This window comes from Heteronotia binoei, chromosome 13 (genome assembly GCF_032191835.1).
Source record: "Heteronotia binoei isolate CCM8104 ecotype False Entrance Well chromosome 13, APGP_CSIRO_Hbin_v1, whole genome shotgun sequence".
In the NCBI taxonomy this organism is placed as follows: Eukaryota; Metazoa; Chordata; class Lepidosauria; order Squamata; family Gekkonidae; genus Heteronotia; species Heteronotia binoei.
Window position 1 is genome coordinate 3621182 of NC_083235.1, and position 140399 is coordinate 3761580.

Consider the following 140399-nt stretch of genomic DNA (forward strand, 5'->3'; position numbering starts at 1 on the left):
AGAACATAAGAGAAGCCATGTTGGATCAGGCCAATGGCCCATCCAGTCCAGCACTCTGTGTCACATAAGAACATAAGAGGAGCCATGTTGGATCAAGCCAATGGCCCATTCAGTCCAACACTCCGTGTCACATAAGAAAAGCCATGTTGGATCAGGCCAATGGCCCATCCAGTCCAACACTCTGTGTCACATAAGAACATAAGAGAAGCCATGTTGGATCAGGCCAATGGCCCATCCAGTCCAACACTCTGTGTCACATAAGAACATAAGAGAAGCCATGTTGGATCAGGCCAATGGCCCATCCAGTCCAACACTCTGTGTCACATAAGAACATAAGAGAAGCCATGTTGGATCAGGCCAATGGCCCATCCAGTCCAACACTCTGTGTCACTAAGAACATAAGAGAAGCCATGTTGGATCAGGCCAGTGGCCCCTCCAGACCAACATTCTGTGTCACACAGTGGCCAAAAAAACCCACGTGCCATCAGGAGGTCCACCAGTGGGGCCAGGACACTAGAAGCCCTCCCACTGTGCCCCCCCAGTACCAAGAATACAGAGCATCACTGCCCCAGACAGGGAATTCCAACAATACGCTGTGGCTAATAGCCACTGATGGGCCTCTGTTCCATATGCTTAGCCAAACCCCTCTTGAAGTTGTCTATGCTTGTAGCCGCCTCCACCTCCTGTGGCAGTGAATTCCACGTGTTACCCACGCTTTGGGTGAAGAAGTACTTCCATTTATCCATTCTAACCTGTGCAAGCACCAGTCGTTTCTGACTCTGGGGTAACGTTTTCACGGCAGACTTTTTTTTTACGGGGTGGTTTGCCATTACCTTCCCCGTCCTCTACACTTTCCCCCTAGAAAAGGACTTCTTTCACTGCTTTCTCCATCCCATGCATAATCTTGTAAACCTCTATCATGTCACCCCACAGTCGACGTTTCTCCAAGCTAAAGAGCCCCAAGCGTTTTAACCTTTCTTCATAGGGAAAGTGTTCCAGCCCTTTAATCATTCTAGTTGCCCTTCTCTGGACTTTCTCCAATGCTATAATATCTTTTTTGAGGTGCGGTGACCAGAACTGCACACAGTACTCCAAATGAGACCGCACCATCGATTTATACAGACGGCTTTTGAGTCCTCTGGCTCAGGCTGAACACCTGCACTTCCCCCCACCTCTTCTAGGCCAAGCCCTGTGTGTTCTGCGTTCGCTGGCTCACACTCTCATGGGGCGCACATCTTTGCCCATGGCTGGTTTTCCTGAGCTTTGCAGCGCATGAAGTCCAGGTTAACAATGACATGATAGAGGTGTTCAGGGTGGCGAGAACCAGAGAGGACTGTGAGGCCCTCCAAAGGGATCTGTTGAGGCTGGGTGAGTGGGCGTCAACGTGGCAGATGAGGTTCAATGTGGCCAAGTGCAAAGTAATGCACATTGGGGCCAAGAATCTCAGCTACAAATACAAGTTGATGGGGTGTGAACTGGCAGAGACTGACCAAGAGAGAGATCTTGGGGTCGTGGTAGATAACTCACTGAAAATGTCAAGACAGTGTGCGATTGCAATAAAAAAGGCCAACGCCATGCTGGGAATTATTAGGAAGCGAACTGAAAAAAATCAGCCAGTATCATAATGCCCCTGTATAAATCAATAGTGCAGTCTCATTTGGAGTACTGTGTGCAATTCTGGTCACCGCACCTCAAAAAGGATATAGCATTGAGAAAAGTCCAGAAAAGGGCAACTAGAATGTTTAAAGGTTTGGAACACATTCCCTATGAAGAAAGGTTAAAACGCTTGGGGCTCTTTAGCTTGGAGAAATGTCGCCTGTGGGGTGACATGAGAGAGGTTTACAAGATTATGCATGGGATGGAGAAGGTAGAGAAAGAAGTATTTTTCTCCCTTTCTCACAATAAAAGAACTCGTGGGCATTCAATGAAATTGCTGAGCAGTCAGGTTAGAACGGATAAAAGGAGGTACTTCTTCACCCAAAGGGTGATTAACATGTGGAATTCACTGAAACAGGAGATGGTGGCGGCTACAAGCATAGCCAGCTTCAAGAGGGGGTTAGATAAAAATATGGAGCAGAGGTCCATCAGTGGCTATTAGCCACAGTGTGTGTGTGTGTGTGTGTGTGTATATAAAATTTTTTGGCCACTGTGTGATAGAGTGTTGGACTGGATGGGCCATTGGCCCGATCCAACATAGCTTCTCTTATGTTCTTAGAGGTGACATGATAGAGGTTTACAAGATTATGCATGAGATAGAAAAGGTAGAGAAAGAAGTCCTTTTCTTCTTTCTCACAACACCAGAACTCGTGGACATTGAATGGAATTGCTGAGCTGTCGGGTTAGAATGGATCAAAGGATGTACTTCTTCACCCAAAGGGTGATTAACATGTGGAATTCACTGCCACAGGAGGTGGTGGCGGCTACAAGCATAGCCAGCTTCAAGAGGAGATTGGATAAGCATCTGGAGCAGAGGTTCATCAGTGGCTATTAGCCACAGCGTATTGTTGGAACTCTCTGTCTGGGGCAGTGATGCTCTGTATTCTTTGCTTGGGAAGGGTACAGTGGAAGGGCTTCTAGCCCCACTGTTGGGCCTCCTGATGGCACTTGTTTTTTATGGCTACTGTGTGACACAGTGTTGGACTGAATGGACCACTGGTCTGATCCAACATGGCTTCTCTTATGTTCTTATGTCCTGATGGCACTTGGATTTTTTGGCCACTGTGTGACACAGAGTGTTGGACTGGATGGGCCATTGGCCTGATCCAACATGGCTTCTCTTATGTTCTTATGTGACACAGAGTGTTGGACTGGATGGGCCACTGGCTTGATCCAATATGGCTTCTCTTATGTTCTTAATGCCTTTGGGTTCTCTGATGCCACTGAGCCGCAGTGCTGCCAAGAGAGAGGTGGGTTTTTCAGGGCATTGTAAAAAACAGCTGCCCAGAGATCAGCCGCCCTGGCATCCCAGCTGTGCCCATGTTCTGCAGCGTCTGCAGACTTCCCTGCCATGCTGCCCCACTCTGGGATCTAGTTTGGAGTAGTGGTTAAGCACGTGGACTTGTATCTGGGAGATCCGGGTTTGATTCCCCACTCCTCCACCTGCAGCTGCTGATGTGACCTTGGATCAGCTGCAAGTTCTCTCAAGGCTGTTCTGCTCAGGAGCTGTTCTCTCAGAGTTCTCTCAGCCCCACCCCCCTCCCATGGTGTCTGTTGTGGGGAGGGGAAGAGAAAGGTGATTTGTAAGCCGCTTTGAGACTCCTTTGGGTAGCGAAGGGTCGGGTAGAAATCTAATCTCTCCTCTCCTTCCTCCTCTCATGCCCATTCTGCTTTTTGCCCATAGGAGATCCTCCGTGAGGGCGACACGGACCACGACGGGGAGCTGAATTTTGAGGAGTTTGCCCGCTACCTCCAGGAGCGTGAACGGAAGCTGCTGCTGATGTTTCGCAGCCTGGACCGCAACCAAGACGGTAGGAAACCTTCCCTAAGTCTGGGATCCCCGCTGTTTTCCTTCCTCCCACGCCACCGTGTGCATAGTGCTTAAGAGTGTCTGACTAGGATCTAAGAGACCCAGGTTCGAATCCCCACTCGGCCGTGGAAGCTCGTTGGGTGACCCTGGGTCAGTCACACATTCACAGCTGAACCTACCTCGCCGTGTGAATAAAATGAGCCCCAGAGGCCTCTACGATTGGCCAATCAACAGCTTCTGACCATCCCTGGCCCAAAGGACGTCCAGCTTGCCTCGACCAGGGGCAGGGCCTTTTCGGCTCTGGCCCCAACCTGGTGGAATCAGCTCCCCAAGGAGACATGGGCCCTTCCGGAGGGCCTGTAAAATGGAGCTGTTCCGCCAGGCTTTTGGCTGAGGTGGGTGGGCGTCCTCACACCAGCTAATCGGCATCCCTGCACTGGCCATATTCTGTGTTCGACCCGTGAAGGATGTACATATCTGTACACTGAAGCTGCCTTATTTTAATTTATTTTATGGTCTAACTGTCTAAATGTAATTGTTTATGATGTGATTTTAATTATTTATTATATTGTCATCCACCCTGAGGCCAGCCTGGGAAAGGGCGGACTAAAAATCAGCAAAAATAAATGAAATTAAAATAAATAGAATAATGGCAGCTGCTTTGGCTCCAAATTGGAGACAAAGGGAGGACGTAAAGTAAATAAATAGTGTGGTGCAATGGTTAAAATGTCAGACTAGAACTGAGAGACCCAATTTCAAATCTGTATTCTGCCCCAGAAGCTCACTGGGTGACCTTGGGTCAGGCACAGACTCTCAGCCGAACCTACCTCAGGGGGTCGTTGTGAAGATTAAAAACAAAGGAGAGGGGAATGACATCAAGACACTCTGGTTCCCCACCGGGGAGAAAGGTGGGGTGTAAATGAAGGAAATAAATCTTAGGCGACATTTGGAGCCAGCCAGACGAAGGACAATATGGCTGCTTTGGAGAGTGGACTCACAGAAACATAAGAGGGCCAGCGGTGGCCAAACTGTGGCACTCTAAGCCCCTGCTGCCCCCTTGGCCCCGGTCCTATGGAATCAGCTCCCAGAGGAGGTGCGGGCCCTGCGGAATCTCGACCAATTCCGCAGGGCCTGCAAAACGGTCCTCTTTAAACAAGCGTATGCCAGCTGCTGAATTAGGACCTAGAGTAACCGTCTCAAGATTCTCGTCAGTATAGATACTTAAACTGGCAGGCACCAGCGTCAGAATATTATTATGCTGCCAGATTAATTTAACTCAAACTGTGAATTTTAAATTTTTTTAAATTATGAACGGGTTTTTATAATGTTTAGATGTTTTTACTGTTAACTAAGTTTTATCTATTACCTATTGTTGTACATGTATAGATGTTGTTAGCCGCCCTGAGCCGCCTCGGCAGGGAGGGCGGGATACAAATAAAATTTATTATTATTATTATTATTATTATTATTATTATTATTATTATTATTATTATTATTATTATTATTATTATTATTAGCTGGTTTGGAGAAGGCATTTGTCTCTTTAAATCTCTTGTCCAAGCCAGCTGACAGTTTGGAGAAAACATTTAAAGTTAAAATTGCTTCTTTTCTACCTTTCCCTCCCCCAATCTTTCTTTCTTTCTTCCTTCCTTCCTTCCTTCCTTCCTTCCTTCCTTCCTTCCTTCCTTCCTTCCTTCCTTCCTTCCTTCCTTCCTTCCTTCCTTCCTTCCTTCCTTCCTTCCTTCCTTCCTTCCTTCCATCCTTCTCTCAAACATCTGACATTTATTCTATGTGGCACTTGCATTCAGCAAGCTTGGCCACTCCTATAGAGGGCCGTCTAGTCCAGTCCTCTGCACAAAATTCAAGCTATCTTTCCTTCCACACCAGTGAGCCCTGCTCTGGGCCCAGAGAAAGGAGAAAAAAACACTCCAGGATCCCTGGACCACTCTGGCCAGGAGGAAAACTCCTTCCTGACTTCAAAGTGGCAACTGGCATTACCTTTGGCGTATAAGGAAGGGCTGCAAGAGCCAAGCAGTGCCCACGCTCTCACGATCTGCCGAAATTCATAGGTAGGTCCCCCACGAATCCTTTCTGTATGTCCAGAGGAAGGCAATAAGGGGGAAAAAACAGGTTCCCAGGTCCAATCAGGCCCGGAGGAAAATTTGGCATTACCCTGGGCATGTAAGAGAGGGCCATGAGAGTCAAACAGTGGCACATCCCTTCCGGCCCTCCCCCTCATGTTCTGCCTAAATTCACAGAATTGGCATTGGCCATCAGGTCGCCATCGAGCCTCTACTTCAAAACCTCCAGAGAAGGTTTTCTGTGGCCCCAGAAGGCAGGACCCGAACCAGTGGGTTGAAATCAAATCAAAAGAATTTCCGGCTCAACATTAGGAAGAACTTCCTGACCGTTAGAGCAATTCCTCAGTGGAACAGGCTTCCTCCTTGGGAGGTGGTGGGCTCTCCTTCCTTGGAGGTTTTTCAACAGAGGCTAGATGGCCACCTGACAGCAATGAAGATCCTGTGAATTTAGGGGGAAATGTTTGTAGTTTCCTGCATTATGCAGGGGGTTGGACTAGATGACCCTGGAGGCCCCTTCCAACTCTAGGATTCTATGATTCCTGACCATTAAAACGATTCCTCAGTGGAACAGGCTTCCTTGGGAGGTGGTGGGCTCTCCTTCCTTGGAGGTTTTTCAACAGAGGCTAGATGGCCCTCTGACAGCAGTGAGGATCCTGTGAATTTAGGGGGAGGGGGTTTGTGAGTTTCCTGCATTGTGCAGGGGGTTGGACTAGATGACCCTGGAGGTCCCTTCCAACTCTAGGATTCTATAAGGAGAGCCCCCCCCCTGCTCTCTTCTATTGGTGGACCACTTTCACTTTCCAGAAGTTCTTTCTAATGTTTACTCAAAACAACATTTCCGTTTCAACTCTTGGCTCTGGTCCAACCTTCTGGCATTATCCCCCCCCCCCCCGCGAGGTTCTGCCGCTTCCCAAACCCTGCCCTCCCCAGCTCTTCCCCCTTCCCAGCCCGCTGTTGGCAGCCCTTGACTCAGCGGTGCCTGCTGCTTGCCAGGGGAGGGTGTGTCCCCGAGGAGAGGAGCGTGGGAGTTCTGTTCTTCTGCCCGCCTCAAGGGAGCCGGGAAGCGTCTGTTCCGTTCTGCCGTTTCCTTTGAGCGGGGCTGTTTAGTTCTGCTGCGACATGATCCAGGCGCAGTTTGCCTCCTCGCCTGGCAGCCTCCCGCCTTCACACTCCCCCCTGGGAACTTTTCAGGTCTTTCCAAGAATCCTCGAGTTGGAAGAGACCTCCAGGGTCATCTAGTCCACCCCCCTGCACAATGCAGGGAACTCACAAACACCTCCCCTTAAATTCACAGGATCTTCATTGCTGTCAGAGGGCCATCTAGCCTCTGTGTAAAAACCTCTGAGGAAGGAGAGCCCACCCCCTCCCAAGGAGGAAGCCTGTTCCACCAAAGAACCGCTCTAAACTCACAAATCCCTCCCCCTAAATTCACAGGATCCTCATTGCTGTCAGGTGGCCATCCAGCCTCTGTGGAAAAACCTCCAAGGAAGGAGAGCCCACCACCTCCCAAGGAGGAAGCCTGTGCCACTGAGGAACTGCTCTAAACTCACCAACTCCTCCCCCTAAATTCACAGGATCCTCATTGCTGTCAGGTGGCCATCCAGCCTCTGTGGAAAAACCTCCAAGGAAGGAGAGCCCACCCCCTCCCAAGGAGGAAGCCTGTTCCACTGAGGAACCGTTCTAAACTCACAAACACCTCCCCCTAAATTCACAGGATCTTCATCGCTGTCAGGTGACCATCTAGCCTCTGTTGAAAAACCTCCAAGGAAGGAGAGCCGACCACCTCCCAAGGAGGAAGCCTGTTCCACTGAGGAATCGCTCTAACGGTCAGGAAGTTCTTCCTAAGGTTGAGCCAGAAACTCTTTTGATTTAATTTCAACCCGTTGGTTCTGGTCTGACCTTCTGGGGCCACAGAAAACAATTCCACACCATCCTCTCTATGACAGCCCTTCAAGTACTTGAAGATGGAGATCCTATCACCTCTCAGCCGCCTCCTCTCCAGGCCAAACATGCCCAGCTCCTTCAACCTTTCCTAACGGGACTTGGTCTCCAGACCCCTCACCGTCTTCATCGCCCTCCTCTGGACCTGTTCCAGCTTCTCTATATCCTTCTTAAAATGCCTCCAAGCTCTTCTGGCCGGCTGCCTTCCTGGTAGGGTTGCCAGGTCCAATTCAGGAAATATCTGGGGACTTTGGGGGTGGAGCCAGGAGACATTGGGGATGGAGCCAGGAGCAAGGGTGTGACAAGCATAACTGAACTCCCACGGGCGTTCTGGCCGTCACATTTAAAGGGGCCGCACACCTTTGAAATGCCTTCCCTGCATTGGAAATAATGAAGGATAAGGGCACCTTCTTTGGGGGTCATAGTATTGGACCCCCTGGTCCGATCTTTTTGAAACTTGGAAGGTGTTTTGAAGAGAGGCACCAGATGCTATGCTGAAAAGTAGGTGCATTTATCTCAAAGAACAGTCTCCCCAGAGCCCCAGATACCCACAGATAATTCTTCATTATACCCTATGGGAATGGGTCTCCATAGGGAATAATGGCGTACCCAGTAGACATTTCCCTCCCCCTCTCTGCTTTCTGGTGAAGCTGAAGCAGGGGGAGGGCCTCTAAAATGGGGGTTCCTGCCCCCACCTGGGGACTAGGCAAACTGGAAAGCACAGTGTACAGATTGATAGGAAAGCAACAAAACAGTGTAAATTACACGCTTCAAATAAATGCTTTACATTCTTTACTCATGGAGAACCATTTGTGCAAAATAAGAAATACTAAGCAAGTTGATGTGAGCAGCTGCCTTAGCGCGGGTTCCCGATTCAAGAATACACGGCCAATGGAACTGGCAAACGAAACACAAATTACACCTGGGGCTCGTGTACCCACACCTGTTGAACAGAGGACTGCTACCTTAGGATCGATTCAAGGATATACAGTGCTATCTGCGTCTACCAGCAAGAGGGATATAAAGGCAAGCAGGATTTGGTGCCTATGGTTTGCAGCATCCAGTTTGGATCTTACTTGCAATGGAGCCTTCGTTTAAGGACTGTGGACTCTTTGAATTATAGTTATTGGGTTAAGAGCATTTGAGGCGAGCCATAATAAGCGATGCATGAGTAAAGAAGGTGAAGCATTTATCTGACGCGTGTAATTTACACAGTGTTTTGTTGTTTTCTTACCCGCCTGGGGATTGGCAACCCTACTTCCTGGGAGACTCCCTTTTCCAGAGTCCTTGAAGGGGGTCCTTCCCTTCTGCTCCAGCCGGGGCGTCGTGCTAGGATACGTTTCCTTTTGCGTCTGTTGATTTTATGTCCCACTTTTCTCCCTGGTTTGGACCCAACGTGGCTTTGAGAATGTTGTTCTCAGCTCCGCTGTTAGTCCCCAGCTTGCTGGGGGGAAAGGGTAGATGACTGGGGAAGGCAAGGGCAAACCACCCCATAAAAAGTCTGCCATGAAAACATTGTGAAACCAACGTCACCCCAGAGTCGGAAACTACTGGTGCTGGTACAGGGGACTACCTTGACCTTTTAGTGTAGTGCGAACTTCTTTCTCACTAAGACTCAAAGCCGATTACGAAATACTTTTCAAAATATTCCGCCAGGCAGCTGAAATAATGCGATAGGACTGGGACTCCAGAGTTAGAAGCAAAGTCCACAAAAACACTGCCAAAGGAAAGGAGATTATAGAGGCCGAAAAGCAGCTCAGATGTGTATTTCTTGCAACAAAAGGCGTTGCTGATGGAATTTGTGCCCCTATGTGGGGTTGGGGGCCCAACCAGCCAGTCCCCAATAGGGTTGCCAATCCCCAGGTGGGAGCAGGGGATCCCCCAGTTTGGAGGCCCTCTACCTGCTTCAGGGTCATCAGAAAGCAGGGGGAGGAGAGGGAAATGTCTGCTGGGCCCTCCGTTAGTCCCTATGGAGACTGATTCCCATAGGGAATAATGGAGAATTGATTCACGGGTATCTGGAGCGTGGGGGGGGTGCTGTTATTTGAGGTAGAGGCACCAAATTTGTTGTATAGCATTCAGGGCCTCTCCCCAATATACCAACCAAGTTTTAGAAAGATTGGACCAGGGGGTCCAATTCTATGAGCCCCAAAAGAAGGTGCCCATATCCTTGATTATTTCCTATGGAGGGAAGGGATTTTAAAAGGTGTGCAGTCTTCCATTGTGATGGCCAGAACTGGAGTTCAATTATGCTTGTCACACCCTTGCTCCAGGCTCCACCCCCAATGTCTCCTGGCTCCACCCCCAAAGTCCCCAGGTATTTCTTGAACTGGACTTGGCCACCATAGATGCAAAACCTTTGTGGATTTGGTTGGCAAAATGCTCTCTGGGGGGGGGAAATAAGTATTTACAACCGTTCAGCTTTGCATTCTATCTTGTTATAATTACCATGGTTTATTCCAGGATGCTTATTTTGAAGGAAATAAATTGGTCGAAGAGAGCATTTTGCCAGCCACGTCACTCCTTAGTCATCATTTCCCAAAGTTAAAAAACCCTGACCTCTTTCACCTGTCATTTTTGTTGCCCTTTTCTGCACCTTTTCCAATGCTCGAATATCTTTTTGGAGGTGTGGTGACCAGAACTGTACACCCACAGTATTCCCAACTGAAGGCTGCACCATCGACTTATACAGCACCGAACATCCGTACTTTCCCAGTGGCTTCACAATTCTCAGCTTTAACCTGGGTGGTGAAAGAATCCTTCCACAAATAAATTCCAGATTGTACGTCCTGTTCTTTCTTGAATAGCGTCCAACTGCATTTAGCAAATACCTCCAACGCTACCCTGAGTCAAGAAACAGGCCTCCTCAGAGTGGAGTTAAAAATGTGGGAATATGCCATTTACCTCTGGTTAAGGATACCAAAGGGCTTAATATCCTTTTCCCTAGCCTCTGAAGGCTGTAAAGATAACCGCTGTAAAGATGGTCTGTAAAGATAACTGCTAAAGTTAGAATAATTGGGTTGAATCCAGTAGAGCTTTTTTGACATGTGTTTGAATCATAGAATCATAGAGTTGGAAGGGACCTCCAGGGTCATCAAGTCCAACCCCCTGCACAATGCAGGAAACGCACTGACACCTCCCCCTAAATTCACAGGATCTTCATTGCTGTCAGATGGCCATCTAGCCTCTGCTTAAAAACCTCCAAGGAAGGAGAGCCCACCACCTCCCAAGGAGGAAGCCTCTTCCACTGGGGAACCGCTCTAACAGTCAGGAAGTTCTTCCTGATGTTGAGCCGGAAACTCTTTTGATTTAATTTCAACCCATTGGCTCAGGTCCTACCTTCCGGGCCCACAGAAAACAATTGCACACCATCCTCTCTATGACAGCCTTTCAAGTACTTGAAGGTGGTGATCCTATCACCTCTCAGCCACCTCCTCTCCAGGCTAAACATCCCCAGCTCCTTTCTTCATAGGACTTGGTCTCCAGACCCCTTTCTTCATCCCCAAGTCCTTTCTTCATAGGACTTGGTCTCCAGACCCCTTACCATATATAAAGCAAAGGTTATTGCATTACAAAGACAGAGCAATATTGAATCGCAAAATGATGTAGTGATGCTTCCCATAAACTACAGTAGTTTGAAAAAGTGGCCGAATTATGCAACAGGCCCATATCTCTCGAATAATCTCTGAGAGATATAGATGGACCTTTTCTGGAACAAGCTCAGATGCATTTCCTTCCGTAGTTGAGTCCGTCACACATATTCTCTAGCATTGTGAATTGTATCAAGAAGAAAGTTTGCAATGAATTATTCCTCTCCTCTCTAAATTTGTACCACTGATGTATTATATGAATGTTAGGTGTGCTCTGGAAATATCTCTTAGAAGATGCTCAGAAACTTTAACTTCTGCGGTAGCAAAATTCTGTGCTATAGTAATTAGAAAGCGGAAGATTGAAATAGATTTTTAGTCTTCTGAGTTTTATGAATGTAAGATGACCTTAAGAAATGTTAAGAGCCAGTTGTTCAGTTTGGTGTAGTGATGAAGTGTGCGGACTCTTATCTGGGAGAACCGGGTTTGATTCCCCACTCCTCCGCTTGCACCTGCTGGAATGGCCTTGGGTCAGCCATAGCTCTCTTATCTGGGAGAACCGGGTTTGATTCCCCACTCCTCTACTTGCACCTGCTGGAATGGCCTTGGGTCAGCCAGAGCTCTCTTATCTGGGACAACTGGGTTTGATTCCCCACTCCTCCGCTTGCACCTGCTGGAATGACCTGGGGTCAACCATAGCTCTGGCAGAGCTGTCCTTGTGAGAGCCAGTTTGGTGTAGTGGTGAAGTGTGCGGACTCTTATCTGGGAGAACCGGGTTTGATTCCCCCCTCCTCCACTTGCACCTGCTGGAATGGCCTTGGGTCAGCCAGAGCTCTCTCATCTGGGAGAACCGGGTTTGAGTCCCCACTCCTCCACTTGCACCTGCTAGCATGGCCTTGGGTCAGCCATAGCTCTCGTAGGAGTTGTCCTTAAAAGGTCAGCCGCTATGAGAGCCCTTTCAGCCCCACCCACCTCACAGGGTGTCAGTTGTCGGGGGAGAAGAAGAAGAATTGCAGATTTATACCCCGCCCTTCTCTCTGAATCAGAGACTCAGAGCGGCGTACAATCTCCTATATCTTCTCCCCCCACAACAGACACCCTGTGAGGTGGGTGGGGCTGAGAGGGCTCTCACAGCAGCTGCCCTTTCAAGGACAACCTCTGCCAGAGCTAAGACTGACCCAAGGCCATTCCAGCAGGTGCAAGTGGAGGAGTGGGGAATCAAACCCGGTTATCCCAGATAAGAATCCACGCAGTTAACCAGTACACCAAACTGGATCTCCTAGAGATGATAAAGGAGATTGTAAGCCTTTCTGAGACTCTGATTCAGAGAGAGGGGCGGTCTTCTTCTTCTGCTCCTCCTCCTCCTCTTCTTATGTTGGTCTTTGGTCATAATAAATATTGACTGAGTGACTGAAGGTACTTATTAAAATTTTTAACAAGCTTGTTTTAGGAGCTTCAAGAAACCTTAGGCTTTTTAATCCAAATATGTGATAGAAATCAAGATCCGTGATCCACAAAAGAGACAGTTATTTGGAAGGAAAGATGCACTTTCGTTTTGTCTCTGGCCCCCCCTCCCCCCACCTCGTGGGGTTTGCAGACTACACAAAGCCTCGTTTGCGGAGAGCAGATCAGCATTTCTACTCTGTGAGCCATTCAGATGCGGAAGGTGGTTCTGCTCTAGTTCTTTCCTCAACAGCCCAGAATAAGTCCTCTCCAAGTCTGACTTACCTTTCCATTCTTTTCCCTGGCACTGTGGCCATTTTATTGTTTTTGGCTGGAGAGGCGGGAGCAGCAGATGGCCGACTTTCTCACACCGCTCCGACTTTGCCGTTTGGCAAAGTTAGTGAGTTGGTGCCCCTGAAACGGTGCAAAGGGAATGTTCTAAATCAGGGACCCGGCTTGATGCCTTTGGGAAGGGCCAGTGGAGCCCAAGAAGACCTCCGATTCACTGAAGATGGCGAGACAGCGTGCGGTTGCAATAAAAAAGGCCAACGCCATGCTGGGAATTGTTAGGAAGGGAATGGAAAACAAATCAGCCAGTATCATAATGCCCCTGTATAAATCGATGGTGCGGTCTCATTTGGAGTACTATGTGCAGTTCTGGTTGCCGCACCTCAAAAAGGATATTATAACATTGGAGAAAGTCCAGAAAAGGGCAACTAGAATCATTAAAGGGCTGGAACACTTTCGCTATGAGGAAAGGTTAAAACGCTTGGGGCTCTTTAGCTTGGAGAAATGTCGACTGCGGAGTGACATGATAGAGGCTGACAAGATTATGCATGGGATGGAGAAAGTAGAGAAAGAAGTACTTTTCTCCCTTTCTCACAATACAAGAACTCGTGGGCATTCCATGAAATTGCTGAGCAGTCAGGTTAAAACGGATAAAAGGAAGTCCTTCTTCACCCAAAGGGTGATTAACATGTGGAATTCACTGCCACAGGAGGTGGTGGCAGCTACAAGCATAGCCAGCTTCAAGAGGGGATTGGATAAAAATATGGAGCAGAGGTCCATCAGTGACTATTAGCCACAGTATGTATATATGTGTGTGTGTGTGTGTGTGTGTGTGTGTATACACACACACATATATTGGCCACTGTGTGACACAGAGTGTTGGACTGGATGGGCCATTGGCCTGATCCAACATGGCTGTTCTTATGTGACACAGAGTGTTGGACTGGATGGGCCATTGGCCTGATCCAACATGGCTTCTCTTATGTTCTTCTGTGACACAGAGTGTTGGACTGGATAGGCCATTGGCCTGATCCAACAGGGCTTCTCTTATGTTCTTCTGTGACAGAGAGTGTTGGACTGGATGGGCCATTGGCCTGATCCAACATGGCTGTTCTTCTGTGACACAGAGTGTTGGACTGGATGGGCCATTGGCCTGATCCAACATGGCTTCTCTTATGTTCTTCTGTGACACAAAGTGTTGGACTGGATGGGCCACTGGCCTGATCCAACATGGCTTCTGTTCTTATGTGACGCAGAGTGTTGGACTGCATGGGCCATTGGCCTGATCCAACAGGGCTTCTCTTATGTGACCCAGAGTGTTGGACTGGATGGGCCATTGGCCTGACCCAACAGGGCTTCTCTTATGTTCTTCTGTGACACAGAGTGTTGGACTGGAGGGGCCACTGGCCTGATCCAACATGGCTTCTCTTATGTTCTTATGACTGGCCACTGGTGATTTCGATTGGCTGGGCAGATTTTTTAAAAGTAGCTGCAGGGGTGTCGAACTCATTTGTTATGAGGGCCAGATCTGACATAAAAGAGACCTTGCTGGGCCGGGCCATGTCGGGCCGGGCCATGTGTGTACCTATTTAAGATTAGGTAGCAGAGATACAAAGGTAGCAGAGATACAAAGCAGAGATACAAAAGGCACAAAGATCAATGTTTACAAAGCGATTGTGATGACAACCCTCATCTACGGCTCCGAATCGTGGGTTTTATACCGTCATCACCTGCGACTCCTTGAGCGCTTTCATCAGCGCTGCCTTCGCACCATCCTCAACATCAACTGGAGTGACTTTGTGACCAACACTGAAGTCCTCAAGAGGGCGGAGGTTACAAGCATCGAGGCACTGCTGTTGAAGACGCAGCTGCGCTGGGCAGGGCATATTTCTAGGATGGAAAACCACCGCCTTCCCAAGATTGCTCTGTATGGCGAACTTTCCACCGGCCATCGAAATAGAGGGGCACCAAAGAAGAGGTACAAGGACTCCTTGAAGAAATCCCTTGGTACCTGTCGCATCAACCATCACCAGTGGTCTGACCTAGCCTCAGATCGCAAAGCATGGAGGCACACCATCCACCAGGCTGTCTCAGGAGAGCGAGTTTGGTGTAGTGGTTAAGTATGCGGACTCTTATCTGGGAGAACCGGGTTTGATTCCCCACTCCTCCACTTGCACCTGCTAGCATGGCCTTGGGTCAGCCATAGCTCTGGCAGAGGTTGTCCTTGAAAGGGCAGCTGCTGTGAGAGCCCTCTCTAGCCCCACCCACCTCACAGGGTGTCTGTTGTGGGGGAGGAAGGTAAAGGAGATTGTGAGCCGCTCTGAGACTCTTTGGAGTGGAGGGCGGGATATAAATCCAATATCTTCTTCTTCTTCTTCTTCTTCCTTTGAGAACGCACGCATAGCTGGTCTTGAGGACAAAAGGAGATTGAGGAAGAATCGCACTGCTACAGCACCAACCCCAAATCAGACTTTTCCCTGCAGCCACTGTGGCCGGATCTGCCTGTCCCGCATTGGTCTTGTCAGCCCTCAGCGAGCCTGCAGCAGACGTGGACTACTGCAGCCTTCTTAAATCTTCGTTCGCGAAGTCAAGCCAAGAGAAGAGAAAGAGCAGAGATATAAATTTTATACAGAACGAAGACAAACAAAAATATATATTTTTAAAAAATTTAAAACACGCTTAAAACATTAGCACTCATTGGTCTTAAAGTTTCTTTCTTTGTATTTCTCCCATGGGATGAAGGGAACTGGGCAAAAGAAGCTCTGGCTCTTTCCTTCTTTCCACAGGGGACTGCAGGGGGAAGGAGCCTCAGCCAATAGAAGGAAGAGAGGCTTCACTCAGTAGCTCTGCTGTGTGATTGAGGGAGCCTGGCAAAGCAAACTATCCCTCCCCCCCTTCCTCCCCAAGCGAGAAGCCTCAGCCAATTGAGAAAATAGAGGTTTTGCTCTGTAGCTCCTGTGCGATTGAGAAAGCCTTGAAAAGCAAGCTGTGATCCAGCAGGAAGCAAGAGAGAGGGTGATGACAGCCAGTTGCTCGGGGGGCTGATAGGAGCCCTCCGGGAGCCTGATTCGGCCCTCAAACTGCATGTTTGACATCCCTGCTTTAGCATCTCTTTTTCTCCTTCCAAGAATATTTTCTGGTCCTCCACTTCTCCTAGTTCAGGGTCCCCAACATAGTGGCCATGGGAACCACATCCCCTGAAGACACCTTTCCTGGTACCCAACAAGTGCTTTTGGAATCTGGGAGGGGCCAAGTGGGGCATTTTTGCCCAGCGGGGCTTCTGATTGGCTGTGCAGATCAAAAAGCATCCTACTAAACAGAGCTTCTGCTTGAAATGTCGAAGAATTACTGTTACAGTTAAGTATAACCTTGCTCCATGACATTTAGTGGGTGGCTCCACCTCCTGTGGCAGCCATTTTGTGGTTGGCCCCGCCGCCTGAAGCGGCCATTTTGTGATTGAAATACCGGGAAAGTTGGTAGAAACCATTATCAAGGACAGAATGAGTAGGCACATTGATGAACATGAGTTATTGAGGAAGACTCAGCATGGGTTCTGTAAGGGAAGATCTCACCTCACTAACCTGCTACATTTCTTTGAGGGGGAGAACAAACATGTGGACAAAGGAGACCCAATAGATATTGTTTACCTTGACTTCCAGAAAGCTTTTGATAAAGTTCCTTATCAAAGGTGCCTTAGTAAGCTCGAGAGTCATGGAGTAAAAGGACAGGTTCTCTTGGGGATCAAAAACTGGCTAATTAATAGGAAGCAGAGAGTGAGTATAAATGGGCAGTCTTAGCAGTGGAGGACAGTAAGCAGTGGGGTGCCGCAGGGCTCAGTACTGGGTCCCATGCTCTTTAACTTGTTCATTAATGATTTGGAGTTGAGAGTAAGCAGTGAAGTGGCCAAGTTTGCAGATGACACTAAATTGTTCAGGGTAGTGAGAACCACAGAGGATTGTGAGGAACTCCAAAGGGATCTGTTGAGGCTGGGTGAGTGGGCGTCAACGTGGCAGATGAGGTTCAATGTGGCCAAGTGCAAAGTAATGCACATTGGGGCCAAGAATCCCAGCTACAAATACAAGTTGATGGGGTGTAAACTGGCAGAGACTGACCAAGAGAGAGATCTTGGGGTCGTGGTAGATAACTCAGTGAAAATGTCAAGACAGTGTGTGATTGTAATAAAAAGGTCAACGCCATGCTGGGAATTATTAGGAAGGGAACTGAAAACAAATCAGCCAGTATCATAATGCCCCTGTATAAATCGATGGCGCGGTGTCATTTGGAATACTGTGTCCAATTCTGGTCACTGCACCTCAAAAAAGATATTATAGCATTGGGAAAAGTGCAGAAAAGGGCAACTAGAATGATTCACGGTTTGGAACACTTTTCCTATGAAGAAAGGTTAAAACGCTTGGGGCTCTTTAGCTTGGAGAAACGTCGACTGCGGGGTGATATGATAGAGGTTTACAAGATTATGCATGGGATGGAGAAGGTAGAGAAAGAAGTCCTTTTCTTCCTTTCTCACAATACAAGAACTCGTGGGCACTCAAAGAAATTGCTGAGCAGTCGGGTTAGAACGGATAAAAGGAGGTACTTCTTCACCCAAAGGGTGATTAACATGTGGAATTCACTGCCACAGGAGGTGGTGGCGGCTACAAGCATAGCCAGCTTCAAGAGGGGGTTAGATAAAAATATGGAGCAGAGGTCCATCAGTGGCTATTAACCACAGTGTGTATATATATGTGTTACATCAGTTGTCATCATAGCTAGGTGTAGGCTAGCCGGAAGAGGGTCGTCTTACAGGCCCTGCGGAATTGAGCCAAGTCCCGCAGGGCCCTCACCTCTTCCGGCAGCTGATTCCACCAAGTGGGGGCCATAACGGAGAAAGCCCTTTCTCTGGTGGCTTTCAAACGGGCTTCTTTTGGCCCGGGGATAGTGAGGAGATTTTGTGTTCCTGACCTCAGTGCTCTCTGGGGAACATGTGGGGAGAGACGGTCCTTCAGGTAGGCAGGTCCCAGGCCATATAGGGCTTTAAAGGTAATAACCAGCACCTTGTACCGGACTCGGTATATCACTGGAAGCCAGTGCAGAGTCCGGAGACCCGGCCGGATGTGTCCCCACTTTGGGAGACCCAATAGCAGCCAGGCCGCGGCATTCTGCACCAGCTGCAGTTTCCGGGTCCGAGACAAGGGCAGCCCCATGTAGAGGGCATTGCAGTAGTCCAACCTCGAGGTGACCGTAGCGTGGATCACTGTTGCTAGGTCGTCGCGCTCCAGAAAGGGGGCCAGCTGCCTTGCCCGCCTAAGAAGAAAAAATGCGGACTTGGCAGCGGCTGCTATCTGAGCCTCCATCTTTAAGGAAGGCTCCAATAGCACCCCCAAGCTCTTGACCCTGTCTTGACCTTTATATATATATAAAATTTTGCCCACTGTGTGACACAGAGTGTTGGACTGGATGGGCCATTGGCCTGATCCAACATGGCTTCTCTTATGTTCTTATTGTGCCTACCACCCTGTGGCAGGATTCCAAAGGTGTCCGCAGGCTCCAAAAAGGTTCGGGACCCCTTTCCAAGCGCAGTAGTATCGTGGACTTCCCCCCGATTCCTCCAGACCAGGGGTGGCCAAACTGTGGCTTGTTCACACATATTTCGTGGCTCTCGAAGCCCCCACTTCCCTGTTGGCTGGCTTCAAGAAGGCGTTTGTCTGTTTAAATCACTTCTCCAAGCTGAGGCAACCGGTGGCTTGGAGAATGCATTGAAAGTTGTTTTCTTTCTAACTCTTCCTCCCTCCCCCCATTTTATCTTCCTCCCTCCCTCCCTCCCTCATGGTTCTCTCAAGAATCTGACAGTTGTGTCTTGCAGCTCTCAAACATCTGAGGTTTATTCTCTGTGGCTCTTATTTTAAGCAAGTTTGGCCCCCCCCGCCCCCCCTTCCCTCCTCTGCTCCAGACTGATCCACTTTGTCTTTCTGTTTACGCCACAGGCCAGATCGATGTTTCCGAGATCCAGCAAACCTTCCACAGCCTGGGAGTTTACATCTCCCTGCAGCAGGCAGAGAAAATTTTGCACAGGTGAGGCTGGGATGGTTCATGCGCCTCCTCTCCCCCAAATCTGGGCCGTCCCTCAGACTGGGGTAGCAGCATGGTTGCCAACCCCCAGGTGGGAAGGGGGGATACAAAGCATACAGCTACCGTGAAAACCAGCCTCTGAATAAACCATTAGACCCGGGAGGGATGGTGGCTCAGTGGTAGAGCATCTGCTTGGGAAGCAGAAGGTCCCAGGTTCAATCCCCGGCATCTCCAAAAAAAGGGTCCAGGCAAATAGGTGTGAAAAACCTCCGCTTGAGACCCTGGAGAGCAGCTGCCAGTCTGAGTAGATGATACTGACTTTGATGGACCCAGGGTCTGATTCAATAGAAGGCAGCTTCATATGTTCATATGATAGGGGAGGGACAGTGGCTCAGTGGTAGAGCATCTGCGTGGTAAGCAGAAGGTCCCAGGTTCAATCCCCGGCATCTCCAAAAAAAGGGTCCAGGCAAATAGGTGTGAAAAACCTCAGCTTGAGACCCTGGAGAGCCGCTGCCAGTCTGAGAAGACAATACTGACTTTGATGGACCCGGGGTCTGATTCAGTATAAGGCAGCTTCATATGTTCAATACAAAATTATACAAAGTTTAAATATATTTGTACCAGGAAAATGAAATTAATCAGTCTTTTAAATCATACAAGGAACATATTCACCAGGAGACCAGTTCTTTTTCCTTCAGCAAATCAATGCCAACCGTATAAGAAAGCCCTGGGTGAAATTAACTAATGTCCAAGTCAGTCCAATATTTTAGATGTGCGCAACCAGCGGTCCATAAGGCCACAGGATAGTGCTAAAGCCCCTGTTTCGCGTTGGCTTCTTCAAGCTTCCCACAACATATTTCAAATACTGGGTCAGAACGCCAACAATCTCCAACAATAAGTAATGCAACTTTAAATGCATTCTCCAAGCCACCGGTGGCCTTCTTGGTACAAATATTTTTAATCTTTGTATGATTTTGTATTATCGGTCTAATTGTTTATTTGGAGGCTGGTTTTCACGGTGCCTCGTGGCGCAGAGTGTTAAAGCTGCAGTGCTGCAGTCCTAAGCTCTGCTCACGACCTGAGTTCGATCCCTGGCGGAAGCTGGGTTTTCAGGTAGCCGGCTTAAGGTTGACTCAGCCTTCCATCCTTCCGAGGTCGGTCAAATGAGTCCCCAGCTGGCTGGGGGGGGAGTGTAGAGGACTGGGGAAGGTAATGGCAAACCACCCCGTCAAAAGTCTGCCGTGAAAACATTGTGAAAGCAATGTCACCCCAGAGTCGGAAACGACTGGTGCTTGCACAGGGGACCTTTCCTTTCCTTTCACGGTAGCTCTATGTTTTATTTTCCCCTGCCCTTTTCTGCTGTGATTCCCTGTTTTGGTTGCACAGTCCCCAGATGGGGGCAGGGGATCCCTTTGTTTGGAGGCCCTTCCCCCCATTTCAAGGTCATCAGAGAGCAGGGGGGAGGAGGGAAATGTCTGCTGACCACTCTATCATTCCCTATGGAGACTGATTCCCATAGGACAGGGGTGGTCAACGGGAGCTCTCCAGATGTTTTTTTGCCTACAACCCCCATCAGCCCCAGCCATTGGCCATGCTGGCTGGGGCTGATGGGAGTTGTAGGCAAAAAAAATCTGGAGAGCTACCGTTGGCCACCCCTGCCATAGGATATAATGGAGAATTGATCCGTGGGTCTCTGGGTCTCTGAGGGAGCTGCTTTTTTGAAGAGAGTCAGGTTTTATGATGACCACTCTAATTCAAGAAGCATTTTAAGGTGGATGCTGAGCTGATATAGAGAACACTTCCTGGTGATGTCAGGGGTGTGTGGTATACGCAAATGAGTTGCGCTAATTTTTTTTTAATTAATCAGATTTTTATTAACAGATTTTCCATTTGCAATAAAAGATGCTGTCATCTGTCACCTCAAATAACGCAGCCTTAGTGAGGATATAAGAAACAATTTTTTAAAGAACCCAAGAAAAAGAAAGAGTAATCCATACAATAGAGCACCAAGGAGCAGTCGTACAATTATACTGAAGAGCATCCAGTGAAAATACCTTCTATTGACTGATTCTACTGTAGGAATGTACGAACAACTGTCCCAATATTCTATTAAGAAATCCAGTTAATCAAACTCAACTAATTAAGATCTCATAGTTTTTGTATTCAGACCAGAGGAGAGAAAGTGAGCCCAGAACATATCAGAAATAGAGCATATCGTGATAAAAACAGGTTTTGGGAGAATATTATGTTTGGTGAGATATTCCACTATTTGGACCCAGAACACAGTACATTTTTCTTGAGTAGAGTTGTGCTAATAAGTTGTGCTAGTGACCTCCCGCACCTCTTTTTCTACAAACCCCCCCCCCCTCTGATCTGGTAAGACCTCCCCTGGAGTATTGTGTTCAGTTTTGGGCACCACATTTTAAGAAGGATCTAGACAAGCTGGAAGGGGTCCAGAGGAGGGAGACGAAGATGGTGAGGGGTCTGGAGAACAAGTCCTAGGAGGAAAGGTTGAAGGAGCTGGGGATGTTTAGCCTGGAAAGGAGGCGGCTGAGAGGTGATATGATCACCATCTTCAAGTACTTGAAGGACTGTCCTATAGAGGATGGAATGGAATTGTTTTCTGTGGCCCCAGAAGGCAGGACCAGAACCAACAGGTTGAAATTAAATCAAGAGAGTTTCCGGCTCAACATTAGGAAGAACTTCCTGACTGTCAGAGTGGTTCCTCAGTGGAACAGGCTACCTCCTTGGGAGGTGGTGGGCTCTCCTTCCTTGGAGGTTTTTCAACAGAGGCTAGATGGCCATCTGACAGCAATGAGGATGCTGTGAATTTAGGGGGAGGTGTTTGTGAGTTTAGAGCGGTTCCTCTGTGGAACAGGCTTCCTCCTCAGGAGGTGGTGGACTCTCCTTCCTTGGAGGTTTTTCAACAGAGGCTAGATGGCCATCTGACAGCAATGAGGATCCTGTGAATTTAGGGGGAGGTGTTTGTGAGTTTAGAGCGGTTCCTCTGTGGAACAGGCTTCCTCCTCAGGAGGTGGTGGGCTCTCCTTTCTTGGAGGTTTTTGCACAGAGGCTAGATGGCCATCTGACAGCAATGAGAATCCTGTGAATTTAGGGGGAGGTGTTTGTGAATTTCCTGCGTTGTGCAGGGGGTTGGACTAGATGACCCTGGAAGTCCCTTCCAACTCTATGATTCTAGGATTCTGTGATTCTAAATGAGTTATGCAAATGAGTTGAGCTAATGAGCACTAGCAACTCTTTTTCTGCAAAACGACCCCTGACACACACACACACACACGCACAGAACTCACTTTGGTGTCACTTATGTACTTTGCAGCATAGACAAAGACGGCACCATGACCATCGACTGGCATGAATGGCGGGACCATTTCATCCTCAACCCGCTGGAGAACATGGAGGAGATCGTACATTACTGGAAACACTCGACGGTGAGTCTGCAGCCCAGCCGGGGTTGAGCCTGGGTTCGCTTTCTGATGTGGGGGGGAGAAAGGGAAAGGAGATTGTGAGCCGCTCTGAGGCTCTTCGGAGTGGAGGGCGGGATATAAATCCAATATCATCTTCTACCTTCTTTCTCTCCAACACCTGACGTTCACATCTTGCAGCTCTCAAGCATCTGATGTTTATTCTTTGGAACTCTTACGTTAAGCAAGTTTTGCCACCCCAGGGTTAGAGGGTATGAAATACAGCAAGATATCTCAAAAAGGGCATTGCAGAGCTGGGAAAAGTACAAAAGGAGGCAAGCCAGATGTTTAGGGGCTTGGAGAGTGTGGAGAATGTGGGACTTTTCAGTTTAGGAAAGAGTTGATCGAGGTTAGGGGAGGGGCTGTGGTTTAGTAGTAGAAGATCTGCTTTTGGCATGCAGGAGGTCCCAGGTTCAATTCTCAGCACCTTCATTAAAAACAGTCAGGGCGGCAGGTGTTGTGAAAGACCTCTGCCTGAGACCCTGGAGAGCATCTTGGTGTCAGTCTCCTTCGCAGCAATTAGCGGTTCTGGATTTAGTGTTCCCGGAGAGGAGAAAGCAAATTGAATGCAGTGTCTATGCCAAGAGAGAAGAAGCCATTTTGATGTAGTCGGAGAAGGAGACAGAAGGCCAAGGGTTTCTTGCCTTCAGTTAGGAGACCCCAGGAGCGAGACGGCTGATATTGTTGAGCCCAGGGCCCCTTTCGGTTTGCAGCCTACTAAAGCACTCACTGGAGAAGATCCTGATGCTGGGAAAGACATTACCTTGCCAACAAAAGTCCGTATAGTCAAAGTCCGTATAGTCAAAGCGATGGTATTCCCAGTAGTAATGTATGGCTGTGAGAGCTGGACCATGAGGAAGGCCGAGCGCAGAAGAATAGATGCTTTTGAGCTGTGGTGCTGGAGGAGACTCTTGAGAGTCCCTTGGACTGCAAGGAGATCCAGTCAGTCAGTCCTAAGGGAAATCAACCCAGACTGTTCCCTGGAAGGTCAGATGCTGAAGCTGAAGCTCAAATCCTTTGGCCACCCAATGAGAAGGGAGCACTCACTGGAGAAGATCCTGATGCTGGGAAAGACATCACCCTGCCGACAAAAGTCCGTATAGTCAAAGCGATGGTGTTCCCAGTAGGAATGTATGGCTGTGAGAGCTGGACCATAAGGAAGGCCGAGTGCAGAAGAATAGATGCTTTTGAGCTGTGGTGCTGGAGAAGACTCTTGAGAGTCCCTCGGACTGCAAGAAGATCCAGTCAGTCAGTCCTAAGGGAAATCAACTCAGACTGTTCCCTGGAAGGTCAGATGCTGAAGCTGAAGCTCAAACCCTTTGGCCACCCAATGAGAAGGGAGCACTCCCTGGAGAAGACCCTGATGCTGGAAAGGCAGAAGGCCGAAGAAGAAGGGGATGGCAGAAGAGGAGATGGCTGGACAGCATTACTGATGTAACAAAGACAGATTTGAGCAGACTTCGGAGGATGGTGGAAGATGGGAGGGCCTGGCGTGACTTGGTCCACAGGGTCACAAAGAGTCAGACTCAACTGTGTGACTGAACAACTACAACAGCAAAACAAGCGGATGTCCCAAGGATGCTCAACATCCTTGGGACGGTGGCTCAGTGGTAGAGCATCTGCTTGGGAAGCAGAAGGTCCCAGGTTCAATCCCTGGCATCTCCAACTAAAAAGGGTCCAGGCAAATAGGTGTGAAAAACCTCAGCTTGAGACCCTGGAGAGCTGCTGCCAGTCTGAGAAGACAATACTGACTTTGATGGACCAAAGGTCTGATTCAGTATAAGGCAGCTTCATATGTTCAACATCTCTGGCACACTCCCAAGGACTTCAGTCGCGTCACAAGGCTGCTGCTAGAACGTCTGTGAGCCGGTTTGGCCTTCCGTAACGTAGGGCTCCCAGCCTCCAGCTGCACAAACAAAAATCCATGAATATAAGTAACCACTGCCCTGTAATAATTGTTCCAACAACAATTTAAAATAAACTTGTTAATGGCACAGAGAATGTAAAGTCAATATAAATAAAGTACAAATCTTTTCAAGTCTATTTAAGTCCTTTCAAATCCAATGAAGACAAACAGCTTCAAACCTCTCAAACTCCATTGTTTGAAGACTCACTGAAGCAGGAGTAACAAGAAGAAGAACTGCAGTTTAATACTCCGCCCTTCTCTCTGAATCAGAGACTCAGAGCGGCTTACAATCTCCTGTATCTTCTCCCCCCACAACAGACACCCTGCGAGGCGGGTGGGGCTGAGAGAGCTCTGACAGAAGCTGCCCTTTCAAGGACAACCCCTGCCAGAGCTATGGCTGACCCAAGGCCATCCCAGCAGCTGCAAGTAGAGGAGTGGGGAATCGAACCCAGTTCTCCCAGACAAGAGTCCATGCGCTTAACCACTACCCCAAACAAGTGGACTCCTGTGCTTTGGCACCGTACGTTCTTTGAAATTAACACTCTTATGAGAGTTCTGGGACTCTTTCAAGATAAAATGACGTGTTCCATAGTATTATATATTTGTGTCCTCAATTTTGGTCACTATAACCTTCGGGTTGTGTGTATTTTTTTACCACCTGGAGGCTGGCAACCCTGAGACAGTCCCCTTTGCCTGCCGAACAGAGCGGACGAGGCATGTCTTCTCCAATCTTGAACTCTGTGGGGGCCGGGGAAAGTTCTGACCTCGGGGCTGGGTGTTCGCCAGGGCCTCTCTCTCCACTTTCCCATTCCAGCTGGGCTAATCTCATCAGCAGATCAGAACAGGGGAGATTAGAGCGTATATTTTAGAGTGACCCCCCCCGCCCTCCCACCCCTGGGCAGTGGAACCGAGAGAAGGCAGAGGCTTTCCTCCTGAGCCAGCCCCATGGAATCGAAGCAGAAGTGAAGCGATTTGCAGAGAACTTCGCAGTGGATCCTTCCAGTTGTCAACTGGAGGTTCCGATTTGAACTTGGGCTTCTCTTGGGTTATCTCTGGCACTCTCTGATGAGGATCCTGTGAATTTAGAGGGAGGTGTTTGTGAGTTTCCTGCATTGTGTAGGGGGTTGAACTAGATGACCCCGGAGGTCCCTTCCAACTCTAGGATTCTATTATTTTAGGTTCTGAAGCAGAGGCTAGATCGCCATCTGACAGCAATGAGGATCCTGTGAATTTAGGGGGAGATATTTGTGAGTTTCCTGCATTGTGCAGGGGGTTGGACTAGATGACCCTGGAGGTCCCTTCCAACTCTAGGATTCTATGATTCTCTGCCTTGGGTAGGGTCGCCAGGTCCGACTCTAGAAATATCTCGGGACTTTGGGGGTGGAGCCAGGAGACATGGGGGCGGAGCCAGGAGAATTGGGGGTGGAGCTGGGAGGCATTGGGGGTGGAGCCAGGAGACATGGGGGGTGGAGCCGAGAGACATTGAGGGCGGGGCCAGGAGCCAGGGTGTAGCAAGTTTGATTGAACTCCAAAGAGAGCTCTGGACGTCTCTTTTTTTTCCATTTTAAAAGTTTTATTAGTTTTCTAGAAATTAAGGGCAAAGGGTAAGAGGGGATAAGAAATTATAGTTATAAATCAATCTTAATCTGCATATAGTATACTTTAATAAAATACGGGTCTGCATCTAAAATACTTTCTTAAAATAGGTAAATTGTCACGCATGATTATCTCTTAACCTTACATCGTCAATATTTTGATATTTTTATATTGTACGCTTTCACATTTAAAGGGACCACACACCTTTTAAATGCTTTCCCTCCAGTGGAAATCATGAAGGATAGGGGCACCTTCTTTTGGGCCTCACAGAATTGGATCCCCTGGTCCAATCTTTTTGAAACTTGGGGGGTGTTTTGAGGAGAGGCACCAGATGCTGTGCTGAAAACGTAGTGCCTCTATCTAAAAAAAACAACAACCCTGCTAGAGCTCCAGATACCCTATGGGAATTGGCCTCCAAAGGATATAATGGAGTGCCTAGCAAGCATTTCCCTCTCCCCCCCCCACTTCCTGATAACCCTGAAGCAGGGGAAGGGTCTCCAAACCAGAGTTTTCCCTGCCCCCACCTTGGGATTCAATAATCAACAATGGGATCACAGTAGAGACACATTACAAAAACCACAACAAACTGTGATGTAAACAGACTGCCATACTTTTATATATATATAAAAAAAACTACTTTTAAATGGACAAATGTCTTTTGATACAAAAAGCCACAATAGCAACCATAAGAGACGTTTAAACCAATTTCAACAGAGCCCATAGTGATTTTAGTGGTACAACGTACAAGTGCTAGTTACAATGATCGCGTTTTGTATTACACTTCATCGGTATTGTGAAAAGTCCTTGTCTTGTTGAGCTGTACACGATAGAGGGGTGGGCCAGCTTCCTTCGCTCAAAGCGTGTGCAAAATCTTCCAATTTATTGCTGGCCAAAATACTTCCCATGCAGGTGCTGAGACTTTCTGTAGGAGCCACCTAAAAATACGAATAACAAAATACTAATAAAGGTTGTTCCTGAACTAATATGGTGCGTTTTGGGGACCCAGGGAGGAAATCACAATCTCCAAATTATTCAATGTAGCCATTACAGGGAACATATACTCTTAAAACTCACCCATTGTTGCAATGTGCTTATCTATAAGGAGCAAGCCTATTTATCTGATTCCAGCCTTCAGTTTTAATACTGGCATAATGCTCTCAAGTTGCAAGCTATGCTATGGAGGAATGAGACAATTATCAAAGATTTTAGGTTTTCACGGCTGGTAACATCATTAGGGTTTGTAGAATCTTTCGGGCTCAAGTGCCGTGTTCTACTGGAGAAAGTTTTCCTTCCAGACGTTTCGTTCTCAGCTGCGGAGAACATCCTCAGTGGCGTTGCAGCCGGAGCAGGCGCTCTGACCTTCTTGGCTGCTGTGCATTGAATGAGAGAATTCTTTATAAATGTCTTATAAAAGAGCAGGAACGAAGCCCTTGCTTCTTTTTGCGGGACAAAGGAACTCTAAAAAAACTACCACCTGGGTAAAAAGGACCACCTGTAATCCACCTGGGGATTGGCAGCCCTACCTTTGGCCTTAAGTCGGAGCAAGTGCCTTTTGTTCCCACCCCCTGTCTTTAATCTGCACCTTCTTACAGGATTGGATCCTGCGGCCCAGCCCATCCCCTTTTTAGCCCTTCAATCCTGTTAGAAGCTTCAAAAGCAGAGGGTTTATTGAGCACCCTTTGCCCTGTCCAGGGCACACTCGCCATGGAAGAGCTCTCTTCTCTCGAGAAGGGCCCCGACGGCTGTGGCCCCTCATGGATCCAGGGAGGAGCGCCCCTGCTGGCTCAGGCCGAGCTGTGGGAAGCCGACTTACAGTTGCCCCGAAAGATGGAGTCTGTCCTGGGGGAACACGACAGGGTAGGACCAGTCGCGACTGCACCTGGAGCAAAACCCCTTCCTTCCCCGCTGCACGTCGGCTGCCTCGAAACCCAAGTCCACTCCAGACTTCCTGAGCCCAGCTTTGCACCCACTTTCTTGACCTCCTGATGCTCTGTCTCCATGTGCTAGTTTATTTCTGAACCCTGCCTTCTCATCTTTCCCTTCCTGGTTGCTTCTGACTTGCTGGGGCTGTGGATGTAACTCCCCTTTATGCACTTCTTTCTCTGTCCGTTTTGGCATGTGTGCATGCCCTGGATATGACTCGGGGCATTTTGTTTTTGTTTGCACAATCAGAGTGCCAACACTAGAGCAGGAGTTGGTGCCCCGTCTTGGTGTGTGGCTGGAACAGCTGAGATGCAGGCAAACAGTGTGTGTGTGGTGGGGGGGGCAAGGACTTGGATGGGAGACCTGCAAAGGAATACCAGGGCTGGGACGCAGAGGCAGGCAATACAGCCACCTCTCAGAAACACATCCAAGCCCCAGTCACCATGACTTCCAGGAATGCAAGCACAACTGCATGCACACACACACACACACACGCACAATTCCACCACAGGCACAAGAATTCCGAAGGTAAGTCCCAGGAGCTGCTTTGGGCCTAGAGAGACTCTCAAACGCCGCTCTTAACATGCCTCCAGGACAGAGGAAGTAAATCTGTATAGCAGGGGTGGGGAACCTCCGTCCCGAGGGCCATATACGGCCCTCAAGGTCACTTGGTATGGCCCTCGGGGATTCCTGGGCCAAACTAAGGTATGTGGCAGCCTCCCTGGGGCCTGGCTGGCCAGCGAGGATTGTGGGGCCCGGCCGTGCTGTGCAGCAGCCTCCCCAGGGCCAGGCAGGGATCACAGGGCCCAGATATACCGTGCGGCAGCCTCCCTGGGGCCTGGCTGGCCAGCGAGGATCGTGGGGCCCAGCCGTGCTGTGCAGCAGCCTCCCTAGGGCCAGGCAGGGATCACAGGGCCCAGATGTACTGTGAGGCAGCCTCCCTGGGGCCTGGCCGGCCGGCCAGAATTGCTGCAGGGCCTGGAGAAGTTACTGTCACCGTTCAGTTTGCACTTGATTATCCCAGAGGGTGTGGCCTAATATGCTAATATGTGTGTGACCTAATATGCTAATATTAGGGGATGTGGTCTAATATGCTACTGAGTTCCTGCTGGGTGTTTTCTACAGAAAAGCCCTGGACCTTTGCATTTGCCTAGAGCGGCGGGCCATGTGTGTGTGTGTGTGCATGCGCCAATTAGGCTTTCCCCACATGACTTCAAATGGAAAACAATGATTTGCATTAATTTTGCTGGCCTGAATCATTCTCCCTCGGCGGAGCACTGTTTTTTAAGTTGATCATTTTTTATGGCCCGCAAATGATGTTATAAATATCCATACGGCCCTTGGCAGAAAAAAGGTTCCCCACCCCTGCTTTAGACAGAATTAAAAGTTGGAAGCCACAGTCTGGGGAGAAGGGAGCAAACAGGGCCTGGGAGCCCATTGATGGGCACCCTGAAAAGTAATGGTTTTAGGGTTACCAACCTCCTGGTGAGAACAAAAACAGACAACTGTGAAAGAATAACGAATCATATCAAACAAATCTCTATTCAGTAACAACTTACAGCATTACAATATTACTATAACAACCACTGAATACTATAATGGCAACCTATAATCACAATCCTAAAACAGAATATCAAAAGTAACAGTCCAAAATGTATTAAATTCCAATTCCTGCACAGACGTCTGTTTCCGACTTCTAAAACCTGCAAGAATTCATCCACTCCATCGGGTATAGTTAAAGTGCTGGTGCTCCAAAATTATGTTTCGTTGCAAAAAGTCTAAATGACCTTCAGAATCTTCTCAATCGCCCACATTAGCAGCCCTCCTGAACCCCTGGAGAAGCCCGCACCTGTGAGCTGTGTGGGGCTGAGAGAGCTCTCCCAGAAGCTGCCCTTTCAAGGACCACTCTCCGAGATGCCTGACCCAAGGCCATTCCAGCAGCTGCAAGTGGAGGAGTGGGGAATCAAACCTGGTTCTCCCAGATAAGAGAGCTATGGCTGACCCAAGGCCATTCCAGCAGCTGCAAGTGGAGGAGTGGGAAATCAAACCCTGTTCTCCCAGATAAGAGAGCTCTGGCTGACCCAAGGCCATTCCAGCAGCTGCAAGTGGAGGAGTGGGGAATCAAACCCTTTTCTCCCAGATAACAGTCTGCACACTTAACCACTATGGCTGACCCAAGGCCATTCCAGCGGCTGCAAGTGGAGGAGTGGGGAATCAAACCCTGTTCTCCCAGATAAGAGTCTGCACACTTAACCACTATGGCTGACCCAAGGCCATTCCAGCAGCTGCAAGCGGAGGAGTAGGGAATCAAACCTAGTTCTCCCAGATAAGAGTCTGCACACTTAACCAGCACATGAAAATAAAGTGCACAATTGCATCATCCCAAAACCATCCCCTGGTCCATGGAAAAATTGCCTTTCACAAAACTGGTCCCTGGTGCCAAAAACGTTGGGGGCCACAGCTTTAAAAAAAACCACACACACTTGGGTTAGGTGGCTCTGGCATGTACATAGAAGACCTATTCCAATTAGTTTTTCTTTACAGGACCAGCAGAGCTTCCAAATGCACCAAATAACTCATTCGGTCCACTTTCATGTGTGTGCATGCGTGCCCCTGGAAGTCATGGCTTACTTCTGGTGACCCCTAGTGGGGCTTGATATTGCCTGCCTCAGCCTATCGGCTCTGGTATTCCTTGGAGATGTCCTATCAGAGTACTTGCTGGGGTCAGTCCTGCTTAGTTTCCAAGATCTGACGAGATCAGACTTGCCCGGACTATCTGGGTCAGGGACTTTCAATCCACTTTCAGTGCACTTTGCAACTGAATTTTACTGTGTGGAGCGGCAAAATCCACTCGCAAACGGTGGCTGAAGAGGATTGAAACAGTATTATTTGGCATGCGGGTGAGGCAGTTGGTTCCCTTCCTCGAGCACGGTGACCTGGCAACTGTGATCCATGCAATGGTCACCTCAAGACTGGACTACTGCAATGCCCTCTACTTAGGACTGCCCCTGTCTCGAACCCGGAAACTGCAGCTAGTGCAGAATGCAGTGGCCAGGCTGCTATTGGGGATTCCCAAGTGTGAGCACACCCAGCCGGGGCTGCGGAAACTGCACTGGCTGCCAATAGTATACTGGATTCGCTACAAGGTGCTGGTTATTGCCTTTAAAGCCCTATATGGCCGAGGACCTGTTTACCTTAGGGACCGTCTCTCCCCACATGTTCCCCAGAGGGTACTTAGATCTGGGGCGCAAAATCTATTAGTGATCCCTGGGCCAAGAGCGGCTAGACTACAGTCCACCAGAGAGCGGGGCCTTCTCAATCGCTGCCTCCTATTGGTGGAATCAACTGCCGGAAGAAGCTAGGGCCTTGCGGGACCTTGCCCAGTTTCGCAAGGCCTGTAAGACAACACTATTCCGACTGGCCTTTAATTGATTTGGAATGACTGGTAAGACCTCACCTGGAGTGTTGTGTTCAGTTTTGGGCACCACATTTTAAGAAGGATCTAGACAAGCTGGAACGGGTCCAGAGGAGGGCAACAAAGATGGTGAGGGGTCTGGAGACCAAGTCCTATGAGGAAAGGTTGAAGGAGCTGGGCATGTTTAGCCTGGAGAGGAGGTGGCTGAGAGGTGATAGGATCACCATCTTCAAGTACTTGAAGGGCTGTCCTATAGAGGTTGGGGTGGAATTGTTTTCTGTGGCCCCAGAAGGCAGGACCAGAACCAACGGGTTGAAATTAAATCAAGAGAGTTTCTGGCTCAACATTAGGAAGAACTTCCTGACTGTTAGAGCGGTTCCTCAGTGGAACAGGCTACCTCCTTGGGAGGTGGTGGGCTCTCCTTCCTTGGAGGTTTTTCAACAGAGGCTAGATGGCCATCTGACAGCAATGAGGATCCTGTGAATTTAGGGGAAGGTGCTTGTGAGTTTAGAGCGGTTCCTCAGTGGAACAGGCTTCCTCCTTGGGAGGTGGTGGGCTCTCCTTCCTTGGAGGTTTTTCAACAGAGGCTAGATGGCCATCTGACAGTAATGAAGATCCTGTGCTGAGGGGTCTGGAGACCAAGTCCTACGAGGAAAGGTTGAAGGAGCTGGGGATGTTTAGCCTGGAGAGGAGGCGGCTGAGAGGTGATAGGATCACCATTTCAAGTCCTTGAAGGGCTGTCATCTAGAGGATGGGGTGGAATTGTTTTCTGTGGCCCCAGAAAACAACAGAGGCTGGATGGCCATCTGACAGCAATGCGGATCCTGTGAATTAAGGGGGAGGTGTTTGTGAGTTTAGAGCAGTTCCTCAGTGGAACAGGCTTCCTCCTTGGGAGGTGGTCGGCTCTCCTTCCTTGGAGGTTTTTCAACAGAGGCTAGATGGCCATCTGACAGCAATGAGGATCCTGTGAATTTAGGGGGAGGTGTTTGTGAGTTTCCTGCATTGTGCAGGGGGTTGGACTAGATGACCCTAGAGGTCCCTCCCAACTCTACGATTCTATGATTTTACCATGTTTCCCCGAAAATAAGACACTGCCTTACATTTGTTTTTTCTCAAGAAGACACACTGGGGCTTATTTTCAGGGGATGTCTTATTATTATTAAGTATAATACAACAATCTACATTTATTCAAATACAGTGGGGCTGGTGCTAGTGATGCGTGAACTCCTTTCCCCTAGCCGTTCTCGCATGTGCAACAGGATGACTTAGCCGTGTATGCGCAAACAGCTAGGAGAAAGGAATGATGTGGTTGCCACTCGCGCACCTGTACAAGTGCGAACGGCTCGGAGAAAGTAGTTGTAGCAGATAAAAGGTATTTCAGTCTTCCTTACCGCTCCGCGCCCAAATGCATGGTGTGGCTGTGCAGATACGCCCATCACTAGGTCTTATTATCGGGGTAGGGCTTATATTTAACAAATGCATAGAAATCCTGCTAGGGCTTATTTTTTGGGTAGGTCTTATTTTCGGGGAAACAGGGTATTACTGATATGGTAATATGGAATGACACTAAAATATACTGAACACTGTCTGAAATGAAACAATGCCAAATGACATTAGCACCAGACTGTTTTAACTGTTTTGATTGCTTAATTTTAATTTAGGATATAAGTAATAGGAGTGGATTGTTTGATTATACTGTTGTGAGCCCCCCTGAGCCTGCTTTGGCGGGGAGGGCGGGATATAAACCCAGTAAACCTTAAACCTTATGCGTGAAAGCACCAAGAAAGATGGGAGCTGTTTTGCAAGAGATGTGCCCGTCCTTTGGAACTCACTGTTGGACTGGGTGCTTTGGCAGGTGCTGGACATTGGGGAGTGCTTAACCGTCCCAGATGAATTTTCTGAGAAAGAGAAGAAGACGGGGATGTGGTGGAAGCAGCTCATGGCCGGAGCCATGGCCGGCGCTGTCTCCAGGACAGGAACTGCCCCACTGGACCGGCTAAAAGTTTTCATGCAGGTAAAGAGCTGCCCAGTGGGTTTTGGGGGTGGGCACCCAGAAAGGTGAACGGACTATCATCACGTGTCTGTTAGGAACGATTTGCTCAGTCATCATCAGTTGCCCAGAGGCTGAGCGTGGTCCACTCATAAGAACATAGGGGAAGCCATGTTGGATCAGGCCAATGGCCCATCCAGTCCAACACTCTGTGTCACACAGTGGCCAAAAAAACCAGGTGCCATTAGGAGGTCCACCAGTGGGGCCAGGACACTAGAAGCCCTCCCACTGTGCCCCCCCCCAAGCACCAAGAAAACAGAGCATCACTGCCCCAAACATAAGAATGTAAGAGAAGCCATGTTGGATCAGGCCAATGGCCCCTCCAGTCCAATACTTTGTGTCACACAGTGGCTAAAAAACCCAGGTGCCTCAGAAAGACCACCAGTGGGGCCAGGACACTAGAAGCTCTCCCACTCTTGCCCCCCCCCCCAAGCACCAAGAATACAGAGCATCACTGCCCCAGACATAAGAACATAAGAGAAGCCATGTTGGATCAGGCCAATGGCTCATCCCGTCCAACACTCTGTGTCACAAAAAAAACCAGGCGCCATCAGGAGGTCCACCAATGGGACCTCATTGGAGTTCAGTTATGCTTGTCACAGCCTCAAAATCCCCAGATATTTCTTAAATTGGACTTAGCAACCCTATCACAGACATTTCTTGAACTGGATCCGGCCACCCTACTCCCAACTCCTGAGGCAGACATTTTTGTGGCAGCCATTTTGTGGCTGTGCTCACCACGCTTGTCAGAATTCCAAAGGCGCTTGTGGGCTCGAAAAGTTTGGGGACCCCCTGACCCGGATGTGTCTGAACTCGGGCCATGCTCTCTTTCGTGATCCTGTGTCTTTCCCCCAACCTAGGTTCACGCTTCCAAGAACAACAACATGAACGTGTGGGGAGGGCTTCAGGGGATGATACGTGAGGGGGGCGTCCGGTCCTTGTGGCGAGGCAACGGCATCAACGTGCTGAAGATCGCCCCGGAATCTGCAATCAAATTCATGGCTTACGAACAGGTCGGGCTTGGGGATGCTGTTGCCACTTGGTCTGGCGAGGCACACTGTAGGCCAGGGCTCCTCCCTTGGGGAGGAAGAGGGAAGGGAGAGCTTGCTTTGCCAGGCTCTCTCAATCGCACAGCAGAGCTACTGAGCCAAGCCTCTCTTCCTTCTATTGGCTGAGGCTCCGACCTCTCCTGCTCCCCTGGGGAAGGAAGGAAAGAGCCAGAGCTTCCTTTGCTCCGTTCCCTGGATCCCATGAGAGAGATACAAAGGAAGCACCTTTAAGACCAACAAGTGCTAATGTTTTAAGCATATTTTATTTTAAGTTTTTTAAAACCTTTAATGGTGTTTGCCTGTGTCCTTTATAAAGTTTATATCTCTGGTACCTAATCTTAAATAGGCGCACATTCGGCCCAGCCCGACATGGTTTGCCCAGCAAGGTCTCGTTTATGTCAGATCCAGCCCTCATAACAAAAGAGCTTGACCCCCCTGCTGTAGGCGTTTCCAAATGACAGGGCAATGAGGGATGCCAACTTTGGTCTGAGGAATTCCTGGAGGTTTGGGGAAGGCGGGGTATGAGAGGGGAGGGACCTCAGTGGGGTGTAAGTTATGTCATCGAGCCCACCCTTCAGAGCACCCTTTTTCTCCAAGGTAACCAAGCTCTGTAGCAGGGGTGGGGGGCGAACTGCATCTCAGGAGCCACATGTGGCTCTTTCGCACACGTATTATGTGGCTCTTGAAACCCCTTCACCCCCACCCATCCCATTGCCTGGCTTGGAGAAGGCATTTGTCTCTTTAAATGACTTCTCCGAGCCAGCTTGGTGGCTCAGAAAATGCATTTAATGTTAAAGTTGCTTTCTTTCCACCTCTCTCCCTCCCTCTCTTCCTCCCTCCCTCCCTCCCTCCTTCCTTCCTTCTCTCAAACATCTGATGTTTATGTCTTGTGGCTCTCAAACATCTGATGTTTCTTCTACATGGCTCTTGTGTTATGCAAGTTTGGCCACCCCTGCTCTGTAGTCTGGAGATCAGTTGCGATTCTGGGAGATCTCCAGGCCCTACCTAGAGGTTGGCACCCCCAGCTGCAATGCAAGACACTGAACTAATCCACTGCAGCATTTCCCCTGTGCAAATACCTTGCTCTCCCTGTAGGCATGTCTTTATTAGACAAGCTTACTTCAGCAGTGCCTGGGATCATTGCGGAAATTTACGAACAATCAGCTAGGGCTGTGGTTTCCCACTGTGCTAAAAATAACGTTGTTTTTTTTTTTTAATTCACAAGGAAGTGTCAATACTAGCATTAAGACAAAGACCGATTTTGCACTCACCCCACGCCGCTCTCACATTCGTCTTCTCAGCGCGGCTTCCTTCCGATTTCCCACTATCTCCCCCGGGGCTGCAGCAAGGTTCGGCGTTTTCATACAGCAAACAGAAGCCGCTGTAAACCAGTTTCTGTTTGCTGTGCGAAAACGCCGATCCTTGCTGCAGCCCCGGGGCAGATAGTGGGAAATCGGAAGGAAACTGCGCTGAGAAGACAAACGTGAGAGCGGCGTAAGGTGAGTGCAAAATCAAAGTCAAAAATATAACTACCTTGCATGCAATTCAAGCGCTATAAGAGTAAGCGGTATATTCTCAAGCAAGTGGTTTGGCTCCAAAGAATATTCTTTCTTTGAACCAAGAGGTAAAGACACATTATTGAAGACACAAGTCCCCAAAAAGCTCTGGTTGTGACAATAAAATGGAAGGAAGGGAAATGATATCTCCGTTGGGGGGAAAGGAAGGGTATAAATGAAGTCAATACGTTCCCAGTGGCCCCATGGCAACGGAGGGTCCTTCCCCAGGTGTAAAAACACAATACTGTTTCTCTTGCTCACATCCAGGGGTGGAATTCTAGGGTGGAGCTCCTTTGCATATTAGGCCACACACCCCTGATGTAGCCAATCCTCCGGGAGCTTACAAAAAAAAGAGCTTTGTAAACTCTTGGAGGATTGGCTGCATCAGGGGGTGTGGCCTAACATGCAAAAGGGCTCCTGCTAGAATCCCACCCCTGCTCACGCCCACTGCCTTCCCTCCGTCTGTGGAGGTTGAGGAAGGGCCAAGCTGAGGGTCTCAACCCCGTTGCTTCCCCCTGCAGATCAAGCGGGCTATTCGTGGACAGCAGGAGAGTCTGAGGGTCCAGGAGAGATTCATTGCCGGCTCGCTGGCTGGTGCCACGGCCCAAACCATCATCTACCCCATGGAGGTAAGGATGCCTATCTCTGGCACAGCTTGCAGGCCGGATCCTGCAGTGGACAGTGGTGGAAACTGTCATGGGTGCTGGGGACCCTGCAGAAGAAGCCGAGCCTGCAGAGCCTGCAGAAGGAACTGTGCCCCTGCCACCTGCACCAGTGCCCCTGCCTCCTGCTGAAGAAGATCCAAGCCCCCCGCCTCGCCCTCTCGGGTGGCTCGTGTGCGTGACCGCCTTCGTCGGGACCTCAGGGATCGGAGGAGGGCGGCACGCTCACAAGCAAGACGCTCCCTGAGCCCTGAGTGTTGAAAGGATTCTGGCCCTTCTAAGTGTGAGGGTGCTTAAGTTTCGGCAGGATCCTGGCTGCTGCTCTGAGACAGCAATTAGCCCAAATGAGCAACAGGCAGCAGAGGGCTATATAGCTGTGGGCTTTGGGAGGAGGCTTTGTGGAAGCAACTAGTCACATACCTGACATCCTAGCATCCACTCCGGCTCTTGACTTTGGCTTTTGGATTCCTGACTTTGGCTTGGACCTCTGGACCCCCTGACTTCGGCTTCGGAACCTCTGACCTGTGATACCTGGATTACGATTCTGTTTTGGCGCCTTGGACCCACCTTGCTCACCAGTTGCAGACCCTGGACCGCCCCTGGACTTTGCCTGACTCAGCCCCAGCTCGTGACAGAAACCAAAGCATCCCACCGAGGGAGGGTTCTTGATTGGCCGAGAGGCACCGCGCGGCCAAGTCTGGACTCTCGTCTGAGTACCTCTGGCTCCGAGAGAATATTAACTCACCGACACCGATTTCCCACTAGCCTCGTCCCTCTCTCTCTCTCCTCTTCTCCCCGGGGCTGCCGTCGGATTTCGCACAAGCTGCGACTTGCTCCGCCTCTTGCACGCAGCAAACAGGATCCTCTAAAAACCGGTTTCTGTTTGCCGCGCAAAAAAGGCAAAGCGAGCTGCAGGCCCCGGGGCAGACAGGGTGAAATCCGAACAGCCATGTCCGTCTGTCGGAACGAACTAAAGCGAAAATCCTGCGCCACTTTAAAGACGAACCACCTTTATTTCAGTGTGATATTTCGCGGGCCGCGGTCTACTTCTTTAGATAGACGTGTGATAGAAAATCACACTCGGGAACTGGAACAGCAGAATGAAATTCCGTGTTAGGGGGGTGGAACAGAAGTAGCTGTGGCACCGGCAGTGGGTGGGTAGAGGTCCCACTTATGCAGTGTATTGGTCGCACCGTTCACTGGAGAATCCTGGGAACTGTAGTTTGGTTAGGGTGTGCACTGCTCCCACAACAGTCAAAGGAAGTCCTTTGCATATTAGGCCACACCTCCTGAGGTAACCAATCCCTCAAGAGCTTCCAGGGCTCTTCGTACAGGCCCTACTGTCAGCTCCGGGAGGACTGGCTACATCAGGGAGGTGTGGCCTAATATGCAAAGGAGCTCTTGCTAGAATTCCACCCCTGCATAACCCTGATGTAACCAGTCCTCCAAGAGCTTACAGGGCTCTTCGTACAGAGCCTACTGTAAGCTCCAGGAGGATTGGCTACATCAGGGGGGGTGTGGCCTAATATGCAAAGGAGCTCTTGCTAGAATTCCACCCCTGCATACCCCTGATGTAGCCAGTCCTCCAAGAGCTTACAGGACTCTTCGTACAGGGCCTACTGTAAGCTCTTGGAGGATTGGCCAAATCAGGGGGATGCGGCCTAATATGCAAAGGAGCTCTTGCTAGAATTCCACCCCTGCATATCCCTGATGAAGCCAATCCTCCAAGAGCTTACAGGGCTCTTCTCACAGGGCCTACTGTAAGCTCTTGGAGGATTGGCTATATCAGGAGGTGTGGCCTAATATGCAAAGGAGTTCCTGCTAATAAAAAAGCCCTGCATAGGTCCCTACCCCAAGGGGTTCACAAGCTAAATCTCAGATAATACAGCTTGACGCACTAGAGACATCGATGTGTTGGCTTTTTGTTCCGTCCTGGCCAGGTTCCTTTAACAGCATTTCCGTTCCAGCTTAGCATGTTACTTAACAAGCCTTTTTACTAGAAGCTTAACTGTGCTGACCTGAAATGAACTGGCTGGGTGTGTGTGGAAATGGGCCAAGAAGGATCAGACTCGTTCTGCGAGTGGTGATGAGGTTGGGGGTTGCAGCGGTGTTCCTCCCCCTCCCCCCCCAGCTCCCCAGGGTCCTACTGGACTTCATGCGTCCTGGGGTGCAAACGAAGATGAGGCAGATAGAGTAGCCCATGAGGCCGTTGGCTAATACTCTGGATAGCTCCTGATGCAGGGAAAGACAGAAGGCAAAAGAAGAAGGGGATGGCAAAAGAGGAGATGGCTGGACAGCATTATTGATGTCACTAACATGAATCTGAGCAGACTTCGGAGGATGGTGGAAGACGGTTGGGCTTGGCGTGACTTGGTCCATGGGGTTGCAAAGAGCCGGACTCGACTGTGCAACTGAACAACAACAAAAATTCCAAAATGTGGATCCTGCCGAGTGGAACTGTTGCATGGGAGATTCAGGCTAGAATAGACCACTGGCCTGATCCAGCAGGGCTTTCCTGATGTTCTTCTCAGGGGAAGGCCTCAGCCTCTCTGCCCAGTTGTTAGTCCTCCAGAGGAAATGGTTGGCCACTGTGTGAGACGGGAGGCTGGACTAGATGGACCCTCCCTGGTCTGATCCAGCAGGGCTCTTCTGATGTTCTTCTCAGGGGAAGGCCTCGGCCTCTCTGCCCTGTTGTTGGCCCTCCAGAGGAACCGGTTGGCCCCTGTGTGAGACAGGAGGCTGGACTAGATGGACCCTCCCTGGTCTGATCCAGCAGGGCTCTTCTGATGTTCTTCTCAGGGGGGGAAGGTCTCAGCCTCTCTGCCCTGTTGTTGGCCCTTCGAAGGAACTGGTTGGCCACAGGGTGAGGCAGGATGCTGGACTAGATGGACCCTCACCGGTCTGATCCAGCAGGGCTCTTCTGATGTTCTTCTCAGGGGAAGGTCTCAGCCTCTCTGCCCTGTTGTTGGCCCTTCGAAGGAACTGGTTGGCCACAGGGTGAGGCAGGATGCTGGACTAGATGGACCCTCACTGGTCTGACCCAGCAGGGCTCTTCTGATGTTCTTCTCAGGGGAAGGCCTCAGCCTCTCTGCCCTGTTGTTGGCCCTCCAGAGGAACTGGCTGGCCACAGTGTGAGACAGGAGGCTGGACTAGATGGACCCTCCCTGGTCTGACCCAGCAAGGCTCTTCTGATGTTCTTCTCAGGGGAAGGCCTTGGCCTCTCTGCCCTGTTGTTGGCTCTCCAGAGGAACTGGCTGGCCACTGTGTGAGACAGGAGGCTGGACTAGATGGACCCTCCCTGGTCTGACCCAGCAGGGCTCTTCTAATGTTCTTCTCAGGGGAAGGCCTCGGCCTCTCTGCCCTGTCGCTGGCCCTCCGGATGAACTGGTTGGCCACTGCGTGAGACAGGATGCTGGGCTAGACGGACCACTGGTCTGATCCAGCAGGACTCTTCAGATGTTCTTACAAATTTACAGGTTGTAATGGAGCCGCATGGAATTCTGGGACCCACATGAAATGTCAAGGAGTCCCACTCGGCAAGATCTTTCTCTCAGAACATCTGCGGCATTAGCCTGTTGCTGTTTCTTTGGGAACGGTTATATCGCAGCTGGAGGTAGTGTTTTGCCTGAATACGACCCAAAGCTCAATCTGTGCTATTTCCAGTGAGTTTCTTGGGCTTGGGACAGACCCCTGGCCCGAGAACCAGGAAGTTCATTGCTCGGTGAAATCTTATACATTCCATTGTGTCCTCTTCCACTTTCTGTATTTATTTATTATTTATTTATTACTTTATATTTATATCCCGCCCTCTCCGCAAGCGGACTCAGGGCGGCTTACAATATCATAGAGAGAGACACCTTTTGTGTCCCAAGTCTGACAGCTTTTTTCTCCTTACTCCAGGTTCTGAAGACACGGTTGACCCTGCGTAAAACCGGACAGTACGTGGGGGTGGCCGACTGTGCCAAGAAGATCCTTCGGAAGGAAGGGATCCGTGCCTTTTACAAGGGGTACCTGCCAAATATGTTGGGCATTATCCCCTATGCTGGCATCGACCTGGCAGTTTATGAGGTAGGTGTGAGATTTTTATTTTTTTTTAAAGCTGTTCTATTTAGAAAAGTATTATGCCACCTTTCCACCCAGTCGGGGTCTGCGAGGTGGCAAAGGGGGAAAAAAAACCCCTCAAAACATTCAAGGAATTTAAAGTACAGTTTAAATGATAGAATAATCCAATTAAAATACATCAAACAAACAACACTGGAAGGAGGGCCGGTATTAGAGAAATAAGGACATACTGTTTTCCACAGAAAGGGATTAAAATGTGGGATTCCTTGCCGGAGGATGTTGTGATGGCCGTAGGAACAGACAGCTTAAAAGGGGGATGGGATAGATTCATGGAGGATCAGTCTACCAGTGGCTACTGGCTGAGGTGAATGAGGGGAACCTCCACATTCAGAGGCACTAATCCTCTTATTCTTAAAGCCAGTAGGCAACATCAGGGAAAGGTCTCAGCCTCTGTGTCTTGTTGTTGGCCCTCCAGAGGAACTGGTTGGCCACTGAGTGAGACAGGAGGCTGGACTAGATGGACCCTCCCTGGTCTGATCCAGCAGGGCTCTTCTGATGCTCTTCTCAGGGGAAGGCCTCGACCTCTCTGCCCTGTTGTTGGCCCTCCAGAGGAACTGGGTGGTCACTGTGTGAGGCAGGAGGCTGGATTAGATGGACCTTCACTGGTCTGACCCAGCAGAGCTCATCTGATGTTCTTCTCAGGGGAAGGCCTCGGCCTCTCTGCCCTGTTGCTGGCCCTCCAGAGGAACTGAGTGGCCACAGTGTGAGACAGGAGGCTGAACTAGATGGACCCTCCCTGGCCTGATCCAGCAGGGTTCTTCTGATATTCTTCTCAGGGGAAGGCCTCGGCCTCTCTGCCCTGTTGCTGGCCCTCCAGAGGAACTGAGTGGCCACAGTGTGAGGCGGGATGCTGGACTAGGTGGACCTTCGCTGGTTTGACCCAGCAGGGCTCTTGTGAGGTTCTTCTCAGGGGAAGGCCTCAGCCTCTCTGCCCTGTTGTTGTCCCTCCAGAGGAACTGGGTGGCCACCGTGTGAGACAGGAGGTTGGACTAGATGGACCCTCACTGGTCTGACCCAGCAGGGCTCTTCTGAGGTTCTTCTCAGGGGAAGGCCTCAGCCTCTCTGCCCTGTTGTTGTCCTTCCAGAGGAACTGGGTGGCCACCGTGTTAGACAGGAGGCTGGACTAGATGGACCCTCACTGGTCTGACCCAGCAGGACTCTTCTGATGTTCTTCTCAGGGGAAGGCCTCAGCCTCTCTGCCCTTTTGTTGGCCCTCCAGAGGAACTGGTTGGCCACTGTGTGAGACAGGAGGCTGGACTAGATGGACCCTCACTGGTCTGATGTTCTTCTCAGGGGAAGGCCTCAGCCCTTGCACCGTTTGGTGTAGTGGTTAAGTGTGCAGACTCTTATCTGGGAGTTTACCATTCTCTGCTTCTCTCCCGCAGCTTTGTCAAAGGAGCTTTTGAGAAGGTGGCTGCAGGTTGCAGCGGGAGCTATGAGCGGCAGGTTGGGTGCTCTGTCTCTAATTGGCGAGGGCCCTCCCAAGGTTTTGACTGCCTAGAGGCCTCCACAGTGTTTAATCCGGCGCTGCTTAAAACAGTCCCCAGATGGTTCGTGAATGTATCTTAAATCATTTCCAGACTCTGGGCAGGGCCAGCTCGCCCAGTAGGCTAACTAGGCGGTTGCCTAGGACACCTGGAGGGCAGGGGCACCAAATTGGGCTCCCCCCCTCCTGGTTCCCAAGACAACGGCCTCGTTTGCCTCTCTTCCCCCCCCCCCCGCTCGCCACCGCCACTACTGTCAGCCATTGTCAGCCCCCTAACTTCCCTTCCTACCGGCTCCGAGGCAGCCTCATTGCACTTCGGGGGGGGGGGACAGGCAACAGAGCGGGGCACTGCAGAGGGAGGGGAAGGCGGCACCAGGCATGGATCCTACCTTGGGCGCCCTGCACCCTGGGGCCGGCACTGACTGTGGGCAGGAAAAGGGGGAGGTGAAGAAGAGAGGAAAGATGTGAGAGAGGAGGAGGAAGGCCTGTTGTTGGAGAGCCAGTTTGGTGTAGTGGTGAAGTGTGCAGACTCTTATCTGGGAGAACCAGGTTTGATTCCCCACTCCTCCATTTGCACCTGCTAGCATGGCCTTGGGTCAGCCACAGCTCTGGCAGAGGTTGTCCTTGAAAGGGCAGCTGCTGTGAGAGCCCTCTCAGCCCCACCCACCTCACAGGGTGTCTGTTGTGGGGGAGGAGGGTAAAGGAGATTGTGAGCTGCTTTGAGACTCTTCGGAGTGGAGGGCAGGATATAAATCCAATATCATCTTCATCTTCCGAAGGAACCTGTTGTTCACTGCGTGAGGCAGAAGGTTGGACTGGTACTATACTCCAGGGTTGGCCAACAGTAGCTCTCCAGATGTTTTTTGCCTACAACTCCCATCAGCCCCAGCCAGCATGGCCAATGCCTGGGGCTGATGGGAGTTGTAGGCAAACAACATCTGCAGAGCTACCGTTGGCCACCCCTGCTATACTCTGTATCTCATCCCAGAAGGGACCCAGAGCAGGTGACATCATTCTCCGCTCCTCCATTTTTACCTCGCAACAACCCTGTAAGGTTGGTTAGGCTGAGAGGGCGTGAATGGCCCAAGGTCACCCAGAAAGCTCCTGTGGCAGAGAGGGGATTTGAACCCGGGTCTCCCAGCACCAAGCCCAACTACTCCACCACATTGGCTCTCTGTTTCCTTTGCTGCAGACCCTGAAGAATACCTGGCTGCAGAAGTACAGCAAGGACACGGCCGACCCCGGTGTCCTGGTGTTGTTGGCCTGCGGCACCGTCTCCAGCACCTGCGGCCAGATCGCCAGCTACCCCCTCGCCCTGGTGCGCACCCGGATGCAGGCCCAAGGTGAGCACGTTCTGCACTCCTTCCTGCCTTGATTTCATTGCCTTTTATTTCTTCTTTTTGTGGGGATCCAGATCAGCTTCCCTTCTTCTCCTTCCCTCCATTTTATCCACACAACAACCCTGTGAGGTAGGTTAGACTGAGTGCATGACTGGTCCAAGGTCACCCAGCCAGCTTCCATGGCAGGAGAGTGGGAATTCCATAGCAGGAGAGTGGCAGGAGAGTGGGAATTCCTGCTTCCATGGCAGGAGAGTGGGAATTCGAAGCTGAGTGGAGGGCGGGATATAAATCCAATATCTTCATCTACCTCACAGGGTGTCTGTTGTGGGGGAGGAAGGTAAAGGAGATTGTGAGCCGCTCTGAGACTCTTCGGAGTGGAGGGCGGGATATAAATCCAATATTATCATATTATTATTATTGCATCAGAATCTGGAGACAATGTCTGCGCTGTAGCGATCTTGAGTAGGCTGTTCAGACTTGCTTGTGGGCCTGATAGAAGCCCTCTGCGGGCCTGATTTGGCACCCGGGCCACATGTTTGACACCCCTGCTTTAGGGACCATCTCTCCCCACATGTTCCCCAGAGAGTACTTAGATCGGGGACACAAAACTTGTTATCGATCCCCGGAGCGAGGAAGGCAGGACTTAAAACAACGCGAGAAAGAGCCTTCTCAGTTGCTGCCCGTCATTGGCGGAACCAACTGCTTGAGGAGGTCAGAGCCTTGCGGGACCTCGCCCAGTTCCGCGAGGCTTGTAAGACGACACTGTTTCGGTTAACCTTTAACTGCAGTGCTGACCACCACGACGCCAGACCCAACGGATGCTAAGTTCACTGAATGCCGTTTTAGATCTGCATCGAAATTAGCGCCAGATTACTTTAAACGGTTTTAATGCTTTTAATGCCAATGTTTTCATTGTAAGATAAAAAAAAAAAATTAGCTCTGCCATCCTCATGTCTCTGGTTTCTGCCCTCTCTTTTTCCCACTTCTCCATAGCATCTATCGAGGGTGGCCCCCAACTCACCATGCTGGGCCTCTTCCGGCACATCTTGTCCCGGGAGGGCGTTCTGGGCCTCTACCGCGGCATCGCCCCCAACTTCATGAAGGTGATTCCGGCCGTCAGCATCAGCTACGTGGTGTACGAGAACATGAAGCAGGCCCTGGGGGTGACGTCCCGATGAAACCGGGGCCCGTCTGGTCTAAGCACGTGGGACCTACCTCTCTCTCAAGAAGGACTGCTCCTCTTGACGACGTGGTCCCCAGGTGGAAACAGATCGGGAGGTGTCTCCTCTGCTCTGGGGGCTCTCGAGGGGAGGGGCTGCAATCGACAGGCCCACGTCTTCCTCAGAGCTGCAAGAGTGGAGCCCTCTCAAAGCCAGAAGAGCTGAAAGAGACTTGGTCTTTCTGGATCTCTGCACAGAGGCCTGGGAGTAGGGGAATCACTGTGGTCCATAATGGTATAGGCTTCCTTAGGCCTCCCACATTCTGGAGGTTTCAGGTAGGCTAGCTTCTGAGCTGGGGCCCTTCATAAAAACATCAGACCAGTGAGGGTCCAGCTAGTTCAGAATCCTGTTTCACAGTGGCCAGCCAGTTCCTGTGGAGGGCCAACAACAGGCCAGAGAGGCTGAGGCGTTCCACTGAGAAGAACATCAGAAGAGCCCTGCTGGGTGAGACCACGGAGGGTCCATCTTGTCCAGCCTCCTGCCTCACACAGTGGCCAGCCACTTCCTCTGGAGGGCCAACAACAGGGCAGAGAAGCCAAGGCCTTCCCCTGAGAAGAGCATCAGAAGAGCCCTGCTGGATCAGACCAGTGAGGGGTCGTCTAGTCCAGCCTCCTGTCTCACACAGAGGCCAATCAGTTCCTCTGGAGGGCGAACACAGGGCATGGAGACCGAGGCCTTCCCCTGGCACTGAGATTCGGAGGTTGCCCGCATCCAAACTCAGTGGTTCCCTTGAGTGGCCATGGCTGGTAGCTGTTGATGGATCTCTCCTCCATGAATCCTGGGCAGCCAGCCTAGGTCGCCGACTGCTCTCTGCATGTGCGCCCTCTTCTTCCTACTGCTGAGTGTGATTATCATGGTCTCTTTTCTCCCTTCTGTGTAGCCCCACCGGCCCCGTCCAGAGGAAAACCAAGCCAACTGACATTCATTGCTATGGGAAGCTCTCTGATCAATATGGCGGGGAACTCTGGGTCACTTCCCAGCCAATCAGCAGTCTCCGCCTCCGGAGAAGAGCCACTCAGGTATGATCCATTTCCCTGGATACAGTTCCTCACCGAAGACACAGTGATGCCCATCATGCCTCCCCCCCTCTGCTTCAGTGCTACTGAGCAGCCGAAGATAGAAGAAGAAGGTATTGGATTTATATCCTGCCCTCCACAATGAATTTCAGAATCTCAGAGCAGCTCACAATCTCCTTTATCCTCTTCCCTACGACAGACACCCTGTGAGGTAGGTGGGGCTGAGAGAGCTCTGACAGAAGCTGCCCTTTCAAGGACAACTCCTACGAGGGCTTTGGCTGACCCAAGGCCATTCCAGCAGCTGCAAGTGGAGGAGTGGGGATTCAAACCTGGTTCTCCCAGATAAGAGTCCGCACACTTAACCACTGCACCAGACTGGCTCTCCAAGAAGAAAATATTGGATTTATATCCCACCCTTCACTCTGAATCTTGGAGTCTCAGAGCGGCTCACAATCTCCTTTATCTTCCTCCCCCACAATAGACACCCTGTGAGGTGGGTGGGGCTGAGAGAGCTCTGAGAGAAGCTGCCCTTTCAAGGACAACTCCGACAAGAGCTATGGCTGACCCAAAGCCATTCCAGCAGGTGCAAGTGGAGGAGTGGGGAATCAAACCCGGTTCTCCCAGATATGAGTCCGTGCACTTCACCACTAAACCAAACAGGCTCTCGAGGCCAGGAGGATGCAGGCAAACTGATTTCTGCCTTCTCTCCCTGGATTTACATTTATAAAACTGAACCCCGTTTGACTCTGCTCTCAACATCAAGTTCTGAGGCGCGCCGAAGACCCAGCTGGCCGCTTTTCGGTCCTGCCCTGCTTCACCGTTTCATATGGAGAATGTCTGTATATATTTTGCACAATGACTCTTTTAACTTAAAAAGACTCGTCCGCATTGCCACACAGGCTCCCGCAGCTGAGCTAAATGAAACCTCTTCTTCCTCTCCCCCCGCCCTCCCCAACTCCGGATCTTTCTCTTCTGAGATGAGCAGCTAGGGTTTCCAACTCTGGGTTGGGAAATCCCTGGAGAATTTGGGGGAGGGGTTGGGGGAAGGGAAGGACGGCCGCAGGGTGCAGCGCCGTAGCATCCGCCCACCAAAGCATCCGCGCTCCCCAAGGGAACGGATCTCTTTTGGCTGGAGATCAGTTGTAATCCTGAGAGATCGCCAGCCCATACCTGGAAGTTGGCAACCCCGTGGCAGAGAACGCAGAAAGAAGTTGCAAGGGCAACTCTTTTGTTCTTATTCTGAGCCCTTCATGGCGTTCTGCCTAGCAAGAGGATGCTCTTACCCAGGGGTTGTTTTGTAGAAAAATAGGTGTTGGATCTCATTAACATAGCTCATTAGCATATGTCACCACCACCCCCCAGCCAAAAGCAACCAAATAGAAAAGAGAGCCCCAGGTGAACAAGGCCTGTTTGGGCTGACTAGAGATCCAACCAGCCCAAGCAGGCCTCGCTCACCTGGGGCTCTCCTGAGCCACCTCGCCCTCAGTCAAAAGCAACCCGCTGCCCAAAATCACATGAGAAGTGGAGAAAGGGTGGTGCGGGCTTCTCCAGGGGTTCATAAGGGCTGCTGGGGGTGTGGCAAAGCCCTTGGGGGCTGGCTGGCTGCCCCCTCTCCTAATCCAGGGATTGTTATGCAGCTGCACCTCCTATTCAATAGACAAGGTAGGTGGGGAGGAGGAGTGGGGAGGCGTCAGAAAGGTTCGGGAGCTGTGCTCCTTTGAGCTCCTGCTGAATTCAAGGCCTGCTCTTACCCGGACCAGATGCAAGACCCCGGTTTTCTTTTTCTTCATGCGTGCATGCAAGCATGCATTCCCTCCGCTTGTCATGAGACGTTACACTGGTCTAAGAAATACCTCTTCGAAGCCCTTATAAAGCCATGTTCCCTGGTTCTCTCAGCCTCTTTTCTGACTAGCCTTTCTCGGTTATTTATGGGCAGATAGTAATTTAACAGAGGTGGCGGGTCCTTCTTTTTATCCCCCCACCCTCAAGCTGTAATTATTTGAAATCTAGAGAAGAGGCAGTGGGGGAGGGCAGGCCATGCTGACTGCAAGACGGCTCCTAGACTGCTCTCTTCTGGCGTGGAGAGGTGCCAGTGGCTGCCAAAGGAAACAGGATCGGTTCCAGCCGCACGGACGAGCAGCCGCTGTTGCGTCATTGGGCATGCAGAGGTTAACCTTGGCTGTGCTATTGTACGCTAAAAAAAAAAAAATCCCTAAAATTCTGTGCCAAAAAAAGGCTACCATCTGTATGAATGTTGCAAATGAAGCGGATTTGCATAATTTTGTCTGTTTTGCATAATTTGCTTTCTGCAACATAAGAGAAGCCATGTTGGATCAGGCCAGTGGCCCATCCAGTCCAACACTCTGTGTCACATAAAAACATAAGAGAAGCCATGTTGAATCAGGCCAGTGGCCCCTCCAGTCCAACACTCTGTGTCACATAAGAACATAAGAGAAGCCATGTTGGATCAGGCCAGTGGCCTATCCAGTCCAACACTCTGTGTCACATAAAAACATAAGAGAAGCCATGTTGAATCAGGCCAGTGGCCCATCCAGTCCAACACTCTGTGTCACATAAGAACATAAGAGAAGCCATGTTGGATCAGGCCAGTGGCCTATCCAGTCCAACACTCTGTGTCACATAAGAACATAAGAGCAGCCCTGTTGGATCAGGCCAATGGCCCATCCAGTCCAACACTCTGTGTCACATAAGAACATAAGAGAAGCCATGTTGGATCAGGCCAGTGGCCTATCCAGTCCAGCACTCTGTGTCACATAAGAACATAAGAGAAGCCATGTTGGATCAGGCTAATGGGCCCATACAGTCCAACACTCTGTGTCACATAAGAACATAAGAGAAGCCATGTTGGATCAGGCCAATGGCCCATCCAGTCCAACACTCTATGTCACATAAGAACATAAGAGAAGCCATGTTGGATCAGGCCAATGGCCCATCCAGTCCAACACTCTGTGTCACATAAGAACATAAGAGAAGCCCTGTTGGATCAGGCCAATGGCCCATCCAGTCCAACACTCTGTGTCACATAAGAACATAAGAGAAGCCATGTTGGATCAGGCCAGTGGCCTATCCAGTCCAGCACTCTGTGTCACATAAGAACATAAGAGAAGCCATGTTGGATCAGGCCAATAGCCCATCCAGTCCAACACTCTATGTCACATAAGAACATAAGAGAAGCCATGTTGGATCAGGCCAATGGCCCATCCAGTCCAACACTCTGTGTCACATAAGAACATAAGAGAAGCCATGTTGGATCAGGCCAATGGCCCATCCAGTCCAACACTCTGTGTCACAGAAGAACATAAGAGAAGCCATGTTGGATCAGGCCAATGGCCCATCCAGTCCAACACTCTGTGTCACATAAGAACATAAGAGAAGCCATGTTGGATCAGGGCAATGGCCCATCCAGTCCAACACTCTGTGTCACATAAGAACATAAGAGAAGCCATGTTGGATCAGGCCAATGGCCCATCCAGTCCAACACTCTGTGTCACAGAAGAACATAAGAGAAGCCATGTTGGATCAGGCCAATGGCCCATCCAGTCCAACACTCTGTGTCACATAAGAACATAAGAGAAGCCATGTTGGATCAGGGCACTGGCCCATCCAGTCCAACACTCTGTGTCACATAAGAACATAAGAGAAGCCATGTTGGATCAGGGCAATGGCCCATCCAGTCCAACACTCTGTGTCACAGAAGAACATAAGAGAAGCCATGTTGGATCAGGCCAATGGCCCATCCAGTCCAACACTCTGTGTCACATAAGAACATAAGAGAAGCCATGTTGGATCAGGACAATGGCCCATCCAGTCCAACACTCTGTGTCACATAAGAACATAAGAGAAGCCATGTTGGATCAGGCCAATGGCCCATCCAGTCCAACACTCTGTGTCACAGAAGAACATAAGAGAAGCCATGTTGGATCAGACCAATGGCCCATCCAGTCCAACACTCTGTGTCACATAAGAACATAAGAGAAGCCATGTTGGATCAGGGCAATGGCCCATCCAGTCCAACACTCTGTGTCACATAAGAACATAAGAGAAGCCATGTTGGATCAGGGCAATGGCCCATCCAGTCCAACACTCTGTGTCACACAGTGGCCAAAAACTCAGGCACCATCAAGAGGTCCATCAGTGGGGCCAGGACACTAGAAGCCCTCCCACTGTCCCCCCCACTACCCAGCACCAAGAATACAGAGCATCACTTACCCCAGACAGAGAGTTCCAACAATACGCTGTGGCTAAGAGCCACTGATGGACCTCTGCTCCAGATGTTTATCCAATCCCCTCTTGAAGCTGCTCATGTTTGTGGCAGTTAATTCCATGTGTTAAATCACCTTTTGGGTGAAGAAGGACTTCCTTTTATCAGTTCTAACCCAACTGCTCAGCAATTTCATTGAGCGTCCACAAGTTCTCGTATTGTGAGAATGGGGGGAAAGGACTTCTTTCTCTACCGTCTCTATCCTGTGCAGAATCTTGTCAAGCTCTCTCATGTCACCCCTCGGTCGACGTTTCTCCAAGCTCAAGAGCCCCAAGCGTTTTAACCTTTCTTCATGGGGAAAGCGTTCCAACCCTTGAATCATTCTAGTTGCCCTTTTCTGCACTTTTCCCAGTGCTATAATATCCTTTTTGAGGTGCGATAACCAGAATTGTACACAATACTCCAAATGAGGCCGCACCATCGATTTTTACAGGGGCATTATGATACCGCCATTATGACACAAGACTCGTTTTGCGCTCCAAAGATGTGGGGGAAGGAGCTACACAGAGCACCGATTTCCCCCCAAATTACTGTCCATGCACTTGTAGAGGTATCTTTGCATCGATAAGAGCTAGAGGCTTAATCTGGAGGGGGGGGGCAGGAAGAGGGGACAGTAAAGATTCTCAGAAAGCAGATTGTTGTCCTCTTCCCCTTCAGGGCCCAGGGCTAGCCCGATCTCATCAGATCTCAGAAGCTAAGTAGGGTCATGCCTGGTTCGTACATGGCAGGGCCGTAGCGAGGATTTTAAAAGCTGGGAGGCACCCTTTCCTATCTATTGGAGGGCTTGTTGCTTCTCGGAAGCTTTCTGGGGTGGGGGAAAAAGCTGGAGGCTCTGAAAGTGGCCAAGTCAAGGCACTTTGGATCCTAAAACTTTGGAGTGGAGAAGGGACTGCCGCTTGCATGCAAGCGGGGGGGGGGGCTTCCTTCCGCCTCCCTCTCCGCCACCCTGGCACTTTGCAGCCAGCAGCTCCGTCCATTCCACCCCCTCTCCGGCAATGTTCCCTTTAAGCTGCAGAGCCTTGCGAGCAAATATTCTACTTTGCGAGCTGTTGGCATTCAAGTTGTGAGCTGCTGCCTAAATTATTGCGCTCTGGGGCCATTTTCATGAGCTGAGACCAAAATGCGTGAGCCGGAGGCGAAAACTCTTGTGAGCTAGCTCACGCTAACTCCGCTTCAAGGGAACACTGCTCCCCGGCCCGTTCCACGCAGCCAGGGCCGGCCGTACCTTCTGGTGCCCTAGGCAGCAGAGCTCCGTCCCTACCCCAGTCACAGGGACTGCTGCCTACTCATGAGTAGGCAGCAGCCACAGGGATATGCTAGAAGGGCTAGGGCTGGCCCTGAGGGAAGGAAAGGTGCGGTGGTGGTGACTGGGAGGGGCGGGGGAGGGCAGAATGGGAGGGAAGGGAAGGAAAAGTGTGACAGCGGTGATCGGGGGGGGGGGAGGGAAGGGAAGGGATGCAGTTCAGTGTGGCCAAGTGCAAAGTAATGCACATTGGGGCCAAGAATCCCAGCTGCAAATACAAGTTGATGGGGTGTGAACTGGCAGAGACTGACCAAGAGAGAGATCTTGGGGTCGTGGTAGGTAACTCACTGAAAATGTCAAGACAGTGTGCGATTGCAATAAAAAAGGCCAACGCCATGCTGGGAATTATTAGGAAGGGAATTGAAAACAAATCAGCCAGTATCATAATGCCCCTGTATAAATGGATGGTGCGGTCTCATTTGGAGTACTGTGTGCAGTTCTGGTCGCCGCACCTCAAAAAGGCTATTATAGCATTGGAGAAAGTCCAGAAAAGGGCAACTAGAATGATTAAAGGGCTGGAACACTTTCCCCATGAAGAAAGGTTGAAACGCTTGGGACTCTTTAGCTTGGAGAAACGTCGACTGCGGGGTGACATGAGAGAGGTTGACAAGATAATGCATGGGATGGGGAAAGTAGAGAAAGAAGTACTTTTCTCCCTTTCTCACAATACAAGAACTTGTGGGCATTCCATGAAATTGCTGAGCATTCAGGTTAAAACGGATAAAAGGAGGTACTTCTTCACCCAAAGGGTGATTAACATGTGGAATTCACTGCCACAGTGTGTGTGTGTGTGTATATATATATATATATAAAATTTTTGGCCACTGTGTGACACAGAGTGTTGGACTGGATGGGCCACATCCAACATGGCTTCTCTTATGTTCTTATGGAAAGCATGGTGGTGATGGGGGATGGCTAGGGAAGGAAAAGTGCAGCGGCAGGCAGGCAAGGAGCGTGGCGGTAGGCGGGATGCCGCTTGGGGGGTGGGGTATAAATCTGGAATTCTTCCTCTTCTCCCCCTTCTCTACCTGCTTCTGCAGTGCACAGTGCCTTGCTCAGCTCTTCGAGCTCCGGCTCCCTCTGATGACGTTTCACCACTTCAGCCATGACAAAAATTAAAAAGCAGACTACACCTGCCAGGGCCCCCTGGAAGTCAAGGGGACCCACCTTGAAGTCAGGGGGCAGTGCCCCCACAGGCCCCTCTGTGGCTGCGGCCCTGGTACATGGATGAGAGAAACACCGGGGGCGTCCAGGGCTGCTATGCAGAGGCAGGCAAGGGCAAACTACTTCCATTCATCTCTTGGTGGAAAACCTTACGGGGTCAAAATAAGCCAGCTATGACTTAACAGCACTTTTCACAACCAGGCTATCGCTCCTACTTTGGATAGCTCAGGCTAGAACAATCTCATCAGATCTCAGGTGCTAAGTTTTTTCAGGTGAAGAAAAGGCGGGGGGAACGTAACCCAACAAAATGGAAATAAGAACCTAAAAAGTAAGTTAGAAAACAAGCAAGGGACCAATCGTTAAGAACATGGACCGAAGAAGATGATGATATTGGATTTATATCCCGCCCTGTACTTTGAATCTAAGAGTCTCAGAGCGGTTCACAATCTCCTTTACCTCCCGCCCCCCACAACAGACACCCTGTGAGGTGAGTGGGGCTGAGAGACCTCTGACAGAAGCTGCCCTTTCAAGGACAACTCCTATGAGAGCTATGGCTGACCCAAGGCCATTCCAGCCGCTACAAGTGGAGGAGTAGGGAATCCAAGCCGGGTCTCCCAGATAAGAGTCTGCACACTTAACCACTATACCAGACTGAATATAGAATAATTATAAGTAAAAAATACATTTATTAATCCAATTATAAGTACAGATATTTATTAAAGGCAAAGGTAGTCTGTGCAAGCACCAAGTCGTTAGCAACCCATGGGGTGATGCCACATCCCGATGTTTTCTTGGCAGACTTTTTATGGGATGGTTTGCCGCTGCTTTCCCCAGCCATCTACACTTGACTGCAAGCAAGCTGGGTGCTCATTCTACCAACCTCTATTAAGATAATCTCTTTTTGCTCCAGTTAAATTATGCCAAACTTTTAAAATCTGTTTTGTATATTTCATTAATATCCTCCAAAGCCAAGATTCTAAGGTTTGGTGTAGGAGGACTAAAAATAGATTTTGCAGGGACATAGCATTTCAATTTGTTATTTAAATAATATTTTAGAATACTTTTTCTTTCTCCCTAACAGAATTCCCTTTTTGGTCCTATATCAACTGGCTTTACTGCCTTTGATTTTAACAGGATTCTGCATGACCTCTGAGGAATTGTTACAGGATTCTGTATGAGAAACGTCGACTGCGGGGTGACATGATAGAGGTTTACAAGATAATGCATGGGATGGAGAAAGTAGAGAAAGAAGTCCTTTCCCCCCTTTCTCACAATACAAGAACTCATGGGCATTCAACGAAATTGCTGAGCAGGTTAAAACGGATCAAAGGAAGTCCTCCTTCACCCAAAGGGTGATTAACATGTGGAATTCACTGCCACAGGAGCTGGCGGCGGCTACAAGCATAGCCAGCTTCAAGGGGGTTAGATAAAAATATGGAGCAGAGGTCCATTAGTGGCTATTAGGCACAGTGTGTGTGTGTGTGTATATTTGTCCACTGTGTTACAGAGTGTTGGACTGGATGGGCCATTAGCCTGATCCAACATGGCTTCTCTTATGTTCTTATGACCTCTGAGGAAGGCTCAATTGGACCAAAATATGTTGTCATAAGTGTTTCCTCAGGTGCATATGTCACCTTTATGATGTTATGAGGCTTGGGCCCTTATATGTTTTTAGAAGAAGAAGAATAGAAGAGATTGCATTTATTCCCCACCGATCACTACTCAAAGGAACAACAAGAAGAAGATATTGGATTTATATCCCACCCTCCACTCCGAAGAGTCTCAGAGCAGCTCACAATCTCCTTTACCTTCTTCCCCCACAACAGACACCCTGTGAGGTAGATGAAGATATTGGATTTATATCCCGCCCTCCACTCCGAAGAGTCTCAGAGTGGCTCACAATCTCCTTTGTCTTCCTCTCCCACAACAGACACCCTGTGAGGTGGGCGGGGCTGGAGAGGGCTGTCACAGCAGCTGCCCTTTCAAGGACAACTCCTGCCAGAGCTATGGCTGACCCAAGACCATTCAAGCAACTGCAAGTGGAAGAGTGGGGAATCGAACCTGGTTCTCCCAGATAAGAGTCCTCACACTTAACCACTACACCAAATTGGCTCTCTGAGTCTCAGAGCAGCTTACAATCTCCTTTCCCATTCCCATTCTCACAACAGGCACCCTATGAGGTACATAAGAACATAAGAGAAGCCATGTTGGATCAGGCCAATGGCCCATCCAGTCCAACACTCTGTGTCACACAGTAGCCAAAAAACCCAGGGGCCATCAGGAGGTCCATCAGTGGGGCCAGGACACTGGAAGCCCTCCCACTGTTGCTCCCTCCCCAAGCACCAAGAATACAGACCATCCCTGCCCCAGACATAAGAACAGAAGCCATGTTGGATCAGGCCAATGGCCCATCCAGTCCAACACTCTGTGTCACACAGTGGCCAAAAAAACCAACAACCAAGTGCCATCAGGAGGTTCACAATTGGGGCTAGAAGCCCTTCCACTTTGCCCTCCCCCCAAGCACCAAGAATACAGAGCATCACTGCCCAAGACAGTTCCAACAATGCGCTGTGGCTAATAGCCACTGATGGACCTCTGTTCCAGATGCTTATCCAATCCCCTCTTGAAGCTGGCTATGCTTGTAGCCACCGCCACCTCCTGTGGCAGTGAATTCCAGTAGGTGGGGCTGAGAAAGCTCTGACAGAAACTGCTCTTGAGAGAACAGTTCCGAGAGTTATGACTGACCCAAGGTCACTATTTGCAAACCGTAGCTTAAGTAGATTGCAACTGCATTTTTTAGCTTGTGTGAAAGCGTCCACAGTAAAAATCCAGCTGCAAAGTGCCCTGAAAGTAAGTTATTTAGTGTGCATGAAAGCGTCTTTCATGTGAGAGCGTAACAACCTACGTTCCGATTGGACCTCTCTGGGTGGGTATCCAGAGGGGATAATGGAGAAACCCAAGGGAAGGGGGGGAGAAAGTTGGGGAGCCCATTGGCTTGATCTGAAGAACTGGGAAACTTGCCATGGCGTTTAGAAGACAGCCACAGACTCCTAGGCAGCAAGACAGTGTCTGGAAAATGTTAACCTTTTTTCTTTCTCTAGAGACTTGTTCATGATTTATGCTCATGACGTGTCGGTTTCAGCACTAAAGGAGAGATCTGCCATTAGAAAGAAAAAGCACAAAACGACAGCCAGGGTCGTGAAGGGCTTTAAGCATCATAACCGGCACCTTGAATTGAATTTGGACAAACTGGCGACCAATGTAGTTGTTTCGAAATGGGCAACATATATTCCTGGTGCTTAGCCTTTGACAATAGCCGGGCTTCCACATTCTGGAAGTGTACGTTCTGGGTTGCAGCAAGGTTGTGACAAACATGAACTCCAAAGGGAGTTCTGGCCATTGCAATGAAAGGGACAGCACACTTTTTCAACGCTTTCCCTTAGGGTTGCCAAGTCCAATTCAAGAAATATCTGGGGACTTTGGGAGTGGAGCCAGGAGACTTTGGGGGTGGGGCCAGGAGACTTTGGGGGTGGAGCCAGGAGCAAGGGTGTGACAAGCATCATTGAACTCCAAAGGGAGTTCCGGCCATCACATTTAAAGGGATGGCATATCTTTTCAATTTCTTCCTTCCATAGGAAATAATGAAGGATAGGGGCACCTTATTTTGGGGCTCATAGAATCGGACCCCCCGGTCCAATCTTTTTGAAACTTGGGGGATATTTTGGGGACAGGCACTAGATGCTATACTGAAAATTTGGTGCATCTACCCCAAAAAACAGCCCCCTCCAGAGCCCCAGATACCTGCGGATCAATTCTCCATGATTTTCTATGGGAATAAATCTCCATAGGGAATAATAGAGTTCCCAGCAGACATTTCCCTCCCTCCCCCCCCGCTTTCTGACGACCCTGAAGCGGGGGGAGAGTCTCCAAACCAGGGGATCCCCTGCCCCCACCTGGGGATTGGCAACCCTACCTTCCCTCCATTGGAAATAAGGAAGGATACGGGCACCTTCTTTGAAGGCTCATAGAATTCGACCCCCTGGCCCAGCCTTTTTGAGACTTGGAGGGTGTTTTGGGAAGAGGCTCTGGATGCTATGTTGAAAATTTGGTGCCTCCATCTAAAAAAACAGCCCCCTCCAAGCCCCAGATACCTGTAGATCAATTCTCCATTATACCTTATGGAAATCGGTCTCCATAGGGAATAATGGCGTGCCCAGCAGACATTTTCTTCTCCCCCACCCTGCTTTTTGATGACCCAGAAGCAAGGAGAGGGCCTCCAAACCAGGGGATCCCCTGCCCCCACCTGGGGATTGTGCAACCAACAAAGAGCAATGCAGATAGTAGAGCAGGGAACAATAGGTAAAAACCTCCGTGAAGACCAGCCTCCTATTTGTTGCAAAAATTGATTTCATTTACAAAAAGGCAAGAACCAATAATACATAGTCAATGCAAGTATAAAGTGCAAAGAAGGGAACGTTGATGACCCCACCCGCAGTCATTTAAATTGAAAATCCATGTCCATAAACTCTTAGCAAAGGGGTGCAGGTCACGATTCCAACAGTAGAGTCCTCCACGGAGACCGATGCTCCTCGATTCAATTGCTCAGCGAGGCACAGAATCATATGCACGCAACGCGGTAGTACTTCAATCCATGTTTCGCTGTTCGCTTCTACGAGCTGTGCACAAAATGAAAACAATCAACTGTACAAAATAAATCTCTTCTTGCACCATAGGACAAATAAAAGCAAAAAAGCCCATACGTTTTGCAAAATACTTCACCGATTCAATACTGCTACTTCAGATAGCTTTTCTCCAGTATGGTGAATTTCCTACTCAGCTCTCCAGCACATTCACTTATAAGTCCACAGGTGCATATAATCAAACCGTACCTTAAAGCTACAGTATAGTAACATACCGTGTCTGTTCTCTGGGTGAACTACATTTTAGAAATACATAAGGAGGCAAACATTACAAATAACAAGAGATCCCACTCATTATTTAAACCCATTGGTGTAAGAGTGCACAATAAAAATATCCATTTCATCTCGTGTCTCATTTAGTGACATCGACCTTGCCTTGTAGTCTCGGAGGACACCAAGGCTACAAAAAAATCTACTACAAAAAATCTCAGTTTATTATGGTCATGATGTAGGTCCCTAAAATGCTCCGCAAGGGGAGCATCAATCACGTGGTTCTTTATCCGAGATTTATGTTCGAGCAAAAGTGTGCGCACAACACACGTCGTGCTTCCCAGGTAAATTTTCTAAGGGGGGCATTGAAGAATGTAAATACATTTGACGAGTTGAGCAGGTAGTGGTATCCTTTAAATAAATTTTAAAGCCTGTGTCCAGATGTATGAATTCCCTTCGCTCCAAAGATAGAGAGCAAGCGGAGAGCAAGTGCCCCCCAATTTCCTTCACATTACTCTGTTCTGCAATGTCCGATTTTACAAGCAGATCCCCGAAATTTTTCGTTCTCCTATAGCCAATTTTTTGGAATGTTTGACACCCAGGTAGATCTTGTACTAAAAACCAGAACCTTTTTAGGACACTCTGAATGGGGTAGGATAAAGGCGAGTATTGAAATGCACAGGTCAAGCCATTTCTTCGAAAGCAGGACGCAGCCCGATAGAGTTGGGAGTGAGCACTGAAGTGGCCAAATTTGCGGATGACACTAAATTGTTCAGGGTGGTGAGAACCAGAGAGGATTGTGAGGAACTCCAAAGGGATCTGTTGAGGCTGGGTGAGTGGGCGTCAACGTGGCAGATGCGGTTCAATGTGGCCAAGTGCAAAGTAATGCACATTGGGGCCAAGAATCCCAGCTACAAATACAAGTTGATGGGGTGTGAACTGGCAGAGACTGACCAAGAGAGAGATCTTGGGGTCGTGGTAGATAATTCACTGAAAATGTCAAGGCAGTGTGCGTTTGCAATAAAAAAGGCCAATGCCATGCTGGGAATTATTAGGAAGGGAATTGAAAACAAATCAGCCAGTATCATAATGCCCCTGTATAAATCGATGGTGCGGTCTCATTTGGAGTACTGTGTGCAGTTCTGGTCGCCGCACCTCAAAAAGGATATTATAGCATTGGAGAAAGTTCAGAAAAGGGCAACTAGAATGATTAAAGGGCTGGAACACCTTCCCTATGAAGAAAGGTTGAAACGCTTAGGGCTCTTTAGCTTGGAGAAACGTCGACTGAGGGGTGACATGATAGAGGTTTACAAGATAATGCATGGGATGGAGAAAGTAGAGAAAGAAGTACTTTTCTCCCTTTCTCACAATACGAGAACTCGTGGGCATTCGATGAAATTGCTGAGCAGACAGGTTAAAACGGATAAAAGGAAGTACTTCTTCACCCAAAGGGTGATTAACATGTGGAATTCACTGCCACAGGAGGTGGGGGCGGCCACAAGCATGGCCACCTTCAAGAGGGGGTTAGATAAAAATATGGAGCAGAGGTCCATCAGTGGCTATTAGCCACAGTGTGTATGTGTGTGTATATATATATATATATATTTGGCCGCTGTGTGACACAGAATGTTGGACTGGATGGGCCATTGGCCTGATCTAACATGGCTTCTCTTATGTTCTTATGACGGCCAGTTAATCAAAGATGTTCTCGGAATTTTTTTTTATGCGGCTGCACGCTCCATCTAATGTAGACACTGGGTACCCCCTTCTCCTAAACTGTTGACAAATAGTTTCTTTTTCTTTCTCAAAGTCCAAAGATCTAGTTGAGTTACGTCTTGCTCTGATCAGTTGGCTATATGACAGGTTCTTTTTCAAGTGGGCCGGATGACAGGAGTCAAAGTGCAAGGGCATGCTGCTATCAGTCGGCTTCCTATATGGCTTCACTGCCAAAGAGTTATCTTTTGTTTTAAGAAGAAGAAGAAGATATTGGATTTATATCCCGCCCTCCACTCCGAAGAGTCTCAGAGCGGCTCACAATCTCCTTTACCTTCCTCCCCCACAACAGACACCCTGTGAGGTAGATGAAGATATTGGATTTATATCCCGCCCTCCACTCCGAAGAGTCTCAGAGCAGCTCACAATCTCCTTTACCTTCCTCCCCTACAAGAGACACCCTGTGAGGTGGGTGGGGCTGGAGAGGGCTCTCACAGCAGCTGCCCTTTCAAGGACAACCTCTGCCAGAGCGATGGCTGACCCAAGGCCATTCCAGCAGGTGCGAGTGGAGGAGTGGGGAATCAAACCCGGTTCTCCCAGATAAGAGTCCGCTCACTTAACCACTACACCAAACTGGCTCTCCCACCAAGGTGTCCAAACACCAAGGTGTCCAAAAAAGCAATAGTCTGGGCTTCTGCCTTATAGCTAAATTTAATCGATGGATGTACCTCATTCATCCAACTAATCAAAGGTTCCAGGAGGGTGGCATCCGTTACAACTGCCATTATATCATCCATGTACCTAAGGAACCAGAGAATGGAAGGCGAAAAAGGATTAACTGCGCTGTTACAAAAAAACATTTACGTTCCAAGTCTGCCATGAAAAGACATGCTGCATCTGGGGAAAAGGCACTCGCCATAGAAACCCCCTTAACCTGGAGATAAAACTGCATCTTCTTCGTGGTCTCTGTGCATCACACTTGTGGGAGTAGGCGCCAGCGCCGACCTCGATCGGTAGACTTCAAAGCTGTGGATTTCCGCGCCCCCGACCCAGTGCGCATGCCCAGAAGCCCCACCGCGCATGCTCACTGGGACGGGCGCGGACATCCCGCCAGTTCTCTTCTGACCGCCGCGCTGATCGGTTGATCTATCTGCCACGGTCGGTGAACTTTTTCTCTATCCATTCGGATTACTAGCTTAGTTGTATATAGTTAGTTAGCTTAGTTTTAGATAGTGTAGATAGCTTAGTTTTCGTCTTGTTTGGGAGAGCGGGGTTTTTCCCTCTTTTGTTTTCCCGCCCTTCGGGGTAGGGGCCCCCTCTCCCCTTCTACGTTCTTCCCGCCTTTCCTTCCTCGCATGGAAAGAAAGTGGGGATTTTTCCGCCGCTGCTCCAAGTGTGGGAACAAAATTGCCCCACCTGACGGACACTCTTTGTGCTTACTGTGCCTGGGGGAACGACACAGGCCAGATTCCTGCTCGCACTGTGCCAAGTTTTCCAAACAGACGCGGAGGAATAGAGCGGCTAGACTTGCGGCGGCCCTGATGGAGCGAGCACTGTCTCCCCGAACCGAGCAGGCCGAGTCCGGGGCTGGTCAGGCGGACCAGTCTACATCGACTCCGGTCGATACCGGGCGGCCCATCGATACCGACCGACCCCGAAAGCGTTTGGGCTCGGTAGCCGCCTCGGAGTCCTCGGTGCCGATCAAAAGGCCCAAGGAGGACAAAGGGATGCCCGTCGAGAAAAAGAAACACAAGAAGTCGGAGAAGTCAAAGCGTGCAGCGACGACTCACTCCGCACCGGCATCCCCGGCCGATCCGACAGCACCAATCGTCCCGCCGCTGAAACTCTTCGCCTCGCCAGTCCGACAGTCGACTTCGCAGCTGGCATCGATGTCGACTCAACTCGTCATCTCCGATTCCGATTCGGAGATTGAGTCGGCCCAACGCGTCGGTACCGGAAGTAGCCCTATCGAAAAATCGACTTCTCAGTCCCGAAGCCCACACCGTCGGGACCGATCTTCCAGCAGCCACTCCCCTCGCTGCCGAGAGGAGGACCGCTCGCCACGATATCAGGCACCCCAGATCCCCTGGGACCAGAGGCAGTGGCAATACCTGTACGGGGCGTACCCGGTGCAGCCTCCCTTCCCATGGCTTCAGCAACGCCAGAAGGACTGGGATCAAGCCTCTGAGACCTCCTACCGATCCCGGACGTCCCACAGGACGCAGCGGAATGCACCGTCGGCGTCGGTCTCGAAGCCTCCTGAGCGGGACCCACCGGTCCAGAAGGACCCCAAGCAGCGCTCCCCATCGATGAAGGAATCTACCCCGGTCGCTCCGGAGCCTCCTACCCGGCACCGATCCGAACTCTCTGATTCCCCTGATGCTTCTTCCAGGTCTCTGGATGACTCATCGCCCGAAAGAGAGACCTCCAGCGGTGAACCCTCACCTCCTGTAAAGACGTCCGAGGAGCAGCCGATCTCACCTTCCGAGGACCTCAAATCCTACGGTGATCTCATCAAGAGAATGGCTCAAACCCTCTCCCTCACCACTGTGCAGCCTCAGCCCACGGTGACGGACACGGTTTTTGACATAGTGCAACAGGATACCTCCACAGCTATTGCTTTACCGCTTACAACCGTCATGCTACAGACAGCCAAGGCCTCCTGGGACAAGCCGGCCTCCACGCCTGTCTCCTCTCGCAGGCTGGATCACATGTATAGGATACAGGAAGCATCAGCAGAATTCCTCTATGTGCACCCTAAGCCCAATTCGGTGGTCGTGTCGTCGTCTTCCAAGGCAAAAAAGACACACTCCACCCCACCAGATAAAGAGGGCAGGAAACTAGACGCCATGGGGAGAAGACTCTATTCAGCCGGTTCCCTAGGCGTTAAGATCGCCAACTACGCAGCCTGTTATGGCCGCTACCAATACGCCCTCTGGGACCAAGTCTCCACCATCTTGGGTTCCCTCCCCGAACAGAGCCGCAATGCTCTAAGGCGGTTGCAGAAAGAGGGTATGACCCTGGCAAAACAGCAGCTAAACTCTGCCAGGCATTCAGGGGACACTTGTGCGAAGGCCCTTACATCGGCTATCTCCCTGCGCCGGCACGCTTGGCTGAGATCCACAGCGCTTCAACCCGACACACAAGCATATGTCGAGGATCTCCCCTTTGACGGGGCGGGTTTGTTCAGCTCGACGACGGACTCGGTCCTCCAGGAGCTGGATAAAAGTATCAAGACCTCCAGGAACCTAGGGGTGTCCGGGCCGCGCCCTCCATCTAAGCGTCAGTGGCCCAAAACCTGGCAGAAGAAGCCGTACTCCAAGTCGCCTGAGAGGCAGTGGCGCTCGAAATCGGCTCCCTTCACTCGACCCTCCTACCAGTCAAAGCCCAAGTACTCCCCATCTTCCGCCCAGACGGCTCGCCAGAAGGGTGCGAAGCAGGGCAAGCAGGGCCTTTGACTTCCCCCCTGGGACGCTTGGCCCATCCGACTTGGACTCCATCCGCCTTGCCAAATTCTTCCCTGCTTGGTCCCGTATCACTTCGGACCGGTGGGTTTTGTATATAATCAGGATGGGCTACTGTATAGAGTTCTCCCACCCCCCGTGTACCCCGAGATTCGTCTCCACAGCACCATCTCCAACCCTCTGCGAGGAGGTCCAGTCACTCCTTCAGAAACACGCCATCCAGAAGGTTCCTGCGGACCAGGAAGGTCAGGGCTTCTACTCCCGATATTTTGCAGTCCCCAAACGGGATGGAGGCCTTCGGCCGATCATGGACCTGAGAGCACTGAATGTATTCGTGAGGTGCGACAAGTTCAGGATGACTTCGCTGCAGTACATCCTTCCTCTTCTAAGCAGAGGGGACTGGATGGCGACCCTCGATCTGAAAGACGCATACTTCCACATCTCCATCCACCCCCGCCATCGGAAGTATCTGCGCTTCACGGTCGGAGACGAACACTTCCAGTATCGAGCCCTACCATTCGGCCTTTGTACAGCCCCAAGGGTATTCACCAAGACCATGGTGGTCATTGCTGCCCACCTGAGGTTACGGGGTGTGACACTCTTCCCGTACATCGACGATTGGCTCCTGGTCGCGGAGTCGAGGGAGCTCTTACTGCGGCACATAACAATCACCTTGGCCTTGGTGGACGAATTGGGACTCCAAATAAATTTAAAAAAGTCTCGTCTGACGCCTTCTCAGAAGGTACAATTCATTGGGGCGATCCTGGATACTCGAGCCTGCAAAGCGTTTCTCCCTCCAGACAGAGCGGACGCTATAGTGCAACTGGTGTTTTCTCTCCAACTGAACCCGACCGTCCCTGCACGGACGTTACAACGACTTCTGGGACTGATGGCAGCGACAACGTCTGTCCTATCGTTCGCGAAGCTCCGGATGAGGCCGCTGCAACTCTGGTTCCTGCGGAGTTTCAAGTGCAATGTGGAGCACCCCTCCAAGTTGCTGACGGTCCCTGCGGAAATCCTGTCATCCCTCTCCTGGTGGGGGCTGAAAAGTCGCCTGATGGAAGGGGCTCCCTTTCACAGGCCGGAACCGACCCTCACGCTCACCACGGACGCTTCCCTATGGGGTTGGGGGGCCCACATGGGAGGCATGTGCGTGGGGGACCGTTGGCCGAGCCACCACTCCAGCCAGCATATAAACTTTCTCGAGTTGCTGGCCATCTTTCATGCCCTTCGCTCCTTTCAACCGCTTCTGGGGGGCAGGTCGGTGGCGGTGATGACCGACAACACCACAGCAATGGCGTACATCAATCGTCAGGGGGGCACGGTGTCTCAGAGACTCTGCAAGTTGGCCCTCCTGGTCTGGGAGTTGTGCATCTCTCAAGGGGTGTTCCTCCGAGCAGCTCATCTCCCCGGGGACCGGAACGTACAAGCGGACTTCCTGAGTCGGGGCGGAGCTCTCCTGCACGAGTGGGAGCTCAACTGGGAGTTTCTGCAACCGGTCTTCCGCCGTTGGGGAGCCCCGGAATTGGACGTTTTCGCTACAAGGCAAAACACAAAATGCGACCTGTTCTGCTGCAGGGGAGGAGTAGACCCCCTAGCGTTGGGGGACGGACTTCTGGTGCCGTGGAGGTACCACTCAGTATACCTGTTCCCCCCCATACCGCTACTCACCAAGGTGGTGCAGAAGCTCCTGAGGGAACGTCCATGCGGAATCTTGGTGACGCCTTGGTGGCCTCGACAGCCCTGGTTCCCACTGGTCCTCCGCTTGTCGGGAGGAACTTACCACCGATTCCCTCAGGTGGGGAATCTCCTGCTCTCTCACCAAGGACAAGTCCTGCACCACGACATCCCGAACCTGCGACTCACGGCTTGGCGTCTGGATCCAGATTTTCAGACAGAACCCAGTTTGTCATCCTGAATTGCAGAAAGTCATCTACTAGAAGGTCATACGCGGCCAAATGGGCCAGATTTGCCAAGTTTGCTACAGATCATTCTGTGGTGCCGGAAAGAGCGGACTTATCGTTAATTCTGGACTTTTTAGTTACGCTGTTAGACGGGGGCCTGGCGCCCTCCTCGGTACGGGTCTACTTGGCTGCCATCTCCGCAGAACATCTTCCGATTGATGGCCACTCGCCTTTTGCACATCCAGACACTAAGCGTTTTCTCAAGGGCATGGCGAGGCTGTACCCGGCAGTGAGGGCCCCTACGCCAGCATGGGACCTCCCCCTAGTTCTCAAGGCGTTGACGGTCAAACCATTTGAGCCGATGGCTAAGTGTCCTTCCCACCTCCTGGCATGGAAGACGGCCTTCCTTGTGGCGATCACCTCGGCAAGGCGGGTCGGGGAATTGGCCGCACTCAGGTGCGACTTTCCCTATTTGGTGTTTTCGGCTGAGGGGGTCACCCTGCGCCCAGACATCACTTTCCTGCCTAAGGTGGTGTCGCCGTTTCACCTCAATTCTGAGATCCATTTACCTGTCTATTTTCCCTCTCCGGCTAATGACTCTGAGCGGTTGCTGCATGCTCTGGACGTCAAGAGGGCGCTCTCTTTCTACCTGCATCGCACCGCACCCTCCAGGAAGGACGCCAGATTGTTTGTGTCCTACGCTGCGTCCTCCTTGGGGCAGCGTATTTCGTCACAGCGATTGTCCAAGTGGATCACGGGGGCTATTCGCTTGTGCTATCTTCTTCAGAAGCAACCGCTGCCGGGACCGCTCCGTGCCCATTCGACAAGGGCTGTTGCGACGTCGGAGGCGTTTATGAAGGGAGTTCCCCTACAGGACATCTGTGGGGCAGCCACATGGTCCTCGGCACACACCTTCGTGACGCACTATGCCCTGGACCTGCGGCGCAGACAAGCCTCCTCGGTGGGCCGCGCAGTGTTGCAGTCCGTTTCCCTGTGATGGACCGGCGTACCCTCCACCAGGTAGGCCTGAGCTTGCTAATCTCCCACAAGTGTGATGCACAGAGACCACGAAGAAGATAAACAGGTTTCCTACCTGTAACTGATGATCTTCGAGTGGTCATCTGTGCAGTCACACTACCCGCCCGCCTTCCCCGCTGCAGCCGGTCCCTCCATGGGGCTAACGCGGCGGTCAGAAGGAACTGGCGGGATGTCTGCGCCCGTCCCAGTGAGCATGCGCGGTGGGGCTTCTGGGCATGCGCACTGGGTCGGGGGCGCGGAAATCCACAGCTTTGAAGTCTACCGATCGAGGTCGGCGCTGGCGCCTACTCCCACAAGTGTGACTGCACAGATGACCACTCGAAGATCATCAGTTACAGGTAGGAAACCTGTTTTCATCAAATCTAAAAAAATTGTGCTCAAGAACAATGTCCAATAGTTCCATTAAGAAGTGTGTGGGTGGCCACCTATCGACTCTGGATCCTAGTACATCTTGTATCACTATTCTCACCTCATCATGAAGGATATTCGTATATAGCACATGGACATCGAGGGAAACTAAGATCGGCTCCGGTGTAACTTTAAATCCCTCCATTTTCTCTATGAAGTCTGCCGAGTCCCTTATAAATGTTGGTATAGCAACCACAAAGAGTTTTAGAAAAAAAATCTCAATACTGACTTAAGGGTTCCAAGAGGGATGATGAGGCCAATACGATAGGTTTCCCGGGAGGAGGAAAACCAGTATTATGGATTTTGGGTAAGATGTAAAATACCAGAGTCCTGGGATACTGATTGTATAGATTTTCTCATATTTTGTCACTAATATATCCCATATTGTTAGTTTCTCTGATGACAATCTTAATTAGTCTACGTACTTTCTCCGTAGGATCACATTCAAGAGGTTCATAGAACATGTGATCACAAAGCTGCCTTCTAGTAGTCCTCAGTATTGAGGGTTACAACCCCCCCTCCCTTATCGGCTGGTTTAATTATGATGGCATCATTGTCAATCAAAGATTGAAGTGCTAGTCTGTCATTTTTAGAAAAATTACACCAATACCCATTTTTGTTGATGGTCTCCAAACGTTCAGTTTCACGAATCACCAACTTCTCAAAAACATTAATAGAAGGATCGTAATGAGCTGGAACGGATGTCGAATGTGTCTTAAAGGGGAAGTTCAACTCGGTCGTATCGGGGTCCTGTTCTTGCCTAGACCGAAAAAAATCTTTCAATTTAAATTGCCTAATTAGCTTAAATATGTCTATCCGTGTTTGAAAGGTGTCATAGCGGGGTGCAGGAATGAAGCCCAGACCCATATTTAAAACCTGTTTTTGCTGTTCTGTAAGAGAATGTGAAGACAGGTTTATTACCACATCCTCTTCCTGCCACTCGGTGGGCATTTTTGTAAAAAAAGAACTCCTGGGTCTGGGGTTTCTTAGACTATATGCCTGACCTGAAGTTCCCTCATCCCTAGAAGAAATAGAAGACTCCTCCCCATCTGTCGTCTCCAGTTCAGACCAGCCATCTGCCCAAGAGACGCATTTTTTTACCATTTGCGGAGACCACCAACTATAGACCTTAGCTTGTTCATAGTCGTTTGTATCCCTACAAACTGGAGAGCCAGTTTGGTGTAGTGGTTAAGTGTGCGGACTCTTATCTGGGAGAACCGGGTTTGATTCCCCACTCCTCCACTTGCAGCTGCTAGCATGGCCTTGCGTCAGCCATAGCTCTGGCAGAGGTTGTCCTTGAAAGGGCAGCTGCTGTGAGAGCCCTCTCCAGCCCCACCCACCTCACAGGGTGTCTCTTGTAGGGGAGGAAGGGAAAGGAGATTGTGAGCTGCTCTGAGACTCTTCAGAGTGGAGGGCGGGATATAAATCCAGTATCTTCTTCTTCTATGAAATTTCTTGACTTTCAACTCTTTAAGCTTGGTCTCAAACTGTTTCACCTTAGCCGATAACTCTTGTATGTTAACATCATAGGTATTCTGTGTATTTTTCTCTTTAAGAGAAGCCACCATGCTGTCTATTTCAAATTTAGTCAGCTGCCTCAGCCACCGCCCTCTTAATTATAAGCAGCATAAGGTCCAAAGAACACTTATTCAACACCGCTGCCCACTGAGATCTAAACTCTTCATCAGTGGTAAACATAGCCGGGGGCTTCTGTATTCTTAATCCCCTCGGAATTTTATCAGATGTACAATAATCCCTTAGGGACACGGCATGTAGATTCATACGTACTTCCTTTTTCATTAAATATTCCAATTTTGACCAGGTGATATCACCCTCATCAATCTGATCCCCAAGAGAGGGGACACTTTTCTATTGCACACTGTTACACTGGTGGGTTTAAATAATGAGTGGGATCTCTCGTTATTTGTAATGTTTGCCTCTTTATGTATTTCTAAAATGTAGATCACCCAGAGAACAGATACTATGTTACTATTTATTGTTTAACATGGCTTTTGCCACACTCTGTAAGCCGCCCTGAGCCTGCCTCGGCGGGGAGGGCGGGGTATAAATAAAAATTTATTATTATTATTATTATTATTATTATTATTATTACTATACTGTAGCTTTAAGGAACGGCTTGATTATATGCACCTGTGGACTTATAAGTGAATGTGTTGGAGAGCTGAGTAGGAAATTGACCATACTGGAGAAAAGCTATCTGAAGTAGCAGTATTGAATCGGTGAAGTATTTTGCAAAAGGAACGGGCTTTTTTGCTTTTGTTATTTGTCCTATGATGCAAGAAGAGATTTATTTTGTGCGGCTGAATGTTTTCATTTTGTGCACAGCTCATAGAAGCGAACAGCGAAACGTGGATTGAAGTACTACCGCGTCTTGTGCATATTATTATGTGCCTCGCTGTGCAACTGAATTTAGGAGCATCAGTCTCCGTGGAGAACTCTACTAATGGAATCGTGACCTGCACCCTTTGCTAAGAGTTTATGGACATGGATTTTCCATTTCATTCCCCCCCCCCAAAAAATATATATATATATTTTATTGAACGAGACAAACATACAATCAAACAGACATCATCTAAACATATAAGCCAAGGCCTATACATATATCAATAGAAAAAAAAATAAAAACAAACAAACAATCCAACACCCACACCCAACCTCCCTTCACATTGAGCTGGATTTTCCATTTCAATGACTGCGGGTGGGGTCATCAACCTTCCCTTCTTTGCACTTTATACTTGCATTGACTATATATTATTGGTTCTTGCCTTTTTGTAAGTGAAATCAATTTTTGTAACAAATAAGAGGCTAGTCTTTGCAGAGGTCACCTGTTCCCTCCCCCACCTGGGGATTGGCAACCCTAGTAAGACTCCTTTATTACATAGCAAAGGATTTGTTTCAATTCATTTGTACCCCACCTTCCTCCCCAAAGTGGACCCAGCGTGGCTTTCATCGTTCTCTCTCCTCCGTTTCACCCTCACAACAACCCAGTGAGGTAGGCTAGGCTGTATGTGACTGGCCCAAGGTCACCCACTTTGTCCCCCAAAGTGTCTTCTCCCATTCTCCTCTTTATTCTCACAACAGCCCTGTGAGGTAGGTTAAGCTAAGAGAGCGTGACTTTTCCAAGGTCACCCTCTGAGCTACCATGGCAACAGCTGGGATTCGAATTAAAAGCTCCAACCCCTGCCCCACCCTGACTCTTCAGAAAGAGAAAACAAACACAACGTTCCAAATGTATTTATTGCTTTATTTTATTAGCTATGCCTTTAAGGCCCCAAAGGTGAAAGGGCAGAGATCAAAGCACGAGCCAAAGTTGAAAGGCTACCAATCCGCCCTAAGCATGGGAAAGCGCAAAGCATTGTGGGGCCAGCCACCAGGGACACGCGGAGCGAAGGGGCGGGACAAGACGCGATTGGTTGGACGCTTCACGCCAATCGATGGCGTTACAAAAACCCCAAGGACGTTGGCGGCCGACATCTGCCAATCATAGTTGATACCGCCCTCTAGGCAGTCCTTCAGCCAATGGGCTTTCAGGAGATAAAAGCGACGTTTACCCTTCAAAATACTGGGGGATTGGTGTGGGAGAGTAGTGAGGCGCTGTTCTCCAGTCCGTTCCCCGAGCCTAAAACGAATACGTTTTAAAAAAATCAAATCGATGCTGCGCACGCAACATCCTCGCCAAAGCCATGCCCTCGAGTGGTTCGCCTTCCTGTCAACCCCGCCCTCCGTCTCCTTCAACCGCAGAGCGGGATTCGACCGAGCCTTTAAGGGCGCGATCCCATTGGCTGAGCCCCTCGCGCTCGGCGCCCGCGAGCTGGATGACGATTCCCATTTCCCTCCAATAGCCGAGCCGGCGTCGAGCGCTCTTCCCTTCGCGATTGGCCCCCCTCTTTTTTTTTCTTTCATCCCGCCTTCCCGTCCTCCCAATGAGAAGGGACGGCTCCCTCCCCTGCCATTCGCCGAAACCCCTGGCCCTCAAAAGCCAGCGCCCGCCCCCGCTTGCTCGCGGTAGGCCCTCCGCGGAGGCCGCCCGTTTCCTTTGACGCCCATTGGCCGCGCTTCCTGCCCGTCGCCCGTCTCCGCCGCGCGATTGGCCGGCGCCGAGGGCGGGGCGACGGGGCCGTGGCGTTCCCGGCGTGCCGTGCGGGCGTGTGTGAGGGTGAGGAGAGAGCGCTGCGGCCTTGTTCCCGCGTTGAGCCTCGTCGCCGCCTCCGCCTCTCCCGCCGCCGCCATGTCCGACTATAGCGCGGGCGGGCCGCCGCCGCCCTCAGCTGGGCCGCCGGGCGGAGGAGCCGGAGCTGCCGGGCCGCCGAGTCAGGCAGGTGGAGGAGGAGGAGGAGGAGGAGGCGCTGGTGGGGCCGGGCAGGCTGGGGGAGCGGCGGGGCCCGGGCCCGCCGGGATCCGGAAAGACGCCTTCGCCGACGCGGTACAACGCGCACGGCAGGTGAGGGCCACGCGGCGGGCAGGGCGGGGACGGGGGAGGCGGGCGCCGAGGGGTCCCCCCAGGGCCTCAGGGACGCGCCAGCCGCTCTGCGCACGCGCCTCGGAAGCCCGCCTCGGCCCACTGCAGCGTGCGGAAAGCCAGCTCTCCAAGGCGCCTCGGTTCCGTGCAGGGATGGGGGGCGATCTGGAAGTCTTTGCAGGGAGAAAGCCAGCTCTCCAAGGCACCTCGTTTCCGTGCAGAAATGGGGGGCAATTTGGAATTCCTTGCAGGGAGAAAGCCAGCCCGCCAAGGTTTTTGGGGAGGAAGGCGCCTCGTTTCCGTGCAGGGATGGGGAGCAATTTGGAATTCCTTGCAGGGAGAAAGCCAGCCCTCTAAGGCTTCTGGGGAGGAAGGCGCCTCGTTTCCGTGCAGGGATGGGGAGGAATTTAGAATTTTTTGCAGGGAGAAAGCCAGCTCTCCAAGGCTTCTGGGGAGGAAGGCGCCTCGTTTCCATGCAGGGATGGGGAGGAATTTGGAATTCTTTGCAGGGAGAAAGCCAGCCCTCTAAGGCTTCTGGGGAGGAAGGCGCCTCGTTTCCATGCAGGGATGGGGAGGAATTTGGAATTCTTTGCAGGGAGAAAGCCAGCTCTCCAAGGTTTCTGGGGAGGAAGGCGCCTCGTTTCTGTGCAGGGATAGGGAGCAATTTGGAATTCTTGCAGGGAGAAAGCCAGCCCTCCAAGGCTTCTGGGGAGGAAGGCGCCTCGTTTCTGTGCAGGGATAGGGAGCAATTTGGAATTCTTGCAGGGAGAAAGCCAGCTCTCCAAGGTTTCTGGGGAGGAAGGCGCCTCGTTTCCATGCAGGGATGGGGAGGAATTTGGAATTCTTTGCAGGGAGAAAGCCAGCTCTCCAAGGTTTCTGGGGAGGAAGGCACCTCGTTTCCATGCAGGGATGGGGGGCAATTTGGAATTCCTTGCAGGGAGAAAGGCAGCCCTCCAAGGCTTCTGGGGAGGAAGGCGCCTCGTTTCTGTGCAGGGATAGGGAGCAATTTGGAATTCTTGCAGGGAGAAAGCCAGCTCTCCAAGGTTTCTGGGGAGGAAGGCACCTCATTTCCGTGCAGGGATGGGGAGCAATTTGGAATTTTTTGCGTGGAGAAAGCCAGTTCTCCAAGGTACCTCATTTCCGTTCAGGGATGGGGAGCAGTGTGCGATTCCTGACATGGAGAAAGCCAGCTCTCCGAGGCACCTCGTTTCCGTGCAGGGATGGGGGGCAATTTGGAATTCCTGGCATTTAAAAAGCTAGGGCTTCATGGGTCCTGGGGAGGAAGGCGCCTCCTTTCCATACAGGGATGGGGAGCAATTTGGAATTCCTCGCATATAGAAAGCTAGGGCTTCAAGGTTCTGGGGAGAAAGGCGCCTCGTTTTCACGCAGAGATGGGGAACAGCTTGGAATTCCTTGCATGTGGAAAGCTAGGGCTTCAAGGGTCTGGGGAGGGAAGGCACCTCGTTTTCGTGTAGGGAGGTGTGGAGTAGCGTGGAATTTTTTGCACATGGGAAGCCAGCGCTGCAAGGGTCTGGGGAGGAAGGTGCCTTGTTTCCGTGCAGAGATGGGGAGCAACTTGAAATTCGTAGGAAGCTTGGGGTGTGGGGAGAAAGGCGCCTCATTTCCGTGCAGGGAGGTGGAGCGGCATGGAATTCCTTGCAAGATTCTGGCAGCTCTTCTGCAGGTGTGCTGGGGGGGGGGGGTGTGCGTTGCATGTGCCTTGTTTCAGTTTTTCTTGTGCCAAGGCATGTGGAGGCCTTTCCGGCGTCCAGACCTCAAATGAACCTTTGTGGGCAGAGTCTTGCATGGCAGGCTTCAGGTTGGGGAATTCCTGGAGATTTCAGGAAGGGGGGGGGGGGGGCGAGGAAGAACTTTAGCAGGATGTAATGCTATAGAATCCACCTTCAACTGTAGTTGTCTTTTTCCAGGAGGACTGGCTGCTGTAATCTGGAGACCGTTTGTAATTTGGGGAGGTTTTCAGATACCATATGGAGGTTGGCAACTGTTCTGGGTTGGGAAATTCCTAGAGAGCATGGGTTTTGGGGGCTTTAGCAGGGTATAATTGCATAGATTCCGTCCCATAAAGTACTCCAATTCTCCAAGTGGAAATTATTTTTGCAGCTGGAGATAAATTGTAATTCCTGGAGATCTCCAGGCCTCCCCGGAGGTTGCCAACTCTTACGGCACTGAAATGGCAGCTCTGAGCTTTAAATTTTAGGACATGAGAGGTTATGACTTTTGGATGTGTCTTTTTCACTCTTCAATCGACTTAAAAGGTTTTGCGGAGCATCTTGCACTGCATTGCTGCGTGTTGCAAACTTTGTGACTTGATGTAGAAAAAAAACCCACACAATCTGCTTGGTGTGATGTTAGTTGTATTTTAGTGTGTCTCATTTTAGTGGACCTGTAGAGCATGTATTAGATCTTGTCCACAGATATAGCACTCAGAGATGTTCTCCTGCAGAAGCAGAGATTTCACTCCTTTAGGCAGTCGTGTGATGGAGTGATTCCATTTTTTCTGTAGGACTTCGTTATATTTTAAAAAAAAAGAACACTTAGTGTACTAGTGCTATAGGAAAATGGTGCCATGCATTCCCTGTGGGACTTGTTCTCTCCTTCTGAAGGTGTCAGTTATCTTTCTTAAGTGGCACAGACCTTTTTTCTGTCTCATTGAGTCTGCTTTAGGATTGTGTTTTATAGTCCTAGACGCGGGGTGACCAACCTTGCTTAACATAAGAGCCACATAGAATAAATGTCAAGATGTTTGAGAGCCACAAGACATGAATGTCAGATGTTTGAGAGCCGTGAAGAAGGAAGGAAAATAGATGGTGGAGGGAGGGAGAGGTGGAAAGAAAGCAATTCTTTAAATGTATTCTCCGAGATGGCCAATCGAGTGGGAGCTCCAAGAGCCACACAATATGTGTGAAAGAACCACATGTGGTTCCTCAGCATCAGTTTGGGCATTCGTGTCTTAGACCAAGGTGCTAGATGTCCCTATAACTTCAGACTGCAAATTATGGCGGGGCCACAGTTTTGAATTCCAATCTCAGAGTTGTTTCAGGCCCAGCTCTTTAAACCATTAATCCAGGGGTGGCCAGCGGTAGCTCTCCAGATGTTCCCCCTACAACTCCCATCAGCCCCAGCCACTGGCCATGCTGGCTGGGGCTGATGGGAGTTGGATGCAAAAAACATCTGGAGAGCTACCGTTGGCCACCCCTGGATTAATCTGTTCCTTTTAAAAGAGTCCTGAAGGCTTAATATTGAGAAATAAGGTGCAGCTGTTAATCTGGTAGGACAATTACAACCTCCATTGTATATATACAGGAGAAGGAAAGGTCCCCTGTGCAAGCACCAGTCATTTCAGACTCTGGGGTGATGTTTCGCAACGTTTTCACAGCAGACTTCTTACAGGGTGGTTTACCGTTGTCGTCCCCAATCATCTACACTTTCCCCCCAGCAAGCTGGGCACTCATTTTACAAGCCAGTAGTTTACCATATGTCCCTTAGAAGGCTGAGAGCAGATGAAAAACATGGTCCTTAACTGAATATTGTTTGAAATTAATTTCAGGAGCTAGTTAGGGGTGATGGAAGGTAGATCGAGTAACGCTAGCTGGTTGGTAGCTTTTTCTCAGATGGTTTTTTTAAATGGAAGAATTTTGCAGTGTTTACTAAATTTGGGCTATTTTTTAAATTGTAAACAGACGTTTAAAAGAGCAGTTTTGGCTTGAAGAAATAGCCAGAGAGAAACCCGTGGTTGTACTTTCAAGTTCTCGGTTGTTTTTCAGACTGGGTGCCTTGGGGGGGAGGATCAGATCATGGTATTGTGAGGCCATCAGTGTGATTCTGCCAAGGGTGCCTATACCTGACTGCTTTGTTCCCAGCATTACTCTCCCGCGGGAACAGTCTAGTCCAGGGGCAGCCAAACTGTGGCTCTTTCATACACATGGTGTGGCTCTTGAAGCCCCCATCGTCCTGTCGGCCACTTTGGACAAGGCACGTGTGTCTTTAAATAACTTCGCCAAGCCAGCTAGCAGCTTGGAGAATGCATTTAAAGTTAAAGTTGCTTTCTTTCCACCTCTCCTCCCCAAATCTATTTGTTTGCCTGCCTGCCTGTCTTGTGGATCTCAAAGATCTGACGTTCTTTTCGTGCAGCTCTCAAACGTATGCCAATTATATGGCTTTTGTGGCCACCCCTGGTCTAGTCAGTGGTTGCAAGATCAGGGCGTAAAACACCTGCATGTTCGCATCCAGCCTGCTGAAATGCTCTGTAGGTGGTGAAAACTGGCACTGTTTTGTGGCCTTTTATTTTGTATTGGAGAGCGTTACCTTTGTTTACAGAAGGTGTAGGAGGAAGTTTAAAACACTTATTGCCGCTTGTGGTCTGAAATAGTACATTTTTCCTCTTCAGGGTTCTACGGTGTTATTTCTCCTTCAATCTGCTTATGCTGTATTACAGGGCTGGCCAATGGTAGCTCTCCAGAGGTTTTTTTGCCTACAACTCCCAGCATGGCCAATGGCTGGGGCTGATGGGAGTTGTAGGCAAAAAAACATCTGGAGAGCTACCGTTGTCCACCCCTGCACGGCAGGATTCTAATACTGCATGAAGTAAAATGGGGGCTGGGGAGGCTTTGAGGAAGGCAGACGAAGCCTGCGCTAGGACATTTGACTTGAGCTTTAAACGGCTTGGCCTAACTCAGACTCACCCTTGAAACTCCTGATGCGGTGTTAAAGACGAACAACTCTTGGATTTGCACAGCGCGTTTTGGGCTTCCTGGTAAGGATCTGCCGCTTGTTTCCGCATTTGGGTTTAGCGATGGTTGCCAACTCGGAGGGTGGCACGTTTTACCATGGGCAGATTTTGAGGAGTGTGTGGGATTATCATGGGTGAAGTCATCGGGAAGCAAAGGGGACTTGCTTGCACAGAGAGGTTCCCCAGCTATCCTCTCAAAGCCTTGAGGAAGAGGGCCTTCACGGGAATCCCTTTGTTGAATAGGTGAGCCTGAGTGATTGGCCTGAAATCATGCAGAGAGTCATATGACTCAGCAGCGGGTGCAGCTGAGGTTTGCTGCCCTCTGTTCACCAGGATATGGAGCTGTAAGGAAACTATGAGAAAGGTCAAAGTTCCCTTGTTTGGGGATAGTGCTCTTCTTTGGGAGTTGTAGCCACTGGGCAAATCTAGAATCATTTAGATTTGTAATCAGTGCTTGAACATATGAAGCTGCCTTATACTGAATCAGACCTTTGGTCCATCAAAGTCAGTCTTGTCTTCTCAGACTGGCAGCGGCTCTCCAGGGTCTCAAGCTGAGGTTTTTCAGACCTACTTGCCTGGACCCTTTTTAGTCGGAGATGCTGGGGATTGATCCTGGGACCTCCTGTTTGCCAAGCAGATGCTCTACCACTGAGCCACCATCCCTCCCCTTAGGCATATGAACATAGATGAATATATGAAGCTGCCTTCTACTGAATCAGAGCCTGGATCCATCAAAGTCAGTCTTGTCTACTCAGACTGGCAGCGGCTCTCCAGGGTCTCCAGTTGAGATTACTCACGCCTACTTGCCTGGACCCTTTTTTGGAGATGCCGGGGATTGAACCTGGGACCTTCTGCTTCCCAAGCAGATGCTCTACCACGAGCCACTGTCCCTCCCCAAATGGATTGGCTTACGAATTGATTTTCTGTGATAAGAGGAGGAAGGTTCTTTCAGAAATCTTTTCAGAGTCAAGATTCATTTTTTTTCAGGGTAGGGGGGAGATGATAAACATCTGAGGTGAGATGGACAGATGAAAGGACATACTTCTTTACTCAGGGAGTGATTAAAATGTGGAATTTGGTACAAGAGGGTGTAGTGATGGCCACAGGAATAGACAACTTTAAAAGGGGGTTAGATTGATTTGTGGAGAATGTGTCTATCAGTGGATATTAGAAGAAGACTGCAGATTTATACCCTGCCCTTCTCTCTGAATCAGAGACTTAGAGCAGCTTACAATCGCCTATATCTTCTCTCCCCCCCCCCAACAAACACCCTCTGAGATGGGTGGGGCTGAGAGGGCTCTCACAGCAGCTGCCCTTTCAAGGACAACTCCTGGATAGCTATGGGTAACCCAAGCCCTTTCCAGCAGCTGTAAGTGGAGGAGTGGGAAATCAAATCCCGTTCTCCGGGATAAGAGTCCACTCAGTTAATAACTACACCAAACTGGCTATTAGCCATGGTGGCTGAGGCAACCCTCCACTAAACCTGGAGACAGCATCAGGGGAAGGCCTTGGCCTCTGTGCCTTGTTGTTGGCCCTCCAGAGGAACTTAGTTGGACACTGTGTGAGACAGGAGGCTGGACTAGGTGGACCCTCCCTGGCCTGATCCAGCAGGGCTCTTCTGATGTTCTTCTCAGGGGAAGGCCTCGGCCTCTCTGCCCTGTTGCTGGCCCTTCAGAGGAACTGTCTGGCCACTGTGTGAGACAGGAGGCTGGGCTAGGTGGACCCTCACTGGTCTGACCCAGCAGGGCTCTTCTGATGTTCTTCTCAGGGGAAGGCCTCGGCCTCTCTGCCCTGTTGCTGGCCCTTCAGAGGAACTGTCTGGCCACTGTGTGAGACAGGAGGCAGGACTAGATGGACCCTCCCTGGCCTGATCCAGCAGGGCTCTTCTGATGTTCTTCTCAGGGGAAGGCCTCAGCCTCTTTGCCCTGTTGTTGGCCCTCCAGAGGAATTGGTTGGCCACTGTGTGAGACAGGATGCTGGACTAGGTGAACCCTCACTGGTCTGACCCAGCAGGGCTCTTCTGATGTTCTTCTCAGGGGAAGGCCTCAGTGTCTCTCCCTTGTTGTTGGCCCTCCAGAGAAACTAGTTAGTGTGTGTGAGGCAGGATGCTGAACTAGATGGATCACTGTGCCAATCTAGCAGGGTTCTTCTGATATTTTTATGACTGTGTAAATAGCCTTCCTTTCTTCCGAAGTCAGTAGTAATGAGTCCCCAGCTTACGGGGGAGGGGGGGGAAGTGTAGAGGACTGGGGAAGGCAATGGCAAACCACCCCGTAAAAAGTCTGCCGTGAAAACATTGTGAAAGCAACGTCACCCCAGAGTCGAAAACGACTGGTGCTTGCACAGGGGACTACCTTTAGCTTTTTAAATAGGAGTTGCATTCCCTGTAGTGCTTGGTAATGGAAAGATTTCCGCCTGTGGAGGAGTACGACTTTCACAGGTGTCCCCCCCCCCCCGTGGCAGCCTGAAACGTCCTCGGGAAACAATCCTACACCTGGTGAAGGGGGGGACCCCTAGAACAAGATTGGAGGGGGCATTTCAGACTCCTGCAGTAGAGATGAAACTACAGAAACCATGTTTCCTTTCTGAGTTCTTGCATCCCTGGAAACGCCATGTCCTATCTAGCCCACGTTCTGGATTTCTTTTACTCCACTGCTTTTCATGGCTGTGCAGTCAGAGTCACCCAAACTTTGCTTCTCTTCCTTATGCGAAGTTTAATTAGCTTTGTTGCCGGTCCATTAAATTCTAAAGGTTGCATGAAAATCAGCCATTATGGATGACGCTGGTTAGCCTGTTACTTTTCTCAAATTGCTTGACTGTATTTGTCGTCTGAGAAGTTCTGGCAGCTTGTTTTTGTGTTCCTGGAAAGGTGTCAGAGAATATTAATGGCTTGAGGGCAGAAGAAAGATGTATTGTGGCGATTGTGGAATCTGCTTGGTTTGTGAGCTATTGAGGGTTTAATTTTTTACACTTTGGAACATTGGTTCGGAAAAGTTATATCCATGTAGCGCTAAGTCCCCGGTAGTTTCACCAACCAAATTAGGTGCAGTAAACCTATTGAAAGTCTTTTCAGGAATCTTTGTCCCAGTGTTTTTTCTTCATAGCAGCAGTGGGTGAAGAGAGAATTCACTGTCTTTCTAAGTGAATCATAATTAACGTGTTTTATGGTGCGATCCTGTGCAGCGTTGGCTCTAGTCAGAGCTCTCTGCAATCAATAGGCTGGACTGACAGTTTCTCTTGTAGCTAAAACTTGTTAAAGCAGAAAGAAAGCACTTAGGAATATACCCTTGGGAGGCTGAGAAAATAGTCAAATTCTGATATCTCAATCCTGAGCATTGTTACTTTTAAGCGAGCTCTATTGAATTCCATGCAGCTTGCCTGTAAAAAGGTGCTTCAGTTTGGGGCACTTAAGAACGAGCATCATGTTATGGAGCCACATCGTTATTAGCATGTAAGCGCCATCAAGTTGCAACTGACTTACAGCCGTGCCTGCAAAGGGGTTTCAAGGCACGTGAGAAGCAGAGGTGGTTTGCCTTTACCTTCCTTTGCAGAGTCTTCCTTGTACTGATCCTGCTTAGCTTCCAACGTTTAGAGACTCCAGAAAGGGGCTTTCAAGGCAAGTGAGAAGCAGAGGTGCTACAAAGACCCAGGTTGGTGTAGTGGTTAAGTGCACAGACTCTAATCTGGGGGGGACCAGGTTTGATCCCCCACTCCTCCACATGCAGCTGCTGGGTGACCTTGGGTCAGTCACAGTTCTCTCAGCACTCTCTCAGACCCAACCTACCTCAAAGGGTGTCTGTTGCAGGGAGAGGAAGTGCAAGGAGATTGTAAGCCAGTCTGAGACTCCTTCAGGTAGCGAAGGGCAGGGTTAAAACAATTAATGCAGCGTTAATAAATGAGTGGCCCGGACAAGCCGCTTCTCGTCAGATCTTGGAACCCAAGCGTGCTTGACCCTTGTTGATACTTGGATGGAAGGCCACCAAGGAAGTCCAGGGTTGCTGTGCAGAGGCAAACAACAGCAAACCACCTCTGAATGCTTCTTGCTGTGACCTGGATGGCCCAGGCTAGCCTGATCTTATCAGTTCTCAGAAGCTAAGTCAAGGTCAACTCTGGTTAGTACTTGGATGGGAGACCACCAAGGAAGTCCAAGGTTGCTGTGCAGAGGCAGGCAACAGCAGACCACCTCCAAATGTATCTTGTCTTAACCAGAATGGCCCAGGCTAGCCTGATCTTCTCAGATGCTGAGGGCTGGCCCTGGTTAGTCCTTAGAAGGGAAACCACTGAGAATGTCTGGGCTAACTTCACAGAGGCAAGCTACTTCTCTTTATCTCTTACCTTGGCGTGGACGGCCCTTGCTAGCCCAGTCTCTGCAGATTTTGGAAACTAAGAAGGGTCAGCTTTGGTTAGCACTCGGACAGGAGGCCACCAAGGCAGTCCAGGGTCGCTATGCAGAGAAAGGCAGTGGCAAACCACCTCCGTTCATCTCTTGGCAGCCCTTTCCACCAGCACCAAGTGGTGGCACTGAAATGCCGTCCTTGGCAGATATGGCTTGCTTATAGAAGCCATTCCAGTTCCCCTCATTATGTTCTTTTCTTGCTGTGTTCCAGCATTGCCTTAGAGGCCATTATCCTCTCCCCTGCTACCTGTCGGCTTCCTCCAAGGCTCTCTGTCTCAGTTTTGCATTCTCACAGCTCTGCTTGTTTGATCTCCGGCATCCTTCCTTTCTTTCCCTTCACTGAAATTTGTAACCTCGCTGTTATCTTTTCCTTCTTTTTCTCCAAGTTTGCTCAGTTGCTAGACCTCGTTTGCCTTCTCATCCGATGGGTCTGTGTCTTCTTCCCTGATGCCGTTGGAGCTCTTATTCAGACTTTTTTCTTTCTTTTTTTTATGGGCTGTCACAGCAGTGAGTTTTCCTCCACTGTGTAAATTTTGGGGGGTGAAAATTCTCATTAAATTTTTTCTTTATTCTGCATTATTTCCAGAATTAAAATCTGCAAATTATCTATACCTTTCTTGTAAAATAACAGGGGAAAAGAATAAGAAGCTTAGGTTTTTAACACAGAGTCCAAAACAGCGTCTATTCTTTTCCACCAGTAGGGACTTGTGAATGAGTCCCGTAGTGGTCAAAGAGCTTATGACATTCAGAGCTAGTTCAGATAAGGTGAATGAAAGCCACCTCATCCTCCAGATCGAGTTTCTAAATTAAAAATTATCAAGACAGGGTGCACAGTCTTTACTTCTGTGTTGCTTCAGAACATTGAACACCAAAAATTGTTCTCCTTGTATTGCTTGCAAATATTTTGAATATTGTTAGGTGGAGGCGTCGAACTTATTTGTTGTGAGGGCCAGATCTGACATAAATGAGACCTTGTCAGGCCAGGCCATGTTGGGCTGGGCCACGCGTGTACCCATTTAAGGTACATGCTTAAAACATTAGCATTCGTTGGTCTTAAAGGTGCTTTCCAGTCAGTCCAATTCTGTTCCATCTATGCTAGCTCTTAATTTGTTTCCAGGCCCATTTCAAGATGCTGGTATTGACCAACAGGTTGAAATTAAATCAGAAGAGTTTCTGGCTCAACATTAGGAAGAACTTCCTGACCATTAGAGCGGTTCCTCAGTGGAACAGGCTTCCTCCTCGGAAGGTGGTGGGCTCTCCTTCCTTGGAGGTTTTTAAGCAGAGGCTGGATGGCCATCTGACAGCAATGAGGATCCTGTGAATTTAGGGGGAGGTATTTGTGAGTTTCCTGCATTGTGCAGGGGGTTGGACTAGATGACCCTGGGGATCCCTTCCAACTCTAGGATTCTATGATTCAATAAAGCCCTTGGGGCCAGCATATTTTAAAAGACCACCTACTCCCTTGTGAGTGCTTTGGTCATCTTCAGAAGCTGTACCTGTTTCAGGTGTCCCGCCTTTTGAGGCTGGATAGGTAGCAGCAATCCAAGGAACTTTGGAACTCACTTCCCCGAGGGGTTTGTTTGCCTTCCTCCGTTGTCTTCTGCCTGCAGGTGGCGTTTCTTTAGCATTACCCCACTGTCGTTTGTTCTCCTCCCTGGATATGTGTGTGTGTGTTATTGAATTGTTTAAACATTTCAAGTACAGTTGTTTTAAAAACTATTTAAGTAGCTTGATGTTTTAGTGTTGACATTGTCTTGATATTTGCTGCCTCGAGAAACCTATTTGGGTGGGAATGTGGCACAGAAACATTTTATATATTTAATTGAAAATATATTGCAGTTCTTCGAAGATCTATTTTACTGCTGTTTGGTCTCAGTATCTGTTTGCCAGATTCACTGGTTCCTTTTTCTTCCTTGCAGATAAATTAGAAGGGATTCATTGGGCAAAAATCTGTATTCCTTTCACATCATGAAACTCCTGAACAGCAGTCTTGATACCAGCTTAACTTCTAGCAACTTGTTGCTCTCTTGCTCACGCTTAGCTGGCTAACTTCTCCCCCTCTCTGCTCCCCCCCTCCCAATTTCTTTTCTTACTCACTTTGGTATGTTAGACCTCATAAATCTCAAATAAATCACCAGTTTCCAAACAGATATTTAAAATATGTCATAAGAACGTAAGAGAAGCCATGTTGGATCAGGCCAGTGGCCCATCCAGTCCAACACTCTGTGTCACATAGTGGCCGAAAAACCCAAGTGCCATCAGGAGGTCCATCAGTGGGGCCAGGACACTAGAAGCCCTCCCACTGTGCCCCCCACCCAGCACCAAGAAGACAGAGCATCACTGCCCCAGACATAAGAACATAAGAGAAGCCATGTTGGATCAGGCCAGTGCCCCATCCAGTCCCACACTCTGTGTCACACAGTGGCCAAAAAGCCCAGGTGCCATCAGTGGGGCCAGGACACTAGAAGCCCTCCCACTGTACACCCCAAGCACCAAAAATACAGAGTATCAATGCCCCAGGCATAAGAGAAGCCATGTTGGGTCAGGCCAATGGCTCATCCATACCCACACTCTGTATCACACAATGGCCAAAAAAAAACAGGTGCCATCAGGAGGTCCAGCAGTGGGGCCAGGACACTAGAAGCCCTCCCACTGTTGTCCCTCCAAGCACCAAGAATACAGAGCATCTCTTGCCCCAGACAGAGAGTTACAACAATATGTTGTGGCTAATAGCCACTGGTGGACCTCTGCTCCATATGTTTATCCAATCCCCTCTTGAAGCTGTTTATGCTTGCAGCCACTGCCACCTTCTGTGGCAGTGAATTCAGGTATTAATCACCCTTTGGGTGAAGAAGTATTTTCTCTAACCCAACTGCTCAGCAATTTCATTGAATGTCCCGCACTCAGCATAGCACAGAGATCCCTTACCTTTTCCAGCCTGCAGGCACCTTTGGAACTCTCACACAGCACCATGGGCACTGCTGCAAAATGGCTGCCCTAAAGGGTGGAGCCAGCCACAAAATGTCTGCTGCAGATCACCATCAGTCACAAAGCAAAAGATCCTTGGCTGTGGTGTTAGCTGCTCTCCTAGCAACCAAATCTCCAGAAGCCAGTCAGAAGACCTCATAGGCCCCACCTGGCCCCACCCCATTTCTAAACACTTGGCATGGAGCAAGAAAAGTGGGGGCAGATGCCATGTTGGGGACCCCTGATAGAGTAGCGAATAAGAGAGCAGCCAGTGTCCTACAAAAGGTGGGCAGCACTATATTTACACTCAGCCTTGTTCCACTGATGCAAGTCACATGCCATTGGAAAAGCTGAACATCTAGCGTAGCTGGAAGGGGCGTTTCTCCTTTGAGTTTGATTTTCTGTTATGTCTTTAGAAAGACTGGTCTGCTTCATCCATATAGTGATAAAACGACTCCATAGTTGCTGTAATTAGAAGATATTGGATTTATATCCTGCCCTCCACTCCGAAGAGTCTCAGAGCGGCTCACAATCTCCGTTACCTTCCTCCCCCACAACAGACACCCTGTGAGGTAGATGAAGATATTGGATTTATATTCTGCCCTCCACTCCGAAGAGCCTCAGAGCGGCTCACAATCTCCTTTACCTTCCTCCCCCACAACAGACACCCTGTGAGGTAGATGAAGATATTGGATTTATATCCTGCCCTCCACTCCAAAGAGCCTCAGAGCGGCTCACAATCTCCTTTACCTTCCTCACCCACAACAGACACCCTGTGAGGTAGATGAAGATATTGGATTTATATCCTGCCCTCCACTCCGAAGAGTCTCAGAGCGGCTCACAGTCTCCTTTACCTTCTCCCCCAACCCCCCACAACAGACCCCCTGTGAGGTAGATGAAGATATTGGATTTATATCCCGCCCTCCACTCCGAAGAGTCTCAGAGCGGCTCACAATCTCCTTTCCCTTCCTCCCCCACAACAGACACCCTGTGAGGTGGGTGGGGCTGAGAGGGCTCTCACAGCAGCTGCCCTTTCAAGGACAACTCTTGCAAGAGCTGTGGCTGACCCAAGGCTATTCCAGCAGGGGCAAGTCCAGGAGTGGGGAATCAAACCCGGTTCTCCCAGATAAGAGTCCACACACTTAACCACTACACCAAACTGGCTCTCCGAGTTCTTATCCCAGGCGGAAGCTGGGTCTTCAGGTAGCCAGCTCCAGGTTGACTCAGCCTTCCATCCTTTCGAGGTCCGTAAAATGAGTACCCAGCTTGCTAGCAGGGGGAAGTGTAGATGACTGGAGAAGGCAATGGCAAACCATGCCGTGAAAAAAGTCTAACGTGAAAAGCAGCGTAACCCCAGAGTCGGAAACGAATGGTGCTTGCTTGCACAGGGGACCTTTCCTTTTCCTTATATGTTAGAAAAAATGGCATAGGATATAACGGAGAAAACATAGCACTAAATTTTCTGCTCGAGCGTCGTTACGCAAGTAGAAAGGCGCTGTAGAGCTTTCACTGAAATCATTAAACCAATTATATTAAAACAGCAGTTAAACAACCATTAAATGAATAGCAGCAACCGTGTTAAAATATAGCAGCGGTGTAAAACTCATCAATGAGAAAACATTTATGTATCATTGTGAGGGCAGAGGGCAGAAATGGACTGGCCGCAATCCAAACGTGATTCACAACACAAAAAGGGCCAGCGGAACTAGTAATAAGTAGTTTACACCAGTGTTCCCTCTTAAGCTGGGTTAGCGTGAGCTAGCTCACAGTTTTTTTAGCCTCTGGCTCACACGTTTTTTGTCTTACCTCGGAAGGATGGCCCCGGAAGAAATTAATTTGCACAGTAGCCAAACCGTTTGCTCACAACTGTAATGCCAGTAGTTCACAAAGTAGATTTTTTTGCTCACGAGACTCCATAGCTTAGGCTGGGGTGTCAAACTCATTTGTTATATGAGGGCTGGATCTGACATAAATGAGACCTTGTCGGGCCGGGCCATGTGTGTTCCTATTTAAGATTAGGTAGCAGAGATATAAACTTTATAAAGGACACAGACAAACACAAAGATTTTTTAAACAGCAACATGCTTAAAACATTGTCATTGGTCTTAAAGGTGCTTTCTTTGTATTTCTCCCATGGGATTCAGGAAACGGGGCAAAGAAAGCTCTGGCTCTTTCCTTCCTTCCCCATGGGACCAGAAGGGGGAGGAGCCTCAGCCAAGAGAAGGAAGAGAGGCTTGGCTCAGTAGTTCTGCTGTGTGGTTGAGAGAGCCTGGCAAAGCAAGCTCTGTCCACCCTTCCTCCTCAAGGGAGGAGCCTCATCCAATGGAAAAAATAGAGGTTTTGCTTTGTAGCTCCTGTGCGATTGAGCAAGCTGTGCAAAGCAAGCTGTGATGCAAGAGGAAGGAAGAGAGAGGGAGAAGGAATCGTGACAGCCAGTTGCTCGGGGGCCTGATTTAGCCTCCGGGCTGCATGTTTGACACTCCAGGGTTAGAGGGAGTATTGGCCTGCACATTTCAGGGGTGGGGGGAACCCCTCACTGTTATTTGTCATGGAGTTCTAGGCAGGAGGTGATGGGAAAGACCTCAGCCTGAGACTCTGGAGAGCTGCTTCCGATTTGAGTGGACGATACTGACTTTGGTGGACTGAAGAAGACGACATTGGATTTATATTCTGCCCTCCATTCAGAAGTCTCAGAGTGGCTCACAATCTCCTTTATCTTCCTCCCCCACAACAGACACCCTGTGAGGTGGGTGGGGCTGAGAGGGCTCTCACAGCAGCTGCCCCTTTCAAAGACAACCTCTGCCAGAGCTATGGCTGACCCAAGGCCATTCCAGCAGGTGCAAGTGGAGGAGTGGGGAATCAAACCCGGTTCTCCCATATAAGAGTCTACGCTCATAACCACTTCACCAAACTGGCTCTCAGGAGACAGACACCCTGTGAGATAGGTAGGGCTGAGAGACCTCTGACATAAGCTGCCCTTTCAAGGAAAACTCTGCAAGAGCTATGGCTGACCCAAGGCCATTCCAGCAGGTGCAAGTGGAGCAGTAGGAAATCAAACCCAGTTTTCCCAGTTAAGAGTCCGCGCACTTCACCACTACACCAAATTGGCTCACTGGTCTGGTTCTATGCGAGGCGGCTTCACACCTTCATGTAGTTGTCTAGAACAGCCAATTTTAATAGGTGCCGCTTGCAGGAGCGCTTTTAACAAGCTGCCTTTCCAGCAACCACTGAAGGAGGAGGGTCCATACATCTGAAAGGCAGCCATTTCTGGGGCAGAACCCACGGTGCCTTTTGGCAAAAATCTATATGTATGCTAAGTCGCAAGGGCGGAAAGCTCCTTCTAGTTCAATAATAGAGAACATGGCAAAATAGTTTTGGGGTGGGGCGGTATATTCTGCAGTTGCTGTCGAGCAGCTGCCCTTGGCCTGTAACCACAGAATAATTCCTGAAGGAAAATGCAGATGTGGAAAAAAATCAGGGTTCTGAATGCTGTGCGTAAAACCAGATGTTAACGCTGCTGGGAAGTAGGCAGAACAACATTGTTTGATTTCAGGAACTGGACGAAATAGATATTCCCCCAAGATGGATTACGATTTAATGGGGTTTTAAGAATATAAGAGAAGCCATGTTGGGTCAGGCCAATGCCCATCCAGTGTCCCAGGGCCCATCAGGAGGTCCACCAGCGGGGCAAGAACTCCAAAACCTCTTCCACTCTTGCTCCCTCAAGCACCAAGAAGACAGAGCATCACTGCCCCAGACATAATAACATAAGACAAAACCATGTTGGATCAGGCCTATGGCCCACCCAGTCTAACACACTGTGTCCCAAAGTAGGTAAAAAAACAGGTGCCAACAGGAGGTCCATCAGTGGGGCCAGAACTCCAGAAGCCCTCCAATGGTTCCCTGCCCCCCCCAAAGCACCAACAGGGGTTGAACAAGCTTCTTCAAGGTCTGTGTGTCCCAAAGGGAAAGTATCATAGAGTTGGAAGGGATCTCCAGGATCATCTAGTCCAGCCCTTGCACAATGGAGGAAACTCACAAATACCTCCTTTTACACAACCTGGTGACCCCTGTGCCATGTCCAGAAGATTGGGGGGGGGGGGACTCTTCAGGATCCCTGGCCAAAATGGGCTGGAGAAAAATTGCTGCCTTGCCCCAACTCTTCGTTGTTGAGATTTGTCCCTCTCATTTTGGGGAGGTGGGGAAGGTATGCATTGATATTGTAAGTTGCCTTCTACTGATTTGGACCATTGGCCTGTGAAGGCAGTCTTGTACACTCAGACTGGTAGAACAAAACAGGAGTCGATTGCACCTTTAAGACCAAGGTTTTTTTCGGAACGTCAGCTTTCGTGTGCTTTCTAAGCACACTTCTTCAGACAAGGAATGAGGTACAGTAAGCAGAGCCACATATAGCTGGTGGGGTGTGGAACGCAAAGTTAAAAGTTAAAATCCAATAGCAGAAGAGTAAAATTAACCAATTCAGAAAACCTTTTATCTGGCAACTGGTAGTTGCTCTCTAGATTCTCTGGCAGAGGTCTTTCCTGTTGCATTCCTCCAGATCTGTTGGATTTGAGATTCTGTGGGCTGAACCTGGAACCTTCTGCAAGTTTGGTGTAGTGGTGAAGTGTGCGGACTCTTTATCTGGGAGAACCGGGTTGGATTCCCCACTCCTCCACTTGCACCTGCTAGCATGGCCTTGGGTCAGCCACAGGTCTGGCAGAGGTTGTCCTTGAAAGGGCAGCTGCTGTGAGAGCCCTCTCCAGCCCCACCCACCTCACAGGGTGACTGTTGCATGGGAGGAAGGTAAAGGAGATTGTGAGCCGCTTTGAGATTCTGAGTGGAGGGCGGGATATAAATCCAATATCTTCATCTACCTCACAGGGTGTCTGTTGTGGGGGGAGGAAGGTAAAGGAGATTGTGAGCCACTCTGAGACTCTTCGGAGTGGAGGGCGGGATATAAATCCAGTATCTTCATCTACCTCACAGGGTGTCTGTTGTGGGGGAGGAAGGTAAAGGAGATTGTGAGCCGCTTTGAAATTCTGAGTGGAGGGCGGGATATAAATCCAATATCTTCATCTACCTCACAGGGTGTCTGTTGTGGGGGGAGGAAGGTAAAGGAGATTGTGAGCCACTCTGAGACTCTTCGGAGTGGAGGGCGGGATATAAATCCAGTATCTTCATCTACCTCACAGGATGCCTGTTGTGGGGGAGGAAGGTAAAGGAGATTGTGAGCCGCTTTGAGATTCTGAGTGGAGGGCGGGATATAAATCCAATATCTTCATCTACCTCACAGGCTGTCTGTTGTGGGGGGAGGAAGGTAAAGGAGATAGTGAGCCGCTCTGAGACTCTTCGGAGTGGAGGGCGGGATATAAATCCAATATCTTCATCTACCTCACAGGGTGTCTGTTGAGGGGGAGGAAGGTAAAGGAGATTGTGAGCCGCTTTGAGATTCGGAGTAGAGGGTGGGATATAAATCCAATATCATCTTCTAAGCAGATCCTCAGCCTCTGAGCTGCAGGAGAAAATGCTAGAGGGGTTGTAATGCATCATGCTGTATATTTGATGGACTTAGGCACTTTAAACTTCCAGACATCTTGAAGCTGCAAGGGAGAAAAGTGTGGTTCCCGGGAGGGAATTTTGGAAATGTTGGGGGGAGATTGAAATACAAGCAATATCTTCTTTATTGAACCTGAACTATCAGTATATCTAATTTATATATCAACAGGGCTTTTTTTGAACAGGAATGCACAGGAACGCAGTTCTGGCTGGATAGGGTATGGCCCAATGAGTTCATGTTGGGCTTTTTCTAAAAAAAAAAAAAAAAAAGCCTTGTGTGAAACAATGGTGATGTCAGGGGGTGTGACCTAATATGTGAATGAGTTCCTGCTGGGCTTTTTTTTACAAAAAAAGCCCTGTAAATCAGTATATCTTATTTGGAGAATGGGCTGTGGATAGACAAGATAGATGTTTCTACAAACCTGAAAAAAAGTCCTAGGTTTGCAGAAAAATCTGGAATCTTAAAAAAAAAAAAATCAAAAATCCATGGGGCAGGTATTAACCCTTATGCATGTGCGTGCCTGCTTAGGTTCTTTTTGTTTTCACTGATTTCTGGAAGCCTTTCCTCTATTAAACACCGTCTCCATTCTGATTACAGATAGCAGCAAAGATTGGGGGAGACTCAACCACAACAGTGAACAACTCCACCCCTGACTTTGGATTTGGTGGTCAAAAGAGACAACTGGAGGATGGAGGTACGGTAGGGATAGCTGGTGAAAGTCAGTGTCTGTGGTAGGGGCTGAACAAGTTTTGAGTCCAGCGAGGCACCGTTAAGACCAGGGGTGGCCAAACTGTGGCTCGGTAGCCACATGTGGCTCTTGAAGCCCCCACTGCCCCATTGGTTGGCTTGCAAAAGGCGTTTGTCTCTTTAAATCACTTTGCCAAGGCAGGCAGAGAATGCATTTAAAGTTGCTCTCTTTCAAACTTTCCCTCCCCCATCTATTTGCCCTTCCTTCCTTCCTTCCTTCCTTCCTTCCTTCCTTCCTTCCTTCCTTCCTTCCTTCCTTCCTTCCTTCCTTCCTTCCTTCCTTCCTTCCTTCCTCCCTCCCTCCCTCCCTCCCTCCCTCCCTCCCTCCCTCCCTCCCTCCCTCCCTCTTCTTTTGTGTATCCTGTGTGGCTCTTACGTTAAGCAAGTTTAGCCACCCTTGTTCAAGACCAAGAAAGGTTTATTCAAGGGATGAGCTTTCGTCTGATGAAGTTTGCCTACGCATGCCATGAATAAACTCCTGTTGGTCTTAAAGGTGCCTGTCTGGATTCAAAATTTGTTCTACTGCTTCAGACGAACATGGCTGCCCACCTGGATCTATCTGGCAGGGGTTGTTAAACACAGTTCCTACTGCTGACGTTGTGAGCTCTGGATTTTTAGAGTGCTGAGAGCAGCCTTCCGCGCCATGTGGAAGGGACTTTCTAAGCAGGGTCGGTGTGGGGGAGCAGGCCAGGTAGGTGGTTGTCCAGGGCACCACCTGGCTTACAGGGGTACCACTGGGCGCCACCATTCTTGGCTCCCTGGGTCTGCGCAGACCTGGGAAGCCGAGAGCGGGGCAGCATGTGCTGTCCTCCAAGACCACCTTCCCTTGCAAGAGAAGGCAGGCTTGGAGGGGAGCATGCCCCACCCCACTGCTATCCGCTTCCCAGGTCAGCCCAGAGCAGGGCGGGCCTAGGGAGTCCGGAACTCTGGCACCAGGCCCCGCGAACCCCGTCACTCAAACCCAGCTCCATTGCTTTGATGGGATCTACTTGGCAGTAGCCTTGATCCGAATCGGAGGCCGGAAGATCACCTGCCTGAAAGTATTTTACAGCGCAGGCCTATGCAGAGTTGCCCTATGGCGCTTAGGCTGGAGTAACTGCGTAGGGCAGCGTGGTTATTGTGGATGTGCCGTTATGATGAGTGTTGAGCTTCAAGAATGGACCATGGGTGCATCTTCACTTTTTACTGGAGGACAAGAGAAGCTGCCTTTTGATTGTTGGAAAGTGTTCTAAAGCACCTAAACGTGTTTCTTTGTTCTTGCTTCGACAGACCAGCCAGAAAGCAAGAAGCTGGCTGCTCAGCCAGAACGTAAGTACAGTTTGCTTTTCGAGGACTGGGGGAAGATGAGTGTCACCTGCATGCCAGTTCTATTCTAGAGAGCGAGTTAGGTGTAACGGTGAAGTGTGTGGGCTCTTTTCTGGGCGAACCGGGTTTGATTCCCCACGCCTCCACTTGCACCTGTTGGAATGGCCTTGGGTCAACCCTAGCTCTTGCAGAGCTGTCCTTGAAAGGGCAGCTTCTGGGTGAGCTCTCTCAGCCCCACCTACCTCCCAAAGTGTCTGTTGTGGGGGGAGAAGATATAGAAGATTGTAAGCTTCTCTGAGTCAGAGAGAAGGGCAGGGTATAAATCCGCAGTCGTCTTTTTCTACTTCGTGCTGAGTTCATATTACTGTTGAGAAGGCAGAGAGTAGGTAAACCAAGCTGGGAGCAGGGGGTCGTAGCAGAAGATGTGCTTCAGGTTTTAAAGAAGTGCTTTTATGACGTTCTCTTCTAGCGTGTACATCCCTCACCAAACTTTTGCTTTCCTTTCCAGCTTTGCCACCACCCCCTCAACTCGGACCGATCCACCCACCCCCCAGGTAAATTAGCTGCCTGCTGTTTCCTCCCCCCCCCCCCCACATGCGCTCAAGCTGGAATGGTCAAAATCAATGCCAAAAGGTCAGCTTGCAGTGCCCCCCCCCCCCCCCGAAAAGGCTGCTTTCATTAGAGGAGGGCCCGCATCCAGCGAGATGCGCCGTTGGAAGGCCAGTCAGCCCTGGCACTTGCGTGCCTCGTTCGGTAGCAGGTTGTGTTTCTTTTTACCATTTCCTGTGGTTTCTCCAGTTCTTGTGTCGCTTTTGGTTTCATAGCGTTAGTGTCTTCCAAGCCTGCGTCTGAAGAGCGTTGTGTGGAAAGCTGCTACGGTGGCCCCCCTGGGCCAATCAGTCAGCCACGTTTCAGGCCAATGTGGTTTTTTTTAATTTGCACTGGTGTGTGGTGATTTCCTCGGAGCCGCGCTCGGTTGCTCAGTCACCTTCCTGCCTGCCGTTCCAGGAGGAGCGAACACTCCGGGGTTTCTTTTTGGACGCCGGTGAACACCGGCTCCCATTTCTGTAACCTTCCCACTCCTTACTTTAAGCTGCTGACCGTTTTCCTTGCAGGTCTACAGTGACTGAAGAGTACAGAGTACCTGATGGCATGGTGGGACTCAGTGAGTATTAGACAGGGAGGGGAGCGTCCGGACGTGGCCCTAGCAGAAAGACCCCTCCTTTCCCTTTACTAACCTGTACCTTTGCTGGCTTTGTGGCGCCTGTTGTCTGAACTCCCCCCTCCCCCCCCCCCCCCGGGAAGCCTCAAGCAGGCTGGCTTGTTGGTGCCCCCTTTTGGTGTTTTTCTTTCGAAGAGGTGGCAAGCATTTGAGTTTTCTCTGGGCTCCGCTGTGGTACGTGGCACGCAAAGTGCTCGGGCAAGGTTGCCAAGTGGACACGTGGTAGGGGACTGATAGCCCCAGGCAAGCTTGAAACTGGTATCATGTGAGACCTTCCCGGAAGTGGAACTTTTATGGGGATTTGGGCAGTTGACTCACTGCAGGAGCTCAGGGTACCTTCTCCCCAGTTGCTTCTGGACTGGCCTGTGGAGGCCTCAGCTTTCTGTGAATGATCCTGGCTCAGGTAGGCGATCCTGGGTTAGGTTAGGCCTTGGCCGGAAGGAATTAGTGGCTGCAACGGAGGAGAGAACTGGTTCCCTGGAAGGTATCTTGTTTACATGCCCTCGTTCGGAATTGGCTTGACATTCAAGCTCTGAAGGCTAATGGAAGAAGTTGGCTGAAGCTTGGGTGCCCAGGTACCCAGTGACCTCTTGGTTCTCATAGGCTACTTACCTCTACGGCCCTGGAGTATTTTGTTAGCTGTAATTGAATATTCAGACTGTGCGTCTTAGAGGAGCTCTTCCGCTTTCCTTTCTACCTACCATGTTACAAGCCATGAAATGTGATGGAATCTTGGTGAATTATTCCACATGCACTCGTACATCACTAAGAAAAACATTTGTATACCCACAGTGAAGGTGGGTTTGTGCAGAGGGTGGGGTGGAAAGAGTAGAGATATTATTCAGAATCCAGTTCTGAATTCTCTGTGTTCTGGGACCTGCTCAGTCTCTTCCCATTTTTCTAGTAAAGCGGAAGGTTTCTTCCTGTCTCTTGGGAACTGTGCCACCTTTTTCGGCCTCTTTGTCAGGGCGTAACAGCTCATCACAAATTCAAGTTCTCTTAGCGTTCCTCTCCTTACTTTGCAGTTATAGGCAGAGGCGGGGAACAGATCAACAAAATACAGCAGGACTCTGGATGCAAAGTACAGATCTCGCCAGGTACGTGTGAGGCCCGAGAACGGAGGCCTAAGAGACGGAGGTCGTGGCACTGACTTGGGCTCGTTTCTCCTTCGCAGCCCCCTGTTTGAGTGTGCAGTCGGGTTAAAATGGAAAAAAGGAAGTCCTTCACCCAAAGGGTGATGAACACGTGGAATTCACTGCCACAGGAGGTGGTGGCGGCTACAAGCTTAGCCAGCTTCAAGAGGGGGTTAGATAAAAATATGGAGCAGAGGTCCATCAGTGGCTATTAGCCACAGTGTGTGTATATATATATATAATTTTTCTGGCCACTGTGTGACACAGAGTGTTGGACTGGAGGGGCCACTGGCCTGATCCAACATGGCTTCTCTTGTGTTCTTATGTGTAGATCAGGGATGTCGAACTCATTTGTTAAGCGGCCAGAATCTGACATAAATGAGACCTTGTTGGTCTAGGCCATGTTGGGCCAAGCTGTGTGTGTACTTATTTAAGATTAGGTAGCAGAGATATAAACTTTATACAGGACTCACACAAACACAAATATTTAAAAAAAAAACCAACCTTAAAACATGTTTAAAACATTAACACAGTGGTCTTAAAGGTGCTTTTTAAAACATTTCTCCCATGGGATCCAGGGAACTGAGCAAAGCAATCTGTAGATCTTTCCTTCCTTCCCCAGGGAGGAGCCTCAGCCAATAGAAAGAAGAGAGGCTTGGCTCAATACCTCTGCTGTGCGATTGAGAGAGCCTGGAAAAACAAGCTCTGTCTTTCCCCCTCCCCAAGGGAGGAGCCTCAGCCACTGGAGAAAATAAGAGGTTTTGCTCCATAGCTCCTGTGTGATTGAGCAAGCCTTGCAAAGCAAGCTGTGATGCAGAAGGAAGAAGAGAGAGGGAGAAAGAAGCAGACGAGCCAGTTGCTCAAGGGCTTGATAGGAGACCTTAGGGGGCCTGATTCGGCCCCCAGGCATCATGTTTGACACCCCTGGAGATGAACAAATGCAAGGGGACATAGAGTTGTGTATAAGGCGTGTAATTCACGGGGTGGAAAAGCATGTTTGCAGCATCAGACATCTTCCTATAGGCTTCCTGGTTTGAACCCTGGTCACGTGACTGGGGCTTTGTAGTTTGAAGATGTCTGGAAAACGTTTGTCTTTTGTGTCGCTGTTGACCGAATGACTAACTTCCTTAACAACAGACACTGAACACAAGCTGCCCTTCCTTGTGGGTGTGTCTGCGAAGGTCTCCTTTTCCACTCTGTTTGCTTCTTGCAGCCGATACAACCCGGGCTTGAGGGATCAGGCTGTGGGCAGATGTGTTACTGCAGAGATATGCTTAGCAGCACCTGTCTCCTGATTGTTTCTTTTTTCCCCCTCCTGCAGACAGCGGAGGGTTGCCGGAGCGGAGCGTCTCTCTGACAGGATCCCCAGATTCGGTCCAGTGAGTAGCCTTCTCATTCTCAGAGTGTTAAGAGTGTATGAAGAGATGGGCTAGATCCCCCCTTGGAGAGCCCCTCCCCCTGGCATTGATCAGCTGGCCAGCAGGGGGAGCTTGACCAGCAGCTAACTGAAGAAGATATTGGATTTATATCCTGCCCTGTACTCTGAATCTCAGAGCAGCTTACAATCTTCTTTATCTTCTTCTCCCACAATAAAAAAGGAAAACGCAATTTTGGGCTGTATCAACAGAAGTATAGTGTCCAGAACATGTGATGTGATAGTATCTCTTTACTCTGCTCTTTACTCTTTAGCCAGTTTGGTGTAGTGGTTAAGTGTGCGGACTCTTATCTTGGAGAACCGGGTTTGATTCCCCCCTTCCTCCACTTGCAGCTGCTGGAATGGCCTTGGGTCAGCCAGAGTTCTCTTATCTGGGAGAACCGGGTTTGATTCCCCCCTTCCTCCACTTGCAGCTGCTGGAATGGCCTTGGGTCAGCCAGAGTTCTCTTATCTGGGAGAACCGGGTTTGATTCCCCACTCCTCCACTTGCAGCTGCTGGAATGGCCTTGGGTCAGCCATAGCTCTCTTATCTGGGAGAACCGGGTTTGATTCCCCCCTTCCTCCACTTGCACCTGCTGGGATGGCCTTGGGTCAGCCATAGCTCTCTTATCTGGGAGAACCAGGTTTGATTCCCCACTCCTCCACTTGCAGCTGCTGGAATGGCCTTGGGTCAGCCATAGCTCTCTTATCTGGGAGAACCGGGTTTGATTCCCCACTCCTCCACTTGCAGCTGCTGGAATGGCCTTGGGTCAGCCATAGCTCTCTTATCTGGGAGAACCGGGTTTGATTCCCCCCTTCCTCCACTTGCACCTGCTGGGATGGCCTTGGGTCAGCCATAGCTCTCTTATCTGGGAGAACCAGGTTTGATTCCCCACTCCTCCACTTGCAGCTGCTGGAATGGCCTTGGGTCAGCCATAGCTCTCTTATCTGGGAGAACCGGGTTTGATTCCCCCCTTCCTCCACTTGCACCTGCTGGGATGGCCTTGGGTCAGCCATAGCTCTCACGGGAGTTGTTCTTGAAAGGGCAACTGCTGTGAGAGCCCTCTCAGCCCGACTCACGTCACAGGGTGATAGTTGTGGGGGAGGAAGGTAAAGGAGATTGTGAGCCGCTCTGAGACTCTTCGGAGTGGAGGGCGGGATATAAATCAAATATCTTCTTCTGCGGTAAAACCTAACCTGGAGTTTTGTGTTCTTGGGTCTCTGCCCCAAGAAGAGCGCAGCCAACAGAAGCAAGAGAGCAGTCCGTCACTCTCTGCCGTTCTGCTTCATGTCCCCACCTCTGCAGGAAGGCAAAAATGATGCTCGATGACATTGTGTCCCGAGGGCGTGGAGGGCCGCCCGGTCAGTTCCACGACAACGCCAACGGACAGAACGGGACAGTACAAGAAATCATGATCCCGGCGGGAAAGGCAGGCCTGGTGATCGGCAAGGGAGGGGAGACCATTAAGCAGTTGCAGGTAAGCTCTGGGGTCGGGGAGGTGGGGGGGGGAAGGTCAGGACTCCTCTCTTCAGAACTGGTGCTTGCCTGTTGTTCAGCGTCTTTCATGCGTCCTTGGTTCTTCCATGTCTTTTTGCTTCTTTGGCCTGGGGGCGGTGGTGAAAGAAGAATGGTACGTTTCTCCCTTTCTCACAATACAAGAACTCGTGGGCATTCAATGAAATTGCTGAGCAGTCGGGTTAGAACGGATAAAAGGAAGTCCTTCACCCAAAGGGTGATTAACATGTGGAATTCACTGCCACAGGAGGTGGCAGCGGCTACAAGCATAGCCAGCTTCAAGAGGCTATTAGCCACAGCATATTGTTGGAACTGTCTGGGGCAGTGATGCTCTGTATTCTTGGTGCTTGGGGGAGGGGGGGCAAAGTGGAAGGGCTTCTAGCCCCAATAGTGAACCTCCTTTTTTTTTTCCCTGTGTGACACAGAGTGTTGGACTGGATGGGCCATTGGCCTGATCCAACATGGCTTCTCTTATGTTCTTATGTCCAGGGCAGTGATGCTCTGTATTCTTGGTGCTTGGGAGGGGCAACAGTGGGAGGGCTTCTAGTGTCCTGGCCCCACTGATGGACCTCCTGATGGCACCTGGGTTTTTTGGCCACTGTGTGACAGAGAGTGTTAGACTGGAAGGGCCATTGGCCTGATCCAACATGACTTCTCTTTTGTTCTTATGTGACACAGAGTGTTGGACTGGAGGGGCCACTGGCCTGATCCAACATGACTTCTCTTTTGTTCTTATGTGACTCAGAGTGTTGGACTGGAGGGGCCATTGGCCTGATCCAACATGGCTTCTCTTTTGTTCTTATGTGACTCAGAGTGTTGGACTGGAGGGGCCACTGGCCTGATCCAACATGACTTCTCTTTTGTTCTTATGTGACTCAGAGTGTTGGACTGGAGGGGCCACTGGCCTGATCCAACATGACTTCTCTTTTGTTCTTATGTGACTCAGAGTGTTGGACTGGATGGGCCATTGGCCTGATCCAACAGGGCTTCTCTTATGTTCTTATGTGACACAGAGTGTTGGACTGGATGGGCCATTGGCCTGACCCAACATGGCTTCTCTTATGCTCTTATCTTCTTACGGTCTTATCTAGCTTGTGACCGTTTAGACTTGGGGGCCTTCATCGGCTTCTGAATTAAGATCCTGCTGGGGGGGGCCCTCCTGACTGACCCATGAATCAAAAAAACTCGTTTGGTGGGTGCGCAGGTGTCACACAGCAGGGGGCCTAGCAGGGCCTTCTACTGGCTGCCCCCACTCTGGTCAGGTTCTATGAGGAGGTCCCAGAGCACCCAACCACCCTTGTCTTCCTTATTAACAAATACCTCCAAATTGTGAGCAAGGAGATGTGAGGACCCAGGCAGGATAACAATAAAAGAAGTTTATTATTAGTGCTCTAAAAACAAGCGTGTGACTAAAATTTAGCGCTAAAGGGAATATGAAAACAGTAAAGGTCGGTGCAAGGAAACAAAAGCCCTGACGTGTTTAACTATGCAGTCCCTACTCTCATAACCAACACTCTCAGCCCCTTGGGTAAGGGATCTCTTCCTGATGCCTCTTCCAGAGAGCCCTCCTTCTCTGTCTGCAACCTCCCTAGACAGAGAACCTCCCTGCCTGCAGCCTCTCCAGGAAAGAACACACCCTGTCTGGGCTTGGCCCTTTTATGCTCTCCTCCCAGATCCCACCTCTCTGTGGGACAGTTTCCCTCCAAACCCTGGCCACCCAAGCAGAGGGACAGAGGGGATCCTGGGAAATGTCAGCTTTTCCCAGTAACTCCTAGGCAGGCTTCCATGGGACCTGCAGGTCTCACTGGGCCCAGGATCATGACAGCAGGACAGGGCATTTTTGGTGGCAGCACCAGAATTAAAGATCAGCCTCCCCACAAATGTACGCTTGGCCCTCTCTCACTGTCGATCTTTAGGTGGCATGTGATGGAACTGGCCTGGTTCTGCCTTCAGACCCGGTCCCGTCAACTCCCTTTTGAGTTGCCAGCTCCTGAAGGGAGCTTATCTTCTTCCTGCCACTAGGGCACGCTGCCACCACCTGCTCAATTGAGGGGTTCCTGACTGAGAGGAACAGGACTCCCAATCCCCCTTCCTGCCAGTTCTGAGGCCTGGCCTCAAGGTCCTCTGCCAACCCAGCACCTGGTTATGACAGAGACCAAAGTCCTTCTTTGGGAGACCCCTGGAGGATTGGCACCCTTGCCACCTGCATGCCTTCCCCCTTCCCTGGACTCCTCTCTTGCAGTAGCGTGGTCTAAGGCGGTTGTGGAAACTAGGTGATACAGAGGGGCTACCTTTTAAAAAGACAAAACATTTATTTAAAATTTACAACTATATACAGGCATTTTAAAATAGTGAGCAGAGGAAATAAACCAAACTAGGGGGGAAAGCTCCTTCTTTCCCTATTACACCATACTTGCCCTGGCCATACCACCCAACACAGACGGACTCACCAACCCAACTGACTGAACTCAAAGCCCAACTCAAACTGAAGACTTCCCATCAAAAATCACTAATATAAAACCCAGCTCCCACCCAGGAACTGATTTTCCCTCCTGCAGCCTTCTGGGAGACCAGCCTGAAAGACTTCCTGTCTCTCTAGGAGGCCTCCTCAGAATTGCTGGAATGGCAGGAGGGGAGGGGGGAGGAGAAAGAGACTAGGCCAAAGCCTGTGTCCAGTTTGATGGCCTCTTCCTGCCAACTCCCAGATAACCATAGCCTAAAATGGCGTTTCTCCACATGGCAGTTGAAGACTGTTTTCATGAGGATTGCATGTAGCAGCCTTGAGTTGTAATTTGATTTTTTTTTTCCCTTGGGTGGGTGGGTTACTTGATGAATTTAACCTATGTTGTAAGCTGCCAAAAGCTCCCTAAGGAAGAAAGGCGGGTAATGAATGTTTAAATAAATTCTGAAAGCTGAATTTATTTGGCTTAATTTTATGTTGTCTTCTTGGCTTGCAGGAATTATGGGAAATGGGGTTTTGCTTAACTTCTCTTTCTTTTAATGCAGGAGCGGGCTGGAGTGAAAATGATTTTAATTCAGGACGGTTCACAGAACACAAACGTAGATAAGCCTCTTCGGATAATCGGAGACCCTTACAAAGTACAGGTAAAGCAGGCTGCTGTGTTGTGTGGCTGGTTTTCCCAGACTCCAAGCTTGGGTTGGGGGGAACGGGGTACTCGTGTCCTCCGTGTGAATCTGTAGCTGAAGGTCTCTTCTCAGTAGCTGGAGCTCTCTTTTCTGCTTGATCCAATCATAGAATTGGAGGGGACCTCCAGGGTCATCTAGTCCAACCCCCTGCACATTGCAGGAAACTCACCAATCCCCCCGTAGCATCTGCTCCACACCCAGAACTATAGGGGAAAAGGGGTCTCCCTAAGTTTAAGCAAAACTATAATAGAAGAAACGGCAGGGCGAAACTATGCTATCAAAACATTTATATGTAACAGGAAAAGCCTTTTGGCCTCTACTTCTGAATAGACTCTGTTTCTTTATAATCTGAGATGAACAATATAAATGTGCATAAAGGCACTTTAATATTCCAAAGCGTCTACCTTTAAGCAGACTGCAATATGAAACTCAAGAGTGCATGCAGGCCCTCAAACATGACCTCTTTTCCCCAACAGTCTGCACTAAAATGAATTCAACAGTCTGCAGAAAAATAAATCAAAAGTGCATGCAGGCACTTTTCGAAGGTCAAGAGTCTGCTTTTGACTCACAAACCAAAATCATGAGAAAACAGTCTGTAATGAATTCTTTCATCCAGATTGCACGCAGGCACTTTTAAGAAACAAATTATCCCACTTCACGATCTTGCACATTCAGTCCGCTGTTGTTTCAGTGAGGTGTCGGATAAAGAATAAGTTCATCCGCATAAAGCCAGTCCACGTTAGCCGGTGTCAAATATTTCATTGTCTCTTTCATGGGCATTCCCTCCTGCAGCCTTCTGGGAGACCAGCCGGAAAGACTTCCTGTCTCTCTAGGAGGCCTTCTCAGAATTGCTGCTTCCAGGCAGGAGGGGAAGGGGGTGGGGATTGATAAGAAAGGAACCCCAAAATCCTGTCTCTTCCTCACAAGGCTCTAACTCATGCTTTGTAAAGACAGAGTGCCAGAACTGGCATTTAACCTTGTATGCATAACAGGCTGTGTCTTGAGGAAGAATCTATGCGACACTGTCCAGCCACCAGGATTTCCACTCGTGTTAGTGCAAGTCAGCTGAAAGTGCCAGAAGTATATTAAATGGGGTACTCCCTTCTGACTTCTTGGAACAGAAATTTCACTTGGCAAATGTGAGAAGTGGGGGGGGGTGTTAGTTGAGTCAGACCACTTACCTAAGAATCTCGTATTTATAAAATTCACACCTGAAGTTGCAGCCTTCTACTGAATCAGACCATCCTTGGTTTCACCAAAGTTGGTATTGTCTACTCAGACTGGCAGCTGCTCTCCAGGGTCTCAGACTGAGGTCTTTTCCATCACCATCTGCCTGGTCCTTTTAACTGGAGATGCCGGAGATTGAACCTGGGACCTTCTGCATGCCAAGCAGAGGCTCTGCCACTGAGCCACGGTCTCAGGTCAAGGCCTTTCCCATCCCCTCCTGCCTGGTCCTTCTAACTGGAGATGCAGGGGATTGAACCTGGGACCTTCTTTATGCCAAGCAGAGGTTCTGCCACTGAGCCAGGGTTTCAGGTCGAGGTCTTTCCCATCACCTCCTGCCTGGTGCTTCCAACTGGAGATGCCAGGAATTGAACCTGGGAACGTCTGCATGCCAAGCAGAGGCTCTGCCTCTGAGCCACGGTCTCAGGTCAAGGTCTTTCCTATCCCCTCCTGCCTGGCTCAGTGGCAGAGCCTCTGCTTGGCACTCAGAAGGTCCCAGGTTCAATCCCTGGCATCTCCATTTCAAAGGACCAGGCAGGAGGTGATGGGAAAGACCTTGACCTGAGACCCTGGCTCAGTGGCAAAGCCTCTGCTTGGCATGCAGAAGGTCCCAGGTTCAATCCCCGGCATCTCCAGTTCAAAGGACCAGGCAGGGGGTGATGGGAAAGACCTTGACCTGAGACCCTGGCTCAGTGGCAGAGCCTCTGCTTGGCATGCAGAAGGTCCCAGGTTCAATCCCTGGCATCTCCAGTTAGAAGGACCAGGCGGGAGGTGATGGGAAAGACCTTGACCTGAGACCCAGGCTCAGTGGCAGAGCCTCTGCTTGGCATGCAGGAGGTCCCATGTTCAATCCCTGGCATCTCCAGTTTAAAGGACCAGGCAGGAGGTGACGTGAAAGACCTCTGCCTGAGACCCCAGAAAGCCACTGCCACTCTGGTCATTCCTCTGTAGACACATGAAAGATAGTTGTAAGCAATGTTCCCTCTAAACTGTAGGGTCTCATGAGCAAAAATTCTACTTTGTGAGCTACTGGCATTAAAGTTGTGAGCTCCTGCATAAATTATTGTGCTCTGGGGTCATCCTTCCTGAGCTAAGACAAAAATGTGTGAGCTGGAGGCTAAAAATCTGGGAACTAGCTCACGCTATCTCAGCTTAGAGGGAACACTGGTTTTAAGGATATGTTTATTTTGGAAATACGATTAATGTCGTGCACGATTAATATACCACAACATAATAATACGCTGAGTGTTTGCAGGAGGGGTAGAGTACAGTGGTTTCTTGCTTTCTTTCTCTTTCTTTCATTTTATAACATGCCAAGTGGTACAGTTGTATGCGTGAAGTTACAGACTGTGCATTTTATGTTGTTAGTGCAGTAAAGTAAACTTGGGATTGATAAAAAAGTAAGTACTGCATATATCTCAGCCCCGCCCCTCCGGATTTCTTTCTCCCCCCTCCTTGGTTTAAACACCCCATCCCGCCCTGACACCTTCAAAACCTCCGGACATTTTCCATCTCTGGGAAAGTGCCGAAGCCAGTCTGTTGCTAACATTCCGCGTTTCTTTGCAGCAAGCTTGTGAAATGGTAATGGACATCTTGCGAGAACGGGACCAGGGAGGCTTCGGTGACCGGAATGAGTACGGTTCAAGGATTGGTGGAGGAATCGATGTAAGGGCACTGGCTCGAGATTGCTACGCGAGGGGCAGATTGGGTGGCTTCTGGGAGAACAGTGTCCCGTCCAACCCCCCACCCCACCCCAGTATTGTTAGTTTGCTGAGGTCTGAACTCAGGAGGCCTCCCCCCCGGGCCTTTCTCCTCTCCTGAACTGAATGTGCCCCTGTCACCTGTTCTCTAGCTGATCTCTTTTTCAAACTCGCTTAGGTCCCTGTGCCCAGGCATTCCGTCGGTGTGGTTATCGGGCGTAGCGGAGAGATGATTAAGAAAATACAAAATGACGCTGGAGTTCGGATACAGTTCAAGCAAGGTCAGCAGTCCGAATCTCCCCACCCGGTTTGGTTTAGTGGTTAAGAAAGCCAGTTTGGTGTAGCGGTTAAGTGCACAGACTCTTATCTGGGAGAACCAGGTTTGATTCCCCACTCCTCCACTTGCAGCTGCTGGAATGGCCATGGGTTAGCCATAGCTCTCGCAGAGCTGTCCTTGAAAGGGCAGCTTCTGGGAGAACTCTCTCAGCCCCACCTACCTCACCCAGTGTCCGTTGTGCGGGGTTGGGAGATTGTAGGCCACTCTGAGATTCAGAGTGGAGGGCAGGGTATAAATTCAATATCATCATCATCTTCTTCTACCCCTTCTGTCTTGTGATTGCACGACAAAACACGAGCCCTACAGAGTGTGTGGCTTCTCTCTCTGTGAGTCCTGCTACTTCCTCTAGTTTCCTCATTGCTCCATAGACTCAGTCTCGCTTATGTCCCTGCTAGTGCAAAATTATGTACTGCGGCACCATTTTCTAAAAACCAGGGCGTGAGATACTTTCTAGAGTGGTCTCTGACTTAAGAGAGGTGTTCCTCTATTAGACCCTGAGGTTTGTTGCCCTCTCTGCATTTCCTGTTTGGTCTGTGGGGGGGGGGGGGGAGACGGGACTGTTTTCGGGAATTCCAGTCTGTGTCTCAACACAGATTTCGTTGTTCTCCATCCTCAAGACTTGATTGGGTTGTTGCAGTTGCAGCTTTTGCTTTTCGAAGCTGCGGTTAGCTGCATATTAAGACTTTGTGGCTCTGGAAATCTCGATGAAGGGGGTGGTGTCCGGCTAATCTTCTCCATCTGGTTCGTGTTGCAGATGATGGGACAGGCCCAGAGAAAATTGCCCACATTATGGGTCCCCCAGACAGATGCGAACACGCCGCCAGGATTATCAATGACCTCCTCCAGAGTCTCCGGGTATGAAACATTCTGTGTGTGTGTGTGTGTGTGTGTGTGTGTGTGTGTGTGTGTGTGTTGGGGGCGATGCTCCATCTAAACTGTGGAGTCTCTTGAGCAGAAATTCTGCTTCACGAGCGACTGGCATGAAAGTTGGGAGCTGCTGCATCAATTAGTGTGCGTTGGGGTCCTTCTTCCTGAGCGAAGACAAAAATGTGTGAGCAGAAGACTAAAAATCTGGGAGCTAGCTCACACTAACTCAATCTTAGAGGGAACACTGCTTGGCACCAACAGTCCCTCTAAGCTGCGGAGACTTGTGAGCAAAAATTCTGCTTCATGAGCGACTGGCATTAAAGTTGTGAGCTACTGCATGAATTAGTTTGCTCTGGGGTCATCCTTCCTGAGCTAGAACAAAAATGTGTGAGCTGGAGGCTAAAAATCTGTGAGCTAGCTCAGGGGTGGCCAAACCTGCTCAACTTAAGAGCCACACAGAATAAACGTGAGATGTCTGAGAGCCGCAAGACATGAACATCAGAAGTTTGAGAACCGCAAGACAGGGAGGGGGAGGAAAGCAAATAGGGATGGAGAGGTGGAAAGAAAGCAACTTCAACCTTAAATGCCTTCTCCAAGCCAGCCAGCAGGGCAGCGGGGGCTTCAAGAGCCACACAATTTTGTGTGGAAGAGCCACATGTGGCTCCTGAGCCACAGTTTGGCCACCCCTGAGCTAGCTCATACTAACTCAGCTCAGAGGGAAAACTGGTGGCAGGGGAAATCACCTTGTAACAACAGAGCTGCCATCCGGAGTATCTTATGTACCTGTTGATGGATCCAAGTAGGCAGCCGTGTTGGTCTGAAGTAGTAGAACAAAATAGGAGTCGATTGCACCTTTAAGACCAACTGAATTTTATTCAGAACGTAAGCTTTCGTGTGCTAAGCGCTATTTACTATTCCAAACCACTGCCTACCAGATCATTTTGCTTCGCTGTCAATTGATTCTTAAATCTGTACCATGTTGCATTCTGGGCCACTGCCTACCAGCTCTGTATGGCTCTGCTCACTGTGCCACATTCCTCTGAGGAAGTGTGCTTAAGAGCACACGAAAGCTTAACGTTCTGAATAAAACCAAGTTGGTCTTAAAGGTGCAATCGACTCCTATTCTGTACCCGTTGAATAAATTTTAAAAAGTGGGTTTTTAAGAAGTTCTCAGTCAGATCCGACCGTGCTTTAAGATGTTGTTATAAGGAGTACAGTGAAGATTCCCAAAATATTTAAACCAGTGCAAAATTGTAATAGTTTTTTTTAAAAACCAGGATCGGAACTTATTTTAGGCGATATAGAGTGTTGAAGGCAAAGACAAATAGATTCAAGGGCAGCTTCTATCCAAGTGTCGTGGTTAAGCTAAATGCAGGGTTATGAATGGTTATGTGTTTTTAGATGCATTTAAATGGTCTATGTATATGTCCTTTTGTGGGTGTTGATGTGTTGGTATGTTTGTGGAAGAGCACCTCATTTCATTGCTCTCATTTTCTTGAGAACAATGACAATAAATTTGTCTGTCTGTCTGTCTGTCTGTCTGTCTGTCTGTCTGTCTGTCTGTCTGTCTGTCTGTCTGTCTGTCTGTCTGTCTATCTGTCTGTCTGTCTATCTATCTATCTATCTATCTATCTATCTATCTATCTATCTATCTATCTATCTATCTATCTATCTATCTATCTATCTATCTATCTATCTATCTATCTATCTATCTATGTATTTTAAGACCAGCCAGAATGAAAAGTGTTTTCTTAACCAGCAACCGAAGTCCTGTAATGAAAGCTTATTACCCCTCTTGTCCTAAGGGTGTGTATCATGGAACATACACCGCACTTCCTTGTGGGCAAACATTGGAGAACTTCGTTAGTGTGTTTATGGGGGATTTGTCTCCCATTATTGAGCTGCTCATTGAGGATTCTGCAGAACGCACTTCCAAAGGGCACTGCTCTCCAGCATGTGCGTTGCATTCTGGGAACTAGGGAGGGGCACAAACAAGCTCATGAACAAAAGTTCGTGGCTAATTTTGGCCAGTTTGTGGATCGCAAAGCAATGCTTACAAACTCAAGGGCCGCCGCGAACTTCCATAGATTTTAAGGCAGTTCGTGGCGGTTCATGAAGAGCAGAAAGCAAGGGTTTAAATGGCTCTGAGCAAAAAGCAGTGGGGAGCAGTTGGTTCGTGAACCAACCTCCCAGTTCGTATCAGTTTGCCGAACCGAGAAACTTGGTTCATGCCCATCCCTAACTGTAAATTATTGGTGGTGGTTCTTGTTCTTGAAGGCTGTGTGTAATAATGACTGGTTCTAGTTTTCCTTCCCGTAATAAAAGGGAACTCTTGTTGCTGTCTTGCAGAGCGGGCCACCGGGTCCTCCAGGCTCCGGAATGCCCCCCGGAGGCCGAGGACGTGGCCGAGGCCAGGGTAACTGGGGGCCTCCCGGAGGAGAGATGACCTTCTCGATCCCCACTCACAAGTGTGGTCTGGTTATTGGCAGAGGTGAGTGCCCTGTGCAATCATGGCAGAGATCAAAATATCGGGCCCCCCGCTCCCTGATCGATAACCGCCTCTTTTCCAGGAGGAGAAAACGTCAAAGCCATCAACCAGCAGACGGGCGCCTTTGTAGAAATATCCCGGCAGCTGCCGCCCAACGGAGATCCCAACTTCAAGCTGTTCATCATCCGGGGCTCACCTCAGCAAATCGACCACGCCAAGCAGCTTATTGAGGAGAAAATTGAGGTAGACGCCCGACCTGGAGCGCAGCAGGCCTCTCCCAGGTGGTGGCGAGGAGGGGTATTCTTGGGGCCATGGCAGGTCTCGCTGTAACGTTGACGTTTTCTTGCTTCCTTAGGGTCCTCTCTGCCCAGTAGGACCAGGGCCTGGGCCTGGGGGGCCTCCGGGGCCAGCACCAATGGGCCCCTTCAACCCTGGGCCTTTCAACCAAGGGCCACCTGCAGCACCTCCCCAGTAAGTACAAAGGCTGCTTGGGCATACCGTCCTTGTTGGCCATTTTCTGTTTCACTTGGAGGTGATGGGGACATTTTCAGTGACAGGATCCCGCATGCTGCTGACTGAGGGAGGGGAGGGGCCATAGCTCAGTGGGGGAGCATCTGCTCGGCATGCAGAAGGTCCCAGGTTCAATCCCAGGTATCTCCAGTTAGAAGGACCAGGCAGGAGGGGATGGGAAAGACCTTGACCTGAGACCCTGGCTCAGTGGAAGAGCCTCTGCTTCGCATGCAGAAGGTCCCAGGTTCAATCCCCGGCATCTCCAGTTGAAAAGGACCAGACAGGAGGGGATGGGAAAGGCCTTGACCTGAGACCCTGGCTCAGTGGAAGAGCCTCTGCTTGGCATGCAGAAGGTCCCGGGTTCAATCCCCGGCATCTCCAGTTGAAAGGACCAGGCAGGAGGTGATGGGAAAGACCTTGGCCTGAGACCCTGGCTCAGTGGAAAAGCCTCTGCTTGGCATGCAGAAGGTCCCAGGTTCAATCTCCGGCATTTCCAGTGAAAAGGACCAGGCAGGAGGTGATAGGAAAGACCTTGACTTGAGACCCTTGCTCAGTGGCAGAGCCTCTGCTTGGCATGCAGAAGGTCCCAGGTTCAATCTCCAGCATCTCCAGTGAAAAGGACCAGGCAGGAGGTGATGGGAAAGACCTTGACCTGAGGCCCTGGCTCAGTGGCAGAGCCTCTGCTTGGCATGCAGAAGGTCCCAGGTTCAATCTCCGGCATTTCCAGTGAAAAGGACCAGGCAGGAGGTGATAGGAAAGACCTTGACCTGAGACCCTGGCTCAGTGGCGGAGCCTCTGCTTGGCATGCAGAAGGTCCCAGGTTCAAGCCCCGGCACCTCCAGTTATATGAACCAGGCAGTGGGTGATGTGAAAGATCTTCCGGAGACCCTGAAGAGTCGCTGCCAATCTGAGGAGACAATAGTAATCTGGATGGGCCAAGGGTCTGGTTCTGTAGAAGGCAGCTCCGTGTGTGTCCCTGTACGGGGGAGGGAAATATGGCTCAGTGGCAGAGCCTCTGCCCAGCATGCAAAAGGTCCCAGGTTCAATCCCAAGCAGCATCTCTGAGTCTGTGGCCACCTTTGGAATTCCGACATGTGATGTTGGGCGCAACTACGCAGTGGCTGCCGCGGGAGGCAGAGCCACAGATGCAAAGGAAGCTCACGTGCCGGGGAGAAGAGGGATAATTAAAGGACAAGCAGGTAATTAAAGACTACACTGGGAAAGGGGTGAGAGAGAATAAAATAACACTGTGGAGGCTGCAGCCACTGAAACATGGTTATTTTAATCTACATAGTTCAACAGCTCTTCAGTGGCCGGTCAGACGTCCTGCCAGGCAAGTGCCGCACCTACTTTCTAGAATCACAGAGTTGGAAGGGACCTTCAAGAGGGGAGTGGATAAGCCTATGGATCAGAGGTCCATCAGTGGCTGTTAGCCACAGTGTACTGTTGGAACTCTCTGTCTGGGGCAGTGATGCTCTGTATTCTTGGTGCTTGGGGGGGGGGCACAGTGGGAGGGCTTCTAGTGTCCTGGCCCCACTGGTGGACCTCCTGATGGCACCTGGGTTTTTTGGCCACAGTGTGACACAAAGTGTTGGACTGGATGGGCGATTGGCCTGACCCAGCATGGCTTCTCTTATGTCCTTATTGTGACACACAGTGTTGGACTGGATGGGCCATTGGCCTGATCCAACATGGCATCTCTTGTGTTCTTATATCCTGATGGCCCCTGGTTTTTTTGGCCACTGTGTGACACAGTGTTGAACTGGATGGGCCATTGGCCAACATGGCTTCTCTTATGTTCTTATGACCTCCAGGGTCTTCCAGTCCAACAAAAAACCCCTGCACAACGCAGAAAACTCACAAACTCCTCCCCCTGAATTCTCAGGATCCTCATTGCTCTCATTGCTGTCAGATGGCCATCTAGCCTCTGTTGAAAAACCTCCAAGGAAGGAAAGCCCACCACCTCCCAAGGAGGAAGCCTGTTCCACTGAGGAACCGCTCTAACGGTAAGGAAGTTCTTCCTAATGTTGAGCCGGAAGAACTTCCTGACAGTTAGAGCGGCTCTTCAGTAGAACAGGCACTTGGGTGGGCACCACATTGGGGACCCCCACTTGGGAGCAATTTCTCAGGGGCTGGCCACAGATGTCCCACCCCAGTAGCATCTGCAGAAAACACCACCGGTGACCAACACTCCCTCTAAGCTGTGGAGTCTTGTGAGCAAAAATTCTGCTTCGTGAGCTGCTGGCATTAAAGTTGTGAGCTACGGCATAAATTAGTTTGTTCTGGGGCCATTTTTCCTGAGTGAAGACAAAAATGTGTGAGCCGGAGGCTAAAGAAGCGTGAGCTAGCTCACACGAACACAGTTTAGAGGGAACAATGTCAGTGACCCTTCCCCTCTTCTGGAAGGAGAGCCATTTTGGTGTGGTGGTGAAGTGTGCAGACTCTTATCTGGGAGAACAGGGTTTGATTCCCCACTCCTCCACTTGCAGCTGCCAGAATGGCCTTGGGTCAGCCATAGCTCTGGCAGAGGTTGTCCTTGAAAGGGCAGCTGATGTCAGAGCTCTCAGCCCCACCCACCTCACAGGGTGATATTTGAGAGCCAGTTTGGTGTGGTGGTGAAGTGTGCTGACTTATCTGGGAGAACCAGGTTTGATTCCCCACTCCTCCACTTGCAGCTGCTGGAATCGCCTTGGGTCAGCCATAGCTATTGCAGGAGTTGTTCTTGAAACGGCACCTGCTGTGAGAGCCCTCTCAGCCCTACCCACCTCACAGGATGTCTGTTATGGGGGGGAGAAGATATAGGACAGGGGTGGCCAACGGTAGCTCTCCAGATGTTTTTTGCCTACAACTCCCATCAGCCCCAGCCAGCATGGCCAGTGGCTGGGTCTGATGGGAGTTGTAGGCAAAAAACGTCTCGAGAGCTACCGTTGGCCACCCCTGATATAGGCGTTTGTAAGCCACTCTGATTCAGAGAGAAGGGCGGGGTATAAATCTGCAGTCGTCTTCTTACCTGGGAAAACCAGATTTGATTCCCCACTCCTCTACTTGCAGCTGCTGGAATGGCCTTGGGTCAGCCAGAGCTTCAGCAGGAGTTATCCTTGAAAGGACAGCTTCTGGGAGAGCTGTCTGTGCCCCACCCACTCACAGGGTGTCTGTTATGGGGGGGGGGGGGGAGTAAAGGAGATTGTGACCGCTCTGAGGCTTTTGACATTCAGAGTACAGGGCAGGATATAAATCCAATACCTTCTTCTTCTCCTTTTCAGCCCGGGTGGGCCGCCGCCTCCACAGTACCCACCGCAAGGCTGGGGGAACACCTACCCCCAGTGGCAGCCGCCTGCCCCTCATGACCCAAGTAAGTACAGCAGCAGTTCCCGCCTTGCAGAGAGCAGGCCGTTGCGAGGGGCTCGAAGCCTTCAGCTCCCCTTGTCGTCTCCTTTCCAGGTAAAGCGGCCGCAGCGGACCCCAACGCAGCTTGGGCAGCTTATTACTCGCACTACTACCAGCAGCCTCCTGGTCCGGTTCCGGGAGCACCGCCCGCCCCCACGGCGCCACCCGTGCAAGGAGAACCACCGCAGCCGCCCCCTACCGGGCAGTCGGACTACACTAAAGCATGGGAGGAGTATTATAAGAAGCTAGGTAATTGACCTTGCGGGTAGCTGTCGGGGCAGGCTGACGTCCGGCTGACCTCAACCTTTTTGGCCCTGGCCTTGGCCTGGTGGAACTCTCTACTGCAGTGGTCCCCAACTGTTTTGGCACCAGGGACCAGTTTTCATGGAATCATAGAGTTGGAAGGGTCCTCCAGGGGTCATCCAGTCCAACCCCCTGCACAGTGCAGGAAACCCACAGACACCTACTCCAAACTCACAGGATCCTCATCACTGTCAGATGGCCATCTAGCCTCTGTTGAAAAACCTCAAAGGAAGGAGAGCCCACCACCTCCCGCTTTGTTTTGATGTGGTTGTGAAGTGCGCAGACTCTTACCTAGGAGAACCGGGTTTGATTCCCCACTCCTCCACTTGCAGCTGCTGTCATGGCCTTGGGTCAGCCATAGTTCTCGCAGAGCACTCCTTGAGAGGGCAGCTTCTGGGAGAGTCCTCTCAGCCCCACCCACCTCACAAGGTGTCTGTTGTGGGGGGAGAAGATAAAGGATTGTAGGCCGCTCTGAGCCTCTGTCCTTGAAAGGGCAGCTGCTGTGAGAGCCCTCTCAGCCCCACCCAACTCACAGGGTGTCTGTTGTGGGGGAAGAAGGTAAAAGAGATTGTGAGCCACTCTGAGATTCGGAGTGGAGGGCGGTATATAAATCCAATATCTTCATCTACCTCACAGGGGGAAGGTAAAGGAGATTGTAGGCCGCTCTGAGTCCTTGAAAGGGCAGCTGCTATGAGAGCCCCACTCACCTCACAGGGTGTCTGTTGCCAGGGGAGAAGATAAAGGAGATTGTAAGCCACTCTGAGTCTCTGTCCTTGAAAGGGCAGCTTCTGGGAGAGCTCTCTCAGCCCCACCCACCTCACAGGTTGTCTGTTGTGGGGGAAGAAGTTAAAGGAGATTGTAGGGCGCTCTGAGATTCGGAGTGGACGGCAGGATATAAATCCAACGTTGTCGTCTTACTGCTATTGCATTGTAATATATAATGAAATAATTATAACCTCGTGGCCCGGTTGCTAACAGGCCACAGACCAGGGCCGGTCCACGGCCCGGGGGTCGGGGCCCGCAGCTCTACTGTAATGCTCTGTACATGGGGCTGCCCCTGTCCTGAATCCCGAAACTGCAGCTGCTGCTGCTGGAGCTCTCCGTACAGCCTTCACTGCAGACTCTGCACTGGCTGCCGGCAGCATCCCAGATTCACTCCAAGGTGCCGGTTCTCACCTTTAAAGTCCTGCTCTCCTCTGACTCTGCTTGCAGGCCAGCAGCCCCAACAGCCTGGAGCTCCACCGCAGCAGGACTATACGAAAGCTTGGGAAGAATATTACAAGAAGCAGGGTGAGTTTGGGGTGAGGGCGGCTTTGGGCGCGCTGTCGGTCGCAGCGCTGCTGTCAGGCTGGGCCAAAGGTGTGTGTGGTTGGCTTTGCCTGATCCAGTCTTCTTTTCTCCTGGGGAAAAGCAGCTCAGGTAGCTACAGGAGCGGCAGGGCCAGCGGCACCCCCGGGCCCTCAGCCAGACTACAGCGCGGCTTGGGCAGAATACTACAGACAACAAGCTGCCTACTACGGACAGACGCCTGGGGCCGGGGGGCCGGTGCCACCGCCCACACAGCAGGGACAGCAGGTGAGTCGCTCAAGCATGCCCTCCACTGCCGTTCTCTTGGGGGAAGGGACGGGGGCTCCGTGGTGGAGCATCTGCTTGGGAAGCAGAAGGTCCCAGGTTCAATCCCCGGCATCTCCAGTTAGAAGGTCCAGGCAGGAGGTCATGGGAAAGACTGAGACCCTGGCTCAGTGGTAGAGCATCTGCTTGGGAAGCGGAAGGTCCCAGGTTCAATCCCCAGCATCGCCAAATAAAAAGGGGTCCAGGTAAATAGGCATGAAAAACCTCAGCTTGAGACCCGGGAGAGCCGCTGCCAGTCTGAGTAGACAAGACTGACTTTGATGGACCAAAGAGGATCTGATTCAGTAGAAGGCAGCTTCATATGTTCATATGTAAACAGAAGGCCCCAGGTTCAATCCCCGACATCTCCAACTAAAAAGGGTCGGGGCAAGTAGGCGTGAAGAACCTCAGCTTGAGACCCTGGAGAGCCGCTGCCAGTCTGAGTAGAAAATACAGACTTTGATGGAGAGGGACGGTGGCTCAGTGGTAGAGCATCTGCTTGGGAAGCAGAAGGTCCCAGGTTCAATCCCCGGCATCTCCAAAAAGGGTCCAGGCAAGTAGGCGTGAAAAACCTCAGCTGGAGACCCTGGAGAGCCGCTGCCAGTCTGAGTAGACAAGACTGACTTGGATGGACTGAGGGTCTGATTCAGTAGAAGGCAGCTTCATATGTTCAAGGGTCTGATTCAGTAGAAGGCACCTTCATACATTCATATGAACTGCCTACCAGCAGTGTACAGTGACAGGCTTAAAGCCAAACTCCTGGGGGAGGAAATTACACGCAATCCCTTTTTCCTTGTGCTGGGGGACTTCTCAACAAGGGAAAGTGGTGGGTGTTGGGGTATTCCCCTCCCCCCCGTTCCAAGCTCCCAGACCCAAGTTCCAATTCGATGGGTAGAGCTGGCGGGGTACTTCCTTGTTGGAGATAAATATGCCTTCTTAAGTCCAGGTTACTATATCCCAAGTAGATACCAAGTAAAGTAGCTGGTTGCAGATAAAGAAATCCATAGTGTACATACCCAGGCAAATGAATATATTCCAATTACAGCATCAGGGACCCCTGGCATTGATCAGCAGCTCCACATCCAGGTGCTTTTTTAGACTTACAGCTGTTAGTGTACCTAATGGCGTACTTAACACATAGGGGCACCATGGGGGTGGGGGGAGAACATGGGCCAAACTGGAACTGACCTAATGCACCGACCCCAAATCCCTCTCCTCCTATCCCTGGGGGCAGGAAACTTTCAGGAAATCACGGAAGCTTAAATTCTGCTACCTTTTTAACCTTTGATAGCGGCACTTCTAACTCCTAGAAACTATAAACATTCTTTAAGGGCAAATGTCATCTACAGGGTTATCTGTGTCAGGAAGGCCACGGCACCCACAGAAGGGTGGCTGGGCACTCTTCCCGTGGGCGACTGCCGCAGTCGGGGGTGGTGTGCAATGTTCCCTCTGAGCTGTGGAGTCTCGTGAGCAGAAATTCTGCTTGATGAGCTCGTAGCATCAAAGTGGTGAGCTCCAGCGCAAATTCCAATTCCAGATCCATTTGGTATCTTCCCAGATCATGGGCTGCCTGCTGCCTCCCTTTCCCAGATTATTTCATCCCAGTTACGCCGCTCTTTTATGTTAGCAAGACTCAATGTTCTACCCTCAGCGGTATTGTCTGGGAGGTGTGCCAACAGCCCTTATCAGGATAGAGTCTGCCTGTGTAATGGAAGGCACCTTGAAACGGTTGCCCGTGTCTTACTTCATTGTGATTTTTATGGGGAAGTGTGGGACTGTATAATCAAACCTATTCTGTCTAATTTTTATGGATTACCTGAAGCGAAGTTAGGTTTTTTTTACTACTATCCGACCAATGTTCCCATATCACAAGCCTGGTTGCAAAGTACCTTTTGGCTGCCATAACAATCAGGGATCAAAAGACTAGCTCCCCTTCTTGATGTTGGACTGGTTTTTATAGTTGAATCTCCATGTAAATTTGCGGTGCTGTACTTTTTATTGCTATGCCAATAAAGGTATTTGGAATTGGAATCCTGCACAAATTAGTTTGCTCTGGGGCCGTTTTTGTCAGCTAAGACACTAAATGCGTGAGCCGGACGCCCAAAAACTTGTGAGCTAGCTCCCACTAACTCAGCTCAGAGGGAACGCTGGTGGCGCGTGTCTCGATGTGCACAGGCAGAGCCGCGAAAGGCACACGGCGAAGTTGCAGAGTGAGCGCCACAAAGGATAACCCACTAAAGGAAAAAGATCCGTTTGTTTTTTTTTTAATTTACACATCTCTTAATACATTACGGTTTGAGGCCGGTGTCCCCACTAAGCCGAGTTAGTGTGAGCGAGCTGAGTTTCGTAGCCTCCGGCTCACACATCTTTGTGTTAGCTCAGGAAAAATGGCCTCAGGACAAATTAATTTATGCAGTAGCCAAATTGCTCACTCGCAGCTTTGATGCCAGGAGTTCACGAAAAGAATCAACGCTCCACCTCCAGTCTCCTGGCTCCACCCTCAAATTTTAGTGGGCCAGAAAGAGCAGTGTAAACACAACCGGGCCACCGGGGGAAGTGGGGGGGGGGAGTTTGGGAAGCCCTGATCTAGAACCCACTTAGTTGTCTTAAAGAACCTGAAATCTTCCAAGATTTCTTTGGAGTACTGGAATCACCCGGATGCTGAACCTGAGAGCGAGTCCGTTTTCAGCACCTGCTTCTCCTCAGTATCCATAAAACTCTCCTTCAGCATCCCGTTTCAAACAAATCAGCTCTCTTCTTTTGCACCCACGCACAGTGGCAGGGAACATTGGCAGTATGAATGATCTCAGTCTCTCAGTTGCCAGCGATACATTAAACTTTTGCCTTGCTTCTTGTCTCCTCTCTCCCCGCAGGCTCAGTGAGTTGAATGTCAACCTCCCCATCTCTGAGAATCTTTTTGTTTTTTGGGGGGGGCAAGAGGTGGCCGCTGCAGGAAGCGACGGGGTGGGAAGGAAGCTGGCCTTGTTGCTCTGATTCGCTAGGCTTCTTCGGGGAAATCTTGGCCGACGCCGCCTTCAAGTCTCTTTAAAGTAAAATCCAAAAACTCCAAAAAAAAAAAAAGACCCACAAAACAACCCAGCCCACAAATGTTGAGCCAGCAGCCGTAGAAGATAGCCGACTAAAAAACGCTGCCGCCAGACCCTCCCCCTCCCCCCCCCCCCGCCTGACACGCACCTCAGTTTTTCAGGGTAACACTTCCTCCTTTTTTTCTTTCTGTTTCGTTAAAAAAAAAACTTTACAAGGAAAAAGTCACTCTGCTTTTTAGTTAGGGTTGGAACATTCCTCGGACAACGGTGTTGGTGTTTCAGACAACCCCCTCCTCCCCCCACCCTTCCGTTTCTCCACCGCTGGGACTGATCCGTCGTGTTTTTTGTCTGTTCAAGAGGAGATTGAAACAAACAAAATTGTATGCTCAAGTTTTTACTTTTTACCGCTCGTTTTTAACTTCACAAATAAATGATAACGGAAAAAAAACCATCCCCCTGTGTCTGCCGGGTGGTGTCTGTCCGTCTTTCTCTCTCTCTCTCTTTCTCTTTTCTCTCTCTCTCTCTCTCTCTTTCTGTCCATAGGGTTTTTTTGAAGCTGATGTTTGTTCACAGTATAGCTGTTGTAAAAGCCTGAATAATGGTCATGAATTTAAAAAAAAAAAAAAAGAGCTTCCTGTGTTTTTATAGTTTGAGCAGGCAATTGTGCATTTTTGTTGAATAAAATGCTTTTTTGTTTTAAAAAGACTCTGATGCAGCTGTGTGTGTTTCCAAAGGTAAGGCCCTGTAGGAGCGGCTTCAGCTTCACCAGACAGCAGTTTTTTTTTTTTTTAAGAAATCTCATCATTTGTCATGTCTGTTAGGAGAGGATAAACTGCCTCTCTAGGGCCTCTTCAAACAGCTCAGTTTTGGCTTGGTTTATGGGTAGAGGCAGTGATTTAGTGGTAGAGCCTCTGCTTGGCATGCAGAAGGTCCCAGATTCAATCCCCGGCATCTCCAGTTGAAAGGCAGGAGGTGATGGGAAACACCTCGACTTGAGACCTTGGCTCAGTGGTAGAGCCTCTGCTTGGCATGCAGAAGGTCCCAGGTTCAATCCCCTTCATCTCCAGTTGAAAGGCAGGAGGTGATGGGAAACACCTCTACTTGAGACCTTGGCTCAGTGGTAGAGCCTCTGCTTGGCATGCAGAAGGTCCCAGGTTCAATCCCCAGCATCTCCAGTTAAAAGAACCAGGGAGCTAGAAAGACCGTTACTAGAAACCTTGGGGAACTGTTGTCCTGTCTGAGTAGGCAATACTGACCTTGATGAACTGGAAAATCACGAGCTGCTGTAAATTCAGTACAGCTGATAGGATTTTGCGGGCCTAAAATGGACTCTCTGCAAATTTCTCTCACCTTCTCCAAATTGAAAGAAGTCCCTTTTACTAGAATGCAAAGGTAACGTTCTAATTGATTGACAGGAGCTGGCAAAAACGAAATTAGATTTTTGCGTCAACTCTATATGAAGGACACCCAAGCAATAAAAGCAGACGGTCTAAAATAATCCCTCTACTCTCCCACCTTGGCAGTCTTCCATTTATTGGGAAGACAGACAATAGCTCGGGCAGGGCTATGCACCAAGGGGAGCAGGGTGAATTTTATTATACAACCCCCTCGCCCTCCATTCAAGTATTCCTTATTTCCTGCTTCTCCCCCATTTGGATGCAGCAGCTGGCGAAATTCAAGGCCTCGATAAATGTAGCCAACTATTCTCTGAAGGTCTTTAATCACCTGATATGCCATTAACCAAATCTTAATTTGTTCACACACGAGTCCACGACCGAACCGTGGTGAAGAGCCTCCAGCTGATCATGTGTGCGGCTTTATTTGGGGGCTTTTTCAAATGCCCTTTGACAAGAGGTGATCTGATCACCATCTTCAAGTACTTGAAGGGCTGTCCTAGAGAGGATGGCGCGGAATTGTTTTCTGTGGCCCCGGAAGGTGGGACCAGAACCAATGGGTTGAAATTAAATCAAAAGAGTTTCCAGCTCAGCTTTAGGAAGAACTTCCTGACCGTCAGAGCGGTTCCTCAGTGGAACAGGCTTCCTCCTTGGGAGGTGGTGGGCTCTCCTTCCTTGGAGGTTTCTCAACAGAGGCTAGAGGGCCATCTGACAGCAATGAAGATCCTGTGAATTTAGGGGGAGGTGTTTGTGAGTTTAGAGCGGTTCCTCAGTGGAACAGGCTTCCTCCTTGGGAAGTGGTGGGCTCTCCTTCCTTGGAGGTTTTTCAACAGAGGCTAGACGGCCATCTGACAGCGATGAAGATCCTGTGAATTTAGGGGGAGGTGCTTGTGAGTTTAGAGCAGTTCCTCAGTGGGACAGGCTTCCTCAGGAGGTGGTGGGCTCTCCTTCCTTGGAGGTTTTTCAACAGAGGCTAGATGGCTCCCTGACAGCAATGAAGATCCTGTGAATTTGCGGGGAGGTGCTTGTGAGTTTAGAGCAGATCCTCAGTGGAACAGGCTTCCTCCTCGGGAGGTGGTGGGCTCTCCTTCCTTGGATGTTTTTAAGCAGAGGCTCGATGGCCATCTGACAGCAATGAAGATCCTGTGAATTTGGGGGGAGGGGTTTGTGAGTTTCCTGCATTGTGCAGGGGGTTGGACTAGATGACCCCGGAGGTCCCTTCCAACTCTATGATTCCTGGCCATTAGAGCAGTTCCTCAGTGGAACAGGCTTCCTCCTCGGGAGGTGGTGGGCTCTCTTGGAGGTTTTTAAGCAGAGGCTAGAGGGCCATCTGACAGCAATGAAGATCCTGTGACTTTGGGGGGAGGTGTTTGAGAGTTTCCTGCACTATGCAGGGGGTTCGACTAGATGACTCTGGAGGTCCCTTCCAACTCTATGATTCTAGTTTCCATCAGAACTTTTTGCACTGACGCCAAACTCTTTGACTTATCCAGCAGTCTAGAAGGAGGACCTCTTCTGCTTCGTTTTGGCCATGTTAAGTGGCCCCAGTGAGAGCGCAAAGGACACCAGTGGTCTTTGGGGCAGCTTGGAGCTCTGGCAATGGTAGCCAGAGCTCTCTGGACGAGCCAGTATGGAATAGAGCATGTTCGCTATAGAGGACGCAACCCCCTTTTGTTATAAATGGGCGTGGTGAGCTAGGCTAGGTTGAGTCAGCTGCCTCACGATGGCTCTTTCTTCCACCCTTTGTGTGTTACTCCAGTTTTGAAGGGGGCGTATTTGCCATAAATATTCCCCCCCATCCCCACCATCGAAGTGACAGGAAGGGAGGGGGGGAGGGAAATGTCGGCTGGGCACTCCCATTATTTTCTATGGAGACCGATTCCCATAGGATATAATGGAGAATTGATCCATGGGTATTTGGGGCTCTGGGGAAGCTGTTTTTTGAGCTAGAGGCACCAAATTTTCAGCATAGCATCCAATACCACTCCTCAAAATACCCTTCAAAGTTTCAAAGGGCTTTATCTAGGGGGTTTGATTCTGTGAGCCCCCAAAGAAGGTGCCCCTATCCATTATTTCCAATGGAGGGAAGGCATTTAAAAGGTGTGCAGTGGTCCCTTTAAATGTGATGGCTGGAACTCCCTTTGGAGTTCAGTTGTGCTTGTCGCAACCTTGCTCTTAGCTCCACCCCCCAAAGTCTCCTGCGTCCCCCTGCCACTTCGGTAACAAAGGAAAACAGCGGCGGCACAGTAGGAGACCAGGGTAGCAAGACAGCTGCACCTGAGAGAACGTACTTTCCGCACACTTGAAACAGAAATATCCAAAATAGATATTTACTATAGAAAGATCCCTTGCACACGCCGATTTCTCAAGGTATTCTTCGTAAATGACAGCTGTCATTTACAACGAATACCTTGAGAAATTGGCACGTGCAAGAGATCTTTCTATAGTAAATATTCAGCTTATCGAAAAAGTTCCGCTCAGCGGAACGGGACTCTTCAAGCTGGCAACCGTGTGAAGGAAAATTAACCTTTTGAGCCGATTTTTTTTGTGGCTAGACTCCCGATTTTCTATTTGGACTAGGATCTTCAATGGCCTTTGGATGATAATGATTTCTTTATTTCTGTGAATTTGTAGTCCGCCCTTTCCCATAATGGGCTCGGTGGATTCCAACGTGGTAAAGCAATTAAAACCAGCAGTAAAACAGTTAAAACAATGCAGCTATTAGATGAGAATTAATTTAAGGCAGAGTGGATGGTGTAAACACATAAATTAAGACATAATCGTCACGGGCAACTTGGATGTCCAAAAGATGTCAACTATATTGGCAATCAGTGCTGGGATGCCGGTTAGATGGTATAATAAAATAAGGACATGCTTCCCTCAGCCATAGAAAACTTCCTAGAGTCTCAGTGAAAAAGATTTATTTTGTGGGATACTGTGCTTGTATGCTATGTATTTATATCGTTGGCAATATTTGTGTGTTCATTCACCTGTAAAAATTTTGGATATCTCTATTTCTCTCTGGAGTTGGGAGTGAGCAGTGAAGTGGCCAAGTTTGCGGATGACACTAAATTGTTCAGGGCGGTGAGTACCAAAGAGGATTGTGAGGAACTCCAAAGGGATCTGTTGAGGCTGGGTGAGTGGGCGTCAATGTGGCAGATAAGGTTCAATGTGGCCAAGTGCAAAGTAATGCACGTTGGGGCCAAGAATCCCAGCTACAAATACAAGTTGATGGGGTGTGAACTGGCAGAGACTGACCAAGAGAGAGATCTTGGGGTCGTGGTAGATAACTCACTGAAAATGTCAAGACAGTGTGTGATTGCAATAAAAAAGGCCAACGCCATGCTGGGAATTATTAGGGAATTGAAAACAAATCAGCCAGTATCATAATGCCCCTGTATAAATCGATGGTGCGGTCTCATTTGGAGTACTGTGTGCAGTTCTGGTCGCCGCACCTCAAAAAGGATATGGCATTGGAAAAAGTGCAGAAAAGGGCAACTACAATGATGAAAGGTTTGGAACACTTTCTCTATGAAGAAAGGTTAAAACGCTTGGGGCTCTTTAGCTTGGAGAAACGTCGACTGCGGGGTGACATGATAGAGGTTTACAAGATTATGCATGGGATGGAGAAAGTAGAAAAAGAAGTCCTTTTCTCCCTTTCTCACAATACAAGAACTCGTGGGCACTCCATGAAATTGCTGAGCAGCCAAGTTAGAATGGATAAAAGAAAGTCCTTCACCCAAAGGGTGATTAATGTGTGGAATTCACTGCCACAGGAGGTGGTAGCGGCTGCAAGCATAGCCAGCTTCAAGAGGGGATTGGATAAAAATATGGAGCAGAGGTCCATCAGTGGCTATTAGCCACAGTATATATATGTGTGTGTGTGTGTATGTATACACACACATATATTGGCCACTGTGTGACACAGTGTTGGACTGGATGGGCCATTGGCCTGATCCAACATGGCTTCTCTTATGTTATTAAAGCGTGCGGAAAGTATATTTTTTTAAGACACTGTCGTCTTGCTACCCTGGTCTTTGGTAACTGAGGCGAAATGTGCGACAGCTGAGCTCTTGTCTTCTTTGAAGAAAAGTCTTGACAGACGGCTGTAGGAAGCTGGGACCCGTCTGGTCTTTCGCCTGCTTCGTTATTTTAGAGGGGAAGAGAGGCTGCGCATTCCAGCGTGCTTGGGGGCGGGAGGTGGAGGTTATTACACAGGCCAATAGGGAAGGAGTGGGCTGTACTGGCAAAGCTAAATCTGCTGTTTCCTAAGCCTCCTTGGATAATGTTTTTCACAGCCAGGGTGCTTTTAGGTTCTTTGGCTCTTTTATCACAGGGAACGGCCAGCAGTTCAGCACTTGGCATGCAGGTTCAATCTCGTCTCTCCAGCTAGACAGGGTAGTAAGTGATGGGAAAAACCTCAGCCTGAGACCCTGGAGAGCCGCTGCCAGTCTGAGTAGGCAATCCTGATGGACCAAGGGCCTGATACAGTATAAGCAGGGCTGGCTCTAGACTAGAGGTGTCAAACATGCAGTTCGGGGGCCAAATTAGGCCCCCCAGAGAGTTCCTATCAGGCCCCCGAGCAACTGGCTGCCACCTGCTTCCTTCTCCCTCTCTTGCTTCCTTCTGCATTGCAGCTTGCTTTGCCAGGCTTGCTCAATTGCACAGGAGCTACAGAGCAACGCCTCTGTTTTCTCCATTGGCTGAGGCTCCTCCTTTGGGGAGGGAGGGGGGGAGGAATAGCTTGCTTTGCCAGGCTCTCTCAGTCGCATGGCAGAGCTACTGAGCCAAGCCTCTCTTCCTTCTATTGGCTGAGGCTCCTCCCCCTCCTGGTCCCCTGGGGAAGGCTTTGCCCAGTTCCCTGGATCCCATGGGAGAAATACAAAGAAAGCACCTTTATGACCAATGAGTGCTAACGTTTTAAGCATATTTTAAGTTTTTATTAAAATATACATTTGTGGTTGTCTGTGTTCCTTATAAAATTTAAACTCTGCTACCTATGGCGCAGAGCGGTAAAGCTGCAGTACTGCAGTCTGAACTCTCTGCTCACAACCTGAGTTCTATCCCAGCGGAAGCTGGTTCGGGTAGCCGGCTCCAGGTTGACTCAGCCTCCCATCCTTCTGAGGTCGGTCAAAGGAGTCCCCAGCTTGCTGGGAGGAAAGCGTAGATAACTGGGGAAGGCAATGACAAACCACCCCGTAAAAAGTCTGCCGTGAAAACGTTGTGAATACGTCACCGCAGAGTCGAAAACGACTGGTGCTTGCCCAGGGGACTACCTTTACCTAAACTTAAATAAGTACACCCATGGCCTGGCCCGACATGGCCCATCCCCACAAGGTCTCCTTTATGTCCGACCCGGCCCTCATAACAAATGAGTTCGACATCCCTGGAGTGTCTGGCACCCTAGGGAAGGCTAATTTCTGGCGCCCCCCTCCTACGCTGATAACGTCGCTGAGTCGCATGGGGGGGGCACCCACTGCTTCCCTAAGAAGGTTGGCGCCCTTGACAATCACCTACTTTAAGAACATAAGAGAAGCCATGTTGGATCAGGCCAGTGGCCCATCCAGTCCAACACTGTGTCACACAGTGGCAAAATTATATATACACACACACTGTGGCTAATAGCCATTGATGGACCTGTGCTCCATATTTTTATCCAATCCCCTCTTAAAGCTGGCTATGCTTGTAGCTGCTACCACCTCCTGTGGCAGTGAATTCCACATGTTAATCACCCTTTGGGTGAAGAAGTACCTCCTTTTATCCGTTCTAACCTGTCTGCTCAGCAATTTCATCGAATGCCCACGAGTTCTTGTATTGTGAGAAAGGGAGAAAAGTACTTCTTTCTCTACTTTCTCCATCCCATGCATTATCTTGTAAACGTCTATCATGTCACCCCGTAGTTGACGTTTCTCCAAGCTAAAGAGCCCCAAGCAGGGGCAGCCTTGAGTATAACGCACGTTTATGTGTTTGGTGCAGTGCAGAGCCAGTTAGGTGTAGTGGTTAGGGCTGGTGGCCTCTAATCCGGAAAAACGGGTTGGATTCCCCACTCCATGTACAGCTGCTGGGTGACCTTGGGTCAGTCGCAGTTCTCTCAAGAGCAGTTCTCTTGGAGCCTTCTCAGCTCCACCTACCTCCCAGGGTGTTTGTTGTGGGAAGAGAAGATGATGATGTCGGATTTATATCCCGCCCTCCACTCAGAGTCTCAGAGCGGCTCACAGTCTCCTTTATCTTCCTCCCCCACAACAGGCACCCTGTGAGATGGGTGGGACTGAGAGAGCTCTGACAAGCTGCCCTTTCAAGGACAACCTCTGCCAGAGCTCTGGCAGACCTAAGGCCATCCCAGCAGGTGCAAGTGGAGGAGTGGGGAATCAAACCCGGTTCTCCCAGATAAGAGTCCGTGCACTTAACCACTACATCAAAGAGGAAGGGAAGGAGATTGTAAGCTGCTCTGAGACTCCAAACGAAGGGCGGGTTTTAATCCAATCTGTTCTTTGTGTGTCAGCCTCGCTCCCAGAAGGACTGCCCCCTCCCGCAAGTATGTGTGTTACTTGACAGCCGCAATGGGATGTGGTTGATGGTGTGTGTCAACACACTAAGCATCCTTGGACAGATCTTTCCTAGGAGAACTTGTTCACGCACCTATTTGCATACTATCCAGTTACCTCCATGGAGGACTGAACCAGCTTGGGAAGTAGGGTTACCAATCCCCAGGTGGGGGCAGGGGATCCCCTGGATTGGAGGCCCTCCCCCTGCTTCGGAGTCATCAGAAAGCAGGGGGAGGGGAGGGAAATGTCTACTGGGCACTCAATTGTTCCCTATGGAGACTGATTCCCATGGGGTATAATGGAGAATTGATCTGCGGGTATCTGGGGCTCTGGGGGAGCTGTTTTTTGAGATGGAAGCACCACATTTTCAGCATAGCATCCAGGTTTTTTTAGGTAGAGGCACCACATTTGCAGCATAGCATTCAGTGTCTCTCCCCAAAATACCCTCCAAGTTTCAAAAAGATTGGACCAGGGGGTCCAATTCTATGAGCCCCCAAAGAAGGTGCCCCTGTCCTTCACTATTTCCAATGGAAGGAAGGCATTTAAAAGTTGCGCGGTCCCTTTAAATGCAATGGCCAGAGCTCCTGTTGGAGTTCAAATATGCTTGTCACAACCTTGCTCCTGGCTCTACCCCCAAAGTCTCCTGGCTCCACCCCCAAAGTCCCCAGATATTTCTTGCATTGGACTTGGCAGCCCTATTGGGAAGTCTTTTGTGCTATGTGTGTTTAAAGGGCATCTGCGGAGCGCATAATAAAAGGCCAGTGGCTTAAACCCTTTTATTTCTTTGCGTAGAACTCAGTAGACTATGTAGTTTAGCGCTGAACTGATTGCCCTCTCAAGACGTCCTCGACAACGCTGCAGCACTTGGCGAAGATAATTTCCGATGGCTCCTCTCCCAGGACCTGCGGATGCAAAAACAGAACAGAGTCTCTGCACAGTTCTCAGCTGCCTTCTCACCCAGGTGCAGTTGGAAGGGACCCCCCAGGGTCATCTAGTCCAACCCCCTGCACAATGTAGGAAACTCACCAATACCTCCTAAATTCACAAGATCTTCATTGCTGTCAGATGGCCATCCAGCCTCTATTGAAAAACCTCCAAGGAAGGAGAGCCCACCCTCCCAAGGAGGAAGCCTGTTCCACTGAGGAATCGCTCTAAACTCACAAACACCTCCCCCTAAATTCACAGGATCTTCATTGCTGTCAGATGGCCATCTAGCCTCTGTTGGAAAACCTCCAAGGAAGGAGAGCCCACCACCTCCCGAAGAAGCCTATTTCACTGAGGAACTGCTCTGAGGAACTGGAGAGCCAGTTTGGTGTAGCGGTTAAGTGTGTGGACTCTTATCTGGGAGAACCGGGTTTGATTCCCCACTCCTCCACTTGCACCTGCTAGCATGGCCTTGGGTCAGCCATAGCTCTGGCAGAGGTTGTCCTTGAAAGGGCAGCTGCTGTGAGAGCCCTCTCCAGCCCCACCCACCTCACAGGGTGTCTGTTGTGGGGGAGGAAGGTAAAGGAGATTGTGAGCCGCTCTGAGACTCTTTGGAGTGGAGGGCGGGATATAAATCCAATATCATCATCTTCTTCTTCTTCTTAACGGTCAGCAAGTTCTTCCTAATGTTGAACCAGAAACTCTTCTGATTTAATGTCAACCCGTTGGTTCTGGTCCTACTGGGGCCACAGAAAACAATTCCACCCCATCCTCTATAGGACAGCCCTTCAAGGGCTTGAAGATGGTGATCCTATCACCTCTCAGCCGCCTCCTCTCCGGGCTAAACATCCCCAGCTCCTTCACCTTTCCTCATAGGACTTGGTCTCCAGATCCCTTACCATCTTCGTCGCCCTCCTCTGGACCTGTTCCAGCTTGTCTATATCCTTCTTAAAATGTGGTGCCCAAAACTGAACACAAGACTCCAGGTGAGGTCTTACCAGAACAGAGTAAAGCGATACCATCCCATCACGTGATCTGGACACTGTACTTCTGTTGATACAGCCCAAAATTGCATGGGGAAGGAAGGAATTTGCCTTTTTAGCCACCGCATCACACTGTTGACTTATGTTCAGTGTATGATTCACTAAGAGCCCGAGATGCTTTTATCACAGACTACTGCTAAGACAAGTCTTCCCCATCCGATAACCATGCATTGGATTTTTCCTACCGAATTGCAGAACTTTACATTTCTCCCTGTTAAAATTCGTTTTATTGGTTTTAGCCCAGTTTTCCAGCCTGTCAAGATCATCCTGTATCATTTCCCTGACACACGCACACACTTGGAAATCCAGTACTGTTCTTCCCGTCTCTTCTGGAGCAGAGAAATAGAACATAACGCGGGGATTTCCAGACACAATTTCTGTTAGTCTTTAAGGTGCTACCGCACTCTTGCTCTTTTCTGCTGGGAAAACTACGAAACAGAAAGCCCAGCTGGGTTAGACCGAAACTCCCTTTTGTTCAGTGTTTGTTTTCCTGCAGCCGCAAGCCCGATGCTGCCGGAGGTTGTACCGGCAACGGCTTTCCCTTTGTTGCTTGTTCCAAGCAGAGGCAGTTTGGTGTAGTGGTTAAGTGTGCGGATTCTTACCTGAGAGAACATAACGTAAGAACATAAGAGAAGCCAGTGGGAAAGGGAGGGTTGAGTGCCCACAATTCTTCTTTGCTCGGCAAACCATCCCAGCAACAGGGGAGGGAGAACCTGTTAGAGCAGGGGTAGGGAACCTCCATCCTGAGGGCTGTATACAGCCCTCGAGGTCACTTGGTGTGGCCCTCGGGGATTGCTGAGCCGAACAGAGCCATGTGGCAGCCTCCCTGGGACCTGGCCGGCTAGCGAGGATCATGGGACCCAGCCACACTGTGCAGCAGCCTCCCCCAGAGCCAGGCAGGGAGCACAGGGCCCAGACGTACTGTGCGGCGGCCTCCCTGGGGCCTGGATGGCCGACCAGAATTGCTGCAGGGCCCGGAAAAGTTACTGTCCACAGTTCAGGTAAGTTTCCCCCTCATTTCTTTATTTCCATTTCTTTCCATTTCTCCCCTCCCCCCCATTTCTTTGTTTCCCTTTATTCTCCTTTATTTCCATTTCTTTATTTCCATTTCTTCTCCCCTTTTGTTACCTTTATTACCCTTTCTTCCACCCATTTCTTTATTACCCTTTTGTTCCCATTTCTTCTCCCCTTTGTTTACCTTTATTACCCTTTCTTCCACCCATTTCTTTATTACTCTTTCTTCCCATTTCTTCTCCTCTTTGTTTACCTTTATTACCCTTTCTTCCCTCCATTTCATTTCCCTTTCTTCCACCCATTTTTTTATTTCCCTTTCTACCCCCTTTCTCCATTTCTGTCCCTCTCTCTGTGGAGCCTGAATGGCGAGCATTGTGAAGGACTGCTGCTGGGGTATGTGGGGGCCTTTCAAGGTCTGCTGGGAGCAGCTGCAGTTTCCGCATGAAGGGAGGGAGGGGTGGCAGGGGTGGAGGGTGGGAGCCAGCTGCCACCAGTTCAATTTGCACTTGATTATCCCAGAGGGTGTGGCCTAATATGCTAATGAGTGTGTGACCTAATATGCTAATATTAGGGGATGTAGTCTTCTATGCTACTGAGTTCCTGCTGGGCTTTTTCTACCAAAAAGCCCTGGACCTATGCATTTGCCTAGGGCGGCGGGCCGCGTGTGTGTGTGTGCCAGATCAGGCTCTCCCCACATGACTTCAAATAGAAAAACAATTATTTGTATTAATTTTGCTGGCCTAAATCATTCTTCCTCAGTGGAGCACTGTTTTTTTAAGTTGATAATCTTTTATGGCCCACGAATGATGTTATAAATATCCATGTGGCCCTTGGCAGAAAAAAGGTTCCCCACCCATGTTCTAGGACAATGCATCTCTGGTGTCTCCTGAAACTCTGGATAGGCAATTTTAGTGAGTGGTCCTGAGTACTCAGGCCCCAGGCCTTGCCTTCTGCTCTCATCAAGTCCTTCTTCACCCAAAGGGCGATCAACACATGGAATTCACTGCCACAGGAGGTGATGGTGGCTACAAGCATAGCCAGCTTCAAGAGGGGATTGGATAACTATACGGAGCGGAGGTCCATCAGTGGCCATGAGCCACAAGGTATAGAGGGAAAGCTCTGTCTGGGGCAGTAATGCTCTGTATTCTTGGTGCTTGGGGGGACAAAGTGGGTGGATTTCTAGTGTCCTGGCCCCACTGATGGACCTTCTAATGGCAGCTGGTTTTTTGGCCACTGTGTGACACAAAATGTTGGACTGGATGGGCCATTGGCCTGATCCAGCATGGCTTCTCTTATGTCTGGGGCAAGTGATGCTATGTATTCTTGATGTTTGGGGGGGGGGGGCACAGTGGGAAGGCTTCTGGTGTCCTAGCCCCACTGATGGACCTTCTGATGGCACCTGGGTTTTTTGGCCACTGTGTGACACTGAGTGTTGGCCTCGATGGGCCATTGCCCTGATCCAACATGGCTTCTCTTATGTTCTTTCTGGAGTTGGCAACCCAAAGCCAAACTCTCCCTTCCCCTCCCACAACAGACAACCAGTTGAGCAACATTCCGTCTAAGCTGAGTTAGTGTGAGCTAGCTCAGTTTTTCAACCTCTGTCTCACGCATTTTTGTCTCAGCTCATGAAAAATGGCCCCAGAGCAAACAACTTTCATGCTAGTAGTAGCTCACAACTTTAATGCTAGTAGTTTACAAAGTAGAATTTCTGCTCACAAGATTCTACAGCTTAAAGGGAACATTGCCTGTGAGGTTGGTGGGGTTGAGAGAGCTCTGACAGAAACTGCTCTTGAGCAGAACAGCCTTCAGAGAACTTGTGACAGGCGCAAGGTCTCTCCAGCAGGTGCAAGCAGAGGAGTGGGGAATCAAACCCAGTTCTCCAGATTACAGCCTATGCACTTCACCACTACACCAAACTGGCTCTCTAACAAGGTTCAAATCTCCACTGGACTCAAATGTTGTTTTGCAGCTCGAATTACTCTGCCCAGGGGTCATTTTGTAAAAAATATAGGTGGTAAAGCTCATTAATATAATTCATTAGCATATGTGCCCCCCCCAACCAAAAGCAACCCAATGCAAGAAAGGAGAGCCCCAGGCGAGTGAGGCCTGCTTGGGCTAGCTAGAGATCCAGCCAGCCCAAGCAGGTATCTATTGCCTGAGGCTCTCCTGGGCCGCCATCCCCCCAATCAAAAGGCCAGCAAGCCACCCACACCAAAATCACATCAGAAGTGGAGAAAGGGTGGGGCGTGGGCTTCTCCAGGGATTAACGAGGGCTGCTGGGGCATGGCAAAGCCCCTGGTGGCTGGCTGGCTGCCCGCTCTCCTAATCCAGGGATTGTTATGCAGCTGCACCCACTATTCAGTGGACAAGGTAGGTGGGGAGGAGGAGGGGGAACCCTCAGAAAGGTTCAGGAGCTGTGCTCCGGTGAGCTCCTGCTGAACTGGAGGCCTCAGAGCAAGAGAGAGCCTGGCCCACCCTGGGAGCGGTACTGGCGGTGCCAGAAAGCCAGTTCCCAGAGAGACCTACATTCCGCAGCATGTTCTTCTGCAGGTAGTAGGTGAGGACGGGCTCGGAGAGGGTGTAGTGGGCCTCCAGCCGCTGCCGGATGACTCTCTCGTGGTCGTCGGCCCGTGTGCCCGTGTGACTCCGCCGCAGCAGCCGCTGGATCATGGTCTCCGTGGAGCAGTCGAACACGATCACGATGTTTGGCGAGCGTCCCACCTGCAAGGAGGAAAGTAAGACGTGGCTTTGGACGCCCTTCCCTGGCGGGAGGGGGAAGGGGAGAACGCAGCTGCTGCTACTGCAGGTACGGTGCCATCGTCCCACCAGCCTCAGTTAGGACGGGAATGGAAAACAAATCGGACAGTATATAGACAAGCTGGAAGAGATCCAGAGGAAGGCGATGAAGATGGTGAGGGGTCTGGAGACCAAGTCCTAGGAGGAAAGGTTGAAGGAGCTGGGCATGTTTAGCCTGGAGAGGAGGCGGCTGAGAGGGGATCGCTGGTGCTGCTTTATAAGAACATAAGAGGAGCCATGTTGGATCAGGCCAATGGCCCCTCCAGTCCAACACGCTGTGTCACACAGTGGCCAATATACACACACATACACTGTGGCTAATAGCTACTGATGGACCTCTGCTCCATATTTTTATCCAATCCCCTCATGAAGCTGGCTATGCTTGTAGCCGCCGCCACCTCCTGTGGCAGTGAATTCCACCTGTTAATCACCCTTTGGGTGAAGGACTTCCTTTTATCCATTCTACCCTGACTGCTCAGCAATTTCATTGAACGCCCACGAGTTCTTATATTGTGAGAAAGGGAGAAAAGTACCTCTTTCTCTACTTTCTCCATCCCATGCATAATCTTGTCAACCTCTATCATGTCACCCCGCAGTCGACATTTCTCCAAGCGAAAGAGCCGCAAGCATTTTAACCTTTCTTCATAGGGAAAGTGTTCCAACCCTTTAATCATTCTAGTTGCCCTTTTCTGCACTTTTTCCAGTGCTACAATATCCTTTTTGAGGTGCGGTGACCAGAATAGTACACAGTATTCCAAAGCTGGTGAGGGGTCTGGAGACCAAGTCCTATGAAGAAAGGCTGAAGGAGCTGGGAATGTTTAGCCTGGAGAGGAGGCGGCTGAGAGGTCATCTCTGGTGCTGCTTTATTTGGGGGCTTCTTCAAATGCCCTTGGACAAGAGGTGATCTGATCCCCATCTTCAAGTCCTTGAAGTGCTGTCTTAAAGAGGATGGGGTGGAATTGTTCTCTGTGGCTCCGGAAGGTAGGACCAGAACCAGTGAGCTAAAATTAAATCAAAGGAGTTTCCGGCTCAACAAAAGGAAGAACTCCCTGATCGTTAGAGCGGTTCCTAGGTGGAACAGGCTTCCTCGGGAGGTGGTGGGCTCTCCTTCCTTGGAGGCGTTTAAGCAGAGGCTAGATCAGGGGGTGTCAAACTCATTTGTTATGAGGGTCGGATCCGACATTAAAGAGACCTTTTTGAGCCGAGCCATGTCGGGCCGGGCCATGGGTGTCCCTATTTAAGATTAGATAGCAGAGATAGACACTTTATAAAGGACACAGACAAACACAATTAAAGTTTAAAAAAAAAATTAAAATAAAACATGCTTAAAACATTCACACTCAGTCTTAAAGGTGCTTTCTTTGTATTTCTCCCTTGAGATCTAGGGAACTGGGCAAAGGGAAGCTCCGACCCTTTCCTTCCTTCCCCATAGGACAAGGAGGGAGAGGAGCCTCAGCCAATAAAGGGAAGAGAGGCTTGGCCCAGTAGCTCTGCTGTGTGAATGAGAGAGCCTGGCAAAGCAAGCTCCCCTTCCTCCCCGAGGTAGGAGCCTCAGCCAATGGAGAAAATAGAGTTTCTGCTCTGTAGCTCCTGTGCAATTGAGCAAGCCTTGCAAAGCAAGATGTGATGCAGAAGGAAGCAAGAGAGAGGGAGAAGGAAGCAGATGGCAGCCAGTTGCTCGGGGGCCTGATAAGAGGCCTCTGAGGGCCTGATTCAGCCCCCAGGCTGCATGTTTGACACCACTGGGCTAGATGGCCCTCTGCCAGCAATGAAGATCCTGTGAATTTAGGGGAAGGTATTGCTTGGGGGGGGGGGGCACAGTGGGAGGGCTACTGGTGTCCTGGCCCCACTGGTGGACTTCCTGATGGCACCTGGGTTTTTTGGCCACTGTGTGACCGAGTGTTGGACTGGATGGGCCATTGGCCTGATCCAACATGGCTTCTCTTATGTTCTTAAGTAGTTGAGCCAATGAGCTTGTCTGCACATACCTCCTGCCAGAAGCTAGGTGTCAATATGCATATTAACCTGTAATGGGAAGCCCTAATTGGGTAATCAATAGATTTGGGGATGGTCTGGGGAGAAAGCATTAGGTTGCAAAATAGAAGTCATGTTGGTCTGAAGTAGTGGAACAAAATAGGAGTCGATTGCACCTTTAAGACCAACTTTGTTTTATTCAGAGCGTAAGCTTTTGTGTGCATGCACACTTCCTTCTTTTTGACCCAGGTTTATTAGCAATAGAATAATTAACAGGCATTCTCACATTCTGACATGTTACTGTTTTATGGTTTCCCACACTAATGCAACCTAGATCAAAGGTCTTCTGAATTTGTTAATTTTACTCTTCTACTATTGGTTTTTAACTTTGTACCAGTTGGCATTCCAAACCCCACCAGCTATATGTGGCTCTGCTTACTGTACCTCATTCCTCGTCTGAAGAAGTGTGCGTGCACACGAAAGCTTACGTTCTGAATAAAACTAAGTTGGTCTTAAAGGTGCAATCATAAGAACATAAGAGAAGCCCTGTTGGATCAGGCCAATGACCCATCCAGTCCAACACTGTGTCACATAAGAACATAAGAGAAGCCATGTTGGATCAGGCCAATGGCCCCTCCAGTCCAACACTCTGTGTCACATAAGAACATAAGAGAAGCACTGTTGGATCAGGCCAATGGCCCATCCAGTCCAACACTCTGTGTCACATAAGAGAAGCCATGTTGGATCAGGCCAATGGCCCCTCCAGTCCAACACTCTGTGTCACATAAGAGAAGCCCTGTTGGATCAGGCCAATGGCCCCTCCAGTCTAACACTCTGTGTCACATAAGAGAAGCCATGTTGGATCAGGCCAATGGCCCATCCAGTCCAACACTCTGTGTCACACATAAGAACATAAGAGAAGCCCTGTTGGATCAGGCCAATGGCCCATCCAGTCTAACACTCTGTGTCACATAAGAGAAGCCATGTTGGATCAGGCCAATGGCCCATCCAGTCCAACACTCTGTGTCACATAAGAGAAGCCATGTTGGATCAGGCCAATGACTCATCCAGTCCAACACTCTGTGTCACACAGTGGCCAAAATACACACATACACATTCGACACAATCAACTCCTATTTTGTTCTACTTCAGACCAACATGGCTGCCTATTTGGATCTCTCTACATTAGGTTACAGTTTATGACCCTTTGTTTAAGTCCCTAGATCTCCATGCAGTTGCTGTTTAGACCTGAGAGAGTCAACATGCAGGTCAGAGGAGTCGGATAGGATGTTAACTCCTTTTCTTGTTTTGTAGAACTCCAAGTTACCTTTTCCCTCACTAGACAAGTAAAGATTACTTTGTTAAAGCTGAATGCGTGTGTCTGGCTATTTTTGCAGTCCACTTTGCTAACGATATCCTAACAAGGATACACTTACCACTTCCTCAAACAGCTTGGCCTGGCCGATTCCCCGGGGAAAGCCGTCGATAAAAAACCCCTTGACGTTTTCAGTTCGAAGCATGTTGTCAGTCACCAAGTCCAAAACATAGCCCTGAGGAGAGAGGTACCCTGCCTTTTTGAATTGAAATATTCATTCCAATTGAAGATCAGTAATAGAAAGAATGCAATGAAAGAAGACAATGCAATAGCGCCATTCGTGCAAAGGAAAAAGCCAATCTGCACAGCCAGTTAGACCTCCAGTGGCCAATGAGAAACTCCGCTGGGGAAAATTATCCCACTTGACCCCGCCCACATTCTAACACACCCTGGCAGTGTTCCCTCTAAGCTGAGTTAGTGTGAGTTAGTTCTTTAGCCTCCGGCTCACACGATTTTTGTCTTTGCTCAGGAAAAATGGCCCCAAAGCAAACTAATTGATGGAGCAGCTCACAACTTTAATGCCAGGAGCTCACAAAGTAGAATTTCTGTTCACAAACTTAGAGGGAACATTGTCAGCGGGCACCAGGAAATAGGGTTGCCAAATCCAATTCAAGAAATATCTGGGGACTTTGGGGGTGGAGCCAGGAGACTTTGGGGGTGGAGCCAGGAGACATTGGGGGCGGAGCCAGGAGCAAGGGTGTGACAAGCAGAATTGAACTCCAAAGGGAGTTCTGGCTATCACATTGAAAGGGACCGCACACCTTTTAATTGCCTTCCCTCCATTGGAAATAATGAAGAATGGGGGCACCTTATCTTGTGGCGTCACAGAGTTGGAGACTCTGGTCCAATCTTTTTGAAACTTCAAGGGTATTTTGAGGAGAGGCACTTGATGCCATGCTGAAATTTTGGTGCCTCTACCTCAAAAGACAGCCCCCCCAGAGCCCAACATACTCGCAGATCAATTCTCCATTATTCCCTATGGGAATCGGTCTCCATAGGGAATAACGGAGTGCCCAGCAGACGTTTCCCTTAGTCCTCCCCCCTTTCTGATGACTCTGAAGCGGGGAGGGGGGTCTCCAAACCGGGGGATTGAAGACCTGGAGATAACCGTGTACTACGTTACAAGTATATATTTGCTATTAACTATCTGTACTTTAGCACTGAACACTATAATAATAATAATTTTTAATTTATATCCCGCCTTCCCTGCCAAAGCAGGCTCAGGGCGGCTCACATAACATAAATACAATATTACAATAATAAAATAATAAAGGCGAGCCAGTTTGGTGTAGGAGAGCTAGTTTGGTGTAGTGGTTAAGTGCGCGGACTCTCATCTGGGAGAACCGGGTTTGATTCCCCCCTCCTCCACTTGCACCTGCTGGCATGGCGTTGGGTCCGCCATCGCTCTGGCAGAGGTTGTCCTTGAAAGGGCAGCTGCTGTGAGAGCCCTCTCCAGCCCCATCCACCTCACAGGGTGTCTGTTGTGGGGAAGAAAGGGAAAGGAGATTGTAGCCCACTCTGAGACTCTGTCCTTGAAAGGGCAGCTTCTGTCAGAGCTCTCTCAGCCCCACCCACCTCACAGGGTGTCTGTTGTGGGGGAGGAAGGTAAAGGAGATTGTAGGCCACTATGAGACTCTGTCCTTGAAAGGGCAGCTTCTGGGAGACCTCTCTCAGCCCCATCCATCTCACAGGGTGTCTGTTGTGGGGGAGGAAGGGAAAGGAGATTGTGAGCCGCTCTGAAACTCTTCGGAGTGGAGGGCGGGATATAAATCCAATATCTTCATCTACTTCATAGGGTGTCTGTTGTGGGGGGGAGAAAGTAAAGGAGATTGTGAGCCGCTCTGAGACTCTTCGGAGTGGAGGGTGGGATATAAATCCAACATCTTCATCTACCTCACAGGGTGTCTGTTGTGGGGGAGGAAGGGAAAGGAGATTGTGAGCCGCTCTGAGACTCTTCGGAGTGGAGGGCGGGATATAAATCCAATATCTTCATCTACCTCACAGGGTGTCTGTTGTGGGGGAGGAAGGGAAAGGAGATTGTGAGCCGCTCTGAGACTCTTCGGAGTGGAGGGCAGGATATAAATCCAATATCTTCATCTACCTCACAGGGTGTCTGTTGTGGGGGGAGGAAGGGAAAGGAGATTGTGAGCCGCTCTGAGACTCTTCGGAGTGGAGGGCGAGATATAAATCCAATATCTTCATCTACCTCACAGGGTGTCTGTTGTGGGGGGAGGAAGGGAAAGGAGATTGTGAGCCGCTCTGAGACTCTTCGGAGTGGAGGGCGAGATATAAATCCAATATCTTCATCTACCTCACAGGGTGTCTGTTGTGGGGGGAGGAAGGGAAAGGAGATTGTGAGCCGCTCTGAGACTCTTCGGAGTGGAGGGCGGGATATAAATCCAATATCTTCTTCATCTTCAAATAAAATACACCAATTTCGAATTTTTAGTTAAGCATTAAAACATCAATAAAACCAAATTTTAAACACAGATTAATTTGGTGCTACGAATATAACATAGCTTTGCACAGTGATGGTACAATAATTCCACATTAAAAAGCCAGTTGGAAGAGGACGGTCTTATAGGCCCGGCGGAACTGGTTAAGGTCCCGCAAGGCCCGTACCACTAGTTTGCGTACAAGAATCACTTTATACAACGAAAAAGGATTGTAGTACAGCTTAACAACCACTCACAAGAGAACACCTCGATAAATACACCTTGCATTAAGAACAACACCACGTAGGTTCCGTAGAATGACTGTATACCTTTGAAAAGTGTATTTCTCACATTGTCAAGCATTTCTTATCAGGGCCATCTTAACAGCATTATGGACCCCGGGCAAAGCAGTGTACCGAGACCCTACAACTAGGCTTCCCAATCCCCAGGTCCCAGCGGGAGATCCCCTGGTTTTACAGGCTTCCCCCCTCCCCCAGCCAGCTGGCCGGCGGGGGAAGCTCCACCCCTACAGCCATTATGCACCTCCAGGAACGATTCCCATAGGGAATTATGGGGAATTGATCCACGGGTGTCAGGGGCTCTGGAGGGCTGTTTTTTGAGGTAGAGGTGCCAAATTTTCCATATAGCATCTAGTGCCTCTCCCCAAAATACCTCCCAAGTTTCAAAAGGATTGGGCCAGGGGGTCCAATTCTATGAGCCCCAAAAGAAGGTACCCCTATCCTTCATTGTTTTCTATGGAAGGAAGGCATTCTAAAAGGTGTGCTGTCCCTTTAAATGTGATGGCCAGAACTCCCTTGGAGTTCAATTATGCTTGTCAGACTCACACCCTTGCTCCTGGCTCCGCCCCAATGTCTCCTGGCTCCACCCCCAAAGTCTCCTGGCTCCACCCCCAAAGTCCCCAGATATTTCTTGAATTGGACTTGGCAACCCTACCTACAACAGCTACTCACAGGAATAAAAATGTAAATGGTCGATAAAATTTGTACAGATCTACAAGACTACATTCAATATTTTCTCAACTTGCACAAATAAAAAGTTTATCCATTCATATATTCACAAACATAAGAACATAGCAGAAGTCATGTTGGATCAGGCCAATGGCCCATCCACTCCAACACTCTGTGTCACACAGTGGCCAATAAATTTGTGTATGTATGTATGTACACACATACATACATATACACAGATACACACACACACACATAAACATACACACACACACACACACACACACACACACACTGTGGTTAATAGCCACTGATGGACCTCTGCTCCATATTTTTATCCAATCCCCTCTTGAAGCTGGCTATGCTTGTAGCCGCCACCACCTCCTGTGGCAGTGAATTCCACATGTTAATCACCCTTTGGGTAAAGAAGTACTTCCTTTTATCTGTTTTAACCTGACTGCTCAGCAATTTCATTGATTGCCCACGAGGTCTTGTATCGTGAGAAAGGGAGAAAAGTACTTCTTTCTCTACCTTCTCCATCCCATGCATAATCTTGTAAACCTCTCTCATGTCACCCCGCAGTCGACATTTCTCCAATCTAAAGAGCCCCAAGCGTTTTAACCTTTCTTCATAGGGAAAGTATTCCAAACCTTTCATCATTCTAGTTGCCCTTTTCTGCACTTTTTCCAACGCTATAATATCCTTTTTGAGATGCGGTGACCAGAATTGTCCACAGTATTCCAAATGAGACTGCACCATCGATTTATACAGGGGCATTATGATACTGGCTGATTTGCTTTCAATTCCCTTCCTAATAATTCCCAGCATGGCGTTGGCCTTTTTTATTGTAATCACGCAGTGTCTTGACATTTTCAGTGAGTTATCTACCATGACCCCAAGATCTCTCTCTTGGTCAGTCTCTGCCAGTTCACACCCCATCAACTTGTATTTATAGCTGGGATTCTTGGCCCCAATGTGCATTACTTTGCACTTGGCCACATTGAACCTCATCTGCCACATTGATGCCCACTCACCCAGCCTCAACAGATCCCTTTGGAGTGCCTCAATACCTGGTTATTAGTACTGCATCATACACAGATTAGTATGGGGCCCCTATGCTTATGGGGCCCAAGGGCAAGTGCCCATCAGACCCATGTGTTAAGACACCCCTGCCTCTTGTGAGTGGCTGTTAAGCTGTATTATGATTCTTTTTTTGTTATATAAAGTGATTCTTGTAAGCAAACTAGTGTTCAGTGCCAAAGTAGTGATAGTAAAGAGCAGATATATATTAATAACGTCGTACACGGTTATCTCCAGGTCTTCAACTCACCTGGGGATTGGCAACCCTACCAGGAAAGGTGTTGGAAGGTGCCCAGATGCTCCAGGTAGCAGCCCCCAATCTAAAGTGTAATCCTAGCATCCGGGTGTGGGGTGTTCTTACCGCTGGGACCAGGGCCCCTTTCAGCATGATGTCCTTGATGATCCGGCTCCTGCTGGTTGCCTTTTTGGCTTCCTCCCGCAGGAGCTCTCCAACCGCCACGTGGTAGAAGTTGTACTTGGTCGCCAGGCGGGCGCAGTGCGAGCCCTTGCCACACCCTGGGCCCCCGATCACAAAGACGATGATGGGCGAACGCAGCTTCTCTGCAGCGAGGGGGAGAGAGGGGGGCGTCTGGGTGAGAGAGGAGGAACCAGAGTCCGATCGAATCAGGGCTTTGAAAGGGGATGAGACAGGCTCATGAAGGACAGGTGCGTCACTGGCCACAAGGCATTGGTGACTAAAGGGAACCTCCAGAGCCAGTTTGGTGTAGTGGTTAAGAGCCAGGTTTGATTGCCCAGTCCTCCACCTGCAGCTGCTGGAATGGCCTTGGGTCAGTCAGAGCTCTGGCAGAGGTTGTACTTGAAAGGGCAGCTGCTGTGAGAGCCCTCTCACCCCACCCACCTCACAGGGTGTCTGTTGTGGGGGAGGAAGATAAAGGAGATTCTGAGCTGCTCTGAGTCTCTGAGATTCAGAGTGGAGGGTGGGATATAAATCCAATATCATCATCTTCTTCTTTCAGGGGCAGTCAACCTCTGAATCCCAGAGCCAGGAGACAGTATCATGAGAAGGCCTCGGCCTCTCTGCTCTGTTCTTGGCCTTGCAGAGGAACTGGCTGGCCACTGGGTGAGACAGGAGGCTGGACTAGATGGACCCTCACTGGTCTGACCCAGCAGGGCTCTTCTGATGTTCCTCTCAGGGGAAGGCCTCGGCCTCTCTGCCCTGTTGCTGGCCCTCCAGAGGAACTGTGTGAGACAGGAGGCTTGAGTAGATGGACCCTCCCTGGTCTGACCCAGCAGGGCTCTTCTGATGTTCTTCTCAGGGGAAGGCCTCGCTCTCTCTGCCCTGTTGTTGGCCCTCCAGAGGAACTGGTTGGCCACTGTTGTGAGACAAGATGCTGGACTAGATGGACCCTCCCTGGTCTGCTGCCACAGGGCTCTTCCTAGGTTCAATATAGGGTTACTGAGACAACCCCCCGAGATTATAAACTCTGTGGGGATGCCAGAAGCTGCCTTCTACTGAATCAGACCATTGGTCCATCGAGACTGCTAGCTCCTTTCTAGGGTCTCCGGCAGAGAGAGTTCTTTCCCATCATCACCTCCTGTCTGGTCCTTCTAACTGGAGATGCCGGGGATTGAACCTGGGACCTTCTGCATGCCAAGCAGAGGCTCTGCCACTGAGCCAGGGTCTCAGATCAAGGTCTTCCCCATCACCTCCTGTCTGGTCCTTTTAACTGGAGATGCCGGGGATTGAACCTGGGACCTTCTGCATGCCAAGCAGAGGATCTGCCACTGAGCCAGGGTCTCAGATCAAGGTCTTCCCCATCACCTCCTGTCTGGTCCTTTTAACTGGAGATGCTGGGGATTGAACCTGGGACCTTCTGCATGCAAAGCAGAGGCTCTGCCACTGAGCCAGGGTCTCAGGTCAAGTTCTTTCCCATCCCCTTCTGCCTGGTCCTTTTAACTGGAGATGCTGGGGATTGAACCTGGGGCCTTCTGCATGCCAAGCAGGGGCTCTGTCACTGAGCCAGGGTCTCAGGTCAAGGTCTTCCCCATCACCTCCTGTCTGGTCCTTTTAACTGGAGATGCTGGGGATTGAACCTGGGGCCTTCTGCATGCCAAGCAAAGGCTCTGCCACTGAGCCAGGGTCTCAGGTCAAGGTCTTTCCCATCACTTCCTGCCTGGTGCTTTTAACTGGAGATCCCGGGGATTGAACCTGGGACCTTCTGTGTGCCGAGCAGAGGCTCTGATGCTGAGCCACAAACAGCAGATATCTCCCACCTGAATTACCCAAATGCTTTGGACTGGCCCTGAAGCCAGGCCAGTGGTTGGTCCAACTTACTTGCTTGTGTATGATGAATGTGATATGTGTGTGTGTGGAAAGTACCATCAAGTCGCAGCTGACGTATGGTGATCCTGTGGGGTTTTCTAGGCAAGAGACATTTCAGAAGTGGTTTTGCCATTACCTGCCTCTGTGTCCCCTCCCTGGTATTCCTTGGAGGTCTCCCAACCAAATACTTGCCAGGGCTGAGCCTGCTTAGCTTCCAAGATCTGGGGAGACTGGGCTAGCCAGGTCAGGTGTGGGGGGGTGTGTTAGATCCCTTGGCTTGCAGCAAAACTGGCACAAAAAACCAGGCCGACGTCCTCCCTTACCTCTCAGTTCAAAGTTCAAAGGCTTTGTGGTTTCTGGCAGCCGGCCGTGACAGATCCCCATCCTGAGGCCAAGCTGGGGGATCGCAGGCACTGGCCGTGCCTGGAACCTCTGAGCTCCTCTGCAAAACCCACCTGGCCATTTTACCAGCTGGGCTGACCCCTGCCTCCTTTCTGATGTCACAGACATTTGAGGTAGGGAGGGTCCAGCCCAGGGCTGGCCAAGCTCTGGGGAGACAGGTGTGTGTGTGAAAGGGACTGTGTGCCTGGACCCGGACCAAACGACAGAGCTAAGAAACTAGCCCCGGTGACTGAGCAGAACCTCCATGTTCAGAAGCAGTCACCCTCTGAATCCCATAGCCAGGAGGCAGCGTATGGGAAGGCCTTGGCCTCCACGCCCTGTTGTAGGCCACAGTGTGAGGCAGGATGCTGGAGTAGGTGGACCCTCGCTGGTTTGACCCAGCAGGGCTCTTCTGAGGTTCTTCTCAGGGGAAGGCCTCGGCCTCTCTGCCCTGTTGTTGGCCCTCCAGAGGAACTGGTTGGCCACAGTGAGGCAGAATGCTGGACTAGATGGACCCTCTCTGGTCTAATCCAGCAGGGCTCTTCTGATGTTCTTCTCAGGGGAAGGCCTTGGCCTCTCTGCCCTGTTGTTGGCCCTCCAGAGGAACTGGTTGGCCACAGTGAGGCAGAATGCTGGATTAGATGGACCCTCTCTGGTCTAATCCAGCAGGGCTCTTCTGATGTTCTTCTCAGGGGAAGGCCTCGGCCTCTCTGCCCTGTTGCTGGCCCTCCAGAGGAACTGGTTGGCCACTGTGTGAGGCAGGAGGCTGGACTAGATGGACCCTCCCTGGTCTGACCCAGCAGAGCTCATCTGATGTTCTTCTCAGGGGAAGGCCTCGGCCTCTCTGCCCTGTTGTTGGCCCTCCAGAGGCTGGCTGGCCACTGTGTGAGACAGGAGGCTGGACTAGATGGACCCTCCCTGGTCTGACCCAGCAGGGCTCTTCTGATGTTCTTCTCAGGGGAAGGCCTCAGCCTCTCTGCCCTGTTGTTGGCCCTCCAGAGGAACTGGTTGGCCACAGTGAGGCAGAATGCTGGATTAGATGGACCCTCTCTGGTCTAATCCAGCAGGGCTCTTCTGATGTTCTTCTCAGGGGAAGGCCTCGGCCTCTCTGCCCTGTTGCTGGCCCTCCAGAGGAACTGGTTGGCCACTGTGTGAGGCAGGAGGCTGGACTAGATGGACCCTCCCTGGTCTGACCCAGCAGAGCTCATCTGATGTTCTTCTCAGGGGAAGGCCTCGGCCTCTCTGCCCTGTTGTTGGCCCTCCAGAGGCTGGCTGGCCACTGTGTGAGACAGGAGGCTGGACTAGATGGACCCTCCCTGGTCTGACCCAGCAGGGCTCTTCTGATGTTCTTCTCAGGGGAAGGCCTCGGCCTCTCTGCCCTGTTGCTGGCCCTCCAGAGGAACTGGCTGGCCACTGTGTGAGACAGGAGGCTGGACTAGATGGACCCTCCCTGGTCTGACCCAGCAGGGCTCTTCTGATGTTCTTCTCAGAGGAAGGCCTCGGCCTCTCTGCCCTGTTGTTGGCCTTCCAGAGGCAAACTGGCTGACCACTGTGTGAGACAGGAGGCTGGACTAGATGGACCCTTCCTGGTCTGACCCAGCAGGGCTCTTCTGATGTTCTTCTCAGGGGAGAAGAACCCCTTTCCCTTCCTCCCCCACAACAGACACCCTGTGAGGTGGGTGGGGCTGGAGAGGGCTCTCACAGCAGCTGCCCTTCCAAGGACAATCTCTGCCAGAGCTCTGGCTGACCCAAGGTCATTCCAGCAGCTGCAAGTGGAGGAGTGGGGAATCAAACCCGGTTCTCCCAGATAAGAGTCCACGCCCTTCACCACTACGCCAAACTGGCTCTCCAAAGATGTGACAAACTCTTTTAATATTTTTCTCTACAAAATATGGGGAAATAACCAAAACCTGTCAAGCAGACAGATGGAAATCTTCCTCATGGCGCTGTGCTCACAGAGGAGAAAGTCATTTAAAAAGGCTGATGGGAGTCAGGTTTTATTAGGACCACGATAATGCAAGAAGCATTTGAAGGGAGATGCTGAGCTGATATAATTTAGTCCGCCTCCCAGGGATGTCAGGGGTGTGTGGCATAGGCAAAGGAGTTGTGCTAATGAGCTCCGGCACCTCTTTTTCTACAAAAGGACCCCTGTCTGGCCAGCACCCACATGGTGGGAAGTGTGGCTGTATTGGCACCC

General features: G+C 50.0%; 3 protein-coding genes across 3 annotated transcripts; 2 read left to right on the forward strand and 1 right to left on the reverse strand.

Moving 5' to 3' along the window:
* Positions 1–3328: 3328 nt before the first annotated feature.
* On the forward strand, positions 3329–44764 carry LOC132581677 (mitochondrial adenyl nucleotide antiporter SLC25A23). Its single transcript, XM_060253054.1, has 9 exons — positions 3329–3467; positions 18788–18875; positions 22210–22321; positions 33050–33208; positions 34105–34257; positions 36371–36478; positions 40412–40579; positions 43312–43462; positions 44453–44764. Exons 1-9 carry the CDS (start codon positions 3437–3439, stop codon positions 44635–44637), a joined length of 1155 nt encoding a protein of 384 aa, XP_060109037.1. The 5' UTR covers positions 3329–3436; the 3' UTR covers positions 44638–44764.
* Positions 44765–70082: 25318 nt separating this feature from the next.
* On the forward strand, positions 70083–114692 carry KHSRP (KH-type splicing regulatory protein). The gene is made up of 20 exons (XM_060252664.1): positions 70083–70343; positions 88629–88725; positions 90048–90086; positions 90592–90637; positions 91199–91248; positions 92331–92402; positions 93760–93817; positions 95159–95330; positions 98375–98473; positions 101306–101404; positions 101618–101720; positions 102531–102631; positions 104993–105134; positions 105214–105374; positions 105487–105602; positions 108905–108993; positions 109083–109277; positions 110544–110621; positions 110746–110906; positions 113816–114692. The coding sequence occupies exons 1-20, from the start codon at positions 70131–70133 to the stop codon at positions 113822–113824; spliced, it is 2100 nt and encodes a 699-aa protein (XP_060108647.1). The 5' UTR covers positions 70083–70130; the 3' UTR covers positions 113825–114692.
* An 8025-nt stretch (positions 114693–122717) lies between these two features.
* On the reverse strand, positions 122718–138205 carry LOC132581823 (adenylate kinase isoenzyme 1-like). Its single transcript, XM_060253236.1, has 5 exons — positions 138145–138205; positions 135899–136098; positions 131116–131229; positions 127436–127630; positions 122718–122830 (listed from the first exon to the last, which is right to left on the reverse strand). The coding sequence occupies exons 1-5, from the start codon at positions 138203–138205 to the stop codon at positions 122741–122743; spliced, it is 660 nt and encodes a 219-aa protein (XP_060109219.1). The 3' UTR covers positions 122718–122740.
* Positions 138206–140399: the final 2194 nt, after the last annotated feature.

Bases quoted from the DNA above. Each gene is read 5' to 3' on its own strand.
- LOC132581677 (XM_060253054.1), top strand. From the start codon at position 3,437: ATGTTTCGCAGCCTGGACCGCAACCAAGACG. The intron at 34,258-36,370 runs GTCGGGCTTGGG...TTCCCCCTGCAG, and splicing joins AATTCATGGCTTACGAACAG to ATCAAGCGGGCTATTCGTGG. The intron at 40,580-43,311 runs GTAGGTGTGAGA...CCTTTGCTGCAG, and splicing joins TCGACCTGGCAGTTTATGAG to ACCCTGAAGAATACCTGGCT.
- KHSRP (XM_060252664.1), top strand. From the start codon at position 70,131: ATGTCCGACTATAGCGCGGGCGGGCCGCCGCCGCCCTCAGCTGGGCCG. The intron at 93,818-95,158 runs GTGAGTAGCCTT...CCACCTCTGCAG, and splicing joins GGATCCCCAGATTCGGTCCA to GAAGGCAAAAATGATGCTCG. The intron at 110,622-110,745 runs GTGAGTTTGGGG...GGGGAAAAGCAG, and splicing joins AGAATATTACAAGAAGCAGG to CTCAGGTAGCTACAGGAGCG.
- LOC132581823 (XM_060253236.1), bottom strand. From the start codon at position 138,205: ATGGGGATCTGTCACGGCCGGCTGCCAGAAACCACAAAGCCTTTGAAC. The intron at 131,230-135,898 runs GTAAGAACACCC...CTCTCTCCTCAG, and splicing joins AAGGGGCCCTGGTCCCAGCG to GGCTATGTTTTGGACTTGGT. The intron at 122,831-127,435 runs GTAGGTCTCTCT...TTGCATCCGCAG, and splicing joins AGAAGAACATGCTGCGGAAT to GTCCTGGGAGAGGAGCCATC.